General features: G+C 45.4%; 9 protein-coding genes across 18 annotated transcripts; 2 read left to right on the top strand and 7 right to left on the bottom strand.

Moving 5' to 3' along the window:
- The first annotated feature begins 25733 nt into the window (after window positions 1–25733).
- TARDBP (TAR DNA binding protein) lies at window positions 25734–32338 on the top strand. Its single transcript, XM_066563940.1, has 6 exons — window positions 25734–25833; window positions 26194–26446; window positions 27185–27348; window positions 27663–27803; window positions 28483–28653; window positions 28997–32338. The coding sequence occupies exons 2-6, from the start codon at window positions 26209–26211 to the stop codon at window positions 29525–29527; spliced, it is 1245 nt and encodes a 414-aa protein (XP_066420037.1). The 5' UTR covers window positions 25734–25833; window positions 26194–26208; the 3' UTR covers window positions 29528–32338.
- A 4250-nt stretch (window positions 32339–36588) lies between these two features.
- Window positions 36589–39483, bottom strand: MASP2 (MBL associated serine protease 2). Its single transcript, XM_066564234.1, has 5 exons — window positions 39452–39483; window positions 38910–39129; window positions 38448–38625; window positions 38074–38205; window positions 36589–36599 (listed from the first exon to the last, which is right to left on the bottom strand). Exons 1-5 carry the CDS (start codon window positions 39454–39456, stop codon window positions 36589–36591), a joined length of 546 nt encoding a protein of 181 aa, XP_066420331.1. The 5' UTR covers window positions 39457–39483.
- A 4974-nt stretch (window positions 39484–44457) lies between these two features.
- CORT (cortistatin) lies at window positions 44458–49125 on the bottom strand. Its single transcript, XM_066563912.1, has 2 exons — window positions 47630–49125; window positions 44458–44788 (listed from the first exon to the last, which is right to left on the bottom strand). Exons 1-2 carry the CDS (start codon window positions 47723–47725, stop codon window positions 44573–44575), a joined length of 312 nt encoding a protein of 103 aa, XP_066420009.1. The 5' UTR covers window positions 47726–49125; the 3' UTR covers window positions 44458–44572.
- Window positions 49126–55770: 6645 nt separating this feature from the next.
- MXRA8 (matrix remodeling associated 8) lies at window positions 55771–74359 on the bottom strand. Its single transcript, XM_066563951.1, has 10 exons — window positions 74107–74359; window positions 68060–68080; window positions 66517–66828; window positions 65394–65495; window positions 62977–63423; window positions 59819–59977; window positions 58620–58650; window positions 58030–58106; window positions 57088–57165; window positions 55771–56222 (listed from the first exon to the last, which is right to left on the bottom strand). Exons 1-10 carry the CDS (start codon window positions 74153–74155, stop codon window positions 56197–56199), a joined length of 1302 nt encoding a protein of 433 aa, XP_066420048.1. The 5' UTR covers window positions 74156–74359; the 3' UTR covers window positions 55771–56196.
- A 10171-nt stretch (window positions 74360–84530) lies between these two features.
- On the bottom strand, window positions 84531–88039 carry AURKAIP1 (aurora kinase A interacting protein 1). Of its 2 annotated transcripts, none has more exons than XM_066564140.1 (4): window positions 88019–88039; window positions 87531–87619; window positions 86267–86700; window positions 84531–85140 (listed from the first exon to the last, which is right to left on the bottom strand). In XM_066564140.1, exons 2-4 carry the CDS (start codon window positions 87580–87582, stop codon window positions 85033–85035), a joined length of 594 nt encoding a protein of 197 aa, XP_066420237.1. In that variant the 5' UTR covers window positions 87583–87619; window positions 88019–88039; the 3' UTR covers window positions 84531–85032. The 2 variants fall into 2 exon arrangements, with proteins under 2 accessions (XP_066420237.1, XP_066420236.1); XM_066564139.1 differs by lacking the exon at window positions 88019–88039 and adding an exon at window positions 87741–87940.
- A 1470-nt stretch (window positions 88040–89509) lies between these two features.
- LOC136565463 (C-signal-like) lies at window positions 89510–102051 on the bottom strand. Its single transcript, XM_066564063.1, has 6 exons — window positions 101897–102051; window positions 94077–94128; window positions 93610–93797; window positions 92730–92885; window positions 91217–91327; window positions 89510–90270 (listed from the first exon to the last, which is right to left on the bottom strand). Exons 1-6 carry the CDS (start codon window positions 102035–102037, stop codon window positions 90157–90159), a joined length of 762 nt encoding a protein of 253 aa, XP_066420160.1. The 5' UTR covers window positions 102038–102051; the 3' UTR covers window positions 89510–90156.
- Window positions 102052–103792: 1741 nt separating this feature from the next.
- CCNL2 (cyclin L2) lies at window positions 103793–115034 on the bottom strand. 6 transcript variants are annotated; one of them, XR_010784845.1, is made up of 12 exons: window positions 114759–115034; window positions 113899–113973; window positions 113512–113621; window positions 113134–113254; window positions 111864–111928; window positions 108974–109073; window positions 108779–108883; window positions 108443–108584; window positions 107634–107751; window positions 107459–107551; window positions 105243–106412; window positions 103793–105208 (listed from the first exon to the last, which is right to left on the bottom strand). XR_010784845.1 is itself a non-coding variant. In XM_066563801.1 (11 exons), the coding sequence occupies exons 1-11, from the start codon at window positions 115032–115034 to the stop codon at window positions 106025–106027; spliced, it is 1593 nt and encodes a 530-aa protein (XP_066419898.1). In that variant the 3' UTR covers window positions 103793–106024. The 6 variants fall into 6 exon arrangements, 3 of the variants coding, with proteins under 3 accessions (XP_066419898.1, XP_066419899.1, XP_066419900.1); XR_010784846.1 differs by having other exon boundaries at window positions 103793–105140; XM_066563801.1 differs by having other exon boundaries at window positions 103793–106412.
- Window positions 115035–115928: 894 nt separating this feature from the next.
- On the bottom strand, window positions 115929–119291 carry MRPL20 (mitochondrial ribosomal protein L20). 3 transcript variants are annotated; one of them, XM_066563804.1, is made up of 5 exons: window positions 119095–119291; window positions 118852–118966; window positions 117722–117832; window positions 117377–117454; window positions 115929–116507 (listed from the first exon to the last, which is right to left on the bottom strand). In XM_066563804.1, exons 2-5 carry the CDS (start codon window positions 118936–118938, stop codon window positions 116331–116333), a joined length of 453 nt encoding a protein of 150 aa, XP_066419901.1. In that variant the 5' UTR covers window positions 118939–118966; window positions 119095–119291; the 3' UTR covers window positions 115929–116330. The 3 variants fall into 3 exon arrangements, with proteins under 3 accessions (XP_066419901.1, XP_066419903.1, XP_066419902.1); XM_066563806.1 differs by having other exon boundaries at window positions 118852–118958; window positions 119007–119096; XM_066563805.1 differs by lacking the exon at window positions 119095–119291.
- A 2323-nt stretch (window positions 119292–121614) lies between these two features.
- On the top strand, window positions 121615–127665 carry TMEM88B (transmembrane protein 88B). 2 transcript variants are annotated; one of them, XR_010784878.1, is made up of 3 exons: window positions 121615–123176; window positions 126484–127345; window positions 127459–127665. XR_010784878.1 is itself a non-coding variant. In XM_066564153.1 (2 exons), the coding sequence occupies exons 1-2, from the start codon at window positions 122907–122909 to the stop codon at window positions 126748–126750; spliced, it is 537 nt and encodes a 178-aa protein (XP_066420250.1). In that variant the 5' UTR covers window positions 121615–122906; the 3' UTR covers window positions 126751–127665. The 2 variants fall into 2 exon arrangements, 1 of the variants encoding a protein (XP_066420250.1); XM_066564153.1 differs by having other exon boundaries at window positions 126484–127665.
- Window positions 127666–131593: the final 3928 nt, after the last annotated feature.

The following is a 131593-nucleotide window of genomic DNA, read 5'->3' as shown; positions in this document are numbered from 1 at the left end:
TGTGACTGCCTGACACAGGAGCAAGCCATGTGTGTGCCATTGCTCTTGTTTGATGGGACTGCTGGGGTAAGGAGGGTCTCTACTCATATGGTTTTATCTCAGAGTCGTCTTCCAGCAGAGGCTGCCCCATATTCCAAACCTCCCATGAGCTACACTCTGCTTCAGCCCTGCTTTCCATCCCTGCAGCTTCATGGACAGGGATCAGTCCTGCCCCTGCTTGGGCTCCCACACCATGCACGCTGCACAGCTGGCCCCATCTGCCTCCTTCAGGTTCTGGTTCCAGCACTACCTGCCCAGCAGGAAAAGGGGACTCCTTTTCCTCTAAGAAGTTTCTGCAGCCACACCTGCTTTTGAGAGCAGTCCTAAACCCAGGAATGCAAAGAACACGATGTAACAGTGGAAAGTGTGTTGAGCTGCAATTAAGCAGCACTGCAAGGGGGATGAAGAGGATTATAAAAACAGAAAATATCTCCTTTAAATATTTCAGCTGACAGCTGGAACTAACACCCCCCACAACAGCTGGATCCTCTTCTGTCAAAAAAACTCAGCTCTTGCCTCCCATTCCCTGTGATTCTCTGAAGGTCTCAGGGGGTACTGGATCCCCTGTTTCCCTATCTGGTTGTGCTGCTTTTGTCACAACATATGCACACTAACATGGCACAGCCACAGTCTGCTGATGGGATGATGGCAAGGAGATATGACTGCTGTGGCCTGTGTAGTCATTTGGAGGACAGGGAAAGAAGATTTGGCAGGCAAATTGGTAGAGGGCTGGGAGGAGGGGGCTAAGAAATGAGATAGACAGAAAATAAAGAACAAGCAAGTTCAGAAATGAAAAAATATTAGGAAAAGAAGAAAAAAGGAAAAGTAAAAATGCAGTGATCTAGCTTTTTAACTATCTGTCACAGTAACACACAATATAGACATTTTCCAGAGCCTGTCTCATTTACTCTGCAGAAGTAAGTGAGGTGAATCATATTCACTAGAGAGCAAAACCAGGTGTGTTTAAAAAAAAAAAATCAAACTTGCTCTATTTGCTTATTTAAAATTATCTGGAAAACAAGGGTCTGCTCCAGGAGCCAGGAATTATTGACAACCAAAGTTTAGAAATCCCTGAAGGAGATGATATGCATCAGAAATTGATGAATTAAGAAGTTCTACAGTTCTGGAGGATTTGCTCTTGAGAACTGGAGAGGAGTTAACATCTGAAGCTGGATTTCATCCCCAGCTATGTCACTTGCTTCTCTTCTCAGCACCTGAGATTAGCTACAATGCTTAATGGCTTCACCAAAATAAATATGGATATTGCTCTTAAAATGAGAACTCTGGAGATGATCAGCATTAGTGGGGCTCAGTGAAGTGTTTGTCTTTCACACAAGGACAGGTATAGGGAATTTGCTGATTTTAGGTAGTCTTAAGGGATACTAGTTCCTAAAATGAAAATAATTGTGTGCATCCTGGAATCCTCTGTTTGGGAGAAAACTGTGGGTGATAGAGCAAGGATATACTGATGGAACTAGCTGCTGGACAGGGCTGCTTTATGAGAAGCTGCTTCAGATCAGGCCTGAAGGGCATTGAGAGCTGTTCAGAGAAGAGCTCACTGTGCATCATTTTGGGTAGCCCTTGCATTTGCCTTCCTCTCACTAAAAATTACACTGTTTAGAGAAAAATATAGGAAAGAAAGGAAATACAGGAATAAAGGAAACCCCACAAGACAAATTATGAATTGTACAGCCTGTGAAAATTCTGCCCTCAGTACAGAAGACAATCTTCCCCTCCCTCCCCTCATGCCAGCTTGTCTCTGTGATATCTTTCCACTTCATAAATCTCTTCCTTGATTTAGAGGCAAATCTGGGAAACAGCCCCTTGGGGAAACAGTTCCTGAAAAGCCTGCATGCCAAGCCAGAGGCACCTTCTCATTGAGGTACAAAGCAAGTAAAGGCCTCTGACTAATTGCAACTGCCTGAGAGTTCTTGGCACCATCTAGTGGAATCATGCTGGAGGATGGAGAGGACAGGTACTAGAAGAAAACTTTGTAAATTTTCTTGGGTGGCAGTGGCAGCTCAGCTAGAACAAGGAGGCAGAAGTAAATGCTTGCCATCCTCACATGCTCCTTGTTCAGGGGACTCCTCCTCGCAGTAAGTAAGGTAGAGGTGATGCTGCATCATATAGGAAAAGCATTATGGAGTGTCCCTGGAGAGAGAGAGTCTCCCTGCTGTTCTTAATGGCAGTTTTGCTACTACAGGTGGAGCTGTACATGCCAGGGGTGCACACCCTCTCTGCTGTCCTGCAGTGAGAGGCCAATGATACCTTCCAGAGAGCAGCCAAAATTGGAAACCCTCTGAAGAATCCTGAATCTGAGCTGCAAATGAAGTTGCACTAAAGGAATATGGAAGATGACATAAAGTAATATCAAGGCCATGGGTTGTTTGAAAATGGGTCTGAGAGAGGGTGTAACTACCACTTTATGAGCAAAGTCATTCATTACAGTTGATTACTCATCTACTTCCCTCCTCTCCTGTGCAAGAATAGTAAACAGTTGCCCAAGTTACACAAAAAGATCAACACTGAGAACAAAACAATGCTTCTTGTTTTTCAGGTTTTCCTGGAGCCACCTCCCTTCCTGTCCAGGCTCATCACCTTTCATCCTTCCTGAACATAGGAATCACCACCAAACACATGGAACTGCATCAGTACCAAGCCCTGGTACTGAACCTCCAAGAACATTCTCACCTGGAAAAGGCTGCTGGCTTGTGATGTTGACAAACAGGGGCATGTGTGCTTTGGAAGGCTGCAAACCTCCCTGCAGGCCTCAGAAATCAAGTGAAGGAATCAATGAACTATCTGGGAGTAATGTTCTCAAATCAACTCAGCTCTTCATCTTTCTAAGAGAAGCAAGCCAAGGGCCATGCTGGAACCTTAACCACAGGGCCAAAGATGTGAGGGCAGTTTCCCAAAAAGCAGGTTTTAGCTTTGGCATCCTTGGCCAATATTTAGTTCCTCTCTGTTGTTACAAAGCAGCCTTTCCATGCAGCTAAGAGACAGATCCACACGGAAGTGCAGGCACCTACTTCCAATTTCACTGGAAATACAACATCTCTGTACCTCTGAGCCTAGACTGCACTACTTCAGGATCCCTGGAAGGCATACGGGTGAGGGGGAGTTTAAATCCCATTTCTACCCTGTCTTGAAATTCATGTTATTGTTCATTCCATATAAAGCAGATCAGAAAAGCTCCCAAGCCAAAACTCCCCACTGGCTCAACAAGGTAATGATTTACATCCCCTTTGCCAGAGTGCAAATGATACCTTGTGGTGCAAGGAAGCAATAGGATCCAAACCTTGTGACAGTTAAATAGGAAATCACTGCCATGGCATGGATTGGACAATGTGTGTACAATTTTGTTACCTGCAATGCTCAGCACTGGAAACATGCAGCCCAGCACAACAGCTTCCATTCCATGGATTTGTCTCCTTTAAAGACATGGACACATGCAGTTTTAAAGTGCTTTAAGCAGCTAATTAGGGTGTCTTCCCCTCCTTCATCCCACAAAATTATAATTGCATTATAAAAATGAATATGTAACTAAGCAGAAACCACAGGAACGGTGATGGCAGAAAAGGAGATGGAACCAGCAGCAGCCTCACTCCACAGTCACAGGTGGAAGCCCTCACATTAGAGAGACTCATGCTCCAGTGTGGTTTCTGTAGCTGTGGGGAGGAAAACCTCAAAAAAGCCCCACATCATTTAGAGTCACAAGAGTCAGCGAATGGTTTAGTGCTTAAACAATCAATGTCAGGAAGAGAGAAGATCCGTGAGAGTGTGTCTGCCTCTTGTTCTCCCTGCATACATCTCCCCAGAATGTCTACAGTCATCAGGATAATTTAAAAAGGAATAAAAAAAAATACAGACTTGGCTTGGCCTAACTGGGGCTATCACTGTAATTGTGGAAGGAAGTGAGAACATTACCAGCAGGGCCCCAGGGAGAAAAGAGCAAAGTGAGGGGAATGGAGACTGTATTTGTGGGACCCTGTGAAACTGAAGAAGTGTCAGAGAGCAGCACGGTGATGCCTGAGGGTGGAGCAGAGCTTAAGGCAGTTCAAGCCTCCTGAAACAGCAATAGCTTGGAGCACAGCTGCACAGCCAGCACTGTTCCCAGGGATCCTCAGTAGCTAATACCATGGATGGCCAGGTAACTGGGCACATTCCCTATACATTTAAAAAGAGAGGTATCATTGTAAACAGCTGCAGGGATGATAAATATCTTTATTTTTTCAGGGAAGAAAGGGGGGGGGGAACTCTTCCTACTGCCAGTTCTTCTCTGCCCCCTATGGAGCACAGGGAGCCTCTATTCTGCCAGTCCATTCTTCCACAATCCAGTGCATTATTATGAACCCTCCAGCACACACAGCTAATTAGAGAAAATATCCTTTCTAGCAATTTAAATGATTTTGGCATTTTCAGGAGGGCACATGTAATATTCAAATTACTTCCACTCTGCGCTGCCTTGTCTTGCCTGGCTCATCTTCCCAGGTGAATTTGTAGTCTCTGAAATGCTCTAATTTCCCACACAAGCCGTGTCAAATATAATTTTGGTGCAAAGTTGGTAATTATACGTAACATCAGTCTGATGTTAAAAACACTGAAAAATTTAGCAAGAAGAGACGAATGGAGAGACACAAGTCTGAGACCAAGGAACGAAAGGCGTGCAGCCCCCTTAGTATTTGCGCTCATTAATTAATAATAGCATGTTTTCAGGAACTGAAAGGATGTGTTTCCTGAACTGACTGGAATTCACTTATGTCCCAATTACATTGTCTCAGTGAAGAACTTCGGTCAGGTCTTGAAGAGTCGCAGCAAGAGTGCAAACCAAGCCAGACTCCCACTCAGACCATCCCAGCTTCAAGCATATGTAAAACAGCAGAAATCTCATGCCAGGGCTCAAACCCAGAGACCAGATTGTCTCTTCCTCTGCCACCCCTGCTGCAAACTCCTCTGGAAGTAGTCAAGCAGATTTGCATCAGTGAGTCACCAAATGTATGGATATGTATTAGAATAAATGTAATTACAACTGTTGGCCCCAAAGCATTGGGCAAACATTTTAACAGACTTGTTCCTTTACTCCAAATGGAAGAATTAACATGAAGAGTGAACTATCTGACCCCATCATCAACTCTTCCCCAAGGATACCGGGTCTGCCTGTTTCAAGGAACACCCCAATCCAGCCTGCTTTTTGACACCATTATCCCAGCACAGTGTCTGCCTCTTAAAAAACAGTGGAGAATTTCTGAGTTAACCCATTCCATGCTAAAATCCATGCCTGCAATAACCACAGAGCCTTTTGCTCTGTCATTGTTGCTCCAGCTGATCTACTCATGGAAAGGACTACCCAAGCATCCCAACAGCACTGAACTGCAGTTTCTGGATCATGTGAGAATTTGGACCCCAGCTGGTGAGGAAGACTTGCTTCATTTTGTTCCTGAAGGCTATTACGCCAACAATCAAGAATCATATTAAAAGGCCTGATCATATAAGCAGAATCAGCACGCCCAAACAAGGGTTAAGTAAGGATTACACCCCAAAGGATTAAGTAAGATCCACTTAATAAATCTATTATTTTAGAGGAGAGATGAGATGAAGTCTCAAATAAACTTTAAACTCTTGGACACAGGTGAGCCCCACTTTCATCCTATATTGGCCATTGTGTGCTTGTATACAAGGAATACAAGCACACATATAGGAATTCCAGACCCAGTCTTAAGTCTCTGTGTTTCATGTGTCCCACCTCTCTCTGTTTTTCTTCAACTCCACATTAAAGGAAGAACCCCCTTGTTTTGGAGGATGAACACTTCCTGCCTTTTCACCTGACTCCATCTACCATCTTAAAATCAGTTCCCACTTCTCTTGCCCTTCTTCAGTGTCTTGGGTTTGTGCCGCTCATTTAATACCGGCTAGCTGTGCATAAATATAAAATCCATCAGACCACATGGGCCAGAGAAAGCCAGAAACTTTCACCACAGCTTTAAGAAGTCCTTAAGACCCTCAGATAAAAGCAACTTTCTAAATGTAAAGAGGTTATGCCCAGCTTTTCCTTCTCAGTCTGAAAGAATAATGCGCAAGAGCAGAATATAGGAAAAATGACATTTGATGTCAAATTTCCTGAATGCTAACTAGCTTTCCTTGCCTTTTTGAATCAGGTCTCCAATGTAAGGCCAGGATGTGGTGAGGTAGCTGGACAAATAAAGAGTTCCTTTGCTGCCATGGCAATGATGCAAACAGAGCAGAGCACATGCCAGAGGAAGTTGCCATAAATCAAAATTGGTCAATTCTGTTTAGTTTCCAAGTAAAGGTTACACAAACTGGCTGGAAAGGGCTTCACAGAGAAGCCAACTACCATTTTCCTCAGGAAAATGCACTGATTGGCAGATTTAGTCTTCTCACAACTCTCCTCAGGTCGGAAAGACTCTAATTTTGGAAACGTACCGTACTTTCAGGGTAGCTTGAACTCTGACAGGGTCCTAGAAACATAAAGAATAAGACAACATCCTAGTGTTCAGATTTTTTTTCATTTGTCACTTAAGAAGTAGTGAAATAAATCTCACTAGGAGAAACATGCCTTCATAACTTTCAGGGGTAAATCTTATGAAGGATTCTGCAGAGTGAGCTAAGAATGTGGAATACACATTTGCATAGATCACCCTCTTCTGTCCCTTTCCACAAGGAAATGGTCTTTACATCACTTCCCACTGTCTCACTGGTGGACCAGAACAGTATTCTGTGGTGCAGATAGGAATTTCTATGACTCTTATGCCTATAAACTCATCCCTTTTGGGACTCAGACAACAAACTGGGCAATTTGGCCTTCACAGTGGAGAATGAAACTTCTATGCTAAACACCATTCAAACACCATCAGAAGCAAAATGAAATCCAGCTTGTTCTTTGACAGCTATTTTGGTTTTGTGGGCTACTGTCACTAAATTTATTGGGAAAGGGGAAGGAGGAGTTGTGCTTCATCATTTGAGAAGCTGTACCCTCAGACTGTTTTGTAAGGGACCCAGTTGGCAACACTCACCATGCATGGCTCCATTTCTGCATGGGGCAGCCAGCAAGCAAAACTCCAGTGCAGACCTTGCCGAGTCCTGTCAACACTGCACGTCATCTGGGCTAATGTAAACCAGACCCTCACCCTCCCTGGGAGGGGTCAGAGAGAGTTATAAAGCATCAGAGTGTTGACAGGGTCTCCAGCAACATGCTCCTGTTGTATCATTAGGTCCATATTCCCTGCATCTCACTCCTCCTGGGTGATGCCTGGGTTCATTCTGATGCCAGAGATATTCTGCAGGCAGACACTGGCTTCTTTCCAGTCCACCCAACTCCAGTCTGCCCAACTCCTCACTCTAAGTTTCATATTTATACCTATGCTAGGAGAGTGCAAAGCTCGACTCAGTCAAAAAAATGGAGCATTTATCCTTCAGTTGCCTGATGTTTAGAGGGCACAGAGCAAGGAAGGACTTGACTTCTCCCTGTTCTTAACTGATAGGCTCCTCTTGGCTAGCCAGCCCCTCCAGCTCGTGGGGCAGATATAACAGGACAAAATTATTTTCTAGGCTAAGCAGAAACCTCCTGTCCCAAAGTCTACAAAAGTCAGCAGATAAGCAGTGATGGATTTCAGTGGACACTGACTAGGTGCAGGCTTCCTAAAGATAGTAACAGCTTCACCCACAGAAATATTCATAATTAAGAGATAAAATATGACAGTAGTATTTGCATAAGGGTAGGCAGCACCCTAAGGAGCAACATGTGCTGGTATGGGACCAAGAAGGTCTCCATGACTTCAGAGTTCCTTGTGAAACATGCTGATCTAATGCAGCCTCTTCCTGCATTAGAAGGGTAATTCACTAATTGGTCCCTCTAAGGCAGAGGCAGGAGAAGCAAGCAGGCTGGACAGGGTATTTTTACCTTCTTGTTACAAATGTCCTGTGGCCTGGCACAAAATAAAGGACACACTGATCACAGTCCTCAAGGCCTCTGAAAGAATTTAATGCTAACTGAAGTTAATTTTGTACTCCTTATTTAGACAAAGAGGATGAAGGAAGAGACAGAGTGAGAGTGCCAGGGGAGCAACTGATTTCCCGTCATTTCATTTCATTATTACCAGAATCAAATAAGCAAAAAACTCACGCATCAGGCTTTTATAATCATGAGAACTGAGAATGAATGAATACATTGGATTACTTTGTACTGACCTGACTTCAGAGCCATTACAGTGATAGAATTCAAGACTTTTTTAGAGACTTTTGATGTCAGAATTTGCCTTTAACTCATGCAAGTAAGAAAAATAACCTCACCTAATCATATGAATCTACAGCGAAGTCTTTAAGCAAAATGTGCACCCAGTTCAGTGCTACACTCACTGCTGTCTCCTGAGGTTTGAAAATTAATGACCATTAAGCAAGGGGACAGAATTGGATATAGAAGAGCCAAGGTACAATCCAGGTGCAGAGAGTGGTGGTTTTGGTGCTGGGACTTAAAATGGACTTCACGGCATGTGTCACCATAGTATGATGACGCTTTAATTTTCTCATTTCCCCATCCAAACAGACTCAAGTTACTTTGTGAAGTCTGCTGAATGGAAAAAGAGGGTACCTTTGGTCAGCAGTGCTTGATCACAACAGCCTATAGCCTACAGATGTGGTTAACTCAATAGCATGGCTGTGAAAGTCCCAGACCAAAGTCTTGCTGGTGAAGCAAGTGATGAGCCAACTGAAATTTGGGATACACTCATGCTTTTGACTATATAGCAGCAGAATGGTCTCCTCTAACTTTCTGTGTTAAAACCCAGCTGGCCTATGACCAGCATGATATAATCCAGCAGCATCTAATTGGCTGCTGCCACCCTCAGCCTACCCCCATCCTCGGCACTGGCGGATATGTCAAAGCAAAAACATCTCAGCATTTCTGATCTCCCTGGGGTCACATCTGGTTTGAGTAAGGCTCCCCATTTGGTTCCAATCCACCAATTTCCTGCTACTGTCCATGAAAAAGAGTGCGACTCTGTGGCTTCCCCTGGGTGTAATGGTCTAATCTGTATCTTGTTGTGCACTGTAGAGGGGAGGGGAGGGGGAATCAGTGCTACTTGGGAGCAGATTCCTCTTCCCCTGTGACTGTGTCCTGCTCTTATGCAAAGCACCTTCATTCTTGCCTGTAATGGCAGCCCCAGATGTCCTGGTACCCTCTCTGTATCATCCATATTCCTCCAGCCTCCTAATTGAATCCTTTCCTGGCTAGGACAGGCTTTCTTCATTACAATTCTACTCCCTCCCCTGCATCTCCCAGTCTCCCATAGTGAAACACAGGGCAGGTCCCACAGAGCTTCTGTGGGTGGACGACCACCCCAGTGAACTCTTCTTGCAGCTACTGGAATGTAGCAGAATGTTAACAGAACAGGAAAGCCCCAGACAGGTACAAGGTGGTAAAGGCACCTCCTCTGCCAAGGTTCTGGCAACATCAAGACACAATTTAGTTCCAAGAAATGGCATCTAGTTCTTTTAATCTATGGCTTTAAAAGCCATTTATCTAAACCATCAGCGTTTTGCAGCTGGCGAAGCAGCCTAAGAATATGCTCAAGAGAAGTGGCAGAGCCCAGGAGTTTAATAGGTCTCTTGCATCCTCATTCCAGAGGATCCTCTCTGTAGGAGGGCAGTGCCCATGAGTGATGTTTCACTCATGCTCTGAACAAGGCAGGGCAACATACACAGAACAAATTCTCTTTTCTTACTCTCTCTCATCCACTGAAAAATCTCAATACTGAGGGGAAAAGTTCAGTCCTTTTCCTCACTTTATTTATCACCTTATTTACCTTCTTCCCCTTAATCTGAGCTACATTATCCAATGCTGCCCCACACAGTGCATAGTGATCTGTGTTTTCTTTGCAGGCCCCATTCTGGAGCAATGCTCCAGTGTTACCACACTTAAGATTACCCTGTAACACATTAAGTTGCATTAGTTCAGACACAGCATCATTTGATACTTAAACTGTTTTGTTCAAAGTTAGTTAACTTATTATATGAAATGCCTTAGGGTGTGCAGGAACAGCCTGGCTTGTGTTGAGGCAAGTAAAGTCAGGTAAACTGAGATACAAACCTATCAGGTGCATGGACTTCAAGGTGAGTTCTCATAAGCACTGGGAGGAGACCCAGCACATCAAATTCCCCTAAGTGCCATCACTTTAACTACTAACCCACACTCTTCTGTTGCACTAAGTACATCTGGATTCCATCAGAGCCTGAATATTATTAAAAAAAAAAAAAAAACAAACAACAAAACACAACAGATCGTTGGAAAACAAAATATCTCAAAGCACCAGAACAAAACCTCTGATCTAGAGGCTTTTCAGCATCCTAGGGAATGAGAGACGCTATTATTGTTACTAGAAAGGCAACAGTACAAGGAATGATCTGTAGGGCACAAGTATGTTTGTTACGAAATGATTTGGATCCACAGAGAAATTCCATGTGTGGTTTCCCCTCTGGTGAGTAGAGGTTCCCACCTTGGCAGCGATCCTGGAGCCCCATGCCTACAGGCTCAGCAGCATGGAAAGGGAGGGTGGACGCTGGAGGAGTAATGGGATCATCAGGCGCTGAGGCTGCTGCTTGGCACGCCGACAATGTTTGTTTGCACCTCTTTGAAGATGAGAGATGAAAGTGGCGCCCACATGGGCTGCCTTTGATTAGCTTCTTATTTTTAACATTGCAGCTGCGATTATTTTTCTTTTTCTTGAAGCATTTCTTCCCTAGCACCAGAAACTCTGAGGTTTCCTTCTCGAGGGAGGTTCAACTTCAAGGAAACATAACAAAGAGAAGTGTGAATGTAAAGGAGACTGGACAACTCGGGGCCAGTAGGGAATTATGTCATTTTATTTTTAATTTTACTTCCATTTTCCCCCCAATCCCCCATTCTCAGTGGGTCTCAGAAAGAAAATACTTGTTTACTTCTTTTTTAATAGGGAAAATAAATGAGTCCTGGGATTGTACAGAGCTGTCATGAAGAGGGAAATGTCTAATGGTTCAATTCCCAGCTCTGTCACTGAACCACTCTGGGACTTGGGGAAAAGTCAGTTCGCCCATCTGTAAAATGGGATTTATAATGCGTTGCTTCTCAGGGGTATTGAAGGAGTATGAGTAGCATTGATGGAATGCTTCATGCACCTTGGATGGAAGGGGCAAGAGCCCTGTGAAGTGCTGTCCTTAATAGATACTTAGAGGAGTTTCCTTCACTGTGGTACTTATCTGACCACAGCAGCTGAGTGCCTCACAACCACTGATGGATTTTTTTTCCTATTACCTCTCTGTATCATAGGATTGTTGCAGAGGAAAGCAAAGCAAATGGCAAATGGAATGAAATGGACCCAGTCACACAAAGAATATGTGGTAAAGTCAGAACTAATCCTTTGTTTCTTAAACTTCTGCCACAGCCATTTGATTTTCATCCTAGTTGCATGAATTTTGTGATCTGAAGGCATGAGAGAAAGCCACCTTCCCTTCCTCCTACACTGGCCAGTCACACTATGGCTATCTTCCTGCTGGATGAGGGGCAAGTGGTCCAGAAAGGGAGTCACTGTTGTGCATTACTCTGTTCCTATCATAACATTTTGGGGTTTGTTTCTTTCACCTGCTAGAGTAGTTTTCAGCCAAGAATTTAAGGTTAATCCAGTCATCCATAGTAAATGTTCTAGCTTTAAGAGGATGATGGTAGAAAAACATCTAGATTTGCTGTTCCTTAATTTCAGAACTAATTTCTAGGGGTAGTGTACAAGTGAAATCAGAGAAAACTGCTGGTAATTGATACTTCCTAAAAATAGCTTCACAAACTTCTGCTGCTTGTATCAGCTTAAGTTTAACTTCAGTCAGAGGGCCTTAAAAATGGATGGTAGAGCATGACAGCAACAATATCAATTAACAACATGTAAAAATCTTGAGGGGAGATAAGAGGAACAGCCAATGATAAATAACAATCAAGCTCTCAATACTCACACACTTCAAAAGAAAAAACACAACTACGCATGTTTATATTTATTTGTGCTATCTATCAAGATATTTACCAGCCAAAGAGAAATGAGAGCACACTAGATGAGTAAAAACTTGTAAGATGCTTATGCAAATCTAGCCAACTCTGAGAGCAAAATCTGGTGTTACCAAATATACCTGCTAAACCCTCTAAAAGACACTTCAGCCTTACTTGGGTCAGTCCAAAAAGCTTACACTAATCCACATATAACTTAACCAGGTTTCCTTGTCTTTATGGCATTTCTCCTGCTCCCAAGAAAAGCAGCAGACAGTTGTTCTAGCCCAGTGCAACATCCAGGTAATCCCAATGCCCAAACACGATCCTGTTCAACCCAGCTCCCCATGAAGGAATAAACCAGTCTTATAGGCTCTCCTCCAGGATATTAGGAAGAGATATACTGTACAGGACAGCTTATAAACTATGCTTGCTTCAGATTCACTCCAGAGAAACAACATATTCCAGTCCTACTCCATCCAGTCACCCCAGACTCCAGGACATTAAATTAACCCCCTGCCAAATTTACTGCAGGCCATCTGACCATACCATTTAGCCCACAGTAAAGACAAGATCTATACCTAGCTACAGTGAAGAAAGGAGGCAACCCTGTGGAAAACCTAGTTATATCATTCAAGGAAATCAATGGAGAGCCCAGGTCTGGAGGCCAGTGACCTTGGATTAACAGAAAATGTAAAGGAAAAAATAAATGGTGTCAATTCAAGATACCATAGCTGTTATTCCAGAGAATTCAAAAACCAGCCCTGCAGCTTACTGACCAAGGAAAAGGGCTTAATTTTGAAATAGAGCAAATACTCACCCATTGCTGGTACAGGAACAGAGGCACAGAGCTGCTTTCCCAGGATGGACAGGTTCTTGGTGGCACCAGATCTAGTGTAACACTTTTTAGTGGCTTTTCTGGAAGATGTTACTACTCACCATAGAGAGTTTTCCATGGATTGTCTCCAGAAGGTGCTCCCTTGGGGGTCTCCTGCCCAGGTAACTGTGAGGAGGTGGCGGGCGGGGGGTGAGGCACCTGCTGAGGGGTCTGGAGGCCACACACACACTAGTAAGATGAATTTTAAGGCCTCAGACTCCTCAGTTCTGCCTCACAGCATCCTTTTCTGCCTAGGCCTTTTCTCAACTGCCCCAGCTCATTCTTAAACCCTTCAGGTCAGCCTCAACCACCTGACACCAGCCTCAACTGCCATACATCAGCCTTAACGGCCCCGGCCTGGTCTCAACTGCCTCAGCCCAGAGCAGCAGCAGCCCCTGAGACGCTGGTGAGGGGCCTCCAACAGTCACAACATGGTGGCCACGGAGAGGGTGCCCAGTGCACAGCTTACTGAGGAACCAGCACAGCTCCATGTGGGTGACACAGCCAGATAGTGCTACACAGATGGTGAGGAAAGGTAGCCATGGCAGGAGACTGACGCCTGCTCCTCCTGAGGCACTGCCTGATGGACTAGGAAAAATGGCAAAAAATGGCAGGAAATGGTGGCTGCCTCAGGGGCCCCTAAACTGGCCTGGCTCCCACAGACATGGGCCCTGCTGACCCACCAGCCACAGCACTGTCTGCTAAAAACCTTCTCTCCAGTGTAAACTCCAGCCATACCCACAGAACACTCTCAGGAAGGGCTTTCAGAGGTACAAAAAAGTCCCTACCCTGTCACAGCTGACTGTAACTTAGAGGGAATAGCTGAAAAGGGCACCTGCCCCACCTGGCGTGGCTGTGGGGAAAGTCCTAGAGAAAGTTAAGAGTCTGAGTGTGCTTCATTATTTTTTAATTAAAATGGCAATAATTAGGCCCTGGAAAGAGCAGGTTATAGGGACAGTGATGTTCAGTGGAAGTTGTGAAGAGTCAGGGTTTATTTTTGGAGTAGCCACTGACTGCTGGTGCAGTGCTGGACATGTTAATGTGCTTCTGCTGCCCTTAAAACCTCTTGCTTTGTTTTAATTTAACCATTTTTAGGCAAGAGCACATTTTTGGGTGTACAGGTCTGTGCACTGTCAGATTGTGCACTGTCAGGTCTGTGCACAGTAGGGCTGTGCTCTGTCATGTGGCCCTACAGGATACTGGCATGCAAATCATAGCAATGCTGGCTATGCTCATGATCTGTAACTTTCCTGGGGACTTTTTCTAATCTTTTTTTTTCTTTTCCTGCAGTGGGTGAGAGATTCAGGAGGCTGATCCCTCAACTGCAGACTAGTAGGTCCCATTTGATGTCCAGCTTTTTCAGCAGAGCTGGCTGCCACATTGTGGCCTGTTCCCCTGAACGTCACATCTGGCAGATGTAAAACACACATGTTTTGACTGAAGCTTTTTCTTTAAAATGCCAACATTAAAGGAAGGCTTGCTTTGTAAAACTGAAACTGTAAAACTCTTCTGAAACCCAGTCTGGGGGATTAAAAGAACCACATGAAAAGGGATAAATATGACCTGGACATTTACTTCCTGTGCAGCAGTTCGCTGAACATGTGCCTCCCAGCCTGTCAGAGCAAAACAAGACCTTCTGCTCTTATTCTCAGAAGAGAAAGGAAAAGAAAAAAAGAAGGAAAAGAGGAAGACATGACAACTCTTTTCTATTTCATGGCTTATGTCAGATACATTGACAGTTCTTTACAGTGGCATCTCATGCACCTTAAAACCAGAAAGATGCACAACTAGTAATAAGAAATTTAGTATTGACAAACTATTCTTATTTGTACTATATGGTAAAATTAAGCTTGATCCATTTTTAATTGGCAATCAGGGACAGAACTCCTTTGGGTTTCAGTGGGAGTAAGATCAGACCTAAAGATACAATGGACTCAGTCCAAGGATTCTCTGATGATGTACAGAAGAAAAACATGGATAGAGCTTCAGTTAGTCAGAGAACAGCTCACTTTCAAACAAACTAATGCAAGATGTTTATATTAGCATTGTCCATTTCAAGTATTAAAAGTAATTTTTGGGTTCCAAAACAACTTTGCTTAAATATTGAGACTTGAAAGGAAAAAAAAATCAGTTATAGATTCTCTGTATTTCTTTTCTAGGTTTTGAATCTTCAAAAAGATATCACATTTTTTCTGGTTTCCTTTACTGATAATGAATTGCTAGAAGCTTGATTATTTTTAAAACTGAAACTGACATTGTGATTTATTATAGTATGATTTCAGAAGACAAGATTTGGGAGGAAAAATCATATAAAAGCAGGCAATACATTAAAGTCATTATTGTTCTCAAAATAACTTTTTGATCTCAGGTCTCAGTACACAAATTGCAGAGGGCAAAATGCAATATAATGTAAAGTTTGGCACTGCCATTCTGTTTTGCCAAAAAAGTTCCTTTATCCCAGTGAAGTTCCCTAAAAGCCAGTTACACATTAATTTGAGATTATATTTCTCCCTCATGGACAATGGTGTTAAATTACTCTGAATGTGTTGCATTAGTTGCCCAAAAGTCGTAATTTCCAGAAACACAGCTTTATATATAAAGAGAAGACACCACTTTCGATATAAAGACAGACTTCCAACAGAAAATGTTGGGCTCTGCACATGGAATGTTGTGGAGTATCTGTCTGCAGCACTGGGTTGTAACTGCTGCAATAGCTCACCCTATGGATGCACATACGGGATCCTAGTTGGATCTGAGATAGAAATTTTCTGTTGTTCAGGGTACCTGAATCTGTAGTTTGTCAGTTCAGCCCCCCTGCTGTTTGACCTCTTTGCTTGTCTATTTTATTTGTTTGTTTTTTAATTTTAGAGTGACCATGTTTGGATTGGTGTTCTTGGATAACGCTCCCTGTCCCACATAGGAGATATAGACACCCAATAACCCCACAACATACTACATTTTTCCCAAATGCTCTCCCAAATGGATTTCATCTTTGAGATGAAAGATGAAATCTTTCTACTTGCAGTCTTAGTTTCTAATTCCATGCAAGCCCTTCCCATTGTCTGCTACTCTACAGGGCTAGGAAAGAAATCTTCCTTCTGTCTAACCCTGACAAAACTTAAAAAAAACCAACAACAAATGAACTTTTCTTTTAAAGCCAGAACCAAGCAAAACAAAAATGTGTTTCGAAGTCATTGTTCAATGGAGAAAAAACAGTTCCCCCATCCTTTCCAAATCCAAAGTGGACAGTTCCTCAGTCATTTCCAAGACGGAAAGAGGCCATTTTATGATCCAGAAAGCATCCATTTTCTGTGTCAGTCCTGAGCTAGGGAGGCTTGTGCCTGAGTCAGTTCTAGGGGGGGAATGGCTGGCATTTCTCCAAGCTTGGGAGTGTTGCTATCACAGCAATTGTTTGGTGATGCCATCCCAATAAAGCTTCATTATGGTGTTCCTCTTTCTATAAACCTCAGTGCCCTCCAGTGTCCCCAGCAATCACTTATCTAATATTAGGATATTAAAAAATATGGAAAGATTTTAAAGAGACTTATTAAAATGCAATTAGCAGCATGTACGACTTAAGCAGTGAGATTATTTTAAAAAATGACTTGATTGTGTGGAATGCCATGCACCTTATAGAGATAATAAAGCTGCCAATCAAGTCCATTTTCAAATTAGGAAATTTTCATTCTTTTTTTACAGCCCCCTAAGTGAATATTAAAACTGATTATTAACCTCAGAGTGTAGCAGCAGCCCCTGAGCCTGTAAGCTCTGAAAGGGAGGTTTCATAAGCGAGGGTAGCCTGGGCTTCAGTTCCCATTTGGACTGAGATCTCTGTGTTTATTTAAAGGGACACCCTTTAAATAAGGAAATCTGGAAAGCCTGCATGGGTCCCTTGTTTAGAAAGGGGCAAAGCTCCAGTGCTTGCCATGGGAACCTGGGAGGCCAAAGCGCGCTGGCTGCAGTGGCCCGGCCGCAGCGTTGCAAGGCTGTGATAACCTGCAGGTAAGGCTGCCCCCGTATGTCCGATCACAGTATCTCCACGAATCCTGCACTCCCAGCACAGAACCCGCCTTTTGTTCGAGGAAAAATGTGTACATCAAGTGGATGTTTCTGTGGGAACACACTCCTCTGACATACTCGGGTTGCTGTGCATGGATTTTCAGTGGATGTTATTATTCTCGGTTTATGTTGTTACTTCCCTCGTTAAATGTAAAACCCTGTCGTTTACCCTGCCTTCTTTTTATCTAATTTCTGTCCTACTGAGAGACAATCAAGTGTGACATTTCCTGCTATTTCACTTTGCTGGCATTTTCATTTCATTTATTAAAAAAGGGATCTTTCTCTGAGAAATTAAGTCACAGTACCTTGACAGGTTACTCCTTTTGCAGCTCTTTACTCCACTGTCAAAGTAGATTTATCGATGCTTCCTGGATTCTCTTTCAAGCTGGAAATGATGAATTCTCTAGAAAGCAGCAAGTTATTCTTAAATTCAATGCTTTATTTTTGGAAAAATGCAAAGATTCAGAGGGAGTCAGAAAGGGGTAGTCAGATTCCAACTCCAAAGCAAGAGAATGCTTGTTAAGCATAAAGTCCTTAACTTTAAATATATGCTTAAATTTACCTTTCCTGATCTCTTTGGGAACACACACAGGTCTGAAGGTATGAATGTGGACACTTCCCCAGCTGCTTGGTGCCAAGCTGCTCTGCAAGAATGAGAGTCTAGACGATACCTAAACAGAGAGAATGTCACTGAGTCTGGAAGCATCCAGGATAGAAGTTATTTTACCAGCACATGTCTCATGACTGCAACTCCCTCTAGAATCTAGCTGTGGCACCTGGCTCTACTTAGAATTTGCATGGAAGCTATCTATACATCTTTTCAAAGTAAGTAATCTGCCTGGGTTGGATAATGGGGGTTAGATGGATGACAAATTGGGTTAAGAAAATGTCATCAAGAGCCAGGTTTTAAGTCTAGAATGAGTCACATGTGAAACAAGTTTAGTGGCCAGGGTTCACCCTTGATCTTGAATTTGTCCACATCACTGAGTAACCACAAGTCATCCAGCGTAATTCAGCAGCATAACTGACAATCCAGCATTGGCAATATTTCTGGGTGGAGAGGGGAAAAAGATGTTACTGCCTTGTTAGTCATGGCACAGTTAATGAGAAGCGCTGAAGAAACAGTATGCCACAGAGATGACATTAGACCTCCAAGTCTCTGCTGAAAAGCAGCATCCCCGGCAACACCCCATGTCCTGTGCTGCTCCTGAAGCTTTCAGTGCACCTCTTTTCTGCTCCCCAGAATGGAGCAAGTGTTTTCATGGCTCACCCTTTAGGCTAGTCTGGGTGGAGAATGTTTGTAGTGGTTTCGTATGCTCATTGCAATGAACTGAGCATCAGTGATATTTTGGGAGTCAGAAGGCTGGAAGGGAAAGAAATGCAGGCAGTCAGTATTGAGGTACACCAGAGAAGACATGTGGGACTCAGGGACCTATACTGCAGGTGGGATAATAGAACTGCATAAAAGAGTTCTGAAAATAACTGTGGGTTGTTGTTTTTGTTGCGTTATTTTTCCCATTTCCATAAGCAACTACTCATTGGTAAGCAAATTTTATGATTGGAACCACACTGAAAATGACAAAGAGAATTAAGGATATGTAATGGACATCTAATCTTTGGGTCTGTGAGCTACTAAATACATGATAATGCCAAAACAGTAAATAACTGAGTTGTTAACATATTCTAAAACTAGATCAAGCAAAACAAGCATTCACTAATACTGAGACAATTCCTGGCAGAGAAGAGAGATTGCTGAAAAGATTTGAACAAGTGTTATGAAAGAGTGACTGCCAGGCTGGTAAGCAAATTTCAAAATGCATGAAGACTTTGTCCCACAAGCTGCCTTGCTTTCCTTGATTAGGATTAGCTTCAGGAAGAGCCTTACTGTGGGTGCTGGCAGAACCAGACGTGAAAAGAACAAACTCTACCTAATGCCAAATATTCCAGCTGCAGCTTCGACAGCAGGAACTGCTCTGCAAGTCTGTGTTTCAGAACTCAACACAGAGTTAAACAAATGGCAAAGCAGTGGGAAGTCTGACATACAGCAATTCAAATATATTAGATGAACCAACTGAAAAAATAACCTTGCCTGATTTGTAGCAGCTTACTGATCAAGGTAAGTTTTGATCCAAATATTTCTGAGCGGGGAAGAAATGAATAATTAAGTGATACAGTCACAGCTCCTGTGTTTCTTCTCTACTCCTAAAAATAGGCATGGAAAATCTGAAATAGAAATCTGTATTTTTCTTTATTGTTGGAAAAGGGGAGGCAGAAGCATATTGAAAGCATCCCTTCACTAGGAAAGCATACTTTCAAATCCTGGGATCTGCCACCCTCTCTGAGCTTTCCCCACCCAGTTGTGTTGCAGGATGTGTGCCTGCTGCAGGCTCTCCAGTCCCTCCAGGTGTCAGCCTTGCACTTTGCATAAGGTTTTATTCCATCAGCCACATCTGGAATGAAGCGCTGGGTTCAGTGGAGATTCCTGACAAGACAGCATCAGAGATCCTAAAATATTGAAAGCATTCCCTAATTTCATTTCAGACAAAAATGCTGAATTATCAGACTCCTGCCAGGTCTCCCTCAGAATGGTCAAAATGATGCCATGGTGTATAGGAGGGGATCTAAATGGGTCCATTAGCTTTCAGCAGGATCTGCCAAGGAAACTGTGAACATTTGCCAGCCCAGAAACGGTCCAGGAGTCAGGACTGTCACTTGAATTTTCTTTTTTTAGGATGTAATTGACATGACTATCCTTTCCTTGGCCTTAATCCCTAACTACTTCCCAAGATACTAAAAGCTTTTGCTGTCCTCTGCACTCTTGCACATAAATCAGGACTACACTGAGATTTTCTCACTGGATCTCATTGTGGTAATGCCTCTGGAAACTCAAATGCAGGAAAGCATATGCAGGCCCACCATAACATCTGACCCTGGTCTGACTTCAGGGTTAAGATTGCTGGCAGTGCTGGTTTTTACTTAAGGATGAACACTGTACAACAGACAGCAAAGAGGGATAAATAGGCCTTGTCAGACTCCTGTACCTAGAGGAATGCACAGACAGCCTGGGTGTCAGCAGTAGGATTCCCCTTAGGATGTTGCTAATTTACCATACGGCTCAGAATTGCTACCATTCTTAAGACAGGTCAAATTTTGGAGGTATACTTAAAACTACATGCATGAGCAGTAATGCATGAAATTGTGAAAACAGAAATCCATCCTTTGACAGAGCAGGAAGGGGGCTGTGTCAAGGCTAAGTGGTGTGGGAAGTTTGCAAAAATACAAAAAATGTTTCTTTCAGATTTAAGTGTCTTTCAGTTTCAGGAGCAGAAATTAGAGGCGTGGCAGAGTCTTGATGTCACAGGTTTTGAGATGACATCCACAGATGAGAAACTGGGCAGACTTCAGGCTTTAATTCTTGTAGTTGTTGCCACAGAAGAGCTGTTTGGTGGCAGCAATTTTCAGTCACTACCAAGCTGGGAAAGCTTCAAATACAGGCTTTGATGGATCCAAAAGTCTGTATACATTAACTGTCATAGGACAACTTGCAAACATGATAATGAATGCAGTTTTCACAAGGTCTTTCAAAAAGTCTGAGCGTTTCAAAATTTTTACGGTTGTTAGGAGCAAGTTTGTCATGACAGTACAATTCTGGGTGTCAGGTGTCACTAAGGTTTTTCACTGTGGGCTTACAGAATCACTATGGGGAGCCTGGCTTATCCCAATACTTTCAGTTTTCCAAGCACTTACCTACAAAATTACTGGCAAGGACTGGATTAATTAATTGCATGATAAATTTAAGGGCAAAAAGAAGACATGAAAAAATTCAGAAAGATAGAAGTCGATCACCTCTGGCAGTTTGAACTACACAAAAAGTCCATTTGGTCACGTTTGGTTGATGGGTAGCTCTCAACACCCTCATCAAGGATGACTTTCACTTCTACAAGCATTAGTTCTCCCCCTTCTGTGGATGTCAACTATTTCTCATGTAAAGGTCTTGCTCCTCTTTCAAAATTACCTGTATTAAGGCAAATTATGTGTTCCCTTCCTTTCCTTGTTCAAAGTCATTTACATGAAGAATCGCAGAACTGAGATTATAGATACTGGGGCAGTGAATACAGAAATACAGCTAAGGCTGGAAATTTGGGTGGGCCTCAATTTATGGTGGACAGCCAAAGAACAAAGGTCTGATGTCATCATAAATCATTTATATTGCAAATGATTTAAGATAATGAAAACCCATACGCATTAAATTTTGACCTGTACATCCATTTGAGATATTTTAAGTAGACAAAAGATAGATTTTACATAAATCTTCAATAAATGTATTTCAAAAAAATATCACCAGGCAGTAAAGCCTAACTATTTTAAAAACAGTCTTTGTCTTATCCTTCAGCTCTTGCTTCAATGTGCATCATTCAAAACCAGCAAAAAAACTACTCAGACTGTCTGCCCTGTCCTTGAGAGAAAAGCAGAAAAAGATAAAAAACATTGAAGGAAAACTAAACAAAGCTTGTGAACAGATCCCGCCCAACACTATTCCAGGTGTTACAGAGTACTTGCTACACCTTACCCAAGCCACCTGTGACTTTTGAAGGAGTCTATTTCCAACCCCCTCTCTAAATTCCAATGGTTGCATTCAGTATTTAGAACCAGTCACACACCAGTGAATGCAATTTTATGGACCAGTTCCCAGTCTGTGGGTTTTATCCTTTGGTTTATGCCAACTTATGCTGATGGAAGCTCATGCTTTTCCATGCTAGGAGTTACTATAGAATCTAGCCAAAAAGAGACTCTGAATCCCAGCTCCACCACACTGTACAAGGAATCAAATTCCGTTGGAAGATGCCTGGCATATCAGCATTGGGAACTGAGCTCCAGGAACTGACTGGATACCTCTGTGAATCACAGGGAGAAATTCTTCCCAGGCTCTGCTACTGGATGCTCTGGAAAGGCAAGGGAGATGACTTGAAGATGGTTTGATCTAACTCTGCCAAACAAAACAGAGCAAAGTGATTTTTGCATTCCCTGTGCAAGATGCAAATGTTTGATAGTTCCCACAGGTACCACTCAAACAAGAGGGTGGAGATGGCAGATAATCCCCACTGTTCTAAACTCTTCACAGCTCACAAAGGTAGGAGCCAGCAGGCCAATGCCAGCAGTGGCTTTGGAGCTCAGAGGGGCCTTTTTGTCACCATTTGGGTTTCCAGTAACTGCAGAAGGTTCTTAGCTCCTACCAGAGCTCTCAGCCAGGCCAGTCCTTCTGTTTGCTGGGGTTGGGTTTGCTGAGTAGCAGCCAGGACACCACCACACCTGGCTGTTCCAGTGACATGGACTCCAACAAGCCTCACCCAATAGCTACTAGGGCTGAAAGGACCCAGACTGAGCCACTGAGCCCTTGTGGAACTTTAAAAGAGCCAAAGCTATTTAAAAAAATCTGATTTTCAATGTGTTTGCTGAGAGGTTAAAAAACACATCACCTGTTCTAATCAGTCTGGAAGAGTTAAGTAAATAAGGGTATGAACCAAAAGGAATGCAGAAACTCTTCCTCTTTACAAAATAGGACTAAACTATCTCAGGTGGATTAGAAATGAGATAACTGGAATCATCATTTCATAGGATCGTGGTAAAATTGCCTTGAATATTTCAGGCACTATAATGAAGCCTTAAGTGTTGTTTTAGCTGAGAGAATTAGGAAGAGTGTGAGTACCATGGACTAAGCAATCTTTCCAGGTACTTTATGTGGGTGAAAGCTACTTATTTTGTTTCAGGGGAACTTTTCTTTAGTAGTTTTAGACTGCTGGGCATGAGTAAACATTTATGTCGATAACTTGGTTGTGAATGGAAAGCTCTCATTATGGTAGATGTTTATGGAGAAACTGTTCATCCTCCTTATCAATCTGACTAGACCAATGCACAATTATTCATTAAATTCTCCTGTCTTTTACTGCTCTGTAATTAGGAATAGGCCCAGGCACTTTGTGTTTTTCACTACCCACAGTTGCATGGTGGTTTTGTATCAGGAGCTTATATTTAGGTGCCCATTGATGTTGTTTTTCATCCCAAGTGCTTTTGGGAGGGCGAACAGTTGATCATTATACTGAGTTTGCTTGTACCCATGAGCACACTTAACCTAGAGCAGCAAATAGTTATTGTATTGCATTTTGTTTTGTGCCTCTGGGCACACTTAAGTCAATATACATGATGGCTAGTACCACATATTGTATTTGTCTGCACCCATGGGCCCTTGGAATTGCCAGTGTGAGGGAATTGGTGAATTAACTAGTGGTATGCTGGTGTACTTACTTCAAGAGCAATGCTACTGTTAATTGCTTAACTTAAACCTAAGCATAATGCAAAATAACAGAAGTGCTGCAAGAATCCCGACTCACACAGAAAAGGAATTGTGACATTTGCTTGATTCCAAGCTTGTTTGCTGCCAAAACTGAGGATGTTTTCGGGGCAGAAGTCTCTGATGGCTAATTGTCCTTCTTTCCCTCCCTGTTTTACAGTCGGCACAGAGCTCCCCGTTCTCGTCAAGCTTCTACTTGCACAAAATCTAGTCCAAGGCTGGTGCTTACTCTGCTCATTAGTGAAATTACCACCAGATGTTGTGTGACATGGAGGCTGCTCTGCTTCAGCACCACAACAACCTCTTCAAGAGTGCTACTGCTAAACTCTGAGTGGAAATGGTGCAGCACATAATGCTGACACACTACAATTACCATTCCATCCTCACAGCACGTTCAAACGACACTGGCTGTCTCCATGCTGACTTGGCAACACCAGAACTGGCTTTGGGATGCATTTTGTGGATCACTAGAAAATTTCTTCGAGTGATCCACAATATACATTTCTTCTTCTTCTTTTGTTAGCCTTTGTCTAGTCAGGTCCTCTCAGAACTGCTGAAAAATGGTAATTAAATGGTAAGACTGAGTCTCAAGTCACACTCAAGGCATGGATGAGCTGAGCTTCAGTGGTGCTGGGAGCCAATTTTTGCACTTGAAGAAATATAAAGTGGGAGTCTTAAATACTCTCAGCAGAAGCCATTAATGCAAGGTACTGAATTAACCTTTTCTAGCAGTAGAGTCGTCTGTCCTTACTAATAGCTCTTTATTTTTATGAGATTCTTTGGGTGGTTTTTTTGGGGTTTCTTTTTTGGTTTCTTTTCTTTTCTTTCTGTTTATTTTATCTTGAGGAATTAATGAAGACATTGATTCTGAGCAATGAATCAATTGTTGGGGACAGTATCAGACCAGACAAGTATGAGATACAGAATGAGCAACGATGAAACTCTGCATTAGTCAGCCTGCTTAATCTAGCTCTTCCCAAGGTCCTCAGGGAGTAACTGCATAAGATCTGCAGAGGCATGTTGGATCAATTCTTCTTACCCAGTGCAGAACGATGCTGTTCGAGAGCAATACTCAGCCAGTATTGCTCCCATGCCTCTATTGGTGACAGGCTTTGTGTCCTTTTCCAACTTACACATAACATTCAATGCCAGCACTTCCAGGGTGATGCTGATAACAGATGATTGCATCTCTAATGTTTCCATCCTCTTCTGTCCAGTTCTGTGAAAAGGGGATCTTCAAGTGCATGTGGAGTCTCTTCCTGCGCAACTGGAAGAGCCCTGGGTACACTTGAGATGATTCACAGGAAAGTTCTCCCCAGGGGCGGAGACCCCTCATCTTCCCTAGAAACACTGCTCCATTACTTAGGCCTTGTTAGAGGCCTTGTGGGAAATGTGATTGGCTTGTTTTTACCCTTAAGTTATTGGAAGGGTTTTTGGTTGTTTTCTGTTTGCTTGAGGTTTTTTTCTTTTTTTTTTTTTTTTGCTTGTTTTATTTGGTTGGCTTTTGTAGTTGTTGTTTTTTTCTAGAAATCACACAATCTTCTGAGTGGGAAGGGACCCACAGTATCAAACAGTCCAAGTCCTGCACAGCACACCCCAGCAATCCCACCCTGTCCCTGAGAGCCTTGTCTAAACACTCCTCGAGCTCTGGCAGCCTTGGGACCGTGACCACTGCCCTGGGAGCCTGTTTAGTGCCCGACCATCCTCTGGGGGAAGCAGCTTTTTTCTGATATATTTGCCTAAACCTCCCGTGACACACCTCCAGCCGTTCCCTCAGGTCCTGTCACTGGTCGCAGAGAGCAGAGATCGGAGCTACTCCTCCGCTGCCCCTCACGAGAAGTTGTAGGCTGTGATGAGGTTTCCCCTCATTCTTCTTCATGCTGAACACGCCAGGTGAACAAGTTTGGGTTTTGGTGTTTGGTTTGGTTTTTTTTGTTTTGGTTTTTTTTTTTTTTTTAATGAGGTGGCCTCGTTCTTTCTGGTAGCGGAAACGGGAGAGAGGCGCCACAGAGCTTTGACAAGGATGTCTTTGCTAGCGGCTTCTCCGGGCGAGCTACTCGGGAGAGACCAGGGAGCCACCGCCTCCCGTGGAGCTCTGCCGTTACGGCCCGCCCGGACAGGTCCCAGACGGCGCCGGCTCCCAGCAGCTCCCGCGCTCGCGCAGGCGCGGGCAGGGCCGCACCACCGGCCCCACGCTTAGGGGGAGCGCGGCTCTGAGAGCTGCCGTCGTGGCCGCCGGTTCCGAGAACGCCGGCCGATCTCCGGCTGTGAGCGACCGGCGCCCGCTGAGGCACGGCCGGGGCTCCACGCTCTCCCGCGTTCCGAGCGCCCCGCCGGAGTTCGCTCCCCCCCTCGGCCACCTGGAATGGTTCGGCCCGCGGCCCGGCCCGGTCTCTGAGAGACCGCGGCCGCCATTTTGTGCGGCGGTGGGTAGAGTGCGGTGGAGGAGGTGCTGAGGAGTTCTTGGGACGTTGCTCCCTTCCCTGGCCGGTGAGCGGGGCCGGGTGGTGCTGGGGCGGGTGGAGCCGCATCCGGAGGTCACAGGCTCGGGCGGGGCCGGCAGGCGGCGAGGCCGGCGGGGGCTGTGCTCCCGGCTCCGCGGACGTAGCCCATGGCGCCCCTGGGAATTTCCGCCGTGCTCGGGGACTAAGTCGCTGTTGGTACCTCCGTAGCTCCAGCACAGGCCGAGGTTTACAGCAGGCCCGGAGGCTTTAGGGTTAATGAATAGCGTGTTTCGGTGCCCCTGTTGTGTAATAAAGAGAGATTCGTGCCTCAGGCCGAAGAAGATGAAAGCCAAGTCGGGGGGATAGGGTGATCGCTTACGCCTTCTCTTTCCCTTTTGTACTTCAGTAACTTCCAGCGAAGATGTCGGAGTATATCCGGGTGACGGAGGACGAGAACGATGAGCCCATCGAAATCCCGTCGGAGGACGACGGCACGGTGCTGTTGTCCACGGTGACAGCGCAGTTCCCCGGGGCGTGCGGGCTGCGCTACAGAAACCCGGTGTCGCAGTGCATGCGAGGAGTCCGGCTGGTCGAGGGCATCCTGCACGCCCCCGAGGCCGGCTGGGGAAACCTCGTCTACGTCGTGAATTATCCCAAAGGTTTGTCCTCGTGGCTTCGGTTCTCCGTTCTGGGCTGCTTTCTTTAAGGTCCCAGTCACTGCTGAAGTAACATGACAACATGTCACTCTTTAACTTTCCAGTTCGCAGAGATCAGTGATTTATTCAGGTATCTGTTCTGCCGAGTAGGTCTGACCCCACTGAGTTGTTTATTTTTTTTACACTCTACCTAAACAAGTGCTTTAAAGACAAAGTCTTGCATTATCCTTGAAGGTTAGGCTTGTATAGGCCTTCAAAGGGTACTATTTGAAGTGTACTGTAATCTCTGTACTCACAGACACTTTTCCTCAAGGCATGGTTTAGTCAAAGGTACCATTTAGAAGTGTTCAGGAAAGGAGAAACCTGACCACCCTGCTCCACCCCCCCAAAAAAGAGGGGAAAGAAATAAATTGCTAGTGAAGTAGTCTTGTTAAAAGTTCATGCTTTCTCCACCTTACAGTAGGGAAAACATTAAACTTTTCCCAGTCTTATAGGACTGTGAATGTTGCTGGATAATTCTTAAGTAAACTAATGCAGAACTAACTGGGTCAGTTTGCATTTTGGAGAAGGATTCAATTGTGGACTAGCTTTGGTTCAGGACAGTCAGATATGTGTTTCATTTAGGTCTCAACAGCTGCTGTACTCTTCCTCATCATGGTTTCTAATTTAACCCCATGCAGTTCATAGTCACTGGGTCAATTTCCAGCTCTGAGGATGTCTAATGTACTTTTTTATATTCAGATAATAAGAGAAAAATGGATGAAACCGATGCATCATCAGCTGTGAAAGTGAAACGAGCAGTGCAGAAGACTTCAGATTTAATAGTCTTGGGTCTTCCCTGGAAAACCACTGAACAAGACTTAAAGGAATATTTCAGTACCTTTGGAGAAGTTCTGATGGTGCAGGTAAAATCCATTTGCAGCTCAAGTAAGGAGGGACATTGGGTAGATATCAGGCTTCTGAGAAAGCAGTAGAAACAAAGGAACTTTATAAATTTGGACAAGATCAGAACCCGTGTCTCTTCCTAAGGATGTCTTTTTTTTTTCCATGAGCCTGTTAATTTTGGGAGAAGATGTTAAGGAATTAGAGGTTGCTGTGATAAGAATGGTTGGAAGACCGGTGAACTCTCAAACAGATTTTTACCAAATTCATTCGGTAACAACATGCTTCATACTAGTGGTTACTTCTGGTTTTTGTTTTTGTTTTTTTTTCCACCTAGGTTAAGAAGGATATTAAAACAGGCCACTCTAAAGGTTTTGGGTTTGTTCGGTTCACGGATTACGAAACCCAAGTGAAAGTAATGTCTCAGCGTCACATGATCGATGGAAGATGGTGTGACTGTAAACTTCCCAACTCTAAGGTACTTTGGGATTTACCACTGCTTTTATTTGTACCAAACACTCCAAGTGCACCTCTTCATCAGCTGTGTCAGGGGAGAGCAGCTGCACAGATTAATTGTCCGCTCTCGGATGTGGCTTTACTGTGAATGAACAGAACAAGCGAGAGCAAGGAAGGAAAACAGGGAGCAGGTGGGTGAGCTGGAAGCAATTTGAAATGTTGAGAAAATCACTCATTATGTGAGGGAATGAAATACAGATAGAAATCTGTGTTTGATGTCCAGCAATACCTGCCTGACTTGCCTGTTGCATGAATAAATGCAGAATAAAGCAGATGGAATCACTAATTTGGGGAAGAGCAGAACAAGTCTTTGAGTTCCAAACTGAACCTATAGCTTCTATTCTTGTCTCTGTATGCAATTATTACAAAAAAGTGTTCTGCAGTGGCCTTGTCACCATCCCTATGTGTTTTCCCATGCTCATTTTCCTGTGGTTCTTCCCCCCCACCTTTACCAAGGTGCAGCCATGTTCTTGGAATAGAATTTTTAAAATTTATTTATTTTAAGTCTTAAATTTACAATCTCAAACTTTCTTCCATCAGCAGCCCTCAGAACAGGCTAGAGTAAGAGTGTCATTTACCATCCTGTAACTCAGTTCTCAAGGACTATAGGTGTGATGGTTTTTACCTTCAATTCTCTGCAGCAAAGCCCCGACGAGCCTTTGCGCAGCAGGAAGGTGTTTGTTGGACGCTGCACCGAGGACATGACGGCAGATGAGCTCCGACAGTTCTTTGCCCAGTATGGGGAGGTGGTAGATGTCTTCATTCCTAAACCCTTCCGAGCTTTTGCTTTTGTTACGTTTGCAGATGATCAGGTAAGTCTTAAAATATTTTCACTTCATAGGCTACATTTTAGTAGCATGATAAATTATCATTTCTGGAACTACAAATGAAATGCTTATTTGTCCACTGTCTGATTTATTGAATGGACTGAGAGTACACTTTCTGTGCAGACAGGACTTTGTACTACAGTTAGTGTAGTGATGAATGCAAAGCTAAATCACTTCAAATTGAATTAAGTACATGCATATGCTTTCTTTGCAGGATAAATATCTGGTCAGAATTGTAGGGGATGTTTTGTGTTTTGTCTTGTACTGCTAACATTTTTGAAAAAAAGGACATCTAACATACATTTAATCAATCCCTTATTTCTTATAGGTTGCCCAGTCTCTTTGTGGAGAGGACTTGATCATTAAAGGAATCAGCGTACATATATCCAATGCTGAACCTAAACACAATAGCAGTAGACAGTTAGAGAGAGGTGGAAGATTTGGTGGTAACCCGGGAGGCTTTGGGAATCAGGGGGGATTTGGTAACAGTAGAGGAGGTGGGGGAGGACTGGGCAACAACCAGGGCAGCAACATGGGCGGGGGTATGAACTTCGGGGCCTTTAGCATCAACCCTGCCATGATGGCAGCAGCGCAGGCTGCCCTGCAGAGCAGCTGGGGGATGATGGGCATGCTGGCTAGCCAGCAGAACCAGTCAGGGCCCTCGGGAAACAACCAGCCTCAGGGCAACATGCAGCGGGAGCAGAACCAGGGTTTTAGTTCAGGCAACAACTCGTACGGAGGGTCTAACTCGGGGGCAGCCATAGGCTGGGGCTCAGCCTCAAACCCAGGCTCCAGCAGTGGGTTTAACGGGGGCTTTGGTTCAAGCATGGATTCCAAGTCGTCAGGCTGGGGAATGTAGACGCAGTGGGCTCTGATACTGACTCTATGGTGGGAAATCAAATTTTTCTAACTCATGGTAAGTATACTGTAAATTACGTATATGCTAAAGTTTTCCAAATGAATTTGTTCAGTGTGCAGTATATTCAGCAGTATTTTTGACATTTTTCTTTTCTAAAAAAAAAAAGAAAAAAAAAGAAAAAGAAAAGAAAGGTAAAAGGAATTTTCTAAGTTTTGTTACATATCTAGTTGGAATTCTGAATGTTTGGAAGTGGACTGCTGTTTGCCCGATAGGTGAACTAACACTACAGTCTATAGGAAAGGTTTCTCCTGTAATACTTTACCCCTTGTTTCCTGGCTACCTGAATTCTTTGCATGTTCAAAATGGAACCATTGGTCAGAAACAGCATTCTCTCCCTCTTGTTTTTAATTTGATCCCACCATAAGACTCTCCAAGTGCCCCGTTGGACAACACAGTGTCATTTTTGTTTGTGTTCGTTTGTTTTTTTTTAACGCTGTCTCCCCTCCATACTAAAGTACGATATGAAGGCTTCATTTAATCTCCGCAGTTCATCTCATTTCAAATGTGTATGGAAGAAGCACTTCATTGAAAGCAGTGCTGTAAATATTCTGCCTTAGGAATACTTCTGTCTACATGCTTTCTCATCCAAGAATACTTCATCACACCGCACATGCTGCGTCTTAGACGGTGGGTGTTCCATTTTTATCCGCTACTCTTTATTTCATGGAGTCGTATCAACGCTGTGAACGCAAGGCTGTGAGATGGAACCAGAAGGCTGTTTGAACTTTTGAAACCATGTGTGGGATTGGTGGTGGTGCCGAGGCATGAGAGGGCTGGTATGTGCGAGATAAAGGAGCGAGCGCATGCAGAGACCTGGTGGTGCATTAATGGGATTTTATTTGACTTGGCGAGATGTCTCTCAATCCTGTGGCTTTGGTGAGAGAGTGTGCGGAGAGCAATGATAGCAGATAACGTACGAGTGTTTATTGCATTCAAAGGACATCCACATGTGGAAGACTTTAAGTGGGTTCTCTACCTAGTTAATCAATTAGTTGAATGTGTTACGTGAAATGGAATATTTGTATTTCTTTTCCCTTATGTCAACTGCTGTGAATGCTGTATGGTGTGTGTTCTTTTTCTGTTAATGATCTGTAAGTGTGGTAATGTGACCTGAAGATGATGGGGGTTTGTGATGAGAACATTGAGCTTGTGGTGTGCTTTGCAGTAGTTCTTTTAGCAGAGATCACTAGAGCTCAGTGTGCCTCTCCAGGGTGGAAGTTCCACTGTCTGTAAGATATCCAAAAGAATGCTGTTTGCTGCAGTTTCGTGTCTGGATGCTTTTTATAAGATTTGTCACTGTAGGAAATTCTTAAATAAAACTGATTTAAGTAATATGTGTCTTTGTTTTGCAGCCCTGAATGCAAAGAATTCATAGCAGTTAATTAATTTTACCCTTTTGCGATGAACTTCTGTAAAGCCTTTTGCAGTCACTCGGTTTGTTTCAGATAAGCAGGTTCTAAAGGAGCCACCGCTCAGCACGTATCGATACCTGACACTCTCCTCTAAGCCACTGTAGCCTTGCACTGTGCAGTGACATAGATCTAAAATCCAGGTCCCACACCTTGGGGTGCCCGCACCTAGACTGGTAAGCAGCTCCCTCCAGATTTCATCTGTGCCAAGGAACGTTACTTGTTCTTTTAGCAGTGGAAGGTCCTTCTCAGAAGTGGGGTGGGGGAAACAGAGTTGCTGTCATGATGGATTTCTGTCCACATCTTCTTTGGGGATGGATGCTTTTAACTTGTTTTTAGATCAGCCCACTCATGGGAAACAGGCTTCTGCCACACTTCCAGCCCAGAAGAGTGCTGTTAACTCCTGTTAAAACTAGTCACAGGAAAGAGTTTCCAGATGAGTAAAGCACTGTAAATATACACAGACTGCTAAAGTATAAACTGAGTTATGACAGGTGCAGAGGTGCCACGTAGGAGGCAGCTTCTTAACAAAGTGCAAGGCATTAGAGCAGAAACTAGTGGAAGGTTATTTCCACTCGTGGTATGAGCTTGAGGAATTGTGTTGTGTACTTGGGGTTGCAGCCCACTGAAGCTTGGATCTGTATTTTTCTATACACCATAATACTGTGCTGTAGCTGTGAATAGTCTGAATATGGATAATTACACAGTTTTTAACCTATGTGATTTTCAAGTGAATCTTCATTACTCTATCCCACTGAGGCTTGTGAATAGCAGAGCATCTAAACAGCAAACAAAACTGCATGACTGAGTTTTCCACCTGCAGAATTAAAAAATCAGTTGTGCCTTAATGTGCTTAGTTTAAAGAGGGTTTCTAAACACCCAGGCTGAGAAAGAAATCCCACACATTTGTTCATATTCCACTGAAAAAGTTGCTTACATTTTTTTTCTGCACCTTAATCAGAATAATCTCCAAACTGTCCCATCTGTGAATTTTGCATTTTAGCACTTGCACTATTACCAGCTACTTCTGCTGAGTAACACTTTAAAATGGTATTCTTGGACCTCCAAAGACTAACTGTGACCCCCTGCAAGGAACCTCATGGTAAGTTTTTTGTAATTAGCATGGTTTTAATTCTGTTTAAATTGCTCAGGTTTAGGTTTAAGAGGCTGGTTGGCAGCACTGAGTAGTCTTTGCTAATAATTTTAGCCTTCCTTCACCTTCAAACAAAATCTCCTTTTCAAGTTACAGTAGCATTTCAAGAATTTCAAGTTACAGTAGCATTTTAACTGCTTTGCATACTTTAATGTTTATAAGTGAGTAAATAAACTGTCACTGAAAATACTGAAGTGTTTTGAGTCTTAATTTTTTTCTAGAGGGAGATACTTCATTTTCAGTTGCATTACTTCAGAAAGTGCAATGCTAATGAAAGAATCCAAGATACAAGAAAGAGGAAGTTTATGTGTATTGTAAGGGGGTCAATATAGAAAAAATGTTTTTCTAACAGTGCTAATTAGCTCCAAGAATCTATTGTCCACTGTTATTGGACCGAAACTCTGAATGTGAAGCTTGTTCTTCAGAAAAACACCATTTTTCCAGCTGAAAGCAGGGGCTGTGCAGCAGTGATCGGTAGGGACACAGGGACAGCAGGGCTGTAAATGCCCCCACATCCAGCCAGGAGCTGGTACTGCACACCTGGTATGCAGCACCTGAGTGAGGGCTGGGTGGTGTTGGTTCTCTGCAGGCTCTCACTGCACCTGTGCTCAGTCAGAAGCTGCAGACAAACAAGAATTCACAGCACTATTTATGTCACCATTGAGTCACAAGTGACACGGATAAGTGAGTGACACGCTCCATGCATTCACAGAAAGCTATATCTAACTTTATTAAGAACCCATTCCTTTCTATACTCTAGTTTGCTACAGGTGGACCTAATTGGTCCTTTAATTAAAATTCTGTCACCATTGGCTAATTAAGATGACATCCCTTGGGAGTAAACAACTTGTTACAAATACCAGGTGCAGATTGATCAGAATTCTTTCTCTCCAGCTCCCTAAAGTTTCCCAGACCCATCCATGGAAAGCTTTTCTAGCTTTCTCTCTCTCTGACCAGACTATTGCATCCACAATTTAGAAGAAATGAATAAAGCGTACTGTAGGCAGATGGCAGCTTTGTACAGTTGAAGGATTTCTAACAGCTGCTGGGACATTTCCTCAACCCATCATCTGCAGTCAATCCTCCTGGTAAACAGATATGTGTAAGATAAGTACTGATTGAGATTTCCTGCTCCACTAGAACCAGTACCTTTATCAAAGGGGATGAGATCATTTTTATAACCTTCATGAGTTAAATTTCTTTCTCCCTGGCCACCTTCATAGAGTTTTCTCAAAATTCCCAATTTACTCCTCAAAGATGGGATTTTTTGATCAGCTATATGGTAAGCAGCTGTTAGAACCCCACTGCCACCTTCCAACTTTTCTTGCCCTGCAGTTAACACCACTTATCAGGGAAGCTCTCCAGGCTCATCTTCCCTTCCTGCAGCAACTCACTCCACAAAGTGCAAAACAGCAATGGCAGCAAAAGCTGTTTAACAGTTTGAGATCTAAATACTGAATTATTGTGCTCATATGGATTAAATTACGTTAATGATTCTAAATGTAATTCCTGGATTGTTCTGGAATGGAAAAATTGCTTGCAAATGAATATTTGATTTAGAATACAATTTTCATTAGTATTGCATCCTTTGGAAAAGTTCTGTAATCAAGAGAGACAGCATTGCTGAGGAATTTGGGCACAGAGGAGGAAGTGCATTTGTTCTGAATGTAAATTAGGGTAATTGGAATATATGGATATTCTAATCTAAAAGATAAGAGGCATAATTATGCTATTACACTGTACAATGTTTCTCCAAAACTCAGTCTTGGATCTTGACTAATTTTACAGAGTAATGAATTTAGCAGTTCAGGCATTAAAAAACCAAATACAATCCACAACCCTGTACTCAGCAGCGAGGGGATTCTTTTCCTCTCTCAACTACTGCTGTAGCATGGTTCAATCTTCCTGTCAGAAACAATGCCAATCAGTTTAAAAGCAACAATTTAGTTAATTATGAAACTGTTTTCCAAAGAGATCTGGAATACAGGAACATTTGGCTTTTTACTCTCCTCATGGAGAACTGCACTGAGTTCTGGGCATTACTCTGCAGTAGGCAGCCTTAGGCATGACCAAGGCCTGTTCAATAGTAAATGATTTAACAAAACTACGATCAATAATAGAAATTCCAGTCACACTGTGAGGTTATCATAACATTTTCAGTTTTGTTAGCGTTCCTCTGCGCTGTTAAACAGCACCTGTAGCACATTGTGAAAATCAGCATAACATAAAGACAGCAATTGATTGCTAAAATGAAGAGTCTGCAGTGAAATAGTTCTGCCTCACGGGCTTAAAGATACTCCAGGAAAATCTAAGAAAGCCACAGGACTGTAGGTGCTCCATTGCTAAACAGCAGAGTTGCCAGGCTGGGTAACTGTCCCCCTGCCTGCACAAACATGTCACAAACATGTCACTGTAGGCTTGGTATGAGGCACAGGCTGGAATTTTTCCAGTATCCATCACCACATGTGAATCTTCACCTGCATCCCAGAGAACACAAATGAGAACCATAAATGGAACAGCTGGGCATTGTTTAATACAACACAGAAGTGACACTCTACAGTGTAAGAAGGTGACTGTGTCACTCTCATCCCTTGGGCTATTCCTAAGAGCTAATCTATTAAATCCATTGATTGATGGGGGAATGGTAAAAAAGAAGGGTAAGAAAACTCTCAGCTGTAACTGGATTAAGCCTACCTGGCTACTTTTCACCATTCTCACGTGGCCTTAAACATGCAAGTACATCCCACAGTCAAAGTTCAGTTGTGTCCAGTTAAGGCTGGGGCATTCCCTCTGCTCAGCCTCAGAGCCAAGGAGCACATTTAATTCTGTGTTCAGACCTTACCATTATGATTTGCCTTCCTGGGGCAGAACAAGCCTTCATTCACACTGGCACTGAATTTTGGCATTGCATTTCCATACACACACAGGTCTCTGGTGTCTGTGTGGAAAAAATTAACTCACATTAGTTCAGTTATTCTGTGTTTCTACATAGACAGTGAATATGTGCATCAATTCAGACAGACTATAAAGTAACTGCTCAGGTAAGCCTGAGCCTCCCCAAACCATAATCACCTCAACTGTGATTTTAAAATTCTGTAAGCATACACAGTCTGGAGTATGTTCCAAAACTGCCTGCTGAGAAAGCTCAGTTCAGTTACTAAGAAATAAGTCTGAAACACTGCATTCAGCAGGAATGTCCATGTATTACTGTTTGAACTTCCCTGGAGAGATCTATAATGAAAGAACATTAAAAATTCTCACCACAGATCTTGTGAATCTGTTGTAAAATCGTTATTTTCTTCCAACATAATTAGAAGCAAGTCTCTAAGTAGCAGCGTCCAGGGCATCAGCAAGGGCAGACGTAGACAGGAACATGCATAGACAGGAACAATCCTTCGGGGAGCATATCAAAGGACCATTGCTGCCAAATCCAGCGCACCGAACACACCTAATTACAGCATGGGAATGACGGAAATTGGTAACGAGAATGGGCACCGCCGTGTTTAATGCCCGAGAAATTTAAGTCGAGCGGGGTTCGCAGGATTCACTTAGGCCGAGCAGCGGAGCCCGGAGCGCCAGGCGGGAGCGCCTGCACCGCGGCGCTCTGGCCACAGGGTGGCGCTTCAGGACCGCACCGGGCAGCCCGGCCGGGCTCGCAGGGACCGCGCTCCCCTTCAGGGCGAGTCCTGCGCTGCCTGCCAAGGGCGGCCGGGACAAACGCGCGATTCCCCTGCGTGGTTTCACTCGCGCGGACACAATCTTCAACTGCTGAGAATCAAAGCAAAAACCGCCGCTGGCTCCTGATAGCGTTCTCACACCAAAGGGGAGCGGTGAGCTGCGCACAGCCTGGCTGCGCTCACGGGATCAGCCCAGGACATCTGCTGCCCCCACATATAACTTTAAACTCTTGACAAGTTAGGAAAATTGTTCCATAAAAATAAAATCGTATGTCTGGATCCAAGGTGGTCCGTAATGATCAGCTGGAATGCTGGAGTTCTCTTAAGAGCATATCTAAAAGGAGCATTAGGAAACAAAGGTGTGATGGGGTTCTGCTCTTCCTGCAGTTTAAGAACTATGTAAGGTTAAGCAACAAGAGCCAGATAAGAAATTCAAGACTCTTCAGGTAGCTGTGATGCTCAGAGGCCTTTCACAATGGCTTGTCTCTTGCCAGTTCCTGTCTGATCTACCTTCTTTTTTCCCAAGTGACACATGGGAACATCAGAAAATTAACGTCCCAGAGGCTGCATTTGGCTTCCAACAGGCAACAGCCTCTTTATTTACTGCAGCAGGCAAATCTGAAAGGCAAGGAACCACAGGGACAAGTCATGGAGCAAGAGAAGCCTTCAGCCCTTGGGCAGACTGCAGCAGGTTTCCTTCCTGGACTGCAACCAGGTCTTCCCAGCACGTCTGTCTCCATCTCTGCCTAAGTGAGGAGAAACTTAAATATCTTCTGGAAAACAAAGGAGAAAAAGAGCCTGTCAATATCAGCCAGCTTAAACAGGAGTCCAAAAGACACAGGGGCAGCTTTTGCCCTCAACTCATGAAGAAGATCTGCAGAGACCTTTGGCACATCAGCTGCATCACAGCAATTCCCAATGTCTTCACTGTCAAGGTAGCTCAACCCATCACTGTTGCTGAGAAACTCCCTCTGCTAGAACCTCAGTGCAACACAACAAGAGCTCTTTTCAAGGAGGGGGGCATAAATGTACACACAGGAATGGTCAATGCAGAACTGCTCCTCTGCTCGTTCACAGCTTTCCGTTTTGCACCTTCACATTAAGGCTTTACAGCATCAACAAATCCATATGCTTGTGCTAAAAGGCATCACTTTAGGAAGGGCAGGTTGAATGAATGTCTGTTCCAATACTCTGGAGACATGAGGAATTTGAATCTTGAATCAGACCCAGGCAGCCATGGATGGAGAGAGTTTGTAACAGGCTGTTGTTGGGAAGGCAAATGCTAAGGCAGCCTTAAGCACTGGAAGGTAGATCCAGCTTTGCATTTCAGCATGGGGGAGCTCAAAGAAACTATCTTTCACCTATGACAGTATTTATGGGCAGTGTGTGTGTTGATTTTTTCCAGACAGGATTTAGCTCCTGCTGGCAAAGCTGCACCCATGAGGAGCGAACCTTGTACCCCATGTGGGCATGGGTTTCACTGCAAAGGAATCCCGAGGTGCTGATCCCGACACTTTGCTACCTGACACCACAGAAGCTTTCCCTGGTTATGAACTGTGGGGCAGAGCCAGGCAGTAGCCAGTGAGATAGACCTGGCTCTGCCCCACAGCTCAGACTGTCAGCCCTTCTGAAGAAGAGATTCATGCCTGGCCATTTAATGCCTGGGTTATGGTGTCTGGTATCAGTGATACATGAACCATCTTCCTCTTCCAGAGGCTCCTTCTTGGCCTGTGTCCTTACAGGGCCACAATCTAATTATTTCTTCATTAGACTTCACAACTCAATTGATAGTTTTCCCAACATATCTACTAACTTGGCTCCAGAATACTCGGGATCTCGGTACCCAGGGAGCAAGATATACTCAGTTTTGCAAGAGTGGCTTCACTGGCACCCATGACAACTTTTCTGTGGAAATATCCGTGGTGGGAAATGTAGACATTTCTTGATTTTCCATTCAACTCACCTAAAGCTGAACGGAGGTGGAAAGGAGTAGCAAAAACCAAGTGCCAGTACAGCAGTTTACTACAACAGAAAATTGCAACAGCAGCCACAGCCTCTCTGCAAAGCAGGGCTTCTGCTCACAGCCCTGACTAACTCTGTGAACCTCCTCCCAGTTGCACCAGGCACACAGGGAATACTAAAAATGAAAACCAAACCCCACAGCTTTCACCTTGACGTTATTGTCAGGACTGGATTTAAGTGGATGTTGTAGATAGGGGAGCATCTCCTGATCTAGAAAGAGCTCACCTGTGCATGTCCTCTTGTTTTCATGCAGTTTGTAGCCAACCCTGCAGCTGCAATAGTAGCCCCCCACGTAGTTGTGACAGTGATGACTGCAGAGGGGTTTAGTATCCAAAGGCTGTTTGCACTCATCGATATCTAATGGGCAAAGCACAGAATCAGGCAGACAATAGATTTCAGCACAATGTTCTCTCAGTCTCAGCCACTCTGCGTTTTGTGAGGTTGGCCTTTGGTCTCTGTGCCCCTCTGCGTCTGCTTCTGTACCATGAGACCACCTTCTCCTGCCCCACACCAGCAGCCTCAGGCTATGAGAGCGCAGGGAAGGGCCAACCCCACAGCAGCCGTGGCTCTTCCATCTACAAGAGGGCCCAGACTCTCACCTTCAGCAGCATAAAAGGCCTCAAAGCCTGTGAATGGTTTCTCATTGGAGTAATCAGACCGAAACACCACCATGAGGTGGTTATCAGCGGAGATGTACGTCCTGTTACCCGGAGCCTCCTCAGTGTCTGTACTGCCCCTTCCACACAGTGTAGCCAGGGTCTTCCCACCAGAGCTCAGCTGCGAAACAGACAGAAAAATCCAGCAGGTGAGCACAGATCATTGAATTTTCTGAGCAAAAGCATCTCACTTTTCAGATGTTCCAATGTGACAACCACATCTGCTTCCTAGTCCCGTGGGCCTCAATAAACACATAATTTAGAAACCAGCTGAGCCTGAACTTTATAAGCAGACTAAAATCAAGAGCTGACAAAGAGTTATGTTGATTCTGCATGTGCCCAGCATCACATGAACAGAGTTTTTAACAGCTGCACCTGCTACATGTTACCCCATCCCACACATACCTTCACATAATCATATTCACACAGGTAGGACAACTCCAGGTCGAAATGGGTGAAGTAAATGCGAACAGAATATCCTTTGGGGACAGTAATATTCCATGTTTTCTCCTTGTGATTCGGGTAGACCTTTGGGAAGTTTGGGGATGTGATCCTTCCATACATTTTTTGTGGCACAATGCTGCTCCTTACTCCACTATAGATCACAGCCAGCAAAATAAACAGCCTGTGTCAAAGGGACAAGAAATTACCTAAGAAAGAGTGAGCATTATCTTGGATCATACCCCAAAAGCCACACACACCCTCGTTGCCCGTACAGATAACAAACCAGGTCACTCAGTTCTAGCTGAAACCTTCATGCCCAACACCCTCTTCACTTGACAAGGAAAGCAATTGGGAGGTATCAGTGGGGTCACTGTAGTAACAGCTAAACAGGATGAGCCTCATGCTCACGCCTTCTAGACGTGAAAATCACAAAATGCACCTGAAATAGAGGTGAAAATGCACAAAATCAAGGGTCCAGAGGAGCTGGAGGTGATGGCACTCACCTCATTTTGATGCCTTCCCGTCTGAGCCTGTTCTGCTGTGAGCCTCGGGGAAGGAATCCCTCCTTGTGTGTTTGCATTTGGGGGTGGATGTATTTATTGTGTGTGCTCTGCTGTGTTTGCCTGGATGTTGAACCCTTATGTTTATCTCCCTTCCACCCCCTTCCGCCTGCTGAGTTCTGGGAACAGCAATCACTAAAAACCAGGCTTGCGCTCAGGCTTCAGTCAGTGACAGGGAGGGAGAGGCAGAGATGGAGAGGATGGATCAGGAATGCTGCAGGCTCTTGGAGGGGGCCATAATATCACTGCTCCGTGGGAAGGCAGGCAGGGGGAGGAGGTGGCTCCAGACAGTGTCTGCCCGGTGAGCAAGGGGAGCTGGCAGTGCTCTTTCCCTCTGAACAACTGCTCCCCATTTACTACAATGCAAGCAGCATGGAAGGAGCTGCGTCCATCACCAGAGCACAGAGGTGTTGAAAACAAAATAATGGGATTTTTACAGGATTTTAGAATAGTGATGCGTCTGGTTGTATGGTTCTTCATAACAGGACAGAAATACTGCAGGGACATAACACTGCAGTACACACAGGCACCAGTTTCAGAGAAGTAAATTCTTCCTGTTCTCAGCTGCAGGTTTTAATCCAGTGCACGCTTGTGGTGACCAAAATCTACTCCATGCCTTCTTCATAAGCATGGATTGCTTTTTATCCTGCCCATCCTGGAACACCCGTAAGTAAAAAGTCACACTTAAAAAAATAATTCAAATTTCTTTTAAACATTTGTGGATCTACACAGGGGTTTCACACTGCCCAGGGAATTCAACTGGGAGAACAAACACTATGGGACATAAAGCTTCATTAAGTCTCCTGCATGTAGACTGCTCCTTTCCAAATCAGCATTTAGGTTTCCCACAAAACTCCTACTCCAGCACACATGGAAATAGGCCTAATACATAGAGGGTGAAAATCCAGATATATTAAAGCTGCGCCTAGGTCCATCTCTTCTCTGATGAAAATGGACAGAATTGGAAAACTGATCTGCAGCAGGGAACAGACTGTTGGATTGCACATGCAGGAAATTCAGCCTGAGATATCCTGTAATCTAATGGACACCTTTTCAACAGCCAACAGTCATTACCCCAGGCACAGAAGCTGGCGCTGGCAGGAAAGCAGGAGTTATTATATGAACAAAACTAAGGCCAACAAACCATTCAGCAAACTGCAAGCAGAAAACACCATTTAATAGAAGTGAAGGAGAAAATACTAGCATAATAAATAGTAATAATTGTGTAGCATCAATACCTACAAGCACAGCTAACAGACAAGAACCAAGAGGGCATTGACTTTTCCCATGGCCCACTAGCTGCTAAAATCATCCTATCATCAAGATAGATGTGGACTTTATACTATCTGGAAAAGGGGGAAGAGAGAAAATTTTGGAAAAAAAGTCAATCCATGCCTGACTGAGCTATTGCCTGATTCCCATAGGCATAAACACTTCCAGAAGCATTCCACTTCAGGCTTCCCGCTCACATCAGTAGCAGAGGAATGGAAAGTCAATTCTGATCTTAGGTCTGAAAAGTTTCTCACAGCCCAGAATCTGCTGAATGCCCTGAGGCTGCCAAACATTGAAACAGGACTGCTGACTCCATGAACTGTTATGCTGGAGCCTGAGAAACTGATCACTTGGGGCACACACTGGCTTTCCTCAGACATGAGGAGAAGCACCTGATATAAACAAGGCTAAAAAAACACTGTCCCTGTTTCTTCTCCCAGAAGCCTTTCACCTCCAAAATACTGCTGGGGATTAGCTCACCAGGTGCAAAAGCATTTTGAGAGCACTCATAGCTAACCAGGACCCACAGATGCTCTTCCTGCCCACAATTTCCCTTCCGTCACAGGACCAAGCTAGTGCAAAGGCTGAGTGGACTTCATCCACGTCACACACTGTTTAGACAGTTTTGCAACATAAATAAAATACAATTTTTATTGTGGAATGGAGCAGAAGATCACCAGTGCTGTTTCTTCCCAGCCATTCTGCTTCCAGCCCTCTCTGTCCCATGGAATGGCCAGCTGCCTTCCAGCACTGGGCAGGGCTCAGTTATGCTTTTGGAAGAGCAATCATAAGGCACTTTAGAGCCTGCTGGCTCCCAGCAGTGGGTAAATTCATCAGTTCACAGCTGAAGATGAGCACTGTTTGCAAGCCAGCATTTTAGAGCACAAAGGCTGCTGTTTGCTCCCCATGGCTCTGGGCTCCTAAAGCTCACAAACCCATGGCTGCTTAGGCAGCTGCAGCTCCCTGTCTGTACACCTGCACCCAAGCTCCTGGCAAGGAAGCCACCTCTCACCATGGGACTGATTGGGCTCTGGCTGGATTTAGCAGCACATGGCCAAGGACAAAGGCAGAGCTCTCAAGAAAGGAGACGTGTCCTGACCCATGAGTTTCACCCTGAGCAGGGGAGTCCCTGCACAGAGCCTAATCCCAGCTGGGAGGCTTAAAATCCCTGTATGAAACATTATCACAGAAATGCTCTCCCTTTCTCTATTAACTTAGCTGCTGCCCATGCTAAGTCCACTAACTAATGCAGACCAGTACACCCAGTGCTGGCTGGACAATCTCCTTTTATTCAAACATATAAACAAAGTCATAGTGAAACCAACCAGATCTGAGGACCAGCAGTGACCAAATATACCATGTGTATAAAGTGATGGATTCTAAAGCCACCATCTCAGTGACCAAATGTCTCCTGGATAATTTCTGGAATGTACAAGCCAGGAGTGGGAAGCTTTTCACAATCATAAGTCATTGGCTTCTTCCCCTCTTTCAAGAAGAGACTAAAAGACACCAGCCAAGCACAGCCCCAGTAAAACATTTTTAAAAGCAACCTTTCCTAACTAGAGGTCTTACATTAGGAAGAAGGCCTGACCTCAAACCCAATTCAACAAAGTCTCAGCTGTAAAGATTGCTTGTAATTTTTTTTTTTTTGTTTTACACTAACCATTAATTGCTTAAAAACAAGAGTTCTGCAAGTCCCCAGTGTACTGCTAGATCAGAAATTCCTCATTCCCAGCTGAATGCCCTGAGCCTAGAGAAACAGTGTGCTCCCTCCTCTGTCACAGCTTATTCCCCTGAGCACTGAGGGACTGCTGGACAACAACCATCATCCATCCCAGCCAACTGCTCAGGACTAAGACACTCTCTGGGGAGGTGGAAGATGTGCATTTGAATTGTTGATATTTCCTTTGCCTTCCAAATGCTTCCTCTGAGACTTTCTATGATCTTTCTGTGCCTTCTGGAAAACTTTTAAATCTTTTTCACCTTTTAGAAAACCCAGAGATAACTTATGGGTATTTGCTCTCGCTCAAAGAGCAAGACACATTATTCTGAGCAGAGACAAGACTCAAAAGTGCATTGGCTACTGCATCTAAAAAAAGAAATAGCAGGCTCTCACTCCCTTCTAACTTGTCAAATGCCATTATAAGTCTCACAATTCTTTTGTGAAAATTCAATTTTTTTGTGAAAAATGGAGAATAAGTCACTCACACTGAATCTGATTTATCCTGACACACTCATTAAATGCTATCATCAGGCAGGACCTCGCATCGCTTCAGTCTCAGCACATTGACTTACCAAGGAAACTGCACAGAAATATCCGACTCAAACACTGATTTCAGAGCTGATAAAAGAAGCCATCCCCATGGTGCTGGCCCCTCTCCACTGCAGGTGCACTGGCAACTCACACTTCCCCTTGGTGCTCAGCCAGTGCCTCAGCCTATGGTAGCAGGGGCCATCTGTGGCGATGAGAGAGCAGCTCAACTTTCAGATTTACTTCCAGCCTCGAGAGCAGCCAGATTCCTCTCTCCTGTGGGAACCACTAAATAATCCAGCTCACAATCTGCTGAACCGGCAGGCTCTGTCTGGGGCAATCCCTACACCCACGTACTCGGGAGTTTCTTGTTTTCACTGCACAATTTCTTCACCATTACCTCAACTGCCACAAAACTGGCTGGCTTGCTGATTTAATCCAAAATGCTGCTGTTGACAGGAGTTACCTCCTGGTCACCAACCTCCAAAAGCAAAATGAAAAGGCTCAAAATGAAGCCATTAAAAATAGCTACCCTCAGTTCTCATCAGGTCTGGGGCTCTGAAATTCAAGTTCCTAGTTGAACTTGAAGCAAAAGAGTGACTAAATTTCATACCTTTTTGTTTTGCCAGTATGAGAGATTCAGCAGCCTTCTTCAGAGGGAAATAGCTGTGAGCTCGGACATGTCTACTGTCCATATCTTTTTACTACCTGTTAATTCTAAAAATAAACAGTTCAAAAATCTCCTCAATAATCCCAAAGAAATAAAACTACATGCTCTGCTACTCTCCAGGCAGCACCCAAGAGGGTAGGCAAGAAAACCCAGGTGGTTTGGTTTTGGGCTCGTTAAAGCAAGTTGAGAAGACACCAAGAAACCATGAGTGAACCAGAGCAGAGTCACAGCTGTTCCGCCCAGGATTATGGCCAATTTATATAATTATTTAGGTTTTAGATGCAGCCCAGAAGCACCCCAGGAACTTCTCTGGAATTACCTGCTGGCAAACCAAAAGTAGGTCAAGCTCTGGGCATGTCTCCCTCTCCCCAGATGCTGCTCCTGCACCCCACATCTGTACAGCACTGCCTGGGTGCTTCACTAAGCCAGCTTGGAAAGGAGCATGGGGTGCTGCTCTCTCCCATGTCCAGAGACAAGGCATGGCACCTTATCCTGACCAGGGGCTGACACTGAGGATCCTCCCCATGAGGCACAGCCCCAGCCACCCAGCACCTCAATGTGCACCCAGCTGGTCCCTCAAAGGCTGAGGAGGCAGCTGCAGCAGCTTTAGAGGCAGCTGTGCCTCCTCCACATGGCTCCCCTCACACCTGCAAACCCTTTCCCAAAATGGCCATGGTCCCCCACGGCTGCTCCAGAAAATGCACGTGCCCCGTCCCCCCAACCACGGCTGCCCCACAGAGAAGCACAGACACGTCCCCGAGGTGCTATGCTTTATTCTGAGGGGTGCAGGGCACAGAGAAGGAGCTAGGTGGACAAGGAAGATGAGTTGTGGGAAGGTGTTTGCAGGCTGGCAGGGCCAGGCTGGGCAGCACTAGCAGGAGGTGAAGGTTTTCCAGAAGAAATTCTTGCAGGGCGCCTTGCGGTCTCGCTGCGGGAGCTGCGCAAGCCGCCCCAGCGCTGCCCCGTCCTCCTCCAGCTTGCCCTCCTCCTCCACACCCGGGAAGGCTGCCTCACTGCCCACATCCACGCCGTCCAGCAGCCCTGCCAGCATCTTCAGAATGACGTCCTTGTGGACTGTACTCCGTTCCTGCAGGCAAAGAGCAGGCAAGGTAAGGGATGGAAGGCTTGTCCCCCATGGCTGTCAAGATTCAGAGCATGCAAATGTGCCCCATGGGGCCCCTTCTCATTCCCCTGCTGCATCTCAGAGCCAAGAGATGGCAGAGCCATGCTGGAGCTCAGGGATCTGTGGCTGCAGAGGCCACTGCTGTCTCCCATCTCTATCCAGCTCAGCCAGTTGGGCCTTCATGTGCCATGTTAGAGCTGGAAAAGAGCTGCTAACAAATAAGCTTGAATTGCTGTAAAGGCCCTCACTGCAGCACTAATTAAACTTCAGTGTATGCCAAACTGCCTCTTTGCTGCTCTGGCTGCCTGGCCTCTGCCTTGGGAAGGTCAGGGAGGAGGCACAATTCTCTAGGCAATAGTAAATTAAGCTCACAGGGGGCTGTACCCCACAGTAAAATGCTGAGAATGAAATGCAACAAGGAGAGGGCTGGATTGATGGGGAGAGGGACACCCCAAATATCTGAAACAAAATGTTGCATCGGTGGAGACAGGCAGTATAGTAGAGGAAATGTATTGTATTGTAATTGAACATCTGTACAACTGTTAACTCATGTAAAAGAAAAGGGGGAAATATAGTAGAGGAAATGTATTTGAATATCTGTATAGAGGCTTTGCCCCGGAGGTCCCGGTTGTCCTTGATGGGCTGCAGTTGTAACCAATGAAGATAACTGGGATAAAAGGGGGTTAGCCAGTCAGGGAGAGCCTTGGAGGAGCCCTGACCTGAGAGAGAACAAGGTGCAGAAGAAGGAGTTAGTGAAGATCTGCAGCTGTGAGAATATGCCAAAGAGATATGGACTTTAGAAGTCTGATAAGAACAGTATGGGACTCTAGAGAAATAATAGAACAACAAGGCAGCTGTACTATGTAATGCCATAGCCTGACCTTGGGGGAAGGTGGGATGAAAAAAGAGCTTTTGAGCTCCATCCCATTGCTTAATCATCCCACAGAAGAACAGAGCCTGTGGTTTGGAGCTTGAGGGAATTCCACAGGTACAAGCTATGAGTTACTGCATTTCTCTTAATTTTACATCCAACAAATCCGAGAAGTTACCTCTTGCCTGAGCATTCCTGGTCTCTGTGACTCATTAGCAGAGACAGCTAGTACTGGCCTAGCTGAGATAGGATCTGTTCCTGTCAAACCATCTGTTTCCCATGCAGATGGGAATCTTGGAAGCAAGTTTCCACATTGCCCCCCCACAAATGCCCACACGTGCTTAGCATTTGCTGAGGACCACCTCGTGAGCAACTCAAAAGATGGGTAAATACAGGCAGAGGTAAATACAGGCAGAGCACTTGTCTTGAGTTTACTTTACAGAAGGTTTATGGATATTTTTAATCACTTTCTTAGCTCTAGTAATCACCCCTGCTACCACACAAAAGAAACCAAGGAACAGAAAAAATCCACACTATATTTCTGGCAGAAGAAAAGATAGGCAAACCAGTTTGTGCTCATGGTTCATCAGCATCCACGAGCTTTCCAGTTTGCAGAATGCTCTATAATAGATATAATGACTCTCTTTAATGATACCAATATCTTGTAAGCAACAGTGTGTAAAAGACTAAGAGCCATTACACTTGAATTAATTTTTACCAAATACTTATTTATCAATTTATCCCCTATAACTTGTTTCTTTTTTCCCCAGCAGCTAGGATTTGCACCAGGAATTTGTTTTTTAAGAGAAATTAGTTCGCTTTTAAAGTACTGCACTTGTTATTGTAAGGATGTAGAGCTGAAAATTTCCAGTTATACCCAGAATGGTTAATCCCAGGCAGCTGCAGGAGCTCTGATCTCTGACAGAACGTCAACACCTCACACTGTGTATGGTTCTGTCTTGCAGCCAGTTTTGTCATTAGTGGGATGTGAGCCTGCTCCTGAAGCACTAACACACCAGTGGATGAGCTGGAGCCAACACTAGGACCAAAAAAACAATGTGGATGTGCACAAAGGAGAAGTTAGTACCTGTGAAACCCCCACTGGCATCCCTCACTTCTCTGGAATAACAGCGGCCTTATGGATCCGGCCACGTGTGGCACTAACCAGAGCTCAGAGGCACATCAGGGATGGCAGGGAATGTGCAGGGGAGAGGACTGCAGGGCAAGGGCAAGCAAAACAGGGCTTGTGATTAGGTTATGCTTTGATTCCCTATCCCTTTGGCCTCTTAGGGAAATAGCACAAAAAGCAAAGTTATTGGAGTGCTCTAGCCATTCTAATATTAGGGTTTTGCCAGTTGGTAAGATAATTATATTGCCGTGAGTTCTGCCACTGCATTGAGCTATGCTGGTTCAGAGCATAATTATCCTAGCAGAACTATGTCAATATAACTCCTCCTGTGAATACTACTGCAGAAAACACAATTTTATTTTGATGCAATTTCTTCATTTATGATTTCTCTGTTACTTTCCTATCTTTTAAACCTTTGTCCTTCCCACAAATTCTATTTAAAATATCACCTCCCTTGATCATTTTATCAATTATATATCTTTTCTTGCCCTCCCTAGTACTTTGCTTTATTCTCTCACGCTGTACCCTTTCAATAATGTTTTCTCCTTTTCCCTCTGATCTCCTTTGTGCCAGTTTTCACTTAGCTCAGACTTCACATGTTCCAGCTCTCTGGCATCTGTCCTGGTACCTCTCCTAAATCAGCTGGCCAGCAAGCCATAGTAACAGCCCATGGCTTTGCAGCACGTCAAACTGTAATGCCTTGGAGTATAGAGGGATGGAAGAGTTGCATCGGGTACAGCCTACTTGCCCTTGTGTCCCTTTCCTTGCCTCTATCCTGCTCCTACCCAGGGCACGTTGTACTCACCCTGGTGCTCTGCAGTCTCTCTTCCCCGGGCAGCGTCATGGCTCTCACACTCCACACCAGCAGCAGCACAGACACCAGGCTGGCCACCAGCTGCATGATGCTCAGGTTGTCACTAGTGCTGAGATAGGAACAGTGGTAGAGGGAGCTGTTCCTGGACTCTCTTCTGCCTCAGACAATTGTTGCAAGCCATTTTATAGCCCTCCCCCAGCCCAGCAGGTGACGCAAACAATTAAGTCTATATCAAAGGGAAATTAGGCTTTGGAGAGGTTGTTAACATTTGGCTGCTTGAGCGGGATACTTCAGTGCCTCTGGGCTTTCCATGTGCCAGACCTGCAGAGGCTAAGGAAGCAAAGGTCTGGGACTCTCCAGTGACAGGCTGTTTCTTCATGTCACAAAATTGCAGGCATCATCTGTGCCTCTTCTACTTAGCCAAATTCTGTTTGGGAAATAATGAGGAGTAGAACAATCCACCGGCTCCCACAAACCTCCGGCCAGCGCCGGATGAATCAGAGGCAAGTGGTAAAACCTTTGGCCACCAGCACTTAGATATAGCTTGGTTGATTTAAATGGGAACTAATGAGACTGAAAGCCCTTCCCCAGAAGCATTCCCTGCCCTGCACAGGAGCTGTAACTGCTGGAGCAGGGCACGACATCTGAAGGAACACTGCAGCCATGGCATTAAAGCCAGCAAAAACAATTGCTAAGTAGAAATAGTTACTCACCTGGTCCAACAATCAAATCTTTGTGGCTCATCCTCAAGGGGTGAGCCCACTCCAGGGAGGAATCTCCATGCAGCCCTTGAGCATTGGGGTCAGATGCTGCCCGACCAGCGGAAGACAAGGGGTTAACGAAGCTTTTTGGACCTTGCCCTCAGAGTGGTTCCACAAAATGTCCATTAAAGCGGATTTTTAAATAAAGACAGCTTATACATATGCTTGCAATGGGTACCCCTTATTTTTTATGTTATTTCCTCAAATGTTGGCTTATATTGCATGTAATTATGTTGGCTTACAGTGTGTGCTTATACTGTATGTACCTGTGTTGGCTTATATTGTGGTACTTATATTGTGCCACTTATGATCGGAGCTGCCCTGCCCTGGCACGTAGTCACAGTTAGGTAGAACAGTTATAAAAACTTTACTGTTCATCTGTCTTCTACGGGATTTTGGGTAGAAAATTTATGGGCCCAGAGTGGGGACAAGTCCTAGCTGTCAGATAGCCACTTGCTGACTGCCTCCTGTTGTCTCACAGGTCCCCAAGGATACCGAATTTCCTGGAATCTACCATTTGACATCAAGGAGCGGCAGCCAGAAGATGTGTTGAAGCACGTTCTTCAGTGTCTCAAGTAAGGACTGCAGTGAGTGTGTAAATTGAAGAGTGTGTGAGTATGTGTGAGAGCATGAGGCAGACTGTGTCTGTCTGCATCTGCTCGTCTCTGCACGTCTGAGTGTCTGACCGGTTTTAGCCTTGTGTGTGTGACTTTTGCCTTTCAGGTTTTTCAACTCATTTTTAAATTTAGAATAAAAAATCCCCAGCCAGGATTCTGCCCCCCCCCCCCCCCCCCAGCTGTTTTTTTTTCCCCTCGGTCCCGGTTGGTCTGCGAGGCGACATTCATCACCAAAGTTTGGGTGCAGACCATCCTGGGACTGGGGTTCAGTCCCGTCCATGGGACAGTCATGCAGGAGGATTTTTTCAAGGCTGCGATGATGGCCAGGGGTGTCACGGAGCAGTTGCAATGAGAGTGACGGTGAGTTTGTGAAGGCAGTGTGCATGGTGGATGAGTGTTGTTTGCTGGGTTTCCTGTAGCAATAAAACAAGGTGTAGAAGAGAAAGGGCCAACTCTTAGCAGGGGTTAATCCAAGGTTTTATTAGGAGTCCCAAAGGAGTTCCTGCACCTCAAGGGGCCTCCTGCCGAGAGCCCCGGGAGATGTGCCAAGGTCACATTTAAAAGGAGGTGGAAACCGACAGTAGATAACACCCTACCAACCATTAAGTGACCCTAAGGGATGGGTACTGGGGGATGGACATATAGGACAGTGTATGGGGCAAGGCTTGGGGGGCTGACCCCTGGCCTCTGGCTGATCACTCGATGACTTGGACCGAAACTTCTGCATGGAGGGGATGGGATCTGAGTGATTGACAGAGAGCCAGGGTGGGGGTTTGGGGATGATCTCATCCCTGGAAAGGGAAAACACAGGTTAAGGGAGGGGGGTACAGTTTGGGATAAACCATTTGGGAAAAATATGGGAATACAAAACAAAATGACTTCAAAGTATTACAAAATATAAAAATGCACTACAGCAGGTCTGGGCAGCACCAAATAAAATAAAATGCTTTAAAAATAGAATAATAAAAAATAAAAATTTAATAAAATTAAAATAACAAAATCAATTTAAAATAAAGGAACGAGAAAATAAAAACTGTAAAGTGTCGTAAAAGTTCCATAAAAGGTAGTGCCGTAATGCAAGACCCTCAACCACCACCACAATCACCAGCTTGAGGTGGTCTGGGCAGCACCAAATAAAAAAAAAAAAAAAAGCTTTAAAAATCGAAAAATTAAAAATAAAAATTAAATAAAAAATAAAATTAAATAAATTAAATAAAAAAATTTAAAAATAGAATATTTTTTTTAAAAATTAAATAAAAAATAAAATTAAAAAATTAAGTACAAAACTTAGAAAAATTAAAAATAAAAATTGAATAAAAAATAAAATTTAAAAAATAAATTAAAAAGCTTTACAAATAGAATAATTTAAAAAAATTAAATGAAAAATAATATTAAAAAATAAAATAAAAAGCTTTAAAAATAGAATAATTAAAACAAAATTAAATACAAAAAATAAAATTAAAAAATAAAATAAAAAAGCTTTAAAAATATAAAAATTAAAATAAAAATTAAATAAAAAATAAAATTAAAAAATTTTTTTAAAGTTTAAAAATAGAATAATAAAAAATAAAAATTAAATAAAAAATAAAATAAAAAAAATAAAAAGCTTTAAAAATAGAATAAATGAAAATAAAATTAAATAAAATTAAAATAACAAAATCAATTTAAAATAAAGGAACGAGAAAATAAAAACTGTAAAGTGTCGTAAAAGTTCCATAAAAGGTAGTGCTGTAATGCAAGACCCTCAACCACCACCACAATCACCAGCTTGAGTTGGTCTGGGCAGCACCAAATAAAAAAAAAAAAAAAGCTTTAAAAATCGAAAAATTAAAAATAAAAATTAAATAAAAAATAAAATTAAAAAAAATTAAATAAAAAAAAATTTAAAAGAAAAATTAAAAATAAAAATTGAATAAAAAATAAAATTAAAATATAAAATAAAAAACTTTAAAAATAGAATAATTTTAAAAAATTAAACGAAAAATAAAATAAAAATCTTTAAAATAGAATAATTAAAACAAAATTAAATACAAAAAAAAATTAAAAGCTTTAAAAATATAAAAGTTAAAAATAAAAATTAAATAAAAATTTTTAAAAATTTTTAAAAATGTTAAAAAAAATTAAATAAAAAATAAAATTAAAAAAATTTAAAAATAGAATAATTTTAAAAAATTAAATGAAAAATAATGTTAAAAAATAAAATAAAAAGCTTTAAAAATAGAATAAATAAAACTAAAAATTAAATGAAAAATAAAATTAAAAAATTTAAAAAATAAAAATTAAATAAAAAATAAAACTAGAAAAATAAAATAAAAAACTTTAAAAATATAAAAAATAAGAATAAAAATTAAATAAAAAATTTTAAAAATTTTAAAAAATGTTAAATGAGAATAATAAAAAATAAAAATTAAATAAAAAATAAAATTTAAAAAATAAAAAACTTTAAAAATATAAAAATTTAAAGTAAAAATTAAATAAAAAATAAAATGAAAAAAATAAAATAAAAAACTTTAAAAAAAAAATTAAAAATAAAAATTAAATTAAAAAAAATTATAAACTAAAATAAAAAGCTTTAAAATTGGAATAATTAAAAATAAAAATTAAATAAAAAATAAAATTAAAAAAATAAAAAGCCTTAAAAAGACAATAATTAAAAATAAAAATTAAATAAAAATAAAATTTTAAAAATAAAATAAAAAACTTTAAAACTAATTAAAAATAAAAATTAAATAAAAATAAAATTAAAAAATAAAATAAAAAGCTTTAAAAATATAAAAAATAAAAATTAAATTGAAAAAATTAAATAAAAAACTTTAAAAAGAGAAAAATTAAAAATGAAAAACTTAAATTAAAAAATAAAAATTAAATAAAAAATAAAACTAGAAAAATAAAATAAAAAACTTTAAAAATATAAAAAATAAGAATAAAAATTAAATAAAAAATTTTAAAAATTTTAAAAAATGTTAAATGAGAATAATAAAAAATAAAAATTAAATAAAAAATAAAATTTAAAAAATAAAAAACTTTAAAAATATAAAAATTTAAAGTAAAAATTAAATAAAAAATAAAATGAAAAAAATAAAATAAAAAACTTTAAAAAAAATTAAAAATAAAAATTAAATTAAAAAAAATTATAAACTAAAATAAAAAGCTTTAAAATTGGAATAATTAAAAATAAAAATTAAATAAAAAATAAAATTAAAAAATAAAAAGCCTTAAAAAGACAATAATTAAAAATAAAAATTAAATAAAAATAAAATTAAAAAATAAAATAAAAAGCTTTAAAAATATAAAAAATAAAAATTAAATTGAAAAAATTAAATAAAAAACTTTAAAAAGAGAAAAATTAAAAATGAAAAACTTAAATTAAAAAATAAAAATTAAATAAAAAATAAAACTAGAAAAATAAAATAAAAAACTTTAAAAATATAAAAAATAAGAATAAAAATTAAATAAAAAATTTTAAAAATTTTAAAAAATGTTAAATGAGAATAATAAAAAATAAAAATTAAATAAAAAATAAAATTTAAAAAATAAAAAACTTTAAAAATATAAAAATTTAAAGTAAAAATTAAATAAAAAATAAAATGAAAAAAATAAAATAAAAAACTTTAAAAAAAATTTAAAATAAAAATTAAATTAAAAAAAATTATAAACTAAAATAAAAAGCTTTAAAATTGGAATAATTAAAAATAAAAATTAAATAAAAAATAAAATTAAAAAATAAAAAGCCTTAAAAAGACAATAATTAAAAATAAAAATTAAATAAAAATAAAATTAAAAAATAAAATAAAAAGCTTTAAAAATATAAAAATTAAAAATTAAATTGAAAAAATTAAATAAAAAACTTTAAAAAGAGAAAAATTAAAAATGAAAAACTTAAATTAAAAAATATTAATTAAAAATAAATGAAAAAGAAAAGGAAAACTGTAAAGTGCTGTAAAGTACCGTAAAAATTCCATAAAGGGTAGTGCCGTAAAGCGCGACTGCCGTAAAACTGCTGTAAAAGCACGGCTGTCGTAAAAGGTGCCGTAAAGCGCGGCTGTCGTAAAAGGTGCCGTAAAGCGCGACTGTCGTAAAAGGTGCCGTAAAGCAGAACTGTCGTAAAAAGGTGCCGTAAAGCAGAACTGTCGTAAAAAGGTGCCGTAAAGCAGAACTGTCGCAAAAGGTGCCGTAAAGCGCGACTGTCGTAAAAGGTGCCGTAAAGCAGAACTGTCGTAAAAGGTGCCGTAAAGCAGGACTGTCGCAAAAGGTGCCGTAAAGCAGAACTGTCGTAAAAGGTGCCGTAAAGCAGAACTGTCGTAAAAGGTGCCGTAAAGCAGAACTGTCGCAAAAGGTACCGTAAAGCGCGACTGTCGTAAAAGGTGCCGTAAAGCAACACTGTCGTAAAAGGTGCCGTAAAGCGCGACTGTCGTAAAGGTGCCGTATTGCGGAACTGTCGTAAAAGGGGCCGTAAAGCGCGACTGTCGCAAAAGGTGCCGTAAAGCAGAACTGTCGCAAAAGGTGCCGTAAAGCAGAACTGTCGCAAAAGGTGCCGTAGAGCGCGACTGTCGCAAAAGGTGCCGTAAAGCAGAACTGTCGTAAAAGGTGCCGTAAAGCGCGACTGTCGCAAAAGGTGCCGTAAAGCGCGACTGTCGCAAAAGGTGCCGTAAAGCAGAACTGTCGCAAAAGGTGCCGTAGAGCGCGACTGTCGCAAAAGGTGCCGTAAAGCAGAACTGTCGTAAAAGGTGCCGTAAAGCAGAACTGTCGCAAAAGGTGTCGTAAAGCGCGACTGTCGTAAAAGGTGCCGTAAAGCGCGACTGTCGTAAAGGTGCCGTAAAGCGCGACTGCCGTAAAAGGTGCCGTAAAGCAGAACTGTCGCAAAAGGTGCCGTAAAGCGCGACTGTCGCAAAAGGTGCCGTAAAGCAGAACTGTCGTAAAAGGCGCCGTAATGCGCAGCTGTCGTAAAACTGCCGTTCAGCCGTTTTTCCCGGAAATTATGGACACAGGTGTTTAAAGCACTTTTTAATAGTATTTCCCGCCGGGCCATGACTGCCGCAGCGCTGGTCCCAGCTTGCAGGGCGCTGCTTTGAGCTGTGTTTGCCGCACGGGGGGTGCCCGCAGCAGTCGCCCCGCCCCTCCTGCGGGCCCGCCCCTTGCCGCCGCGAGTCTCCAGTGGGACCCGCCCCTCACCTCCCCGTCGGACCCCGCAGTCCTGTCCGCCCCTGCCGCCCCGCCCCCCATCCCCACCCGCCGGCACCTCCCGCCGCTCCTGCCTTTGCCATCCCGTTAGTCCCTGCTGTCCCCGGTACCGCGGGCCCCGTCCCTCAACTCCGCTTTTACGGGCCCGCCCACCAGCGTTACCGCGGCCCCGCCCCCTCCGATTCCGCCGCTCTCCCCCCGTTACCCGCGAGTGCGGCCGCTCCTGCCGCCCCCCCCGGTCCCCCTCGCCCCCTTTGCCGACACAGCGGGGCCGGTGCTGGCCCAAGTCCCGCCGCTGCTGCTGCGGCTTTGCAGTTCCCTGCCGCTCCCGGCTCTGCAGTGCCGATCGCGCCTGGCGCGGCCGCGCGGCGTCCGCAGCGCCCCCTGTGCGCGTTGCCGCGGGAAGCTCTGCCCCCCCCCCGAACCTGCCGTTCAGGCGCGCGCCGCACACCCCGAGCTGCCCACGGGCCCCGCCGCAGCTCAGACGCCCACGCTGACCCCGCCCCTGCCGGCGTTTGGGCGCAATCCCCCGGTCCCGGCACGGCACCGCTTGCGCTGGGACCGGGACGCCCCAGCCACCCCGTGCCGGTGCCGCGCCGCTCCAGCGCAGCGCCCCCTCAGCGCCGCCCCTGCCCGCCGGGCCAGCAGGGACCCCGGCTCCCAGCGGCTGCACGCCGCAGTCCAGCCGCCGACAAACCGCCCGCAGCAGAATCCCGCCGCCTCCACGCTGCTCCTCCCGCCGCCCCGGGATCATCTCCCGCCTCCCGCCGCCCCGGGATCATCTCCCGCTGACGAGGCCGCCCGGCCGCCGCCCGTGGTCGCATTCTCGCTCCTGCCGCCGCCGCTCCATGGCGCGCCGAGCCGCGCCTTCCCCCCCGCGGCCCCCCGCTTCAGAGCTGCTGGATGGCGCGGCTCCGCCGCCTCCTGCGAGCGCGACCGTCCCGCGTTCCCTTCCACGCCCACGACCACAGCCCCGGCTCCCGTTTCCGCAGCTCCGCCACCGGCCCCCCCCGCTCCGGCAGCCCCCCGCACCAGCGATATCACTCCGCGCCGCCTTATCCAACCACAGCGCTGCTTCCGGGATCAGCCGCACGCATGCGCAGTTCTATGCCACGGCCCCGCCGCCACCCCCCACTGCTTTGGCCGCAGCTCTGGTACAGCCAGGTCCCGGTTCCGAGCCGCTGCGTGCCGCTGTCCGGCCACAGCCGGCATCCCTGTGCCGGGGCACGCCGCTTCCACCGCCACCGGGTCGATACACGGCACCACAGCAGGCGAAAACTGCATCGCCTTGCATGTATCCTTCCGCGTCTCCCCCTCTGCCGGATCTCTCTCGGCCGCATCACTGAGAGATCCCTCCGCAGCGCGGGACCCTGCACAACCCACACCTGGTGTGCCTCCGCGTGACCCTGCACAACCCCCACCTGGTGTGCCTCCGCGTGATCCTGCACAACCCCCACCTGGTGTGCCTCCGCGTTTTCGCCCTCCGCAACCCTAGCACCGAGTGGGACTACTTTGTGTCACGATTCGTCCGCACAGCCACATCCCCGCACACAAACCGTGCGACGAGGAGGGGGAGGCTGGAATATGACAGCTGCTTTAATAAATACAGAACAGACAGATAAATTCCATTCAAACACAGAATCCCGTGGAAATGCTATAGGATTTGTGTCATTGAAACATCAAAGCAAAACCTCTGCTGATTCAGCTCATAAAAATCATTGATGCATAAAATCCAACAATAATTGTCAAGAAAGAAAAGGGGAAGGAGGGAGGATTGGGAGAACAGAGGAAGAAGAAAAGGCAACCCCATAAATGCACACAAGACAGTTTAACTCTTTCATGAAGCATTTGCACCCTTGTGTGGGGAAAAAAAAAAAAGTGGATGTGGAAAAAATTCTGTGGGAACTGGAGGGAGATGGAAATAAGAAAAACCATCTCTTTTCCACGTTATCTATCTTGGATGGAAGCTTCTGGACCAGCCAGCAGCTTGGGAGTGTCTTCATTTACAATATTCCTTCCTGAAATCTGAAAGCAAATGGAAAAGGGCATCAGCACCTCGAGAGAGATTTCAAACAATTCAAAGAAGCACAAAAATATGGATTTATTTCTAGGCCGAGCATTTGCAGTCACCCACATCCCTGATATCAAAAAGCTCCCCCAGTGAGACAGGCTGGGGGTAAATTATTGCCCAGACCCACCCTGCAGGAGAAAATTCCAGGAGAATTCCATCAGGGAGAGCTCCTGGGCTCTCCATCCCCTGCTTGGTGTCATTTCAGCCCCTTTTATTAAATCCTCATTCCCCTGGAGTGAGTAATGGAATCCCAGAGCTGATCACAGGAGCTGTCCTACAAACACAGGGCACAGCCCTGGGGATTAATCCTGGAGCAGCAGGAGGAGATCCAGCCCCAGGCAGGGAGAGACCTTTGCTTTTCTTGGATGAAGTAACTGAAATTACCCAGAAATTAATTCCACTCCAAACACTCTCCCTTCTGCACTGTGTTTTCTGCCCAAACACCAAGCCAGGACATTTTTGGGCTCCCTCTGAGGTCACAGCAGAGCAGGCGCTGCTCCAGCCCTGCCAAGCTTTCTTTTTCCAATCAAGAAAAATTCCAATTTGTGCCATGCCCAAAGCTTTTAAAAGCCAAATCAATGCTTGCATCTCGTGGAAATCAAGAAAAATTCCAATTTGTGCCATGCCCAAAGCTTTTAAAAGGCAAATCACTGCTTGCATCTTGTGGCCCCATGATGAAAGGATGGGAATGCAGCTGGCTTCTCATTCCTGCTTTTGCCATGAGGTTTCTCATTCCTTTTTGGCTGTGGCTTGGTCACTCACTGATGGACTGTTCCCATCGGAACAGCCACCAATTAAAGGGAAGAAAGTGATGATTACCTTTGTCTAAATCAATGTTCTTTGCTGGGAAGCTTCTGGCTTGCTCAGCCTTCTCCTTCAGGATGTTGTTTTTGTAATCTGTGCAAGGGGAGGAGCAGAATTCATGCAGGATATTAAAAGAAAACAAGAATTTGATGAGCAAGACAGAGGTGATCAGCCCTTCCTTGCTGTGCTCCAGGCCTGGCACCTCTGATTTCTAGGAATTATTTGTGGAGTTACTCAGCAGGAAAACAGCTCTGAGTTCATTTTAGCCCCTGGCATTAACCAGTTGTGCAAACTTCAGCTCCCTGCTCCTCACTGATCCTTCCAGCTCTGGATTATCTCCTCAAAGCTCACCTGGAGATGACTGATTATTAATTATCTAGATTACTAAATATCCAGATTTTTGCAACCCAGCCTCTGCAATTCCTTTCTTTACTTCCAAATTTTTTTGTTTGCTGCGGCCTTTACAGCAATTCTTGTCAGCTTTTTCTTTTAAAGGTTGTGCCTTTATTGGGGATGCAAATAAAAAAATAAAGGGATAAATATTTGTCACTATATATATATATAAATAAATTATTTATAATTTTCCCCTTTATAATATTTCTAATTTCCTGGTTTATCCAGCTGGGGTGAACTTGGCATCATGGCAAGGCTTCAGGAAGCTTAGGGTGGAGCAGCAGTTTTTGAAATGGATCCACTCCAAATCCCAGCCAGAACCAAGCCCTGCTCAATTATTGGCACAATAAACTCCAGGCTGCACCTTCAAACCCCAGCAAGGAGCAGCATCCACCTTCAGGAATGCTGGAAATCCCCAAAATCCATCCTATAAATCCTCAAATAAAGTCCATACCCACCACCAGAGGGTAAAGAATGGATTAAGTCACTTCCAAATATCCAAGTGCCATTAGAAAATTCAGATTTCCAGGGACTGGGACCTGTTTTGGTGCCAGGGACACCTACCCAGCCTGATGTCTTCACTTTTGTGTGGGGTCAGATCTGTTGTGTCCACTGTAAATTCTTTAAGGTTCACATCCTTCCTGAAAAGGGAATAATGGTGGAAAATGGTATTGTCCCATCTTATAATATCTGGCTCCTTTCACGCTTTTCCCCCTTAGCTTTCCTAATTCTTTAGAGGATTTATTTAATTTTTAAATTTTTTCCCCACTTGTTTGTCCTGATCTTAGAACAATGGGCAGCCAATCCTGCAATTTCCTTTTTTTTCCCACTTTAATCCCATGAAATAAGGTCTGGAGGAGCCCAGCTCCATGATCTTGGCCCCATTTCACAGCAGATCTGTGCATTATTCCTTCCCCACCAGCTCCCAAGGACATCTCACAGAAACTTCACCCCTCAATCAGTTCCCAAAGAGGAACAAGAGGAAATTCAATCGCCAAATCAGCCCCACAAACCATTTTCTCCTTCCACTTCCTCCTCCTAACCAGATTTCCAGCTGGTTTAGGCTCTTAGCTGAGGAGGAAATCCAAATTTCACTTGAAGGCATTCTAAACCTAATTAATAATATTAATAATATTAAAATTGATTATACTTACTCTCCGTATTTCTTCACGTTGTATTCATAACCTGACCAGGAGGAAAAAGCAGAATGAGCAGTCACAGCCAGTCCAGACCCATTCCTGGGGTTGTTTTTATTTGTGTGGCACCCAAAGCCAGTTCTGAGGGTGCCACCCAGAGATCCCAGTGTCCCTTGATGGGATCCCAGAGCCAGCAGGGACATGGACACCTGAGCTCCCAGGGATGAATCCCACCTGGGAAGGGCTTTTCTTCTCTTCTGTGGAGTAACTCTGCAAATCATGAGTGGGGTTCATCCAAAACCTGCACTTGATGACCTTGGAAGTCTTTTCCAACCCCAACAATTCCACAAAATCAAGGCCTGGTATTTTAAAACCACATCAGCCCTGCAAATCCTGGACTCCTGAGCTCCCAAGAGATAAATCCCACCTGGGAAGGGCTTTTCTTCGTTTCTGTGGCCTGGATGTGATGATCTTGGAGGTCTTTTCCAACCCCAACAACTCCACAAGATCAAGGCCTGGATATTTTTACACCACACCAGCCCTGAAAATCCTCCCACTGGGCAAGGACCTGGACCCCTGAGCTCCCAAAGGACAAATCCCACCTGGGAAGGGCTTTTCTTCTCTTCTACAGAGCAAACCATGAGCGGGCTGCAGCCAAAGCCTGCACCTGATGACCCTGGAGGTCTTTTCCAACCCCAACAATTCCACAAATCCAAAGCCTGGATGCTTTTACACCACACCAGCCCTGCAAATCCTGGACACCTGAGCTCCTAAGGGATAAATCCCACCTGAGAAGGGCTTTTCTTCTCCCTTCTGTGGAGCAACCCAGCAAATCTGGAGTGGAGTTCGGCCAAAGCCTGCACCTGATGACCTTGGAGGTCTTTAGAACCCAGACAATTCCATAAAATCAAAACCTGGACATTTTTACACCACACCAACCTTGCAAATCCTGGACACCTGAGCTCCCAAAGGATAAATCCCACCTGGGAAGGGCTTTTTTCTCCCTTCTACAGAACAAATCATGAGTGGGATCCAGCCAAGGCCTGCACCTGATGACCCTGGAGATCCTTTCCAACCCCAGCAACTCCACAAAATCAAAACCTGGGCATTTTTACACCAGACCAGCCCTGCAAGTCCTCCCCCTGGGCAGGTTCCTGGTTTCCCAGGAGGGGATCCTGCTCCTTGCAGGAATCTTTCCAGGATTTCCCTGGACTCACCTCTGTGCCGGCGCCTGCGGGTGACGAGCACCACGATGATGAGGAGGACGAGGAAGAGCAGCAGAGTGGCCAGGATGTAGCCCAGCTGCTGGAAAAAGTGCATCCTGCTCTCAGGGATGATGACATTGATGACATTGTGGCCCCTGACCACGTTTGGATCTGAGGGAAGGAGAACAGGGAGTGTTCACTGGGAGTGAGGTCACAGGGAGGAATTCTGGATTGCAAGAATTAATCAGTGCCTAAATTATGATTTATCATCATTCTCAGTGCCTAAATTGTGATTTATCATCATTCCCAGGGTCTAACAGGATCCCTGGCCATCAGAATGTTCTGGCAGAGGGGAATTCCAAAGCAAAGCCAGCCCCAAACCTTCCAGAGGGTCCCACGATGCCAGGTGGGAATGCTCAGGGAGGAATTCTGAATTTTAAAATTAATCAGGGCTTAAATTATGATTTATCATCATTCCCAGGGTCTAACAGGATCCATGGCCATCAGAGTGTTGTTGCAAGGGGAATTCCAGAGCAAAGCCAGCCCCAAACCTTCCAGAGGGTCCCACAATGCTCAGGGAAGAATTCCAAATTACAAGAATTAATCAGTGCCTAAATTATGATTTATCATCATTCCCAGTGCCTAAATTATGTTTTATCATAATTCCCAGGGTTTAACAGGATCCCTTCCCTGGGGTCAGTGATCCTTGGCCATCAGAGTGTTCTTGCAAAGAGAATTCCAGAGCAAAGCCAGCCCCAAACCTTCCAGAGGGTCCCACAATGCTCAGGGAGGAATTCTGGATTGCAAGAATTAATCAGTGCCTAAATTATGATTGATCACAATTCCCAGGGTTTAAAATGATCCCTGGCCATCAGAGTGTTCTTGCGGGGGGGGGGGGGAATTTCAGCCCCAAACCTTCCAGAGGGTCCCACAATGCTCCTCTGGGTCCCTTTCAACACAAACTCCAAACTGCTCTGGCTCCAGCCAGCAGCCCCTCCTTGCCAAGGGTTATAATTTATGGAGTGGGAAGAGTTTCCAGAGCCAAAAAATATTGAGCTTCCTTTGAAATGAAATCAAATCAATGAAATAAATAAACCCCCCTAAAAAAGCAGAGGAAAGCCAAGATTCCATTCCTTTTGAGGATGCAGCAGGATTCCTGTCCCACAGCACAGGAAAGGGGAGCTCAAAACTTTTATGTGGAACATTTTTTTTTTTTCTTTTTGTAGGTCTCAAATAAATAGGTCAATGTTTTACACGTGTAAAGAGGAAGCGACTCCTCTGCTTGCAACAGTCAAGAGGAATGGACAAAGCCAGCCCAGGCATGGATGGAATCCCAGAGGACTCTAAGGGGAGAGGGATTTTTCCTTCAAAACTGAGCAGAAGAGATTCCCCCTACAGGGAATTTTCACAGAGCACCAGGCAAGATCAGGATGGAGCCCTTGGGAGATCCCTCTGCGAATTCCCCAGAGGGAACAAGGGCAAAACTGGGGGAAATAATACCTCAAAAATACCTCAAAAGCCACAGCACCCTTCAGCAGATGTGTCCTGACACTTCTGGCACTGGGACTGCCTCCAGTTTTTTGGGCAGTTTCCAGCAGTTCAAAAACACCAACCCAGCGAAAAGCAAATTAAATCAAGCAAGAGTGGGTGGAAATAAACACTCTGAAACCAGAGCTGATGGTTTGCTAATGCCAACAGCACTCCTAGAAAATCAAAAAGCAACGTGAAAATCAAAAATCAACAGAGCAACGTGCTCTTTTTACTGGGATTTCCAGTTCTCCCTGGACACAGAGCTGGAAAAAACACGGGATTTCCACCCTGCCAAGCTAAAAAATATCAATTCAAACCAAGGAAGCCACTTGCAAAGCTGCAAACAGCACATGTGACAGCTCTGCCCTGTCCCACCCCTGGCTCCTTGCTGCCATAATGAGATGGTGCCACAGCAAACACAGGAATTTCTATTCCTGGATTTTTGCTTTCCCACAGAACTTGGGTTTAAACTTTAGGCAACACTGAGGAGATCACTGCAAAAAACAGAGTGGAAACTGAGATTTGATAACTTTGTGCAATGGGATGTTTCCCATTTGATAACTGGGGACCAGAATTTAGGCTGGGGTGATGAAGGTTTACTCTGTAGCCAAGATCTGATCTGTCAGCACATCTCACATCCACCCTGCCCCAAATTCACATTTTAACCACTGAAAAATAAATCCTAAACATCCACCCACCCCAAATCCACTCCCAGGACATTTTAACCACTGAAAAATAAATCCTAATGATGAGGGGGGAAACCTTAAGTTTAAGAAGTGCTTTAACATCATCTTCCCAAAGTGTCAAAGACCAAATTATTCTGCTGGAAAAGGTGGAGAGCTCTCCACAAACCTGGCAAAGGTTTGGCAATATTTTAGCACTAATTATGAGACAGAACAGCTTCTCCTGCCACCTGCTGCAGAGCAAACCCTGAGTAAAAATGCACTTTTATTAAATATCCAGCACATTTCCAGTGCTGAGCCTGAAAGCAGCACTGAGCCCCTGTCTCTGCTCCAAACAGGAGGAACTGGACACCAACTTTAGCCCCAGGGGAAAAGTTTAGGTCTCTGTGACTTGAGAAAGCCAATTTCTTACAGGAGAATAAACCTATTTAAAAATGTATGAAGAGAATCAAAATTCTGTATTAAACAGGCAATAAATATTAAAACACAAGTAATATTTTAAAGTGTTAATAAAGAACTATACCCAAAAGACTTTATATTAAACTTGGGATTTTTGTTTTCTTTTTCTGCCTGAACGAAGTGTGATGGTTTTGAGTTTGGACAGGCTGACAGATGATAGCTCAGTGCAGTGGAAAATATGAAAATTGGTTTATGGCACACACACACACAAAAAAAAAAAAAAAAAAAAGAAAGAAAAGCTGAAGGGTGGAGGAAAGAAAATTCCTGGTGGTTGATTCTGCATGGTCTGGCACCTTGCACAGCCCAAACATCCGTGCAAAGGGGAGAGAAACTCTGCTGGGAATGCTCGGAAGAGTTGGGACAGCAAAGGTAGGGCTGCATCAACCCCCTGCCCACACCTCCATAAAAGCATGGAGGAAAGAGAACCAATAAAAAGGGGAAAAATACAAAAAAAAAGTTCACCACCCTGCTGTCCATCTCTACAAGAACATCACTCACCTGCGGCAGGGACCGTGATGTTCACCACCCTGCTGTCCCTCTGCGGCTCGGTGACAGCCAGGTGGTAGATCCTGCGCTCGTGCAGCCCGCAGTAGTGGTGGTGCAGGTGGCACGAGTAGGTGCCCTCGTCGGCGCTCTCCAGGCGCGAGATGCGCAGCGAGAAGTCCCCGAGGCCGAAGGCTCCGCGGCTCACGTTCATCTTCTGCCTCAGGAACTGGGGCCCGTAGGAGCGGCGCTCCCCGGACGCGTACAGATCCACCAGGCGGTCGGCGCGGTCCTGGGGCACCCCCGGGGGCTGCCGGTCCCAGTGCACCACCTGCTGCTCCTCCTCGCTGTGCCGCTCCGTCCAGATGTGCTGGCGGTTGACGCAGGGCAGCGTCACCGTGCTGCCCTCCGGGGCCACCAGCACCGGCTTCTCGCCGTCCCAGTACTCGCTGGGCTCCTCGTCTGTGGGGGAACACAGCCTTGGAATGGGTTTGCTCCTCTTGCTCCACTGGTTTTGCCCCACTTCTCCTTTTTCCCCCCCCACAAAATCTACTTAAGTTTCCTTCCTGCGATGCTTTGTGAAGGCTGACCTAGACAAGTTTAAAAAAGAACGGACTAGACAGAGTTAAAAAATAAAGCAGGGGTTTATGAAAAGGATCTCCTCCATGGAGCCACCCTGGGCAGCACAAGAGCCTGGCCCCCTCACCTGGTGAGGAACACAACCTTAAAATGGGTTTGCTCCACTACAGAGAAAAAGGAGGAAAAATCTGGGAGATGGGGAGAGGAAAACACACTTCAACCTGAGCAGCAGCTTCTTGGAAATATTTGGAGGGATGCCTTGTGAAAGCTGGGCTACAACAGACTAGACACAGTTAAAGAATAAAGCAGGGATTTATGAAAAGGATCTCCTCAGTGGAGCCACCGTGGGCAGCACAAGAGCCCAGCCAGGGCTGCACCAAGATGAACCAAAATGGTCACAAAATGAACCCAAGATGAACCAAAATGGTCCCAAAATGCACGACCACTCACGGGGTCTCTCACTTTTACAAGTTCTGCTCCATTTGCATATTGCAGTTCACTGTCCAATTCCAGCTTTAGCCCATGCAGTCCCATCCTTGTTTTTCTCTCTCCAGCCCACGTTGTTTGTGCTCCTGGGCTGAGATTTGGATCATTTGTCCTTGGTCCCCAGCTGGAGCAGGAATTGTTTTGTCTCCCTGCTCTGTGCACAGAGCTCACCATCCCATAATGTGAACCCAGATCCACACACTAAAGCAGCACAGAATGTGAAAAACAGAAAATCTAAACCTGAGGCATCACCCAGGTTTCTTTTCCTTGGCCAAAATCAGCAATATTTTAGGCCAATTTGCTGTCGCACGCGTGGACGGAGTTGATACAAAATTCCCACTCAACACCAAGTGTCAAGGACAGCCAGAGACACCTGAGATTGCTCCCAGAGCCTGGAATGCTGAATTCCAAGTGTCAAGGACTCCCAGAGATTGCTCTCTTGGAACCCTAAAGCTCCCCAAGATTGGAATCCTATAACACACCCCCTCCCAAAATCTTCAAAGTGCCACATGGCACAGCCTGAACATGCACTAGCATGAACAACCCTGGCTTTTTCACATTTATTTCACCAGTTAGTAAAAAAAAACCACCTATATCCTCTAACACCCTTGGCCATTTCATGAAGCAGGGCCACTTTCTCCTCCTTCTAACTCAGAGTTAATCTCCTGCTTCAGAGAGCAGGAAGCAAATTCCCTCCACAGGCTAAGAATGGAACGAGGATCTTCATCCCAATCCTCTCAGCAGGAAATGCTTTCCTACCCACAAAGGCCCTAATTACTGGAGGAGCTGAAGCAGCACTGCTCTGATCTTGGCTCTTAAAAAAGGAATAACAGAGGAAGCAGAGCACAGAGGAGCAGCTTGGGGCTCTCAGGGTGTTTTTATTGCACTGTGAGAGCAGCAGAGGAGATGCACTCCCACCCCAGCAGCTCCACTGCTGTCGCCCAGAGGTTTAAATGGATTTTTCAAGGGTGCCTGTGTGGATGGGTGGGACTCCCTGCAGCTGCCAACAGCTGGATGTTAGAGCTGGGCTTAAGGTGGGGTGGGTTTTAAGTAGAGGCTGGATAGGATAAGCTCATCAGCAAGAGAACAGGCTGGTCCTTGTGGCTGAGATGAGGGTGGGGATTGCCACCAGGAGGGAATTGTCACCAGGGCTGTGCTGCTGCTGCAGCAGCAGGGACAGTTTGGTAAGGAGCAAACACTGAGCTGAGCAGGCACTGTCTGGCCAAGGAAAATGAGAGTTTTGTAAATGAAACCTCTGAAACTCAGGGAAGCAGGCAGCAAACAGCCCAGGGAGCTCCAGGTTTTCCTGCTGCTGCTTCCCAAGCCTCCTGTGGCACCTGTAGAACCAGAGGTGTCCCCACACCCACCTCTCTTGGCGATGATCAGCTGGATTTTCACAGTCTCATACAAGTGGCAGTAGTGGTGGTGAAGGTTACAGGAATATGTGCCTGCATCACTGTCTGCCACACCTGTAGAGCAGGGAAAATAGGGGAATTCAGTGATTTATACTGAGACAATGATGATTTGTGCCATTTGCAGAGAGAGGAATTCAGTGGTTTATACTGAGACAACAATTATCTGTGTCGTTTGCAGTTTCCCAAATCCTTGATGTAAACAACTTCATTCTAAGCCATCCTTATCACCTGGGTGGGTTAGGCAGAGACAAATCACCTCACCCAAAATAATGATTTGGTCATTGTTGCAGTGAACCACCTATTCCCACCAAAACCCATCGAGGGTGGGAAAAAACCTCCACACCTTTGATCACCAGTGAGAAATTCCCCTCTGCAGAGGCATCCTCAGGCATGAGGATCCTGCCCTGGTTGTAGGAGCTGTAGGCACTGGAGATCATCAAGTCCAACCCATGCCCTAACACCCCAGCTAAACCATAAATCCGTTTATCAAAAACATGCTGTGAACCATTAATTTCCACCAAAACCAGTGCACTGAGATTGCTCCCAAACCCTGAGTCCCAAGTGTCTTCCCCCACCTCCCTGGGCAGTTCCAAACCCTAAAATTCCTCCTGAGATTTTGACTTATTAACCTGGTACTCATAGAATTCACAGAATGACCAGGTTGGAAGAGACCTTTGAGATCATCAAGCCCAACCCATGGCCTAACACCCCAACTAAACCATGAATCTATTGATCAAAAAACATCCTGTGAGCCACCCATTCCCACCAAAACCAGTGCACTGAGATTGCTCCCAAACTCTGAATTCCAAGGGTCAAGGACAGCCAGGCACACCTCAAATTGCTCCCAGACCACCTCCCTGGGCAGCCCCTTCCAAACTCAGAAACTCCTCCTGAGAATTCGACTTATTAACCTGGTACTCACAGAATCCACAGAATGACCAGGTTGGAAGAGACCTTAGAGATCACCAAGCCCAGCCCATGCCCTAACACCTGAATCACCAGTTTATCAAAAAACATCCTGTGAGCCACCCATTCCCACCAAAACCCATCGAGGGTGGGAAAAAAACCTCCACACCTTTGATCACCAGCGAGAAATTCCCATCTGCAAAGGCATTCTCGGGCATGAGGATCCTGCCCTCGTTGTAGGAGCTGTAGACACGCTGGTCCCCGGCTGAGTACATGTCACAGAGCCTCTCCATCCTGCTGTCCCCAGAGTAGGAGCTGAGCAGGTCCCAGTGCACCACGCGCTGCCGGTCGTTCAGGCGGTCCTGGGTCCACACTATGCGGTGGCTCTTGCAGGGCAGCACGGCCTGGGAGCCCAGGGCTGCACTGATGTTCAGCACAGACACCACCACGCTGCTGGACGGGTTGGAGGCATCAGCTGGGACTGCAAAAACCAGCAAAAAAAAAAAAGTTGTGGGGTTATGGAGTTAACGGGGTGGGAAGGAGCTGCTGAAATCCCTGCGCGTTTAATTCTGGTTTCAAGACCAGCATGGAGCAATGTCATGGAAAATCCTGAGCTGGGAGGGACCCAGGAATCACTGATCCAACCTTATCCCTGCACAGAAACCCCAACAATCCCACTCTGTGCATCCCTAAGAGTGCCATCCTGGGGCTCTTGGGGCTGGTGGAGCTCTTGGACCATTCCCAGGTCCACACCATGCGGTGGCTCTTGCAGGGCAGCACGGCCTGGGAGCCCAGGGCTGCCCTGATGTTCAGCACAGACTGGGACTGCAAAAACCAGCAAAACAAAGAGTGGAGTTAATGGGGTGTGAAGGAGGGGCTGGAGTCTCTGTGTGTTTAATTCTGGTTTCAAGACCAGCACGGGGCACTGCCATGGAGAATCCTGAGCTGGAAGGGACTCAGGAATCATTGATCCAATCTTATCCCTGCCCAGAAACCCCAACAATCCCACTCTGTGCACCCCTGAGAGGGATCCAAATGCTCCTGGAGCTCCTGGGGCTGGTGGAGCTCTTGGGGCCTGGCTCTTGGACCATTCCCAGGGGAACCTGCTCAGCACAGACACCACCAGCCTGGTGGGGTTGGAGGCATCAGCTGGGACTGGAAAAACCAGCAAAAAAAAGGGTTGTAGGGTTATGGATTTAATGGGGTGTGAAGGGGGTGCTGCAATCTCTGTGTGTTTTTGATTCTGGTTTCAAGACCAGCACGGAGCAATGCCATGGAGAATCCTGAGCTGGAAGGGACCCAGAAATCTCTGACCCAACCTTATCCCTGCACAGACACCCCAACAACCCCGCCCTGTGCACCTCTGACAGGGATCCAAATGCTCCTGGAGCTCTTGGGGCTGGGCCCATTCCCTGGGGAGCCTGGTCAGTGCCCCCCTCAGGGGGAAGAACCTTTTCTTAATAAATAAAACTTTAAACCACAGATTTCATTCATGTCTGTTATCAGGATTGAGCACTCAAGCTGTCCTACCCACCCTTCCTAGTCCTGAGCCCCAGTTTAATGCAGGTTTAGGGACACCAGTGCATGGCATGGATAATTCATGGAAGATAGGAATGAAAGCCCCTGTTAGGAATGAAAGCCATGGAATCAGGGCCCTCTCTCTCTCCTCTCATAATCACAAAGCCTGGCAGATTTCCAGAGGTGTCACTCACCTGAATATGAGCCCACAGAACCTGTGAAAGCAGAAAACAAAGAGTGTCACTGACAACAAAAGGATAAAAAAGCTACAAACACACTCCAAGTCAGCAGCCTCTGTTATTTCTCCATCTATTCCCCCTTTCCCTGTTAATGCTGGTGTTTATATCTGGGTGTTTATATCCATCTCCCACTCGTGGTCTGCGCAGTGAATTCTGTGTCACAGTTAATTCTGTGATGCTCTGGGTGCAGCAGCTCCCTCCAACCCACACGACTCAGATCCACACAGGAGGGACCTTGCCAGAGATGAACCAATTCCTCTGATTCTGAGCAACTTTGCCAGAGATGAACCAATTCCTCTGATTCTGCATTTCTCTGCCCCAGTCCCTCCTGCTCCTTGTGTGGGAGGGGTCCAGAAGGTCTCCTGGCATCAGGCTTTGGATTCCCAACACAGATCCCCAACACAACCCCACCATTCATCTCTCCACCCAGCCAAACCCACCAAAATCACAGGAGGTTTTGTCCTGCTAATGTCAGAGGCACAAAGTCCTCCAGACAAAGACTGTATTTTTTTTAATTTTTTTTTTTAGCTCTGGAATTTATGAATTTCAAATTCAACTCCAGACTGGGGGTATTTGCACAGCCCCAAGTGCTGAGAATTAATTTGGTTTCCTCCTCTTTTTCTATCACAAAGCACTGGGCAGCAGAGAACAAAAAATGAGCAGCTCTCTCTGTTGAGCTGCCAGCTCAAAGGCACTTCAAATAGGAGGGGTTTTTCCTTAAAATAGGAGGAAAAGTGCCTTTCCCTTAAAAAGGCACTTCAAATAGGAGGTTGTTTTTTCCTTACATTTCAAATCTCAGCATCACAAAGAGAAAAATCAAACCTTGGACAAGGTCTGTGCTCTCTGTCTGTAAGAGACACCATAATTCCATCATTTGATTGTTTCTCATGATAGGCTGCAAAATGTGTCAGCTGGAAGCCAGGACTTAGATTTGGCTTAGAAAAACAAAAGAATTATTAAAAAATCTCTTCCACAGCACCAAATCAGCCAGGAAAAAAATCGGTGTCACTTGTGCCAGGCCACCAGCTGAGGTGTCCCTGTGTCCAGGCAGCGTCCGGGTGTGGTTTGCCCCGGGGCCAGGGGACAATGTCGTGACATAAACGGCGATTTGGAGCTGGGGAATGGTGCCTGAGGCTGCTTCCAGAGCCCTGCACAAGAACAAATTGATTTGGTGGGACAGAAACATCCTCTGCTGGCCCAGGCAGAGGAATGAAGGCATTTACTGCTCCCCTCTGCTAATGGGAAAAACACGGAGCAGCATCGAATTTACCACAATATTCAGGAATGCAGCTCTGGAAATCCAAGGAGTGACAAAAACTCTGAGCTCACACCAGCACCTGCTTCTGCACCTTCCTGGAGCCCTGCACCTCCCACCTGCAAGGGCAAGGACTTTTCCTTTTTCCTTTTCCCCTTTTCCTTTCCTTTCCTTTCCTTTCCTTGAAATTTCCTCTTTCCTTTCCCCTTTCCCCTACCCAGGTGGAGCTGCTGGAGCCTGGACAGCATTTCCCAACACAATTCTCTGTGAAAAAGGGGCTTGGTTGAGATAGAGCAGCTTTTAGACAAGAAAAGTTGATGTCTTCTGGGTTCTTTTCCTCTCCCACTCCTAAAACTTCAGCCAGGAACAGGGCAGGAATGCTGTTGCTTCCTCAAAAAAGTCATTCCATTTTAAAATGGATTTTATGGCTTTTAAAAGGGATTTTATGGCTTTTAAAAGGGATTTGAAGCAGAGATGAAAGACAGCCCAGTAAAGGTGACAGCTCCAGCACTAAGGGCAGGGATTTCTGAGCAGAGATAAAGGCGACAGCTCATGGATGCAGCACTGGGGGCACTGGAAGGAGGGATTTTGGTGAGTCAAAACCAAAACCAAAGAGCCTTCCTGCACCTGGTGACAGCTCTGACCTCCTGTCCTCACGGACCTCCAGGGCCTGGAGCTTCTGAACCTCAGCTGCCTTCAGAGCTGCCAACACAGATCTCAGCTGTGGCTTTCGTTTTAAGAATTTCAAGTTCCATGGGATGGAGAATCACTTTGTCTCCCCTGGGTGATGTAACCACAAAAAAAAGAAAAAAAAAAAAAGAAAAAAAAAAAAGAAAAGAAAACAAAAGAAAACAAAAACAACAAACAAACAAAACAAAACAACCCCCCCCCAAAAAAAAACCAAAAAAAAACCAAAAAAAAACCACAACCCCCCCCATAAAAAACACCAAAAAACCCCACAAAAGCCAATTCTGTGCTGTCCCCTGTGCTGAGTCAGCAGGATCCCAGAGATACTCTGTGGTCCCACAGTAAAAAAGAGGAAAGCAGCCCGGAAAACGATTTCTTAATCCCTTGTAAAAGGCAGAGCCAGCTCTTACTTCTTGAATCCCATCCATTTTTCATGTGAAGAATTAAGCCACAAAAATAACCCCAAAAAATCCCCCAAAAAGCCCAAAAAAACTGTGGGCAAACTAGAAGCAAAAGGCAGGGGCTGAGAAAGATGTGTGACATGCTCAGGGCTCTGGCAGTGTCCCTGGAGCAGGGCAAGGACAGAAATTTGTCCCTTGAGCCCTGCCTGGACAATGCTGGGCTGAACTCCCTCCTGGGACCCAGGAGCTGCTGAGCTCCTCTTTCACACTGGGGGATGCAAAACAACCAGAGCCCAACAGGACCAGTTCTTCCCCAAATCTGTGTGTGCCAAATTCCTCATTTTTCCCACAAATCCCTCTGTGTGCAGGGGGTTTAATGGGCTCTGCGGGCTCATTGCACAACCATGGCAAAAGCAGCAGCCAGTGCCACCACGCTGTCCCCAGACCCTCTGGGGGTGGCAGTGGCTCCATCCTGACTCTCTGGGGGGCTGACAGGCCCTGATGGCTTTTTTGGGTGACATAAATGAGCCCAGGTTTTTAAAACTCACTGAGCAGTGACCAGGAGAAACATCTGGGCTCATCTGGAGGTGAGCAAACAGCTGATCCCAAACTGCTCCCAGTCCAGCCTGCAAGACCTTTCAGTCTGAACTTCCCTTCAAAACTGAATTTCCCTTCAAAACTGAATTTCCCTTCGATGCCGGGCTTTGAGCTGGGATTTTTCTCTAAATCTCTGTGTTTGTTTATTTTTGTTAAAGGCTTCCTGGGACAGCTTTCCCAGCAGCAGACTCTCCCACTTCCCAAAAGGATTCCAGAGCCCTTGAACACCCAGCCAGCCCCAACAAATCCTGCCCTCCCTGCAGGTAGGAACATGCAGAGAGCAGGAATGTGCTGCCTCTGCGGAAAGGAGAATCCTTGTGTCTGTGTGTGAAAAACGCATGTATTTTGTGATTGGCTTTTGGCAAATATTAAAGTGAATCTTATATGTGTTGTGTTAGAAAGCAATGCTGTGTTGATTCTCTTGAGCAGTGTGTTAAATGGAGTTTTAGGTTATAAAAAATGTTAAAATAGAAACGATGCTATGTAGGATACTTTTTCTAAAGAAAGGACTCACAGTGAGACAGCAGCCACAGGACACCTGAATCTTTCAGAGAAAAAGAATTTACTGCCCCATTATCAGAAGAAACCAACTTCTTCCTGCCTGAAGGTGCTTTTAGGATTCAGAGGAAGAAGCTGACACTGACCAGACAGAATCCTGTGTTTGAATGGAATTTATGCATCACTAATGAGGTCTATGAATATGCAACAGGCTGTTGTTTTTAAGGGTTAACCCTTTGTTAACGTGGGTCCTTTTTCGGGCTTGTGCTGCCCAGAAAAGGTACCCGGACTGTCTGTAACTCTTTGTTTCTATTGTCTCATATTGTGCTAATTCAATTTGTCCAAATTATTATTACTCTAATTGTATTACTATTTTAATAACCATTTTATTACCATTAAACTTTGAAAATTTTAAAAACAAGTGATTGGCGTTTTTCACAAGTGCAAGGAGCCACTCCCCATCTGGGGCACAGACAGGATCCCTCAGAGATCTGCCCCAGCTCTTCTGGGATTTTTGCAGAGTTTTAGAAAGCCTCCCCTGCCCTGTGAGCTTCCCCTTGGCTGCAGGCCCACGGGATGGTTTTGTTGAGCCATTCCAAACACGGAGCTGAGCCATTAACACTTGAGGGAGTGGCTGCTGTGCAGGAGGGGTCACAGATTTTCCCCTCTCCATCCTCGTTATCTATATATTATTTTTTAAAATTATTTTTCTATATTTATATATTTTTCTATATATTTTATATATATATAATTGAGTGATATATAGATTTTATATTATATATTTATATATAATATATATAATATATATTTTATATATATTATATACATAATTAAGTGATATATATATATTTTCTATTATGTATTTATATATTTATCTATAATATAGATAATATATATTTTATATATGTATTATATATAATTGATATATATTTATATATTTATATATAAAAATATATATAAATATATATAAATATATTGTATTTATTTATATATTTATTTATATATATAATTGAGTTATATATTTTATGTTATATATTTATATATTTATCTATAATATAGATAATATATATTTTTATATATATCTATATAATTGAGATATATATATATACATATCACTCAATAACAAGGATGGGGAGGGGGAAAATCTGTGCTGTGAGGAAATCTCTGTGCTCTGTTATTTTTATATATATATATATATATATATATATATATATATATAAAACCTGATTTGGGTGGGCTCAAACCTCAGGGTGCACCCAGATCAATCCAAAATGCACCTGAAGCTGTGTCAGGGACCATCCCTGCTCAGGTGGCACCTCTGGCTCTGCAGGAGCCCAACCTGCTCTTCCTGCCCTGGCTGCTCTGCCAAACCTCACTGGGACTCACTGGACTGGTTTGAGCTTCTGGAGCACACAGCTGTGGGCTCTCCTCATCATCCTCATCCTCTCTAACCCCCCCCACAACCCAGATTTCTGAGCCACTTTAACCCTTCTGTCCCTATGACTGATCCCATCCCTTGCCAGCTCCTCAGCCTCACCTTGGGGCATTGCAAAAATGCCGTGGTGACATGGAAAGTGGATTAATGAGGGACCAAAGGGAGAATTCCTCACCTGATCCCTCACCTTATTCCACAGGAGTGGTTCCTGTGCAGGAGGGGTCACAGATTTCCCCTCTCCCCATCCTCGTTATTGAGTTATAAACCTGATTTGGGCGGGCTCAAACCTCAGGGTGCACCCAGCTCAATCCAAAATGCACCTGAAGCTGTGTCAGAGCCCATCCCTGCTCAGGTGGCACCTCTGGCTTCTCCTCCTCTTCCTCCTCTTTAGCCCACCCCACAGCCCAGATTTCTGAGCCCCTTTAACCCTTCTGTCCCTGTGACTGATCCCATCCCTTGCCAGCTCCTCAGCCTTGCCTTGGGGCATTGCAAAAATGGAAAGTGGATTAATGAGGGACCAAAGGGAGAACTCCTCACCTGATTCCACCTCAGTGCTGAGGGGCTCAGGTGTCAGCCACAGCCTTTTAAAAGGGCTGGGAAGAGCAGGGGGTCACCAGTCCCCAAAAAACTTCTCATTTCCTACCCCTTTCTTGCACATTGCTACCCAAAAGTGAACTCTGTGTCTTTATGCTGACAAGAGAAAAAGAAACCCAAAAAACACAAATCCTTTTTTTTTTCCTTGCTCTGAACCCTCTCACAGCCCCCCAAGCTGTTTCTGCTTCTTCAAACTTAAAAAAAATAACCTTAAATCCTGTAACTCTGACTCTGAAAGCTTTGCTGTACTCACAGCCAAGCTTATTGGCTTTGAATTTGCTGATAGGAAAAAAAATAATTGCACAAACATGCTGAACAGAGCTCCAACAACCTCAAACATTTTTCCATTCTCTCCCCAAAAAAGCAGAGAGGAAACCTCCGACTCCCTCCCCTCCCCAGATGAAAACAGAGCACATTTAGGAATCTGAACGAAATCTCACAAAGATGACACTTCAAAATCTTGTAAACCTGCACAAACCCTGTTGTGCAGCTGAAATAAAAACAAATATCAGCACAGCAGCAGCTCAGAGCTTACTTTGCTGAAGCAGGATCTGCCACAGGAGGAGTTTCACAAGTTGCTCCATTCCTTTCTTCGGCTCCTCGGAGTTTTTGCCTCTCTCGAAAAACAAGTTCAACACTTTCCTTTAACTCTCTTTTCTGTGACTGGAAAACACGGTGACCTCATCAATTTACATCCCCAGAGCTGGGAGCAGCTCAGATTGTGCAGTTTTACTCCACCTCCTCCCCTTCCCCAGCACTTTCTGCAGATCCCTCTGCTCCTTCCCTTCCCTCTGGCACCTTCTGAGCCCTCCCTCACTCTGACATCAAACTCGGTCCCACAAAACAAATCTTTTCTCCCTCCCCCTAGGGATGGAACCAATTTTCCTGGTGCTTTACTTGATCCAGCTGTTGCTGCCTTTGTCTGACACTCCTCCAGACTGGATTTATGCTGCTGCTGCCTTCAATGGGGTTTTGATCTCCTCATATGGTTTTACTTCCAGCTCCAGTCTCCAAAGACAGCCTAGAAAACAATATTTACCCTGTCCTGTGATTTGTAAGCAAGGGCTGGGTATTTACAGGAAAATTAAAGTCAAGAAATGGGGTATAAAATAGGAAATAAAGTAGCTGCTGCTAGGATATTAAAAGTAAAATTATATATTAAAGGAAAATTAAAATATGGTCATTTTTTTCTGTTTTCTCACATTCTGTTGTCAGGTTGTTGTAGCCTATGGTTAACACCATTTAGTGGATTGGATTTGTTGGAATTTACAATGCAATCAAATTAATCATCAAGTGAAGAAAGGGAATTAAAACTCACTGTCCTTAAATGTCTGTGGGACTCCATCAGAGAACTTAAAAACAAAAGTCAGGAGCCTTCCCATGGGATCCATGAGCATAAACTTAATTGCCACACTTGAATTTTTCCTGCTGACATTTTTCTGTCTCTCTACTCCACCAGAAAATAGATTCCCTCTACCCCAGAGGGGGAAGAGTTTCAGGAAAGAGGAGAGTATTGTAATTATAATTATAACAACCCCTTAAATAAACATTTAAATAATTACACGCTGCAACAAGGGAAACTTTGGGAGCATCCAGATCAGAACTTCAGCCAGTCCAGGATCCTGTCTGCAGCATCAGACAGAACCAGACACTTCCAAACAAATTCCAAGAAACTGAAGCTATTATTATTATTAGATAATATGACCACGAAAAAAAAAATGCAGCCTGCTGTTAACTCCACACTGTCCAAGACAGATCCAGAGGAGTGGTTTGTTTCTAGGGAAAAATCCTAAAATAATCTTCAGATAAGAAGAAAACTTTCCCTGGCAAGTCCAACTCTGACATTTCTGTGCAGTGAGGAGATTGGGGGGTGATGGGATGGGAGCAGCCCCTCCCCACCTGGGTGTGAACAAATCCAGCCCAACCCAACCCTGATCCCATCAGCTCCTCTGTGCCAGCATCAGGAATTCCCATTATCCCAATCCCAAACCACCTGCAGGCAGCAAAACCTCCTGTTCCCCTGCCCCTGACCCGTGCCAGGTGTCACAACAAGCACAGCGCTGATCCAGAGCAGCTGCTGGGCCAGAAATCTCCTGGAATCTCCTGGGATCTCCTGGAATTTCATGGAAGAATCTCATGGAAGAATCTCATGAAGATTGCTGGGCCAGAAATCTCCTGGAATCTCCCGGAATTTCATGGAATCTCATGGAATCTCCTGGAATTTCATGGAATCTCATGGAAGAATCTCATGAAGATTGCTGGGCCAGCAATCTCCTGGAATCTCCTCTAATTTCGTGGAGGATTCCTGGAATCTCCTGGAATTTCATGGAATCTCCCAGAATCTCATGGAAGAATCTCATGGGCATTGCTGGGCCAGCAATCTCCTGGAATTTCATGGAATTTCATGGAAGACTCTCATGGAGATTGCTGGGCCAGCAGTCTCCTGGAATTTCATGGAATCACCTGGAATCTCATGGAATCTCCTGGAATTTCATGGAATTTCATGGAAGAGTCTCATGGAGATTGCTGGGCCAGCAATCTCCTGGAATCTCCTGGAATTTCATGGCATCTCCTGGAATTTCATGGAATCTCCTGGAATCTCATGGAAAAAGGAGCCTTTCCTGTTGTCTCCATCAGCTGTGTTCAGAGCAGCCTGGAAAATGCCTGCCAGGGATGCAAAAAGCTTCTCCCACCAAACAAACAGCAAATCCAGCATTTTCTCCTTCCCCTGCTCCCTCCCAGCCATGGGCAGGGCCCTCCAGGCTGCAATTCCAGGGTTTTTTCCCCACTTTTCTGCCTCCCAGCTGTGGCAGTGCAGAGGTTACTGCCTGCTCCTGGCAGGGTTTTTGGGAAGGAGCAGATTTGCTGTGGTTGCTGCTCTCATGGACTGGATATTTCCTGACTGCAAGGAGCCAAGTCCAGGCTGGACAAAGCTGAAATCTCCTAAAATCACCCCAGGGAGGAGAGCAGCAGCTTCTGTGGGGTTCAGAGAGGGGATGAAAGGGACACATTGAGGGTTTAAAAAAATTATTATTTTATTATTTTATTAATAATTTTATTTATTTTTATTTATAAATTATTTTATAAAGATAAATAATTTTATTAAAATATATAATTTTATCTAATTTATTATTTTTATTAATAATTATTTTATTATTATATCTGCCTTGTCCAATCTCTAATCCTGCACAGCTCTGCTTCCTGGGGCTTTGCTATTCCAAAGACATCCTGCAAGAGCAGCTGTGTCAACATTTTTCCTGCTCTAGGAGGATTTGAATTTTGAATTTTTAAGCAGTTTCTCCACTCTGAGCTGAGCTGTGCTCCCCAGCCTTTCTCCCTCCCCACTCCCAGGGGAACTGGGGTTGATTCTCCCAACACTGAGCATCCCTTGGCTGCCCAGTGCTCACCACAAATCCAGGGGGGCATTTCTGTGGGTTTCACCTGTCTCTGGCTATTATATCTCTATAATGTATCTCTATATCTATAGAATATTTCTGATATTTAATGTTTTCCCATGACATTTTTTAAATTCCCCACAGCCTGAAGGTGTCAGAGCTCTGCCCTGCTCATTTCCCAGCCCCTCAGCTGCTTTGGTGGCTGCATCTCAGGCTGCTGATTCCAGTGGATTCCAGGGAAATGAAACAAAAAAAAAAAAACAACATCTGGTGAGAGCATCACCTTGTCATTGTGAGAAGGCAAATTTGTGTTTGTGGCTGGGGAACAAGCAGGGAAATGCTGGGGCTGAGAGGTGCCTGCCTTGTTCCAGCCCTGCAGTAATGACAGGCTCTGCCTGGCAGCCCTGCCATTGTGGTTGGATTTCAATTTTGTCCTTTCAGTTCACAGTTCTTGCTCTAAGCTGGATTATTTCAGGGCTTCATGGCAGCTGGAGGATTTGGTTTCAAGAGAAAAGTGAAAAATGAAAATGTTGTTGGTCTTTCTGTCACTGTTCCCATGCAAAGTTGTTCTATTTTTTTTCCGTATTTTACTTTGAATTTTATTTTATTTTTCCTTGCTGCCTTTGCCACTGGCAATTAGCTGTACTCTTGTACTCTAACTATAGCATTCCCTACTACTTTCCTGTCCCAGGAATTTGATCCTTTCTTCTTCCCATGAGTAGGAATTTTCTCCTTTGATCCTGGTGGAACACTCTGTATTTAAAGGAGCTGTTGATGATGAGCCTGGAGTGCTGACAAACCCTGCACACAGGTCCTTGTACTGTAATTTGTGTCAACAGATCATTAATGCTGGCATTCCTTTTTAATTAATGGATTTGTGGCTGTGAGGATGGGGCCATTCCACTCGTGTTAGTGCCTCTCAAAAATTGCACTGCAGGATGGAGAGTTCCCCTTGGCATCAGACACTTTTTCCTGATCTGATGCTTGCTCACTTTTTCTGGCTGCTGCTCTTCAATTTGGATTTATTGGGAAGCCTCTCAGCGCAGCCTGAAAACAAAAAGGGTAAAAAAGTGGAAGAGATGGGGAGGAGGAAACTTCCCACAAGCCAATCACCGCCCTGAGCCCGCACTTCCAGCAGGGCTTTGTCCACCTGAGTGGCTGCTTTAGATGTGAAGCAGGATGCCCAAGGCTGTCGTTTGTCTTTGTGGGCGTTTCTAGAAATGTGATCAGCAGAAATGCCCTGGAGGTTTAGGGTTCGATTTCCTTTGGATGTGCCCAAGTGAGGAGTTCAACTGCAGCACCCAGAGTTTTCCAGCTGGGTGGATTATTCCCATTAATCCACGTGTCTGTGTGTCCTTCCAGCTCTGCTGTGCTCTGTCTGCACCCACAAGGCACCTCCAAAGCTCCCTGCATTCCAGCACCCTTGGATGGCACAGCATTCAAAATTTAAACACCTCCTTTGGCTGCAAAGCTTCAGATTCCTGGGATTCATCTCAAAAGCATTAATAAAAACCAGTAAGAAAAACAGAGAAATTGCCCAGGAAACCAACACTGATTATTTTTTTCTTTTCTTTTCTTTTTTTTTTTTTTAATTCCAGACAGAAGCTACCCAAAAAAAACAACTGACCATGGAGAAATGGGAAAACAACAGGCAGCAAATCAATCAGGGATGGAAAAAGAGACACAAAGCAGCAACTCACAGACACCCACGGAGCAGGTGTAAATTATGGTTTTCTGTTAAGTTTAATATTTTTGGCAGGACCAAACTGTATGAAGGTAAATCTGAAAAATCACTTCTCCAGAAAAATAATTTTAGTAAAAAAAAAAAATTAATTTTAAATACTTGAGATGATTGTTTCAATTTCAATGCTGCTAAAAAATAACTAAAATCACATTAAATGTGTTTTCTGGTCCCTCATTGATGTGTGCAAGGCTCTCTCTTGGTCACAGCACAGCACAGGCAGCTCCTGGGAGGAAAAAATCTGGAATCTAAACAGACAGGAGCAGGAGGGAGCCATGGAACACAAAAGGAAATGAGTCACCCAAACTCACAGAGCACAGCAGTGGCAGAGCTGGGAGCAGAGCCTGCACCAGCTGCACAGATTTTGGGAAGATTTTGGGAAGAACTCTCATTTTTAACTTTCATTTCATCCCTCTTGCCTCTCAGATCTTTCCAGAATTCCCATTTCCTAGGGGAATCAGGAGTCATTTCTACCTGCTGCTTCTTTACCCCAATGAAATTGCATTTTCTACCTTCTATTTCATTTAAAATATTAAGTCCTCATCTCCCAGTCTATTCTGAGAGCCAGGGGTGCCTTCAACATAAGAAAAAATAGTTCAAAATCCATGAGGGGATGGAAGAATGTGCAGCTCTGGAGTGACAGCAACCAGAACTCCAGAGTGGCTCTGTTCATGGATCTGCATCTCTTCATCCTTCCCTGAGGTCCACAGCAGCAGCCAGCAAATGCATTTTCCTAAAAAAAACCAGGATTTTTTTCAAGGCCACTTGCAACTGAGTGCTCCCAAAGCTTCTAAATTTATACAAAAGGTCCCCCAAAATCAACTTTTGAACCTGAGAGAAGAGTGTCCAAGCCATGACACGGGACTGACTCACTCCCATGTGCTTCTGGAGCATCTCCAGCTTTCCCAAATCCACAAAGGATCCATCAGGCTGCACTTGGGGGGATAAATCCTCAGTCCTGCTCCAATTTGACGGCAGGAGGCTCAGAGGAAATGGCTGAGGCATCAAATCACCCTTTGAATTCCGTTCAGCCCCTGTGTTTGTCCTCAAAAATGGGGGAGAAAGCAGCAGCTCCTGGCTGTTCCACTGTCTGAATTCCAGGGAAAAGCCACCAGAGCTGGGTCCCATCTCTGCAGGGACAAGAGTTTTGCATCCTCTGTCATTCCAGATTTTGAGGCATTTTATGTGAAAGGTGTTAATCCTACGGAAAGTTCTGGAGAAAAGAGGGGAGAAGCAACTGAGCTGGAAAAGTGTCCAAAAATCCTGCAGCACCGTCCAGAATTCCAGGTCACTCCCAAACCCCTGGAGGAGGCTGACCACAGCACAAACCCTGACCACAAACTGAATTTCACTCCTCCAACAGGCACCATTAAATCAGATTTCTCCAACCTGGGAAGAGCTCAGCTCACAGCATCCAGCACTGCTCAAACTGAATTTCACCCCTCCAAGAGGCAAAATTAAATCAGATTTCTCCAACTTTGGAAAAGCTCAATGTTGCAGCTATTGCAGCTCACCTCACAGCATCCAGCAGTGCTCAAACTGAATTTCACTCCTCCAAGAGGCAAAATTAAATCAGATTTCTCCCAGCTGGACGAAGCTTAAGGCACAGCACCCAGCACTGCTCAAACTGAATTTCACTCCTCCAATAGGAAAAATTAAATCAGATTTCTCCAACCTGGGCAAAGCTCAAGCCACAATCACCCGGCTCTGCTCATTCCTGTGAGGAAGGAGAAAATTCTGGGAGTCCTCAGGAGCTGAGCTGACATTGTGTGTCCCCTTTGTGGCCACCAGCACTGTGCTTAAATCACATTTTGTGGCCTTTCTGCACGTGGGAACAGAGCTCTGCTACCAGGAGGTTTGACACTAATTGCAGCCCATCCATTGCACCCACCTAAAATAATTAAGCAGTGGGATTCCAGCTTATTTTGAGATCAGAAATGACTGGGAAAAGAGTGGGAAAATGAATGGGTTGGTCCTGAAGAGGGTGCTCAAAGATACCTCCCAGAGCTGTGTTATTTACCGCAGGTTTGCAGGCTGTTTCATTAAAAATAAAAATACTCTGGGTGAAAGGAGGTTGCTTTCCATAATGCAGTGTAATCCCGCTGCCAAATTGTCTAAACCCAAATTTAGACACATAAACATGGAGCCTGCTCAGCTTTTAAGGGGAGTCTGTGTGAAAAGTGTGTTTGCTCAGGATTAACCCAAAAGGACTCTGGAAACCATAATTTTAGCTAAAAAACCTCAGGGTGCTGCTTGCTTTGCCTCCTTTAGAAATCAAGTGAGAGTTCCCATTCCACTTTGGGGATGACACCACGTGTGGAAATCCCAATCTCTCCCTCAGAACAAGGTGGAAATTCCTATTTTTCCCTCAGAAAAGTGTGGAAATGCATATTTCTCCCTCAGAGCAATGTGGAAATCCACACCTCCCTCAGAAAAATATAAAAGTGCAATTTCTCCCTCAGAACAGTTTGGAAATGCAATTCTTCCCCAAGAACGAGGTGGAAATTCCTATTTCTCCCTCAGAAAAACATGGAAATGCAATTTCTCCCTCAGAACAATGTGGAAATGCATATTTCTCCCTCAGAACAAGGTGAAAATCCAATTTCTCCCTCAGAACAATGTGGAAATGCTCACAATTCCACATCCTTGTATGAACACCAATTATTTTATGAGTGAGAAAGGAATTCCAAAGTATTCCAGCTGCTGAGAGGCTCCAGGAGTGGTTTTTTCCTAGACCAAAGGCAGTGCAATTCCCTCAGACATCTGTCTGAGCAGCACCAAGCTTCAATTACTGAACAAGTAAAAAAAAAAAACCTTAATTTTTTAACATTTTCTCCTTCAAACCAAATTTTAGCCACTTCCATTTTGCCTTGCCCGTTCCAACTCCTCCTTCTTCCCATAACTTTGCAGAAAATAAAGCTACAATCAAGGGGGACAAATCTCAGTTTTAGAGTTCTTAGTGTTCATGCAAGGAGCAAGACAAAAACAAATCCCTAAATCAGGGATTTGACCCAAAAGTGATGTATCAGCTGGTTTTCTTCAATTCTCTGACTCACAGAACTCCTTGTTTCAGTTTTATTCCTCAGTTTTGTAGGGAAAATCAAGCAAGAATGGATTATTCCACAGGAAAACCAGCAAACCTGTGTTTGCTCCAAGCTACCTCAGATGTTTACAGCAGCTAGAGTTATTGATATTTTTATTTATTTATTTAAGAAGCAGCAAGGAAAAAACACCAAAAAACCCACTTTTCAAACCCATTTCACAAATGCTCCAGGGCTGGGTACAGAGTGCTGTTGTTTTTGGAGAGGTTCAGCCCAAATGACCCCAAACCAAGGTGTTTTCCTGGAAAAGCATGAATGGTGAAAAGGAAAGGTGGCATTTGAGGCAGGCCCAGGTGCTGTTTGTAAGAGCAGCAATTCCAGCTCAGCCGGGTTTTCAGCTGGTGGGAACAAGCCTGGTTTGTTAAATTTGGAACTTCTGGAGCAGGGAGGCTCCAGGATTTGAGGAGGAGCAGGTCACAGCTCCTGCAGCCACTGTACACCAACATTTTGGTTTTTCACATCAAAGTGTCCCATTTAACAGGGCAGAGTAAAGGTACCCACTGTTCCTGCTCAGAATTATTAAATTTATTAATTATTAATGGTGCTCAATGCCCTGAAGGGTGTTTTGTACACCAAATTCTGTAAACATCCCCTGATATTGGCTGATTTACTCCCTTTTGAGACTGAAGCCTATTAATGGAAGAAAGAACAATTCTCACAATAAAAAGATCAGAAAAAAATCTTTTTTTTTTTTTTTTTTTGCAGAGAAATCCTCCAGCAGCAAAAGGATGGAGAGTTTCCTGGGAATAAGGATTTCCTCCAGCTCAGAGTCAGCATCACCCCTGTCCTCTCCCTCTGATGTCAAAAAACCCAAAACAAAACCACACAAACAAACAAACAAAAAAAACCAAACCCAAAGCAAACAAAAACCTCACAAACAACAACCAAAAAACCCCAAATAGAAATAAACCACACACACACACAAAAAAAAAAACCAACCCAAAACCTGCTCCAAAAAAACAGGTTTTAGGCACAGCAGCCAATACAAGAGGAAGAATATTTCTCTTTATTTCTCTTTTTGTTGCTCCAGTTGTGTGCAGCAGTATCATAAATCTCCTGCTTCAATCCTAAAAATCTCCTGTCATTTCCAACACCTCATCTCTCCCACCACGGAGCACCCAGCAATTTTCTAGTTACATAAAATACTGGAAATTGATCTAGGCTTTTAGGAAAAAGCTGCAGGAAGCAGTTATTTCCCATTTTTCCCCTTCCCATACACAATCAGGCCTGATTCTCAGCTGGAATGTATTTTTTAAGTTCAACTGGATTTATTTGTGGCTGAAATAACTTTTATTTTATGTCCAGAAGCCTGTAAAAAACCTCAAGAATCCATGCTGATGTCACTGAACACCACATTTTCTAGAGAAGACTCTTAAAAATGTATTTAGTTCTTACTCTGGTTAAGAACCATTGCTGTACAAGTTAAGGAGACAACCAAAAATCCTGTTAACATTTCAAAAAATTGTATTTTTGCCACTGCCACATTGCTGGGCTCTGAGCTTTCCAAAACGGGGCAACACCCTCCACATTTGCAATGGGATTTGGTTCAGAGAAACAAAATTCAGAGTTTTCAATCCCTCCAAGTCAGCTGATTTCCTATTTTAGAGTCAACTCATTCCAGCCAAACCTGATCACTGAGAGAAAATCCCTGAATTTCTTCTGTTCAGCTGAGCTGCTGCCTGCATAGAATCCAAGAATTAAGGGAAAATGAGAGATATTAGATTTTATATTCCAGTTTTGAGGGACCTTTCCAGCCCAATGAGTGACACAAAAAAACCTCATCAGTTCTCTCCAAGCTCTGTAATGAACACCATGAATCTGTCTGGTTTTCAACCATTTCCTCTCAGAAACAGAACAGCAAAATAATGGAAATTTTCAGTATTTGGGGAATTTTAAATCAAAGCTTTCCTGTTTGCAGCTTTTTTTTTTTTTGTTACCACAGCTACACATGCACCTAAACCTTGGTTAAGTGAGCAGATTCAGATATTTTGGAGAGGAAGAATTCAGGTATTTATTTGGAGGAAGCTCCTGATAAAGCTTTGTGAGCATATCCTGGGCTCATGCTCCCTCTACAGAAAATCAGGGGCATTTTCCATCTCTCTGGATGTTCAGTTACGTGAATTTTAAATTCCATCCTGTGCTCAAAAACACTGAAGGAAGCTGACACAGCCCTGGGGTGTAAAACTTGATTAGTGCCACGAGGAAAACACAAATCCTGAGAGACTGAAGATGTTAGGAAGGAATTCCTGCCTGTGAGGGGTGGAAAGGCCCAGAGAAGCTGTGGCTCAGGATGTCCTAAACTGCACCTTGTGTACCAATGATTTCCACAGAATTTTTTCCTCATTTTCAATTTATCCTCTCCCAGCAGAATAAAGGGAATAATTTTCAGGGAGTTTCCCAGCTTATTCTTTTCCCCTTCAGCCCACCCCATCTCTTTGCCAGAACACAAAAGTTAAATCACACCAAACCACCCAGAACTGCCTGAAACCCCAAAAAGAAAAGCAGAACCCAAAGCAGAACCCAGATAAGAAGTCCTTTGTCAGGGTTTATTTTAAGCACCTGTATTTTTCACAGCTTTCACAACTCTCTTCAACCATGCAAAAGCAGCTGATTGTATCAGGCTTGTCTCAGGCACAAAAGTTTTTGTAGTTAATGAATCATTAGCTCTGAGCTTCTACTTTGACCAATATCTGGATGTTTTACATGACACGGGTCAGCCAAAGACAAAAAAAATAACCATTTTTTATTAGCACAAAATAGAACACAAAAAGAAATGTGCCTTTTAAGGATGCTCACAACATGCCCAAGGCTCCACAGAAGAGACACCAAAAGCTCCTGCAGGTAAATTCCATGGAATTCTGATCCAATTCCCATCCCAACAACCCTCAGGAAAACCCCAACCTTTCTGCAGTAAGGCTGTGAAAAAATGCAATTTAGAAAAGAACTTTTCCAAAGGTTTGTGCCGTATAAACAACAGGAAATTCCTTCACTGATCCCTTCTCGCACACCTGATTTTTCTTAGCTTCAGCCTCATCTCAAAGAGGGACTCCAGAAATTCAGCAAAAAGAGCTCACACTTCTCCTTTGGGGAGGAAAAGTTCCTCCTTGGGAAACTCCTTCCTACAATTTTCATCACAATCAGAAAAAGGTTACATGTCATCAACATACTTAAATATTTTTTAATTACAATTGCAGGTGTAAAATTTGTGACAGGTGGGGTTTCTTTTAGCGCTTGGAACTCCTCAGGTAGATCTTGGGGGTTTGCCAGCCTGCAGGAGCACTTTTCAAGCCAGCTTTCTTCCAGATGCGCTCCAAATCTTTCTCAAATTTTATCTAAAATAGGAAAAAAAAAAATAAAAGGAGAAAAAAAATGGTAACACAGCTTAGAAGCAAAAGCCACTGCCCACATGCCCCAAGGACAGTGTAGGTGTAACACACACAAAGGAAACAAAGGGTTTTAAGTGTCAAAATATTGAATTTTACTGCAGAAAATTCATCAGAAGACATTTAAATTCACAGGGACTTTGGCAGTATCGTTTTAAAAGTCCTGTGCAAGGAAAACTGAGAAGGTAAAATCAAATTTTAGCCACTTCCATTTAACCTTATCAAGTACCACTGTCCATTCCAATTCCTCCTTCTTCCCATAATTTTGCAGAAAATAAAGTTACATTCAAGAGGGACAAGTCTCAGTTTTAGAGTTCTTAGTGTCCATGCAAGGAGCAAGACAAAAACAAATCCCTAAATCGGGGTTTGACCCAAAAGTGATGTATCAGTTGGTTTTCTTAAATTCCTGACTCACAGAACTCCTTGTTTCACTTTTAATCCTCAGTTTTGTAGGGAAAGTTAAGCAAGACAAGCTTGACTTTAAAATAAAGCTACATTCAAGGGGGACATTCAAGTCTCAGGTTTAGTGTCCATGCAAGGAGCAAGACTAAAGAAAATCCCTAAATCAGGGATTTGACCCAAAAGTGATGCATCAGCTGGTTTTCTTACACCAGCTTCCTCAGTTTTGTAGGGAAAGTCAAGCAAGACAAGCTGAGTTCATCCAAGCTCACTTTTCCCTAAATCCACTTAAATTCATCCCCCAAAACCTACACAGAGACTGGTCTGATGTGTGGGCACATTTCTGCCAGGGAGCTCCCCCTCCCCTGGCTAAATAAATAAAATAAAGCGACATTCAAGAGGGACAAATCTCAGTTTTAGAGTTCTCGGTCCATGCAAGGAAAAACACAAAAAAATCCCTAAATCAGGGATGTGACCCAAAAGTGATTTCTCAGCTGGTTCCTTGGTTTGAATTTTATTCCTCAGTTTTGTAGGGAAAGTCAAGCAAGACAAGCTGAGTTCATCCAAGCTCATTTTTCCCTAAATCCTCTTAAATTCATGCCCCAAAACCTGCACAGAGGCTGCTTTGCTGTGTGGCCACGTTCCTGCCAGGGAGCTCGCCCTCCCCTGAGCTCACCTGCCGCTTCTTCTTGCGCCCCTCCTTTATCCTCCTGCGGATGAACTTCCTCCTCTTGAGCAGCTTCTTGTACTTGTGCCTGTTCATTTTCCTCCTGCGGATCTTCAGCACGTTCCTGCACTGCACTCTGTCACCCAGAGCTCCCTCTCCTTCCTCCACCTGCCCCGTCCCAGCGGCAGGGGGACACTCCAGGGGCTCTGGGTGTTCATGGCTGGCTTCTGGCTGAGCTTTGGGGAGGGAGTACCTGACTGTGAGCCAGCTCTCCAAGGGGCTGATGGAGAGTTTCCTGGGGATGAGGATCTCCTCCAGCTCAGGGTCCAGCGTGTGCCACTGCTGGGGCTGGGCCCCGCTGGGGTTTTGGGGCTGGGTGCTGTAGCGGGCGCACGGGGAGCGGCAGCACAGGAACGACGACACCGACCTGGGCAAGAGGTGGCCTTGGGGAGAAAAAGGGGGTTTGCACTTCAAAATTGCAGAACTTTCCAGAGAACAGCTCTGCCCCAGATCTCAAACTGACAGACAGATCCGGCCAGAGCAAGCTGACAAAGGGAGACGCTCGCAGAGGTTGTATCGACATCACAAAAGCGAGGAAGGATTTTCAAGCCTTCAAGTTTTCAATTTTAACTACAATGCTGTCATGCTAAAAATGTATTATATTTTAGTGGGAAAGCTGCCCAAATCATCCAGGCAGAGCAGGGTGGAGGTTCTGAAGGGGTTGGAATTCCATGGTCTTTAAAGTTCTCCACTGGGAGGTGCCCCTGCCCATGGCAGAAATTTGGAATTCCATGGTCTTTAAGGTTCTCCTTCACTGAGAGCTGAAGGGGGTGGAATTCCATGGTTTTTAAGGATCTCCTTCACTGGGAGGTGTCCCTGCCCAGCAGGAGTTTGGAATTCCATGGTTTTTAAGGTTCCCCTTCACTGGGAGCTGAAGGGGTTGGAATTCCATGGTCTTTGAGGTCCCCTCCAACCCAAACCCTTCCATGATTCCATTAAGTGGAATGTTCTTGTGTTTTCTGACTGAAAATCAATCTGGAATGGTAAGGAAGTGTTTGCTGTATCACACCTCTCTGTTGCTAAGGAATCTTCTCCAAAGCCACACCATACTTACGTATTAAACAGGACATAAACACATTTAACAACCACTGACTCAACAACAGCTCCTCTCTCCTGCACTGCTTGGTGGAAAAAAAAACCTTCCGGGAGCCCAATTAGCCCAGGAAAATAAACCCAAACAAACAGAAATCTTGGCCACACAATACCAATTTACCTGCAATTCTCGAAGCCTTCAGTAACTGGGAACTCAGCCGTGATATTAACATTTTGTTTCTCTTTGTTCACTGGCAGAGCCAGCAATGACTGTTCAAATAAGAACATTTATTCAGCGATGCAAACATGCAGCTTTAAAAAAAACCTTCCCTATTTAACCCCACATCCCCAAAAGACAGGTTGAGAATCTTAACATTCTCGTTAGTTTTACCCTCAGTCTGTCGGGCTCTGCTGTGGGGGGTCAAGCACAGGGGCAGCCGAGCCGCGGAGGGGATTTATTAATAAACCTTGGGTTGTTTTAACTTTAAAAACACGGCAACTCCAGCCGAGCTCCCTAGCACAGCCCTGCTCCTCCCTACGGCCGGGAGGAGCAGCCGCGCGGCCTCAGAACGGGCCGTCCCCGAGGGGCCGCCTCCTTCCCCTCAGCCCCCCCGGCGCTGCCCCGCCCCGGGCGGGGTCCGCACGGAGCCCCCGGGCCGCGGTTCTCGCCCTCCCCTCACGGCCCCGCCGCCACCGCCGCCATCACCCACCGGCCCCGCCGCCACCGGAACTTCCGGCCGGCCGCGGGAGCGCCCCCTGGCGGCGCGCGCGGGGAACGGCCCCGCACGGCCCCTCGGGGGCACGCGAGGCGCCGGTGTGGGGCCCTCACGGGATTTTGTGGTTCTTCCCGGTCCCTCACGGGCGTTTATGGCCCTTCATGGTCCCCCACGGCCCTTCAGGGTCTCGCGAGGGACCGGTGTCGGTCCCTCGTGGGCGGTTGTGGCCCTTCATGGGACTTTATGGTTCTTCATGGCCCCTCACGGCCCTTCAGGGTCCTGCAGGGTCCTGCAAGGCCCTGGTCTCAGTCCCTCATGGGCGGTTATGGCCCTTCATGGGACTTTATTGTTCTTCATGGTCCCTCATGGTCCTTTACGGCTCTTTATGGCCCTTCATGGTCCCTCACAGCCCCTCAAGATGCTGGTCTCGGCCCTTCACGGGCATTTATGGCCCTTCATGGTCCCTCAGGGTCCCTCAAGGTACCAGTCTGGGTCCCTCACGGGACTTTATGGCCCTTCATGGTCCCTCACAGCTCGCTGTGATGCTGTGAAGGGTTCTGTGATGCTGTGAAGGATTCTGGGATTCTCTGAAGGATTCTGTGAAGGATTCTGTGGTTCTGTAAAGGATTCTATGATTCTGTGATTCTCTGAAGGGTTCTGTGATGCTCTGAATGGTTCTGTGATGCTGTGAAGGGTTCTCTGAAGGGTTCTGTGATTCTCTGAAGGATCCTCTGAATGGTTCTGTGATGCTGTGAAGGGTTCTCTGAAGGGTTCTGTGATTCTCTGAAGGATTCTCTGAAGAGTTCTGTGAAGGATTCTCTGAAGAGTTCTGTGAAGGATTCCATGATGCTGTTCCAGTGATGCTGTCCCTGTCCCTGCAGGGATCGTGGAAGGCACACAGCCACCTCTCCCACACCTCATCTGCACTGGGGCGGGTCCGGTGGCTGCTGTCCAGGGACAGCCACACCTGTCCTCTCCCTCACCTGGCTGCTGTTTGTCCTCTCTGCCTCGGCACAGGACCCCACCATCCTGGCACAGCATCAAAGGGCCTAATCAGCTGGCATGAGGGAGGGATGTCGAAGCCAATCCCAGACTTCAAAGAGCTTTTTGCTTTTGTACCTACCTCAGCCAGAACACAGGAGATTTATTCACCAGCTGCTTTGAGTATTTCAGAGCAGAACAAGGGTCTGTCAGAGATTTATTCAGCAGCTGCTTGTAGTATTTCAGAGCAGAACAAGGGTCTGTCAGAGATTTATTCAGCAGCTGCTGGTTGTATTTCCGAGCAGAACAAGGGTCTGTCTCTGGTTTAGGTACGCCCCACTGTGTCAAACCCAACTACCCTGAAAGGTTAACACGGGTTAGAGATTCTTCCTGGAAATTAAGAATAAAGTTCCCTTGTCTGGAAAGAGAAACCTATGGAGGAGAAATTAAATGAAGTAAACAGTTCGGTAAACAGACTGAGACTTTATTGAAGACATTTCAGAAGTTTATGTACAAAACAACATTCCCACCCCCATATCAGGCTGTTAGTCACCCACTGGGAACAAAGCAAGTGCCTGGTGTACACTGGCAACCTGGGGACACTCAGAGTTTGCCACGGAATTCACAGAAGGTAACAAATTCCCTTGGTTTAGAGCAGGGCAATTTCAGCCTTGGCTCAGTTAGGAACAAAAGGAATCAAAGGAGATTTTTTTTTTTTTTTTCTGGAGGTAACTGAGCATGCTGGAATCTGACAGCATCCACTGGCCTTTACTCTGAGGTCAGGTCATTTAATTCTGCAAAGAGCCAGAAGCCCACTTTGGGTTTGGAAGTGGAAATGAAGCAGCAGCCCCTGGATTTAACCTGCAGGTTTGGATGCATTTCAGAGGGCTCCAGGAGATGCCCATCACCGGGAGCACAGCAGTGTTTGCAGCTAGAGCAGAGCAGTAGCAATGCCAAGGGAAAGACTCAGCCCCTCTGCTTCCCAAACACACCCACAGAGAGGCTGAGCGTCAGGTGGATATTTCAACAAGTGTGTAAGAACCCCCTAGAGACAGACAGGAGTGGTTAAATTGTGACTGAGGAGCTGTTCCTCTGGAGTTCTGTGCTCTTCTACCACGGCAGAGTTTCCCCTTGCCAGTCCAGGAAAGAACCATTTTCTTTTTCACCGAGACGTTCCAGAACAGAGAGAATACCTGGGATGGCCTCCTGCACCTGCATGGGAGCCTGGAATGAAACAAGCTTAGGTCATTGCTGGGAATATCCTGCAGAGGAGAATTAAATACATTTCAGGAGGCTCTAGAATGAAGGGGGATGTCAGAGAAACAGAGAGAGAAAGCTAGATAAGCTTTCCCATGAATTGGTCTGAGGGAGCTGGAGAGAAAGAATTAAAACAATCCCCACGTGGTGTTTTGTAATAAGCTGTTTTCCTCATAAGGTTGTTCACAAAAGGGTGATTTCTTAGCACCCTCTCTGTAGCAAACTGGAGTATAAAAAGGAATTCTTAATAAAGTTATCAGCCTTCAGAGAATGCATGGAGTGTGTCACTCATTTATCTGTGTCATCTCTGACTCAGTGGTGACATTTTGGTGTGTCACAGCCCACAGAGGGGTGCAGCCAGGGGGCTGGGACAGCAAGGGTGTCACAGACATATTTTATGAAAAATCCTGTCGTTAAGATCTTTTCTCCTGAGAAGCTGAGAGTCCTCAGAAACGAAATGCAAACAATAATTACCTGCTTCTGTGGGATGCAACAGGTGAATCTTTGATTGGTCTCATGTGGTTGTTTTTAATTAATGGCCAATCACAGTCCGGCTGTCTCGGACTCTGGTCAGTCACAAGATTTTTATTATCATTCTTTTTCTATTCCTTTCAAGCCTTCTGGTGAAATCTTTTCTTCTGTTCTTTTAGTATCGTTTTAATATATAATTTTCTTTTAATATAATATATGATATATTCTTTTAATATAATATGTGATATATATTATATTATATTATATTATATTATATTATATTATATTATATTATATTATATTATATTATATTATATTATATATCATGAAATAATAAATCAGCCTTCTGAAACATGGAGTCAAGATTCTCATCTCTTCCCTCATCCTGAGACCACCACCACACAAGGGACCCCAGTGTGACATTTCCAGCACTGGCACTCACCATGTTCCCACCCATGTCTGTTTGAAGCCAGCCTGGGTGCAAGGAAATGCAGAGAATTCCGTCTGATTTCAGGTCTGCAGCGAGACACCGGGTGATCATGTTCAAGGCAGTCTGCAGGGGTGGAAACACCCATTAATTAATGTGTGATTAATGAGCCTGGAGCACCAGCCCGAGCCCAGCTGCTGGGCACCTCCCTTCCACCCTGCTGCCACAGCACGGGGCAGGAAGAGGCTCTCAGGAACTCATCCGGACTTTCTGGGAACTCTGAAAGCTCTGCCACCACAAACTCACTGCCCAAAAACGAAACCAAGCCGTAAAGGAAGATAAAGTGGCATTTGCAACGCCTCAGGAGCTGGGAGGAGAATAATATTGACATAAGGACTGTGTTTTTCTGCACTAATCACTACACAAACATTCATTTACTTCTGAACAGGGAAAACAAGCATTTAACAGCTTATGAGTAGGTGGTGTAGGAGAAACTGTATGTGTTATCTGTACAAACTCAGTCCCTGGATGTGAGAAAACTGAAAATCCCACCTGTCACTGATTGACATCACCACGTAGAGGTCAGCACACCTTTTGCTGAGTTTCCAGCCTGCTCTCTCTCTTGGATGGGAGAGGAACACAGCTGATGGAGCCCACACTCGATGGCATCAGCTCTTCCCTGAGTGCCAAACCCCTCAGGAGTGGATCTGTACCAGAGCAGGAATTTGGGAGCCTGTTGTCTCACACTCCATGGCATCAGCTCTTCCCTGAATCCCTCGGGAGTGGATCTGTACCAGAGCAGGAATTTGGGAGCCTGTTCTCTCACACTCCATGGCATCAGCTCTTCCCTGAATCCCTCGGGAGTGGATCTGTACCAGAGCAGGGATTTGGGAGCCTGTTCTCCAGGAGTTGCTCCAGGTGCAGCGTTCCAAGCTCCCACTTCCACCCACATGAAGAACAAGAACACTTTTTGTGCCCACAGAGGTGCTGCACCCCTTGCTAAGGCCAGCATGGCTCCACCTGCCCTCAGCCAGGGAGCACAGCCCAGGGCAGCCTGTAGCTGTGATATTTTTTGAAAATTCCCTTTGCTAGGATTTTTCTCCTGAGAAGCTGAGAGGCCTCAGAAACGAAATGTAAACAATAATTACCTGCTGCTGTGGAATGCAACAGGTGAATCTTTGATTGGTCTTATGTGGTTGTTTCTAATTAGTGGCCAATCACAGTCCAGCTGTATCAGACTCTGGTCAGATACAAGATTTTATTATCATTCCATTCCATTTCTTTGCTTGCAAGCCTTCTGATGAAATCCTTTCTTCTATTCTTTTAGTATAGTTTTAGTATACTTTCAATATAATATATATCATAATTATGTTAGATAATATATACTTTAAATATAATATATAATCATCATTAATATAATATATATCAATTTACTTTTAATATAATATATATCATAAAATGGAGTCAACATTCTCATCTCTTCCCTGTCCTCGGACCCCTGATAACACCACCCCAGCAGCCCACAAACCTTTGCTATCCTGTAGGGATAGACCTTGAGGAACATCTCGTTGGCCTGGACGAGCTGCATGGAGGCAGCCAGGGAGGACATGTTGATGATGGCAGCTCTGTGACAGCCCATGCCAGTGCCCAGCTGTGCTGCCTTCCTCAGCAGCGGGAGGAACGCCTGTGAAAACCAGAGTTTGCTTTCATTTGGTGATTGGGGTTGGAGCTGGATCATTCCCTCATCCAAAGCAGGAACCCCAGCACAGCTCTGTGCCACCAGCACAGCGTGGTGGTGGCTCCTCACACCCCGTGGCCTGAGGAGAAATTCCTCCAGCAGCCTCTTCTGCCCACCTCCCGTCCCCACTGTGGCATTCACCTCCTCTGAAAAAATCCCTTTGCCCAGGGTTTTTCTCCTGGGAAGCTGAGAGGCCTCAGAGAAAAGGAAAACAATTCTTGTCTCATTTGCTTCTCCGGTGTTTTGCTGCTGTGTGTGTCTTGGAATGTGTATGGAGATTGTTTACCCACAGGTGATTGTTTTATTGGTTTCTGCTGTGAGTTGTTTTCACTCTTTGGCCAATCTGTGTTGGGACTCTGGAAAGAGTCACAAATTTTCATTATTATCTCTTTTGCCTTCTGTAAGTATCCTTTCTGTATTCTTTAGTATAGTATAGTATTCTTTAATATCATGTAGTACCATAAAATAATAAATTAATTTATCACTACTCCATGAGAACATGGAGTCAGATCCATCACTCCTCCCTGCAAACACAAAGTGACCCCACACCAGTGCACAGACAGCAGCTCTGTGTCAGAACTGTCTCTCTGTGCGGCTCCAAGAGGACAAACAGCTGCACAATTCCAGCTCCCCTGTGGAAAAGGCCCAGACTGAGCCCATCCCTGCTCACCTTGGTGACCATCAGCTGGGCCACGGTGTTGGTTTCATAAATGGTGAGCATGGTCTCTGCCGTGACCTCCTCCAGCGAGGCCAGCACGTTGATGCCAGCGTTGTTGATCAGGCAGTTCAGCCCTTTGTCTCCCACGATTTCTTCCACTTCCTTCACCACTTTCTTGATGCTGTTCTCACAGACCACATCTGCACAGAGGAGGCAGGAAAAGCCCCAGGTGAACAGTGCAGGGTGTGCCTGGCACGGGACAACCCCTGCCAAACCAAAGCTGGGGCTCACTGGGGATGTTTGGGCAGCACGCAGGTGGACATGCACAGATTTTACAGAATTACATTTCCCCAGTGTTATCTTGAAATGGTTTTCACTGCTGGAGATCGTGTCCAGCTACTGATCACTCAGGAGACCAATTTTTTTAAGATGCACTCACCTAAGCTGAACAAATTTCAGAAATAAAGCTCTTTACTCACCCAGTTGCAGGAGCCTGATGTTGCTGTATTGCTTGCTGAGCTGTTGCAGTTCCTAGGAAGAAGAATTATTTTTATTTTATATATATCTATATATATATATCTCCATGGCTATTGCAGAAATCACTTTGAATTCCGCATCTCCAGAACTACAACTGAAATATTTTCCTGATTGGGCTGAAGGCAGAGATTCCCCTTTGTTTTCCAGCCTGCTGAGCAGCTTTTCTAAGAGCCAGATCAGGAAATTGGACTCTTCCCTGCTTAGTCCAGACTCCAGCGTGCTGGAGTTTTAGTGGGATATTTCCCAGCTTTAGTGCTCAGTTCTCAGCATTCCAGTAAAAATCCAGTGCCTCCCCAATTCTGTGAGAAAATCCCAATTCTCCTGAAGCTCAGCTAGTGCTGGACACCCCTTCAGGGCAACAGGAATGCTTTTAAAGCCCCATTTGGAATTTCTGTTTGCAGGAAAATTTCCCCGTGGAAATTTCATTTCCCCATGGGAATTTCGTTTCCCCAGCAGCCTCGTTAGCATCACTTCTTGTAAGTGGAGGTGGAGCCCACCAAGAAATCAGCCTGGGGCACAGCCACTGTCCAGGAGAACAATTCCCTCCCTGCTGGAGCTCACTCAGTGCCTGTCAGCACTGCAGGCTGCTGTTCCTGCAGAAATCCCTGCTCTCCTCTGCTCCAAGTGTGTCCAGACTGGATTTATGGGCCCAGCTGGAGCTCTCAGGTTTCTGTGCCGTGGAGCCAAGTGGGAAGCGTGGCCAAAGACAACAGATGGATTCCATATTCCCAGTCATGTTCAGGAGACACAGCACACCTGGCCAAACATTCCAGCCCCAGCAAATCCCTTTCTTTAGGAGCCCTTTGGGAATAGGGGTCAGGAGGGCAGGTTTGGAAAGAATCCTTCCCTGCCCCTTGGAGACACTGCAGGGACTCGCTGTGCTCTGACAAACCATAATGGATCACATCTTTTATCTCACAGCAGAGCCTGCAGGGCTCTCTCCAGGCTTGTTTGGGAGATTTTTGTTCTCCCACCCAGGCCAATCTACAACTGCAGTTAAGGCTATTAAGGGGAGGGGGAAGGAAAAACAAGTCAGAAGCACAAAACCAGAAGGCATTCCTTGCTTTGGGCAGGGCTCGGTGGGACAGATTTCCATAAATTAAAGGCCCAGAACACACTGGCTTGTTTATTGATGAAATAGCTCTGCCTTGTCAAGGCCTGCAGTAATCCTGTGCCTTTGGCTTGTCACTGGACTTCAGTTTGACAGCATCACTCAGTGCATAATCAGCTCCAGGAGTGCTCTGGCTGCTCCAGGTTTGTCCATTTATTTATAGTTCATTTATTTATATGCTTTACTCTCTGACAGAAACGAGCTACCAGCTCCTGCTGAAAGGCAAGAGAGGCTGAGAGGCTTCTGAAGTGAGCAAACAATATTTTCAATTAAGAACTGAAGCATTCTCCAGTACACAGACAGCAGGAAATCACAATAGCTGCATGCAAATCAGGTTTAAAATTCAGTGGGTTTTCCAGTTAATTACTTGGTTAACAAGTGACTCCCCATTCAGGGGTTTAAATTTCTGAGAAGCAGCTCCCAGGCACAAAGCTGATCTAGCCAGCTTTGGTCTTCAAGAATGTTACACCTGATAGAAGCTGAAAAATCCAGTTAGAACATCTAAAACTTGCAGGAAAGCTTATTTTCCCCCTCCTGTGACTAGAGGGAACATGAGAAAAGGAGGACTGAGACAAGGAGGCACAGCCAACATATCCCAGCTAAGGCATTTTTAATTAGTGTGCTGTGACAGATAATTTAAAAACAAACAAGACAAACAAAGCCCAACAAAAAGCCACAACACAACTCCCTAACAGCGTGTTTATTTAGCATAGTAGCTGCAGAACTGCTCGGCACCTGAACAATCATCCCTGAGAATCAGCTCGTGGGGAGTCCGAGACAAGAATTAAACTCTGATTAGCATCTGTTGTTTCCTGCTTGCTGATTTTTAATTACGATTAACAAAGAGTCAGCCTATTCTGATTTAAACAAGATCCTCTGGCACTCAGGGCTCCAGACTCATCAGCACACAGGGTATTTATTGCTGGATTTCGAGCAGGAATGTTTTGTTGTCTTTGTCATTTAGCAAGATTTACTTTGCCTTCTTTATGAAAGCATTATCCACTTCGGTTACAGCTCTTGGAAAGGGCCTGGCCCAGCTCAGCCAGTTGGAAGCAATCAAGGCAAACAAACACAGCCTGAGAGCAGGATAAAGGTGCTTGGGTATCCTTCACCTCATCCTGCTTGCTCTGGGGACAAAGCCAGAGGTGTATCCTATTTTTCTGCGTCCCTCTGAGACAGCTTTTCAGTATCACAGTGTACAGCCAGCTCGCTGTTCAGCCCTGGAACAGCTTCCACAGCACTGCCCTGACCCACAGCCCTCGCTGCCTCCAGAAAATCCAGCCCTCACTGCTGTAGGAAGTGTAAAACACTTCCAGAAAAAATAAATAATCAAACAAAACGACTCTGCAGTAACCCAAAATTAGAAAGACTTCAAGAATGCTCCCCTCTGCCTGATGTATATTCAGAAATGCCCCCTTTGCCTGATAAATCTGGCGCACAGAGCGCTCAGCTGCTCTTCCCACTTGCAAACCACATGGCTAAAATATGTGTTAAGAGGGAAAAACAAGCCCCAGAGCTGACAGAGACAGTGAGCAGAGAGCTCTGGGCTGAGGAGGGACCAGGCACAGCTTGGGGACTCCATCTCCTGCTCCAGAGAGAGGGAAAATGCACATTTGAGCTTCCCAGAGCTCTGCAGAGGGATTTGCTCACCTGGGAACTCGCTGGGCCGTGGGGAGATGCTCCTGTGCACATCCCACAGCTCTGGGCACTTTTTTATTGATTTATTCACCTCTTCCTTCCCCATCACACCAGGGCCTGCACCGTTTTTAAGTGCAGACCTTTAGGGCAGAGTTTTCCCTTTTATAGGAAAGCAGGATGGAGGAAGAAGGAGCAAAGATGGAAAAGAGGAGTGTGGGGAGAATTCCAGCTTGTGCTGGCTCCCTGCTAACAGCACTGGGGCTGTGTCACTTTTTTTTTTTTAAGATTTTCTAAGCTTTTTTCCTAAGATTTTTTAAGATTTTCTAAGCTTTTTTCTTAAGTTTTTTTAATATTTTCTAAGCCTTCTGATGTTTATATTGTCATAACAAACTTTTTCCACGCACATTCTGTAAAGAACTTATTGTTTTGCATTCTTTTATGGAGGAGGAGAAATTTGACAGGCTGTTGGTTTGCTCAGTGTCATCGGAGGGGTGGCAATGGACAAACTGTCCATTTCCAATTCACTGTCACTTTTGGAAATTTATAAATGTTGGACTCAGAAAATAAACTCCCCCTTTTTTCACCTTGAAAACAGCAGTGTGCCCATCTGGAGAGCAAAACCAGGACACCAGGATTATTTCCCTGGAGATTTGTGGCTGCTTTTCAGCACTGGAGCAGCCCGAGAAAAGGCAGAAACAACCCAAGAAAAGGCAGAAACAACCCAAGAAAAGGCAGAGTGGGATCAGAGCGTGGCTGGAGGAGGCTCCGGTGGTGTTTTCCAGCAGGGGCAGTGGTTATCTGCCTGCCTGCTGCACGTTATCGTGTGATCTGCAGCCCATTTGTTAAGCAAATGTTCTGGGGAGGCCACCTAGGAGCTCCTCAGGCCCGGAGCTCGAGTTTTCACAACTTCTGCCAGCACAGACTCACATGCAAAATCCTGCAGCTGTTGAGCATTACCCCAAGGTTGGGGAGCTACAGGAGATAGATGTGCTGCTTTTCCTGGGGAAGAGAGCAAAGCACACTCGGGTCTCCCCAGCATCTTTGGAAAAGCAGCTCCTTAAGGGCTCCTCTCTGCCCACTCCTTGGAGGGCTCCAAAACATTCACTCATCACTCTGCTGAGGGATTCCTGCCCAACGGGGAGCTGTGTTTGCCAGTAGTTAAGTGTATTTAATCGCTTTTCCTCTGAAAATTGGGAGATTGTTTTTAAAAGCCTTTTTATTTAAGCTCTGCCGATCTCCATTCTGCCATGGGAAAATGCTGCTCTGCCAAAGCAGAGAGCAGAATTTAAAGGAAGTGTCCAAAGGTTCATCCTCTCATGCAGTGGGGGACAATTCACTTGTACAAGGAGGATTTTTCACATGGTCCACAAAATACCAAGGGGAAAAACCAAAATCAGACCACCTGAACTGCTGTCAGGAGAAAAAGCACTGACCCAGGTGCGCAGAGAAAGAAAAACTCCCTCAATTTCACAGCCCACAAACGGGTCTGAGATGAGCCAACCTCATTTCATGTGCCCTGAGTTGAGCCTGCAGTGCCAGTTCCTGGAGAGCAAAAACCTGAACTCTGGGAGTTCAAAATTTGACTGGAAATTCAGTGACAGAAAAGGAAAGGGAGAAGGAAAGGAGAAGGAAGGAAAGGAAAGGAAAGGAAAGGAAAGGAAAGGAAAGGAAAGGAAAGGAAAGGAAAGGAAAGGAAAGGAAAGGAAAGGAAAGGAAAGGAGACAAGAAAATCATGGAAGCTTTGCCTTTCCCACCACACTCAGCAGCACTGCCAGGCTGGAGCCGAGCTGTGAGAGCAGCAGCTGAATTTGGTGCTGCCAGGACCAAGATTGCCAGTGCTGAGGCTGGAGCAGGTCTGTTCTTGCCCTCTGCCAGCCCCAAGGAGCAGTGGGAACACTCTCCGAGGGTCAGAAAGTTTTGTGCCAGCTCCATGCTTTGCAGATGGGGCAGATAATGCTGGTGAAACCACTACAATACCTTTAGTAAAGATTTCTCTTCCTTGTGGAGTTTCCAAACCCATCTGTTAGAAATCTGCTTTCAGCTGACTGCAGAGGTTTCTATTGATGTCCTGCCAAGGCACAGCACATGGCCTGGAGGTCCTCACAGAGAACAAAAACCCACCCTGATCCACCAAGGACAAAACTTGCCCCCTCTAAAAAATGGAGCAGCTCAGGGTGCAGCCCGTGTGGCTGGCAGGATCCCTGTGGGGCTGCAGGAATGTGGCTCCTGGCCAGGTCACCCTGCCAGAGGCTTTCCAGGTTTCTCCCTCCAGCCAGGAGTGACCCAGACTCTTCCCAGACACATTGCACTGTCTGAGGGCTGTTCCATCTCCCTCTGCAGGTTTACAGCCCTTTTGCTGCAGATTTTTAAATACTGATAACACAAAAAAACCTCCAAAACTGATGAGTTGTGCTGAGATTTGCCCGTGTAATGTTTCCTAGGAAGCTCTTCCTGTTAAAGGAACAATTTCACTCCTCCATGTAATGGATCTGAGAACATTATGATGAAAACAAAAAAATCATAATGTTTGTGAAAAAGAGAAGTTTCCTGCCTACAGGAGACACCCTGCCAGAGGCTTTCCAGGTTTCTCCCTCCAGCCAGGAGTGACCCAGACTCTTCCCAGACACATTGCACTGTCTGAGGGCTGTTTCATCTCCCTCTGCAGGTTTACAGCCTTTTTGCTGCAGATTTTTAAATAAAAATCACAACCACACACACACACACAAAAAAACCCTAAAAAAACCAAACCCCAAAACTGATGAGTTGTGCTGAGATTTGCCCGTGTAATGTTTCCTAGGAAGCTCTTCCTGTTAAAGGAACAATTTCACTCCTCCATGTAATGGATCTGAGATCATTATGATGAAAAAAATCACAGGGGAAAGAGAAAGAACCTCTCTCAGCAGCGGCTGGAGCAGCTTTGGGACAAACCAGCAGGCAGGGAGATTTTGATCTAGCGCAGGTCAGATGTCTCTGCTGCCTTCCTGTGCCACTACTACAGCGGGCTCTTGTGCAATCTCTGTAGGAAATGGGGCTGGGAGTGGTGCCAGGAGAGGACGGGAGTTAAAGGGACAGAATGGGTGAATTTCTGCTCAATAACAGGAGTTAAAGGGAACAGAATGGGTGAATTTCTGCTCAGGAGTTAAAGGGACAGAATGGGGTGAATTTCTGCTGAGGTAACAGGAGCTAAAGGGACAGAATGGGGTGAATTTCTGCTCAGGTGCTCAATAACAGGAGTTAAAGGGAACAGAATGGAGTGAATTTCTACTCGGGTAACAGGAGTTAAAGGGACGCAATGGGGTGAATTTCAGCTCAGGAGTTAAAGGAACAGAATGGGGTGAATTTCTGCTCAGGTAACAGGAGCTAAAGGGACAGAATGGGGTGAATTTCTGCTGAGGTAACAGGAGCTAAAGGGACAGAATGGGTGAATTTCTGCTCAGGTAACAGGAGCTAAAGGGACAGAATGGGGTGAATTTCTGCTCAGGTGCTGCGAGGAGGGGACCAGGGGGAGCCACAGGGAGCAGCAGCCCTGAAAGGGAGCTGTGCACCTGATCCCAGCCTTGCTGGGCTGTTTCTCTGCACTTTCATTCAGAAATACCCTAAATAATGCACCTTTGTGCTGGAGACCTTTTTTTTAAATTAAGATCTTTTCCTTCAGTTTCATAAGGACCTGCAGAGCTCAGACTGCAGCTGTTACCTGGCCAGCCCTGTCCCACATCCCAGCCACCACCTTTTAGAGATTTTTTTGTAGCTAAGCAGTAACCAAAGTTGCTGTGTTGGGTTTATTGCTAGGACAGTGTGATCACAATCTGTGTGAAAGGAACCAAATCCCTCGGAAGGAGCAGACACAGGGGCTCTGTTTCCCTCTGAAATTTGCATTTTTCCTCGCTGGAAATGCAGGGGAGATGCAGGGATGGGGCTGTGGGTGTCAGTTCTCCTTCCAAATGCCTGGGCAGTTCCAGAGAGGTTTGGGAAGGAGCAGAGGGATGGGGACCTGTGGGAGTTTCTGTGCTGCCCAAATTCCCCCTCTCGAGGAGAGCCGAGATCAGCCTGCACACACCACGGGTGACACCGCTGGGCACAGAGTGACCGATCAGCCTCCCAGTGTTTGAGAGGTGTGTGAAATTCCGTGAAATTGGAGTTTTAAAGACTCCTATAAAGGTCTACAGGAGTCCCAAAACCACTGCGATGCTGCAGCAGGAGGGACTTGGGCTGAAATGGGAGAGAGAGAGAGAAAGGGAGAGCTGCAAGTGGATCCACGAGCAGCAGGTACCAAACCCTCCTGTTTCCAGCAGGAACTCGGAGCCCTGCCCAGCAGAGAGGGGAACTAAGAGAAGTGATTAATTCATTGCTCATCTGGGCTTTCTCAATTGCTGCAAGCGCAGCAGAGAACAGGAGGCAGAGCAGGCACACGGCTCCTGATGGGGACACAGACACGCGTGGAGAGAGGGAGAGAAGCAAAGCTGTGGCGGGTTTCTCCCCTTTCTGGGAAAGGTTTCTGAGGGCTCCGGGCCGGGCAGATCTGGGCAAGGACAGCGCAGACAATTCCAGCAGCAAACCCAGCGAGAAACTCGGGGATGGACGGAAGGGGGTGGCAGGAGCGCTGGAGATGCTGCAGCTGCCCGGCCGTGTCCCGCTCGCTCTCCTGCTCCCGGGAACGCTCCCTGTCATGGATAAACCCGAGCTCCAGCCCCGGAGACCTGCCCGGTATCGGCTCCACCCGCCCCGGCTCCTGCCCCGGCCCAGGAGCTCGGTCCCGGCCCCATCCCAGCCCTGCTCCATCCCCGGCCCGGGAGTTCCATCCTTGCTCCATCCCAGCTCGGGAGTTCCGTCCTTGCTCCATCCCAGCTCGGGAGCTCCATCCCAGCTCCATGCCCGGCCCGGCTCCATCCCCTCCCGGGCTCTCTCTGCCGGCACAGGGATGCTCGAGATGTTCCTCATTTCCAAAGTGCCTTCTCCTCCCTCCCGACCCCTTTACCCCTCTCCAGTGACCCCCAGCGCCCCCGCCCCGTTTACCTGCGCTTTCTCGGGGTACCGGCAGGTCGCAAAGACCAAATCCGGGGAGGGGCTGGCGGCTGCGAGCCCCCGCACCAGCCCCAGCCCGATGCCGCGGCTGCAGCCGGTGATGAGCACGGAGCGGCAGCGGGGCTGGGCCATCGCTGCCTCGGCTCGGCCGCTCCGCTCCCGGCGCTTCTGGAGCCCACGCGGGTCTCAAACAACCTGAGCCGTGCGGAGCCGCCCCGGGCCCGCCCCCGCCGCGGCGCCGCCCCCGCCCGGCTCCGGGCACGGAGAGAACGGACAGGAGAAGGGGAATTGGATCTGCCCATTCCCGGCTCCAGGGAATGGAGAGAACGGACAGGGGAAGGGGAATTGGATCTGCCCATTCCCGGCTCCAGGGAATGGAGAGAACGGACAGGAGAAGGGGAATTGGATCTGCCCATTCCCGGCTCCAGGGAATGGAGAGAACGGACAGGAGAAGGGGAATTGGATCTGCCCATTCCCGGCTCCGGGCACGGAGAGAACGGACAGGAGAAGGGGAATTGGTTCTGCCCCTTCTCAGCTCCAGGCATGGAGAGAACGGACAGGAGAAGGGGAATTGGATCTGCCCATTCCCGGCTCCGGGCACGGGGAGAACGGACAGGGGAAGGGGAATTGGTTCTGCCCCTTCTCAGCTCCAGGCATGGAGAGAACAGACAGGGGAAGGGGAATTGGTTCTGCCCATTCCCGGCTCCAGGGAATGGAGAGAACGGACCGGGGAAGGGGAATTGGCTCTGCCCCTTCCCAGCTCCAGGGAATGGAGAGAACGGACCGGGGAAGGGGAATTGGTTCTGCCCCTGGGCTCTCACCTGGGGCAGCTTTGGTCGCCAAGCCTCTGCTGACACAACTGCAGCTCTGACGCACTGAATTTACTGCTGGGTGAGGCAGTTTTGGGCAAACATGAAGGATTTTTTCCAGGAAGGATGGGTGGGTGGCCAGAGCAGGTAGGTTTTATTGAGGAAAGCAGGTGGGATTTATCTGAGGAATGTGCATCAGCACCTGGCCAAGCCTGTGGTGTCTCCTACCAGCCAGGTTTCAGTGCTGTCCTTCAAAGCAGGAGGAATTGCACCAAACCCAGATCAGAAACCAACCTGAGGGAGCTTCTGACCCCTGAGAGCCACGGGGGAGCCACCAGAGGCTGAGAAAACAAAGCCATAACTCACCTGAAGGGCTGACAGCTGTTTACACACTCAGCTGCACGTGGGGCTTGGGATTTCAGGTGAATTTCTGCCAGCTCCAGCCACAGGACCCTGCCCTGCCCAGCAGCACTGACTTCCTCAAAGTCCCAGCAAACCCACACGAGATGTTCAGCCACCCCAAACTTTACCCTCCAATGTCCCAGCAAACCCACCCCAGATGTTCACCCCTCAATGTCCCATCAAACCCACCCCAGATGTTCAGCCACCCCAACATTTTCAGTCCCCAAAGTCCCAGCAAACACACCCCAGATGTTCAGCCCTCAATGTCCCAGCAAACCCACCCCAGATATTCACCCCTCAATGTCCCAGCAAACCCACCCCAGATGTTCAGCCACCCCAACATTTTTAGCCCCCAAAAAGAGGCCCAAAGCCCAAGGGATGGGATTCTCCTCAAGCCCAGCTCTTCCTCCTTGTCCAGGTGAGCAAACACAGCTCAGGAATCTCAGCTGGGACCTGCCAGCTACTCCAGAAGTCACAGAAATGCACTTCCCACCTCAAATCTTTGTGGATTGGGTGATTCTGTGTTTGGTGCCCAAAATTCCTGCCTTTAAGGGAATGGGGATTGAATTCCAAGTCTTGAATCTATTACAGTTTAAAAATCTTCTTCATTTTGCAGCAATTTCTTTCCTTATGAGTAGGCACAAGTGGTGTAGCTCATAAGAAACTCGAGTGAATGTAATAGAAAATCAAATACTTTAATGAAATTAGGGAGCATAAGAGTAACAGCTCAGATATACCACTAGAACTGATACTACTGGGCTGTGGGGCTCTGCTAATTGGGTTTTTAATTGCTCTGTTCATCAAGCATGCAGACTGACAAACTACCAATTCTTCAGAGTGTCAAAGATCCTGAGTCAAGAATTTTCAACCACTTCAAATGGATATATAGGAAATGTCTTCTGAGCTGGTGGCCTGCACACAGCATTGCACAGATAAAAATATTCTACTCTCAATGCACAGAGCTAAATACTTTCACATTTATCAGAATTTTCTACACAAGTCTTTTTTTTTTTTATAGAATTCAAGTTTTTTGAATTTTTCTGTATGTATCTTCACCTGTATTAAACAAATGCTTATTTACATTGTGGGTAAAGTGTAAAGGCTAGGAAGGCCATTTTCCCATACTGGAACACTGCAAAATATATATATATACACAGAGAACCTAATATAGGCAACAGGACTAAAAAACAAAAAATCACCTCCCACCTGTACAACATCACCGAGCCAGCATGAAAAGAGGGCATTGGTAGCACCAAACCACTCCTGGGGGGCTGAGGAGCTTTCCAGCCCCACAGGGAAGAGCTGCTGGGCACAGCATTCCAAGGATGGGCAGCCTGCAGGGCCAGGCACTGCCCTGGGATGGGAATCCTGAGCAGCAGGACAGGAGCGCCCTGGGAGGGTGACAGTGGCACTGCTGACATCATCTGTCAATCTTTCCTTTGGATTCAGGGATGGGCACAAACTGCTGGCTCAGGAGCCAGATTAACCCTGCACAAGCCATGGGGAATGAGCTCTGCTGGCAGAGGGAATTAGCCCTGGTTCACCAGTGGTGCCAGAGGCAATTCCCAAGGGAAGCAGCCCCATCTCACCAACTGTGCCTGGCTGCTGGAGGAAATCCCTCAGCAAGCAGCCCTGCTGGGCATTCCCTTGGGAAGCAGCCCCCAGCTCTGTGCCCGTGGTGCCAGAGGGAATTCCCTCAGGAAGCACCCAGCTCACCAGAGGGAATTCCCTCAGGAAGCACCCAGCTCACCAGAGGGAATTCCCTCAGGAAGCACCCAGCTCACCAGAGGGAATTCCCTCAGAAAGCACCCCCAGCTCACCAGAGGGAATTCCCTCAGGAAGCACCCAGCTCACCAGAGGGAATTCCCTCAGGAACCACCCCCAGCTCACCAGAGGGAATTCCCTCAGGAAGCACCCAGCTCACCAGAGGGAATTCCCTCAGGAAGCACCCCAGCTCACCAGAGGGAATTCCCTCAGGAACCACCCCCAGCTCACCAGAGGGAATTCCCTCAGGAAGCACCCAGCTCACCAGAGGGAATTCCCTCAGGAACCACCCACCTCACCAGAGGGAATTCCCTCAGGAAGCACCCAGCTCACCAGAGGGAATTCCCTCAGGAACCACCCACCTCACCAGAGGGAATTCCCTCAGGAAGCACCCCCAGCTCACCAGAGGGAATTCCCTCTGGGAATTCCAGGAAGCAGCCCTGGCTCACCAGGAGGAATTCCCTCTGGGAAGTAGCTCCTGGGGCTCACCAGCAGGAATTCCCTCAGGAAGCAGCCCTGGGCAGGAATCCTCTTGGGAAGCAGCCCTGGCAGGGCTCACCAGTGAGAATCCCCCCGGGAGCAGCAGCGGGGCTCAGCGGCTGTGCCCGGGCTGCTCTTTGTCTGTCTGTCACTGGCTGTGCCCGGGCTGCTCTCTGTCTGTCTGTCACTGGCTGTGCCCGGGCTGCTCTCTGTCTGTCTCTGTGTCTCACCAGCAGTGCCGGCTGTACCTGGGCTGCTCTCTGTCTCTCACCAGCAGTGCTGGCTGTGCCCAGGCTGCTCTCTGTCTGTCTGTTTGTGTCTCTCACCAGCAGTGCTGGCTGTGCCCGGGCTGCTCTCTCTGTCTCTCACCAGCTGTGCCCAGGCTGCTCTGTCTGTGTGTGTCTCACCGGCGGTGCCAGCTGTGCCCAGGCTGCTCTCTCTGCCTGTCTGTCTCTCACCAGCTGTGCCCAGGCTGCTCTCTCTGCCTGTCTGTCTCTCACTGGCTGTGCCCAGGCTGCTCTCTCTGCCTGTCTGTCTCTCACCAGCTGTGCCCAGGCTGCTCTCTCTGTCTGTCTGTCTCTCACTGGCTGTGCCCAGGCTGCTCTCTCTGTCTGTCTGTCTCTCACTGGCTGTGCCCAGGCTGCTCTCTCTGTCTGTGTGTGTCTCACCGGCGGTGCCGGCTGTGCCCGGGGTGCTCCCTGTCCCTCTCTCTGTCCCTGTCCCTGTCGTAGCGGTGCCCTCTCTCGTAGGAGCGGGCTCTCTCGTGCCGGTGGTTGCGGTAGTAGTGTCCCTGTCCCTTCTTCTTGTACTTGCCCGCGTGCTCGGGGCGCTCGCGGGAGCGGCTGCGGGAGCGGGACGAGCTCCTGGAGCGGGACCTGCGGCCCTTGTGCCCCCCCTGGTACTTGCTGTAGTCCTTGGATTTCTTGTAGCCGCGGCCCTTGGAGCCCTTGTAGGCAGAGCTGTGGTTGAGCTGCCTCGGGGGGGAATCGCTGCGGCTCCGCGAGCGGCTCTGGGACTTGGAGCCGCTGGACGTGGAGTAGCTCTCGCTCTTCCTGCAAGGAGAAAACAGAGCAAACGTGGCTTGCTTCCATTTGAACAACTTCATTCTGGATTTTGCTGCTTTCTTGGATTTTAAGACCTTCCCTCCTCATTTTGAATTGGAAGAATGTCCTTCCGTATTTTGCATTTCAAGAATGTCCTTCCGTATTCTGCTATTCCCTTCAATTTGAAGAATGTCCTTCCTCATTTTGCTGTTTCCTTGAATTTGAAGAACATCCTGCTGTACTTTGAATTTGAAGAATGTCCTTCTATATTTGGAATTTGAAGACCACCCTTCTGCATTTTGAATTTTAAAAACATCCTTCTATATGTGGAACTTTAAAAGCGTCCTTCTATATTTGGAATTTTAAAAATGCCCTTCAGCATTTTGAATTTTAAGACCTTCCTTCTGCATTTTGAATTTTAAGAATGCCCTTCTGTATTTTGAATTTTCTGTATATATATTTGGAATTTTAAGACCTTCCTTCTGCATTTTGAATTTTAAGAATGCCCTTCTGTATTTTGAATTTTCTGTATATATATTTGGAATTTTAAGACCTTCCTTCTGCATTTTGAATTTTAAGAATGCCCTTCTGTATTTTGAATTTTCTGTATATATATTTGGAATTTTAAGACCTTCCTTCTGCATTTTGAATTTTAAGACCGCCCTTCTACATTTTGAATTTTAAGAATGTCCTTCTGCATTTTGCTGTTCTCCCATGAGAACTCATCTTGTGTCCTGAACTTCCACCTGGCTACAGTAAAAATGCTGATTTTCAGGAACTCCAGTTCCAGTGACACTGTGAACAGCCACAGCTGGACTCACTCTGGAGCTCCAGCAGCAGCAGCAAACACTGCTGGGTCCCCTCAGCCTCCTGGTGATGGATTATCACAGCTGGCACTGGGAAATCAGACTGGAGGCACTGGGAGCACACCCTACAGGGTCCCCTCAGCCTCCTGGTAATGGATTATCACAGCTGGCACTGGGAGCACACCCTACAGGGTCCCCTCAGGCTCCTGGTGATGGATTATCACAGCTGGCACTGGGAGCACACCCTACCTGTGCTTGGGGGATGCAGACCTCGATGGGGACCTTGAGTAACTCTGATCTCTGCTTCCACTTCGACTCCTGCTCTCTCTTCCTTTCTGGACACTGCCAGACACAAAGAACACTCAGTTATTTTGTTTTAAAGACTCATGGGATAAAAATCAGCTGTTTCCTTATCAAACCTTACCCATTGACTGGGCTGTTGGAGCTGGTTCTCTTCGCTCCCTCTGTTTTCCTTTTGGCATTCTTCATGGCCTGCACAGGTAGGGGTGAGGGTTTATTTCCTTTCACCTCTTTTGGAGACTCTGCAAGAAGAAGCCTTTGTCACCTCTTTGGGAAGTACCTGAAAGGACTTGAGGCTCCTCTCACCCCAAGTCTGCACCAGGCAGAGCTCACAGCTGGGCTCTGCACACACACCCACCCACAAGCAGATCTCAGCAAGTTCACAGAGAGCAGAAATTCACCTGAAACATTTCTGCCAAAGTACTGAAGTCACTGCAAGAAAAGGCAGAAAACCACCCTCCTTTCCTTGCCAATTATTCAGCATGGTTTGAAAGGTAAACTGGGGAAGAAGATGGTGAATGTTGTCTTCTAGGTGAGACTGCACCAGACTGGAAACTTGAACCAACAAATTCCTCACCCAACATCCCAAAATGTTACCCCTGCCAGAGCACCTCTGCTTCAATATTGCATCAACACAACATGCCAGGGGCAAGGATTTGAGTTTATTGCCAAATCCACATAAAAACAAGCCCCTGGCCTGTATGGGTTTAAACTAGTCTTAATTTCAGACTAATTTGATTTTAGCTTTTATCTGATTCAAGAAATCACAAAGCTACACTGCTATTCAAACCCTGCCAGTTGAGTGGTGTTAGGAGCCATCTTAAAAAAATCCCCAACAAACTCCAAACCACCCTTGTAAAAGCTTCCCAAAAGGGTAAATATACATGAAAGATGTGAAAAAGAGTTAGTAAAAATGAGTTATCCACTATTTACCATTTTTTGGGATAGGGGAAAATCCCGATGTGTTATCCAAGCTTGGAACTCCCTCAGGTACCAGACCTTTAGCTTGTGCTTTTGCCTCTTCAATAGCCAATTTCTTCTTTTCTATTTTACTTTCCAGATCAGATAAATCCACCTGTGAACACAGGAGCACTGCTTGTGAGAGCTGAATTTCCTGCTTACCCACTCCCAGGGAGGGGAATGAGAATCCAAAGAGTCCCAGGCAGTGACTGCTCTTTGTTCACTTCCAGCTGTGGTTTTAAAAGAGCTCAAAATTTCCCAACTCCTGCAGCCTTCACTGAGGGCTCCCAACGTGAAAAAGAACCAAACCTTTTTCCTCGTGTAGAGCTGCAAGATTTTTAAGCAGATTTCTTGAATTTCTTCCTCTGTCGCTCCAAACAGTAAAAACCAATGTGGGCGATTTGGAAGAGGGATCTGAAAGGGAGACGCAGACAAAGCTCAGATTTCTCCTCCTGTTAAAAAGACTTGAAAAAAAAACCCCAAATCCATGGAAGTGTGGCTCACCTCCAGTGTCCTGGCTGCCAGGTAAATGCAGGCACAGGCAATGCTCTCTGGCTGGAACCTCACAAACACATCAGTTCTCAGGCTGTCGTTCATGTAGTTCCTGAAAAACAGGAGAGCAGGAGGTTGCAAAGCACTGCAAAGCTCCTTGGGGCTCTGTTTTTGGGTTTTTGACTTGGTTTTACTTCTACAAGGGCTATTTCTTTCTGCATTCAGTTACTAGACTTCAACATTATATTCCTGTAAATCTAAAGAGAAGCTGAATGATTTTACTACAAGAAAAAAATCAAAGAAATAACTAAAATTAAATCCCTCAAGGGGAGGGATGTGTGACAGAAACAAAGTCTGACTGCTGAAAATTCAGTGGTGAGAAGAGAACCAATTTTAACTTCACTTTTGCTGCTGGATCTCTACTGGCCTGCTCTCATGCAATAAACAAGTTCTTTTCACCAAGACAACATTCAGTGTGCTCAGAAATACTCAGATATAGAATTTTAGGTTCACATGTCCCCCTGCAATAGGGCAGAACCAGGTGTGTGGTAAAAGCTGCAGCTCCTGGAGCAGTTCTCCCATGAAATGCAGTCCTCTTCAGCACAGCTCAACTCCCAGGGGGGTTTAAGGGTCCATTTCCATCCAGAACCGAATTCTTTTTGATGCAAAAAGTCAGCCATAGGAGAAATCAGGGTGTTTGGGAAGATCAGTTCAGGAGAACAGTCAGAATTCAGGCAGATCTCCTCTTTGGCACATGAAATAAGGTTTCCAAATTGTCCCATTTCAGTAAGGTTGCTTAAAATGAATATTCACAGAATGAGAAAACTGTAAAATATTGCACATATTCCAGTCAGTACAATTAAGCATTATTTGTTGTTAAATCTTAAATACACAAAGTCAATTCCTGTGAATCTGTCAGCTGATGTGCTTTAGAAGATCTAGACTTGAGAGCACATATGTCAATAAAATATCAGATGAGAAAAACTAAAACCAGACATCATAAAAGTCCTTAAAATAATACTTTAAATAATAATTAACCATGTGGGTACCCAACATACAAGGATTCACTGACCCCCAAGGTATCCAAAGCAGAGACCACGGGCACCTGCAAGGTTTACAAGGACAGAGAGGAGGGATTGGAATCCCAGGAGTTTCCAACTCCCACCTGTCCTCAATTATTGTTTACACAAACAGCAACTGCTGCCCCAAAAAAGCAACACTGGCCATCAGCTCATCTTTGGGGGAGAAAGGAACTCCTAAACTTGCTGTTGTCCCACGACAAAGAGAGCACAAACCTTTTGGCCAAAGGAATTCTAAAGGCAAGGTTGACTTTGAACATCTGGAAGCTACAAAGCTTTTTTTTCCTGACTTGCCAAATTGAGAACCACACCAGCTTCCAAGTTTGGCCTCTGCACATCTTCCCTGTGGGCTCAGTCAGACACAGGAGGAAATGAATCCTTGTCACAATAGCTTAAGAAAAAGGTCATGTTGGAAAAATGCACATTTCAAAAACCAACGACACCGGATACCCAGCAGTTTTTGGGTACTGGAAGCACCAAACACGAGCACACAGATGTGTTATTGTAACATCTGACCCCTCTCCAACTGGGGTCATTCCCTCCCTGCCCTTCCCCTCCCCTCCTTCCATAACCAGCACATTCCTGGCAGTCCAAAATCCCATTCCACTGCTCCATGCAATGCTTCTGGGAAGTGTCTCTAAATATCACATTTTGTCTCCAAGCTTCACACACGTACTGGTTTTTTCATTTAAACATTTGAGATAATTGTATCTTCAAACTATTCATTTTTCTGTTGTTAATTCATCCCTTTTAAAGCTTTAAACCCCACCTTAATTCACTTTATCATATAAGCAACACACCACATTTATAACAGTTAAAGAGAAATAGAACATTTTGGAAAAAAAAAAATTAATTCAGAACTTCAACGCTCAGGTTATCAAATATACAAACAATCAAAAAATGCAGAGTAAAAATAAAAAAAATAAAAAATAGAAGCACAAGAAGCAGTTGGCCAGTTACTCTACTATCATGTATATACCACCTGTCTAGAGCCAGCCTTCTCTTTGGAGAGCTTTGGGTTGACTGAAGACGGCAGCTATCCCTGCACCATGGGCAGCAGAGGAGAAGTCTTAGTCACTTACCCTCAGAGGCTACCCTTTGATCAAAAGAGTACAGAAAAGAAAAGTCAAAACTGGTTCTCTACACACAGCTCACAGTACCAGACAGTTCAGTCAGCAGAAATATGGTCTTTGGATTCACTAAAGGTGGTTTTTTGTTGGTTTTTTTTTTTATTGTTAAAAAAGTATTATTTGGTAAAGTTTAAGACGTGGAATTTTACAGAAGCTTCCCACCCCCGAGTAAATATTTATTAAATGAGAGCAATAAGGCAGAGAACATTTCTTAGCAAATATGAATCCAGGCTATCCATCTATCCACTCTTAGAAGCTGACATCTTGCATTATCCACATAGATAACAGAAATTTATCTGTGCTGAGGTTTAGATACACCTGAAATCAAACTCAGGCCCTGGGAAAAGCCATTTCCCAGCACTGGGAACAAACTCGAATTACACCCAAGTTTTCCCTGAAGAAAACCCCCATGGGAACAACTCTAAACCCACCCAAGCTTTTCCCTTCAGTTGGAAAGTGAGAGCAGAGAGGAGGGAAGTGAGGAGTCAGGGTGGAAAGCTACCTTACCATTAAAACACTGCCTCGAACTTAAGAGGCCGCTCAACTTTTGGGAAGTACTTTGGGGCACACCAAGGACAGTGGAGCTGTCTGGGGTGGCCCCAAGCACTGCTGAGCAATCCTGCCCAGTGCCTCAAGTGACATATTTCTGCTACTGCCCCTTCTGGTCTCTTAGAACAAAGAAAATCAACTTACCATGAGGTCTGGACCAGGTGTTGGTTACGTTCACATTCTAATACCTGAAGGTACATAACGATTATCTGGAAGATATGGGTCATTGAGTTATTAACCAGCATCTGGAGAGCCACCTGCTTACTTCAGAGGGACATCCATGAGGCATCTGTGATCCTCTTTCAAGGCCTAAAACACTCCACATCAAGTGTTTGCACCATCCCCAGCGTTTATCCACACCAGCTCTGACCTTCTGAGCCCTTCTGTCCTGCTACTCAGCCAGGCCTTGTCTCCACACCTGGGTTTGGTTTAGGGATGTTGTGGATGGATTTTCATTGAGGGATTTTGTGGATGGATTTTCATTGAGGGATTTTGTGGATGGATTTTCATTGAGGGATTTTGTGGATGGATTTTCATTGAGGGATTTTGATTTAGGGATTTTGTTCTCCTACAAGCCTCGCAAAGCCTTGTTTTAGCTGCAGCCTGGTGCAATCAGCAGTGAGGGAAGTTGGCAGTGCTTGCAGAGAACAGATCTAACACTGTGCCAGGGTTTGTTCAGCTCTGAGGGGTTTTCCTCAAGTTTGGAAGGAAAACAAGGCTGCAGAAAGGAAGGATAATGGCAGAATTCACCCCAAAAAACAAACTACAGCTGCCCTCTGGGCTGGGTGACAAAAGGAAATTCTGAATGTCAAGAAGCTCAAAAAGGCAGCTCTGAACAGGAGGTTTTTAGAGGAGAAAAGAGCAAGAGCCCGAATTGTGCTGGCACAGAAATACAAGTTCTTTTACCACTTAAGGCACAATTTAAACATTTGAGGCAATTGTATCTTTCAAGTATCATCCACTCTGACACTTGTTCCTTCTCTATTGAGCCTTGCCTCAGTTCTAGCCAAGCCTGAGCGTGGTTTTAACACACTCCAAAGTGGCTCCCAGATCTTTAATACCTCAGCACGTTCCCAGCAGGAGTGACCACGACAACCCCAGGCCTCCAAATTCCTCCCTGCTCAGGGGAATCTAAATTGAGGTGATGTTTTCTACCACCACAGCTACCTACTGATCCAATTTGCCTTCCACGAATAATGAGCACCTGCATCCACCTCGCCGTCACTCAGCAGTGATACGAGACCAATTAGTAAGAGTCTCTTAAATGAGAAAGAAAACATCAGGATGGTAAGAAACTAAATCTCACTGAGTTCACTGATCATCATGTGCAGTCCACAGAGCTCCCAGGCAGCCTCCTCAAAGCTTTACAGAACACAAAACCTTGGTTATGGAGTGAATTTATAAAAGTACAAACCTTATGAGGGTGCTTCACGTGAACACAAAATCCCAACTCCTTCAACACTCTTCTTTCTGCCTTAATTATCTGATTCTTCAAGTTCACATATTCTTGATCCAATATTAGAGGCACAGGTTTTCTGCAAGACAAGGTCAAACTCACAAGATTATCATCTTAACCCTTAAGAAAACTCAGGTTGAGTTGTATAAAAATAATAATAATAAAAATCATTATTTAGAACATCAAAACTATTGATGTATTAAAACAGGTCAGCTCGCTTCATGAGATCACTCTGAAATTATCCCTGATTTATGAAACGGGGAATGATGCTGTTGTGAAGTTTAATAATTTAAATACAACACAGATAGTTCAGACAATTCTGAATTCTCAGCTTACTTTTTCTCCCTCAGGTGCCTGAGGCGATGGAACACATTGATCACATCCCGAATGCGTCTGGGGGCTTCCTCAATTTTGGATGCCAGATGGACACAGGCCATGGAAACATGCTGAAAAATGAGCACAAAATAGAATATTTTCTATATTTCATTTCCTCTTCAGGAACCGAGCTCATACAACAGCTTAAGGAGGGGGAAAAAACATGGTAAAATAAGAAAATACCAAATATTTGACAAAAATCACTATTAAATAGCTTTGTAAAATCATGTTTCTCTATAACTATAAACTCCAGACTAGTTCCTAACACTGATCACATCTCAGATAACAGCTTGCCAAGAGAGATCAGAAGATAAATATGGCAACAAATGTCATTTAATGCCCTCTTACCTCCATGGAATGCTTCACAAAAGACTTGGTATAAAAGAAACGCTGGAATAGCACCTGTCCTGTAGCCATAGCCACCTAAAAAAAGAGATAATCACAGCAGCCATGAACAAAATTACCAATTCCAAAGAGAATTTTTAATAGATTTAAGATCTAGAAGATAGGAGGAAGCTTAATGGTATCTAAAGAAAACTAGAATTGCTAAAGTAATCAAGTTGCCCAAAATGTTAGCAATGCCTTAAATACTGCCTACAAGTCAAATACAGACAGCAAACCCCAATTTTCTTTTATAAAAAATGTGAAAAATACGCTCCAAGTTATTAAATTAATAATGAAAAGCAAGAAAAATCCAAGAATCCAATAAAATTCAAAGTTATGAAAGTACGTCAGAAAAATATTTGCTCTTTGGGCGTGGAAAGTGAGGAGCACTCTAATCGCGTCATGATTTGCATACATTTGAATATGCTAAGGCTCGGTAGCCTGGAAAGTTTTACGCTCAGAGAGCAACGAGGCTGTTTGGCCTGAAGTTCTCCGTGGAAACAAAAACCTCGCCGAGGTCACCAGGGCTGCAAAGGAGCCTTAGGAAATCCGCCTTTGCACAATCCCCACGCGGAGGCGGCGGGGGCGGCGCTGACATCACCGGCTTCCGGCAGCCAGCGGCCCGGAACGGCCCGGAACGACCCCCGAGCACCGGGCGGCCCCGAACGAGCCCCGCACACCGGGCGGCCCCGCGGCCTGCCCGGCCGGTAACCGCGGGGAGGCCCCGGGGCCTGCCCGGCCGGTAACCGGGAAATCGCACAAAGAAGAGCCCAGCCTAGCCCCTGTTGAGTCCTGGCCCCATTCCTGCCCGCGCCCAGCCCCACCTGCGGCAGTCGCAGCAGGATCCCGGCCGCCTGGATGAGCTCGCAGCCGGTGACGCGCAGCTCGGTCTCGGTGTCGGGGTCTAGGCCGCTGCTCATGGACGGCGTGAAACGCAGCGTGTGCTCGGGCAGTAGGCAGTTCTCCAGCGTAATCAGCACGCCCGAATACAGCCGGTCGCCGATCAGCACCGCGCCGGGACCCGGTACCGGGGCGGGAGCCGCGCCGGCCGCCTGAGGGCCCGCGGGGCCGCCGCCCGCTGCTGCCGCTGCCGCCGCCATTTTGTGCCGCCGCCGCCTCGCTGGCTCCGCGCTCCGTCTCCTTCCCCTCCAGCATCCGCCCGACGCTGATTGGCGGAGCGCGGCGGGGCCGCGGCCGCTGATTGGCTGAGGGACCGTGACGCAAGACGCCGCCCGGGCCGCGCGCGGCGTGGTGACGCAGCGGCCGGGAATCCGGACAGGGCGGGGCCCTCAGGACCCTCAGAGCCGGGGCCGCCCCGGGACGGGCGTTAAGGGCTGGAGCGCAGCGCTCACCGAGTTTAAGATCTTTGTTAACTCCGTTAAACACCACACTATGCGCTCACCGAGTTTAATATCTTTGCTAACTCCCTAAAAAACCACACTATGCGCTCACCGAGTTAAATATATTTGTTAACTCCCTAAAAAACTACACAATGCGTGTCCTTAACTTGGGGCCTGCCGAGGTTCATGTGCGAGGGCCAACATGCCGCTCCCACCCTGGTTGGGTTTTCCCCGTGCAGCACTAGAATTTCACCACAAAAATTGTTTCCCTCTAGCAGTTACCAACAAAATGTTGTACCAAAAACATGTTTAATTGTTTCCCTCTAGCAGTTACCAACAAAATGTTGTACCAAAAATATGTTTAATATTAAGTCCTTAACAGAACAGGCTATGTTTGTCCTTCACCTGAGGGTTGTCGAGGTTCGTGTCTGAGGGCTGACATCTCCCTCACACTCTGAGCTATTTTTTTGCTGTGCATTGCCAGAACTCACCACAAAAATTGTTTCTCCACAGCAATTACCAAAAATTACCTTTATAAGTTTGATAAAGTTCTTATGTGTGTCTTTAACACAGGGGCTGTGTGTGAGGGTCAACATCCTGCCGGCTGTATTTTCCCAATGAAGTGCCAGAATTAACACAAATTGTTTCCCCATAGCAGTTTTCAATAAAAATCTCTTTATTAAATCTTTAGAAGTACAAACTATGTGTATCCTTAACTCCCAGGCTCCACTTGTGAGGGTCAACATTCCCTCCCATCCCAGTGTTCTCTCCATTCAGAATTCACCACACAAATTAAGTTTATTTTCTACTAGCAGTTACCAAAAAAATACCTTTATTAAGCCACTGTATGGCCTAACTGCTAACCTTGAAGTGTGCTTTTAATTTAACAGGTTTCAGTGACAACAACACAGGGAAAAAGCCATCAAGGAGAAGCTTCACACGCACACGATCCTCAGAGGATTTGTTCCACATTTTCCATTTTTCAGCAGCAGTCACACGACAGGTTTGCTTCACAATCAAATCCCTGCTCCTAAAACATTCACACAGGCTCTAATATCAATAGTGGTGGTGCACAATACGTGAAAATATCCCCTCTGGTTCTTTTCCATCTCCCAGGGCAGCCAGGAACCCTTCCTGTCTCCTCCTCTGGGCCAAAGCTGCCAGGGATTTGAATGTCTTTGGCTCATAAATGGCCAAGTCAGCCAGAACTTTCCTGTTCAGCTCCACCTGCGACTAAAGGCAAGAAAAAAATTGTTGGTTAAGGACTGTGATTTTTAGGAACAAACACTGCAATGCTTAGTTTTAAATACATTTAAGTTACATAGATTTTATTAAATATAGTAAAATTTTATTATTAAATAAAATTAAATGTATTAAATATCATGAACACCCTTTATTAAATATAATGAACACTCTTTACTGTTTATATAAACACCCTTCATTAAGTATGATTAAACACTCTGAAGCCTTAAGACCTGAGGTCTTAAAGCAGATTAACTTTTTTCTACCCTGTGCAATTTGGAGCTGTTAAAGACTGCCAGACACTCCCTGGCCATGGATGTCTCATTAATCCACCATGTAAAAATTATTTTCTGATTTTCTCTGAAGTTTTTCTGGTAGAAACCAAGAACTGAAGAAAAATCTCTAATTTTGCCTCAAGGCCAGGTTAATCCATAGCATCTATTTCGGCTCAAACAAATTAAAACAGAATCACCAAACTGAAACAAATTCCCAGCATGTTTTAAAACCAAGGGACAATGGCACCAAGTTTCTGCATTCTCCACGCTCACCAAATCACAATTATAATGAAAAGAATAAGGATTTCTTAGGTTTTTGGGGTTTTTGCCCACACAAGCTTTGTATTTTTAAATTTCTTGAAGCAGAAGGAAAAGCAGCTGTCATTGAATGCCCACAAAAAAGCATTTAAAAAATCTCATAAGTTTTGAGGACAGAACATGAGGTAGAGCCACGATGTTCACCAGGATAAAAGGGAAGAAAAATAGTGTAGGGCAGAACTTCATTCCTGAAGTGGATGAAACTGCTTTCACAAGCCTTTCATCACCCTAATTAGTAAGTAATTATCCTCCAAACCACATCCTTACCTTGGCCAGGTTGCTTATGAAGGCTGGGTACTTCAAACCATGTTCAAGGGAAGCTGCTTCAATCCTTGTGATCCAGAGCTGAAGGTATAAAAATCAATATATTGCATGATAAAACACTTTAAAATAAACCCTTTGCCACGCTGGTCTGCTCACACTTATTAAATATAAATTATAATATTTTCATGGAATATCTTGAGCTGGAAGGGACCCACAAGAAAACGCTGCTTTGAACTCCAACTTTTCACTCATTGTTTTAAAAGAAACCCCCCCAGAGTAAGAAAAGCAGCTGTTTCACTCCTGCCTGGCTCCCATTTTGATGTTTCCACCCAACATTTTGCTCTTTACCGCTCTGAGGAATCTCTTCTTCTCCCTCCTGGCCTTGGTGGACTTGACGAAAGCCCTGCGGACGCTCCTCACTGCCAGCTTGTAGCAGCGGTTCTTCCTGCCACGAAAATGCTGCAAAAAAACCCCAGAATGGTCCTATTTAATTGGATTTTAATATATAACACTAATAAAGCTCATTTGCATTCTCAGTTCTGCATAATAAGAATCACTGAACCCTTCACAAAGGGTGAAGGCCTTAGGGTTCACGCCCTAAGCCTTCAGCTGGCATATAATGAAAATATTCTTTTTATTGTAGAAATATATGGAATATAATATCATATGGAATATAATAGCATGGAAATATAATTTTTTTCATGAAAAATCTGAAGCTGAGGAGTTGGAGAAGGGTGGAAAAATCTCAGTTTAGCAGAGGCAACACCAGGCCTCGCTTTAGGCTGTGCTTCTGTGGGAAAGGCAATTACAAAATCACGGGCAGTGCTTTCACCCAACACTGAATTCACACTTATTCTCATTCCTGAGCTCCCCTCTGTTGTGTCTGTATGAACACAGGGATGGGGCAGGAACATTTATCAAACAGAAAAAAAAAATTAAATTTGTTCTCTGGCATCCATCTAACGCAAAACAGGAAAAAGCAGCCAGCACTGCACCAGAAATAACTGGTGCAAAACCAAAATATTGTATCTTTTATCAACATTTTCTATCTCAGTATTACAGCAAGATGTAATTTTAAGAATTTTATCATAATGCTTAGGATGCCCTTGAGAAAGGTTCATCCCTAGCCTCGGCACAGCAGCTTGCACTCCGGCAGAAGTCCTTGAGAACAAGGTTAATTTTTTCTTTGCCCAGTAAAACAAACAAAGAAAAAACACTCAAAAGGAAACACAACCAGCCCAGCTGTATTTAGCGAAACACAGCTCACTTTACAGCACGAGAAAAGCCCAGAACGGTTCGGGTGGGAAAGGGAGCTCCGAGCGCACCCGGTGCCACCCCTGCATGGGCAGGGACCCCTCCGGCTGCTCCAAAGCCCCACCAGCACCGCAGGGACGGGGCATTCCCGGCTCCGGGACCGTGCCCGGGGCACACGGCAGTGCCGGGGGATGCGGGGACAGCGCCGGGGACCCCGCACTCACCCGCGCGTACTTGAGCACCTCCTGCACCCTCCAGAAGCGATCCGAGAGGCGGCTGCGCACCCAGCGCGCCGCGCTCAGCACCACCATGGCTGCGGCACGGTGCCTGCCTGCCTGCCTGCCGGCCTGCTTTCCTTCCTTTCTCCCTGCCTGCCTGCCTCCCTGCCCGCCTGCTTTCCTTCCTTTCTCCCTTCCTGCCGGCCTGCTTTCCTTCCTTTCTCCCTTCCTGCCTGCCTCCGTGCCTGCCTGCTTTCCTTCCGGGGCGGCACCGACCTGCCCGGCCGTCCCTGAGCCTGCCTCCGAGCCTGGCCGCCAGGCTTCCTCTGAGCCGGCCCTCGAGTGCGGCGGAGCTTCCTCTGCTCCCGCTGCTTCCTCTGCTCCTGCTCCCGCTGCTTCCTCTGATCCTGTCCCCGCTGCTTCCTCTGATCCTGTCCCCGAGCCTTCCCGGAGCTTCCTTTGGACCTTCCCCCGGTTCTTCCTTTGGACCTTCCCCCGGTTCTTCCTTTGATCCTTCCTCTGGTTCTACCCCCGACCCTTCCCGGTTCTCCCTCTGATCCTTTCCCCTGAGCCTTCCCGGACCTTCCTCCCGTCCTTCTTCCAGCCTTTCCCCAGGTCCTTTCTCCGGTTCTTCCCCCCGGTCCATCCCCAGATCCTTCCCGGTCGTTCTTCCAGCCCTTCTCCAGTTCTTCTCCCGATCTTCCCCTTGCCCTTCCTCCGGTCCTTCCCCTGTCCTCCACCCTTTTCCTGGCCGCTTTTCCCGGTCCTTCCCCGGCTTTTCCCCGTCCCCCGGCTCCTCTCCCACAGCACAGTGGCTTTTCCCCGTGCTGGGCATCCCCTGCCCCAGCCTGAGGACAGCCGTGGAATCAAGGAATATCCTGAGTAGGAAAGGACCCACAGGGATCATCCAGCCCAGCCCCTGGCCCTGCACGGACACCCCAAAATCCCACTCTGTGCATCCCTGGCAGCGCTGTCCAAACCCTCCTGGGAGCTCTCATTCCCTGGGGAGCCTGGGCAGTGCCCCAGAACTCTCTGGGGGAAAAACCTTTCCCAAAATCCAACCTAAACCTCCCCTGACACAGCTCCAGCCGTTCCCTCAGGTCACCAGAAACCTTCACCCTCTGGCTAAAGAACCTTTAGCTGATCCCAGCCCTCTGATGTGACCACAACGCCCTCATCACCTGCCTGAGGTGTGACCCAAGGCAGCCCAACCCCACAGCTCAGCTGGGAGCAGGCACACGCACTGTGGTTGTACCAAAATCCCCTGGAAAAAGGAGCTGGGCTGATTGGAGTGTGCATTCCCATAGCTCAGTGAGGGATTTGGGATTTTGTATCCCCAGCAGTGCTCCAGCCACCAGTGTGAGCAGATTTGGTGTTGTTTTCAGTGGCTGGAAGGATTCCATCGTGGATAACAAGCCTTAGAGCATCCTGCAAGGGTTAGGGTTAGAGAATGGGAGACATAAATTGAAAATTTATGGGCTGTGCAAACCACAAGATGGTGCTGCCAGAAAATGATTCCATGGGAGCAGCAGTCTCAGCGTCAGAGAACTGGTGGATTTTTTAAAAATCATCACCACTTCCAGCATCTCAAAGCAATCATGCTCCTGTTCTAAACTGCTCCATCATCAATCATCGAGATCTTCCCCATTTCTGGGAAAGTTCTTGTCAAGAATGTGGAAATTTCAGAGAAATCTTTCTCAATATCGCTGAGGTTTGTCTGACACAAAGTTCACTTGGTTATTACAAGAACCAGTAGAAAATAAATGTACAGAACACAATTTTCAGACCTCCCTGAAAAGGTTAAAATACATTTTCATGACAGCAAAAGAACTTTGGAAAGTTTCCCTGGATTTAGCAAAGCTTCTTAGAATTTTTGGCACTTTTATGAATGCTTAAATTGTATTTCACCACACCCCTGTGCCATCACCAGCAGATGGTAAAAGCAGATGTAGGATTTTTAGCTGCCCAGCACTGAGTTAATCTTTCCACGGTTTAAGCCTAAAATTGATTTCTCTTCCTATAGTTTTGAGTTTGGGTTCTTTCTGTTTGTGTGACTCCTTTTTTTCCACTTCAAGTTTGAAAAATATTACGTCTTTAAATCTAACCAGAATTTAGACAGGCAGAGGAACCACTGAGGCTCCCAGAGCTCCCTACCACTTGTCACATTTATGGTTTCCTGCACAGCTCCAGATTTTATTATTAACGCCATCTCTGGCCTGTGCAGCCCTGAAAACAGGATGGATCCAGCAGTTATTTCCCCTGGGATGTCTGGACGGATCTGAGAAGAGATTTCACATTTTGCAGCTTGAGTGGAGGCTGCTGCCCTGCAAACTCCCCTGGGAGCCATCCAGCCCTGGAGTGCAGGGAAGGAACAGGATGGGAATGGACTTGTCACACTCTGCTGTCTGCTTCAGAGCTTGTTTCTATCTGTATTTTTTAATATCTCTCTCTTATTACTGCCACTGTATCTTGGAGGCTACACAGGCATGGAGATGGCACTGAAATTCTTAAATAATATTGATCTTATGAAGGAGATGAAATAATTGATAATTGCTGTGCCTCCTCTATGAGAGTATCAATATGTTCTGCAAACAATAACAGATGACTGCAGGGGACAGATGATTTCTGAGGAATACAGTGATTATTATCAATTTCTCTAAGGTTTTTTTTTAATTATTTTTTAATCTAGAGAGGAATTTTGGAAAATGAATCAGAGGCAGAATGATTAAAGTTGGAGAGGGACCATCTTGACCCGGGGATGGATGGTCGGAAGGATTGGCCAGCACAGAGAGCACTGAGGCTGCTCTGTAAACACAGCAGCCTTGCAAAGCTGAGCTCAGAAGGGACCACAGTGCTGGGTGTGAGTGGCTGTGGCTGCAGTGACAGCACCACACACTGCTCCCATCTCTGTGCACGGCGAGGGCAGCAGGGCTCAGAGCCTGGGACACAGCTCCTGCCCTTCCTCGGCACTGCTCAGCTCCTTGGGGTGAGGCTTGGGCAGCAATATCTGCCTGAAGAGCATGGAAAGGTGATTTGAAGACAAGGAACTGCCTGGGGGTGCCTAAACCTGATATTCTGCACACCTAAACCTGGAATTCTGAGCACCTGATCTGCTGAACATCTGAGCCTGACATCCTGAGCATCTAAGCCTGATATTCTGAATTTAAGCCTGACATCCTGAGCATCTAAGCCTGATATTCTGAACACCTGAGCCTGACATCCTGAACATCAAAGTCTGATATTCTGAACACCTAAACCTGATATTCTGAGCACCTAAGCCTGATTTGCTGAACATCTAAGCCTGACATCCTGAACCTAAGCCTGATATTCTGAACACCTGAGCCTGATATCCTGAACCTAAGCCTGATATTCTGAACTCCTGAATCCTGAATCCTGAATCTAAGCCTGATATTTTGAACATCTAAGCCTGATATTCTGAACTCCTGAATCTAAGCCTGATATTTTGAACATCTAAGCCTGATATTCTGAACTCCTGAATCCTGAATCTAAGCCTGATATTTTGAACATCTAAGCCTGATATTCTGAACTCCTGAATCCTGAATCCTGAATCTAAGCCTGATATTTTGAACATCTAAGCCTGATATTCTGAACACCCGAAATCCTGACCTTAAGCCTGACATCCTGGCCACCCAGCTGAGCTGGAAGGTGGAGGGGGATACCAAAGCCCACTGAGCAGCCCATCACAGCTACCACAGCAACCCTTTGGGACCTCTTGGGATCGTAATCCTGGGAAAAACAACAGCAAATTCAGCAGGACTCGGGATTCTAAACCAAAATAAAAGCTGCTGCCAAACTTCCAGCAGATCTGCTTTGGGACTGAGGCTGGGAGAAGCATCTGAAAGAAGCAAATTGTGCTGAGCAGGTGCTGGGGGAGCAGGGAGACCTTTCCTTGCTGCTCCACGATGATCTCTGGCTGAGAGCTCCTGGCCACGCGTGGAGGAGACAGGAGAAACCTTTGCAAGCTCCTTCCCAGCTCTGCTGGACCAAAAGCAAGGAAATATTTTTGGATAAGAACGTGGGTTGGTGGATCTCCTTGAAGGATGCCTGGCCAGGAGCCTGAGGACTTTGGAGCAGAAATCCTGTCGGAAAAATCGCGGATGATCCCTGGGCTCCCCCCGTATGACATGGATGAGCAGCTCCTGCCCAGGCAGCCCCGCAGCCCCTGCTGCTGCCTGGCCTGGACCCTGCTGATAGGAACCATGAACTCCCTGGTTTTCCTCCTGAATTTGCTCCTGATGTTTGTTATTTTCACCGTCGTGCTCCTTCCTACCATCGTGGTGGTTTACTTTGGCTTCCAGTGCCACTCCCAGGTAGGTGCCACTCCTCAAGGGCAGGGCCACACCTGAGGGTTCCTCTGAGCCCCAGGTGAGCAGTGCCTGGAAGGGACAGGAAAAACTCCCCAGGTTTTGGCTTTGGGCACAGATTTTTCCCTGTGTGAAGAGTCAGGGCTGACAAGGACAGGTATTGTGGGAAATTGGGCAATGGAGTTGTGTCCCCATGGAAATTGGGCAATGGAGTTCAGTCCCCCAAGCAGAGGTGCCAGGTGAGGTGAACACACTCCCTGCCCTGGTGGAATTGCTGTTTGCATTTTAATTTCACAATTATTTCTCTCTTCCCTGGGATTTCTGTCACTGAGAGCTGCCAACCTGAGCTCCAGAGCTCGCAGCCCTTCCTGGGCTCTGGTAGGGTTTGCTGCTTTCTGTTGAAGTAAATTTAAGATTAGGATCTGCCTAATTAGGATTAGTAAAATCTGACAGAATTGATAATCCCCTTCTCATGCCAATCTAACATTGCTGCTGCCAAACATTCTGTGCATTCCTCACAGCACAAATGAGCCTCCTTTGTCCATCCAGGCTCTGTTTGCTGCCATCTGCATTGCATCATTTCCTTATTTACCAATCCCTTCTTGGTATATTCCTTTAAACAGTTTTGGGATCAGCTGACCAAGGGTGGATGTGAAAAAGCAATTCCCTGTTTTCCTTGCAGGCATGGGCTGTTAGACCAGCTCAATGTGCCTTTTTCATAAGTCATAAACAGGGCCTGCAAATTGGACTGAAAATGGGAAAAAAACCTCCCAGAAATGCCCCTTCCAGCTTCCCTCGCCTTGGAAAACCTCGAGTTCTCCTTTGCACACACACTCCAAGGCTTTGAGGAGATGCAGAATGTTCTTTGAGTGCAGCCAAGTGCACCAGAAGTGAAAGCTGCTGGAAGCCGTGAGGAGCTTTTTAAACTCAGCTTTTCCCTTAACGCAATCATAGCAAGGGATTGTGGCTTCCCCAGAGCAGTCCCTGTCTTTGGGCCATGGTTTTTGAGTGGCTCCCCAGCAGCCAGGGGCTGCTTTCTGCGCTGCAGCTCCATTAGGTGGATTTATTGTTGGTTTTTAGCGTGATTGTGTTCCTTTCACTGCTGAAAAGAGAGAAGAATAAAGTCAGAGGCTGCCTGCAGCATTTGGAGTGCAGAACAAGCGAGTGCTCGGCTCAGCTCTGCTGCTGCCAGCATCAAAGGAGGGCTCTGAACAGCACTCAGCCAGGCCCAGAGAGGTTTTCTTTGCAAGTGGTCATTTCTGGCAGGTTTTTCAGGCAGAAATGAGTGTACACAGAGAGCAGAGCACAAAGGGGTCTGGAGAGCCACGGAATGGCCGGCATCTGTCTGCAGAATCTAACAGATTTCTGTATTTTCATTTATTTTGTTTTGTATATGTGTATATCATTTATATTTATTTTTATTTACATGAAAAAGATATATATTATATACATTTATAGTATAATATATATTATAAATTTATGTAGATATTATTTTATTTATTTATTTTTTGTTCTTCCCAGCGTTGTGCCACCCACACCAGTGTAGCACCAGGAGGTTTTTTGGATTTGGTTTGTGCAGAATCTAACAGATTACTGTATTTTTATTTATATATTGATATATAATTTATTTTTATTTTATTTCTATAAAAATATGTATTATATAAATTTAGAATATAATATATTTTTAATAAAAATATATAGATATTATTTTATTTATTTATTTTTTGTTCTTCCCAGTGTTGTGCCGCCCACACCAGTGTAGCACCAGGAGGTTTTTTATTTGGTTTGTGCCTCTCCAGTGCTATTGGATGACTGAATAAAATGAGTGTTTCCTGCTCCAGGGTCAGTGTGCAGTGCTCCTGTCTCACAGGGAGAATTGAAAGCTTGATTAAGATGTGATTTCTGTCACAGACTGTACCTGAAGATTGCTCAGCTCTGAGAGAAGGAGCAAAAGAAAATATTTCCTTTTTCCATGAATTATTGGAAACTCAGGGGTGTTTTGGCCACTGCTGTCAGCACCAGGCCACATGAGAGGGGTGGCCCTGGCAGAGTTGGGTTAATGGGGGACTTTTCACAGAATTACAGAATCCCCAGGCTGGGAGAGACCTTCAAGACCATCGAGTCCAACCCAGCCCCAACCCCTCAACTCAACCCTGGCACCCAGGGATGGTGACTCCAGCACCTCCCTGGGCAGCCATTCCAGAACTTGATCACCTTTCTGTGAAAAACTTTATCCCCCTTTCCGTAAAAACCCTTTTTCCCAATATCCAACCTAAATTTCCCTTGGTGGAACTTGAGGCTGTCTCCTCTGGTTCTGTAATTTCCTGGAGAAAGAGCCCAACTCCACCTGGCCAAAACCACCTTTCAGGAGCTGTGGAGAGTGACAAGGTCACTTTATCACCTTTCTGTAAAAAACTTTATCACTTTTCTGTAAAAAACCTTCTTCCCAATATCCAACCTGTATTTCTCTTGGTGGAACTTGAGGCTGTGTGCTCTGGTTCTGTCAGTTCCTGGAGAAAGAGCCCAGCCCCAGCTGAGCACAGGCACCTTTCAGGAGTTGCAGAGACTGATAAGGTCACTTTATCACCTTTCTGTAAAAAACTTCATCACCCTTTCTGTGAAAACCTTTTTCCCAATATCCAACCTATATTTCCTTTGGTGGAACTTGAGGCTGTGTCCTCTGGTTCTGTCAGTTCCTGGAGAAAGAGCCCAGCCCACCTGGCCAAAACCATCCTTCAGGGAGCTTTAGAGACTGATAAAGTCACTTTATCACCTTTCTGTAAAAACCTTCTTCCCAATATCCACCCTGTATTTCCCTTGGTGCAGCTCGTGTCCTCTGGTTGTGTCAGTGCCTGGAGAAAGAGCCCAGCCCCAGCTGAGCACAGGCACCTTTCAGGAGCTGTGGGGAGTGCCAAGGTCACTTTATGACCTTTTCTGTAAAAAACTTTATCACTTTTCTGTAAAAAACTTCTTCCCAATATCCACCCTGTATTTCCCTTGGTGCAGCTCAAGGCTGTGTGCTCTGGTTCTTTCTGTTCCTGGAGAAAGAGCCCAGCCCACCTGGCCAAAACCATCCTTCAGGGAGCTTTAGAGACTGATAAAGTCACTTTATCACCTTTCTGTAAAAACCTTCTTCCCAATATCCACCCTGTATTTCCCTTGGTGCAGCTCGAGGCTGTGTCCTCTGGTTCTGGAGGAGAGAAACCCAAAGCCAACCCCACGTTTCAGGAGCTGCCCAGAGTGCTGAGGTCACTTTTTGGAGCTCTTTTCCAACGTCCTGATCCTGGCTGTGCCTCTCTCTCTCCCCCCGCAGGTGCTGCACTCCTCTGCCCGCTATTGCAAGAGCATCCTGGACGACAACAGCTCCTCTGCCCTCATCATCCTGGGCTTTGTCATCATGTCCCCCCTGCTGGTGGTGGCCATGGCCATCTACTGCAGCCTGGCCCGGCGCCTGCAGCTCCTGGTGTGCTTCCAGCCCTACAGCCTGGCCCTGTACAAGGGGGGCCGCTGCTGCCACCCTGGGGAGGGGGCTCCGTGCTGCGCCAGGGGCCGCGGCCGCCAGCTCAAGGCCTGGGTGTGACCCTGCAGCAGCGTCCCCTCCCTGTGCCTCATCATCATCATCATCATCATCATCATCATCATCATCATCATCATCATCCTCGGCCCGCCCTGGGGAGCTGCTGCTGCTGCTGCTCAGCCGGGGCACACTGTGCTTTATCCCAAAAAAATCCCCAAAAAATCTGCAATGGAGTGGAGACACAGCGTGGGACAGGTGTGGGGTGGGCAGGGCAGCTTCATCCTCCAAACTGACCCTGTAGTTTATCCCAAAAATCCCCCAAAAAATCCCAAAAATCTGCAATGGAGTGGAGACACAGCATGGGACAGGTGTGGGGTGGGCAGGGCAGCTTCATCCTCCTAAATCACTTTCTGGTTTATCCCAAAAAACTCCAACTGAGTGAAAACACAGCGTGGGACAGGTGTAGGGAGGGCAGGGCAGCTTCATCCTTCCAAATCCCCTGTGCTTTATCCCCAAAATCCTAAAATTTGTAATGGAGTGAAAACACAGCGTGGGACAGGTATGGGGTGGGCAGGGCAGCTTCATCCTTCCAAATCCCCTGTGCTTTATCCCAAAAATCCCAAAAATCTGCAACAGAATGGAACACAGCGTGGGACAGGTGTGGGGTGGGCAGGGCAGCTTCATCCTCCAAACTGACCCTGTTGTTTATCCCAAAAATCCCCGAAAAATCTCAAAAAATCTGCAATGGAATGGATACACAGTGTGGGACAGGTGTGGGGTGGGCAGGGCAGCTTCATCCTTCCAAATCCTCTCTGGTCTTGTTTTTGGTGTTGTTTTTGGTGTTGTTTTTGGTGTTGTTTTTGGTGTTGTTCCTGCTCATCACTGCCTGCTGTCCCCTTTGTCCCCTTTAGAGCCATTTTGTCCCCTTTAGAGCCATTCCCAGTTTTCTGTACAAATAAAGTTTGTGCCCATTCCCTCCTGGAGGAGTTTGTTCTGTCTCAAAGCCCTCCTGCAGCACAACCACCTCTTGCTCTCCACTTGGCAGCACTGTGAGGGTAAAATAGAATTTTTGTTCTTTCTGATGATTTCATTTTAATTTTATTTTTAAAAATCAATTTTTTCTGATTGATTTCTCCTGCTGTTTGCTCTGATACCACCCAGAGGAATAACCAGGGGTTGTTACAGGGGGAAATGAACTGGAGGGGAAAAAAAAAAATAAAAGGAGGAAAACAAGCTGACATTTTCTGACAAGACTGAAAAAACCCAAGAAAGTTCTGTTCCAGGCAAGGGAGATCTGCTAGAGGATAACAGGGTTTTGCCTGAGGGCACTGTCTGCTCACTGGGTACAGATATTTGATATGAGCTGCTGTTCCTTTTGCTCACCTGTAGTTTAATCCAACTGCTTTTAAAAGGAAAACATCCTTCAGCCTGACAGGGCTGCAAAGAAACCCAGAGTTATTTGCTACGGCCTCCTTAATAAAAAAAAATTATATTTCAGTTGGTATTTAATATATATAATATATTAAGTATAATATATAAAATACTCCACCGAGTATTCTATATTTTATATTTTACATTTTACATTTTACATTTTATATTTTATATTTTATATTTTATATTTTATATTTTATATTTTATATTTTATATTTTATATTTTATATTTTATATTTTATATTTTATATATATTAAATTAATTTAATTCATTTAATTTGAATTAAATTCATTTAATATATGTATTTAATTAAAAAATGAATTTCCCTGCAGTGTCAGCAGCACAGCAGACAGCCCAGGCTGTCCTGGCAGGGGCAGAGCTTTATCCCAAAAACCTTTTTTGGGATAAAAAATTGCCTGCAGTGCTGCAGCTCCAGGGTGAAGCTGAATTCATCCCACCAAGAAGCAGCAAAGCTGTGCTGGTGCTGAGGCCCTCCAGAGCAAGAGGGGAAAACAGGAGACCAAAAATAAAATTTTTTGTCCCAGGACAGCCTTGAAGGAGAGAGGAAAACCCACCAAGAAGCAGCAAAGCTTTGTTGGTGCTGAGGGGAAAACAGGAGACCAAAAAATCAAATTTTTTGTCTTAGAACAGCCTTGAAGGAGAGAGGAAAGCAATCCCACCAAGAAGCAGCAAAGCTGTGCTGGTGCTGAGCCCCTCCAGAGCAAAATAACGATTAAAGGGGAAAACAGGAGACCAAAAAATCCCTTTTTTTGTCCCAGAACAGCCTTGAAGGAGAGAGGAAACCAATCCCAGCCCAGTGGCTGCTCCAGGTCACCTCCCTGTCAGCCCTGCTGGCTGAGGCTGCTCAGAAAAGCCCCAAGAACATCCTGGAGAGCAGAAAATTCCCTCTCAGGCCTGGCCAAGTGGATTTTGTTGTTTTTTTTTTTTCTAGCTGCAGACATTTCCATGAGGTCACTCTTGGAGTTCCTCCCGTGTCTGGAACGTTCACAACCAGAAATTCAAATGTTTTGGGGCTTTGTGATGCCTCCTGTGTCTCACTCTGGTGCAGTGTGGGGCAAAAGGGGCCTGCAGGGTTTGGGATCCTGTAGGGTTTGGGACCCTCCAGGATTTGGGATGCTCAAGGGTTTGGGATCCTGCAGGGTTTAGGACCTTGCAGGGTTTGGGATCCTGCAGGGTTTGGGATCCTGCAGGGTTTGGGATCCCACAGGGTTTGGGATCCTGCAGGGTTTGGGATCCCACAGGGTTTGGGATCCTGCAGGGTTTGGGATCCTCCAGGATTTGGGACCCTGCAGGGTTTGGGATCCTCCAGGATTTGTGACCCTGCAGGATCTGGGACCTTGCAGGATTTGGGACCCTGCAGGATCTGGGATCCTGCAGGGTTTGGGAAGCTCAAGGATTTTGGATCCTCCAGGCTGTGGGACCTTGCAGGATTTGGGATCCTTCCTGACTCAGTCTCCAGCTCCCCTGCTCCCTCCAGAGCTGCTCCCAGATTAATTATCAACTGTACCAAAAGATGATTCAGGATTATACAGTTAATTAATTATCAACTGTACCAAAAGATGATTCAGGATTATACAGTTAATTAATTATCAACTGTAACAAAAGATGATTCCAGGAATCCTTGGATCTGCTTTTTGATCTGCAGCCCTGGAAAAATGCTGGATTCAGGGCAGGGTCTGACACGTGGGGTGAAAAAATCGTGGTTTTTGCTGGGTTCTGCTGATAAAACCTGCAGCAGTGGGGTCTCCTCACATCCTGCCGTGGATTGGGCCAGGAGAGAACAGGGAAAGGACCCCAGAATTCCACCAGAACTCTGGAGATCTGTAGGAATTCCCTGAAGGGAGAGGAACCTCGATGGAAGCAGTAACATGAATAATCTGAGGGGCTGCTTTAATAAACTTCATTAAAAAAACCTCACTTTAATGAACTCACTTTAATAAACTTACTGTAATAAACTTAATAACTTTAATAAAAAGGGATAAAAAAAAATTCCCTTTTTAATTAAAATTTCACGGTTCAATTTCCCTCGTTTTACCCTCTGGGACATTTTCCCCTCCTGTTCCAGGTGTTCCCTCCATTCCTGCCCAGCTTGCAAACCCTGGAGATGATGGAAAAAAAGAGAAAATAAATCTGGGGAGAAGCTCTGGGTGGCTTTTTTTGGCCAAGCAATGTCCTTGACAGGTGTCAGGAAGCCAAGCAGAGGCAGAAAAAACCCCATGTGTGGGAGAACTCAGCAAAACAGGATCTGCCAGATTTCCTCCCTGTTTTCCACCCCATTTGTACAGAAATATCTGCAGTTTTTTTTTTTTTTTTACAGCAATACCTGGTTGTCCTTTGGAGAAGATGGAAGTTTTGAGTGGATGGCTGGAATTGCAGATTTTCAGAGAACTGAGTGGAAATTTCAGGGAAATTTTCAGGATTTGGTGCGGCTGCAGCTGTTTTTGCTTTTCCCATTTTTCTCGATTTTTAGTGGCATTCCCAGTGACCCAGCCCATTTTGGGGGGGATTTTTAGGGCCATTCTGTAGGATTTTGCTGTAAATGCAGATTTCCACGTGGCTGATCTGTTCAGAGCCCTCACACTCTGAGCACCTCAATTCCTCCCTTATTTCCTAACAATTCCTCCTAGGAATTCCTCCTTCCTAATGCTTCTTCCTGGATTTTATTTTATTTCATTTTATTTTATTTTATTTTATTTTATTTTATTTTACTTTATTTTACTTTATTTTATTTTATTTTATTTCATCCCTGTTGGCAAGTGGGAAGTGTGGATGGGCTCTGAATTCACATTCTGCCTCTTCTTTCTTGGCTGAAAAAGCAAATTTATCTTGCAAAAGGAGCCTGATCCACCATGGAAGAGCAGAGAGGACATTTCTGTCCAAAAGTGCCACTTATTTGTGGCTGAAAAAGCAAATTTATCTTGCAGAAAGAGCTTGACCACCCATGTGATATAAAGGTCTTTTTGAATTTTATCTATTTTTGAGCTTTTTTGACGTCAGGGTCTTTTTGAGGTCTTCCTACACCTGTGGAAGAGCAGAGAGGACATTTCTGCCCCTGATTTGTGGCTGAAAAAGCAAATTTATCTTGCAGAATGAGCCTGACCCACCACGGAAGAGCAGAGAGGACAATTCTGTCCAAAAATGCCACTTTTTTATGGCTGAAAAAGCAAATTTATCTTGCATAAGGAGCCTGACCACCCCGTGGAAGAGCAGAGAGGACATTTCTGCCCCTGATTTGTGGGGGGATTTTTGTTCCCTGCTTGTTCTTTCATCATTCAGGAATTCCAGCAGCCAGCTCTGGAACAAAAGTCTTTTATCCCCAGAAGAGATGGGGATTGTTTGGAATTTGTGATTTGCACAAATCTCTTTCTCTGGGATTCAGTTTTTGCCCAGGCTGACGTGGGAGGGAGGGCAGAGAGCCCCCCACTGTCCTGGCCTTGTTTGGCCATCAAATTA

The sequence above is a fragment of the Molothrus aeneus genome, chromosome 21 (assembly GCF_037042795.1).
Source record: "Molothrus aeneus isolate 106 chromosome 21, BPBGC_Maene_1.0, whole genome shotgun sequence".
NCBI classification, from domain to species: domain Eukaryota; kingdom Metazoa; phylum Chordata; class Aves; order Passeriformes; family Icteridae; genus Molothrus; species Molothrus aeneus.
This window is presented reverse-complemented; position numbering and strand designations above follow the sequence as displayed.

Bases quoted from the DNA above. Each gene is read 5' to 3' on its own strand.
- MRPL20 (XM_066563804.1), bottom strand. From the start codon at position 118,938: ATGGTGGTGCTGAGCGCGGCGCGCTGGGTGCGCAGCCGCCTCTCGGAT. The intron at 117,833-118,851 runs GTGAGTGCGGGG...GTTTTTTTGCAG, and splicing joins AGGTGCTCAAGTACGCGCGG to CATTTTCGTGGCAGGAAGAA. The intron at 117,455-117,721 runs GTAAAGAGCAAA...TTATACCTTCAG, and splicing joins AGAAGAGATTCCTCAGAGCG to CTCTGGATCACAAGGATTGA.
- AURKAIP1 (XM_066564140.1), bottom strand. From the start codon at position 87,582: ATGTTAATATCACGGCTGAGTTCCCAGTTACTGAAGGCTTCGAGAATT. The intron at 86,701-87,530 runs GTAAATTGGTAT...TTTCTCCCCAAG, and splicing joins GAAGGCTTCGAGAATTGCAG to GCCACCTCTTGCCCAGGTCG. The intron at 85,141-86,266 runs GTGAGCTCAGGG...TTCCTATTTTAG, and splicing joins GGCGCAAGAAGAAGCGGCAG to ATAAAATTTGAGAAAGATTT.
- MASP2 (XM_066564234.1), bottom strand. The intron at 38,626-38,909 runs GTATGTGTGGGA...TCTGTTTCGCAG, and splicing joins GTGAATATGATTATGTGAAG to CTGAGCTCTGGTGGGAAGAC. The intron at 38,206-38,447 runs GTGAGAGTCTGG...TTTGCCCATTAG, and splicing joins GGCCTTTTATGCTGCTGAAG to ATATCGATGAGTGCAAACAG.
- MXRA8 (XM_066563951.1), bottom strand. From the start codon at position 74,155: ATGGAGCAACTTGTGAAACTCCTCCTGTGGCAGATCCTGCTTCAGCAA. The intron at 68,081-74,106 runs GTAAGCTCTGAG...CTGCTTTCACAG, and splicing joins GCAGATCCTGCTTCAGCAAA to GTTCTGTGGGCTCATATTCA. The intron at 58,651-59,818 runs GTGAGTCCAGGG...CCTCCTGGTCAG, and splicing joins CCGCAGGCGCCGGCACAGAG to GTTATGAATACAACGTGAAG.
- LOC136565463 (XM_066564063.1), bottom strand. From the start codon at position 102,037: ATGGCCCAGCCCCGCTGCCGCTCCGTGCTCATCACCGGCTGCAGCCGC. The intron at 94,129-101,896 runs GTAAACGGGGCG...TCTTCTTCCTAG, and splicing joins GGTACCCCGAGAAAGCGCAG to GAACTGCAACAGCTCAGCAA. The intron at 92,886-93,609 runs GTGAGCAGGGAT...TGGTTTTCACAG, and splicing joins CCCAGCTGATGGTCACCAAG to GCGTTCCTCCCGCTGCTGAG.
- CORT (XM_066563912.1), bottom strand. From the start codon at position 47,725: ATGCAGCTGGTGGCCAGCCTGGTGTCTGTGCTGCTGCTGGTGTGGAGT. The intron at 44,789-47,629 runs GTGAGTACAACG...CTTTGCCTGCAG, and splicing joins AGAGACTGCAGAGCACCAGG to GAACGGAGTACAGTCCACAA.
- CCNL2 (XM_066563801.1), bottom strand. From the start codon at position 115,034: ATGGCGGCGGCAGCGGCAGCAGCGGGCGGCGGCCCCGCGGGCCCTCAG. The intron at 113,974-114,758 runs GTGGGGCTGGGC...CTCTTTTTTTAG, and splicing joins TCCTGCTGCGACTGCCGCAG to GTGGCTATGGCTACAGGACA. The intron at 107,552-107,633 runs GTAAGGTTTGAT...TGTGTCTGGCAG, and splicing joins TCCAACAGCCCAGTCAATGG to TGTCCAGAAAGGAAGAGAGA.
- TMEM88B (XM_066564153.1), top strand. From the start codon at position 122,907: ATGCCTGGCCAGGAGCCTGAGGACTTTGGAGCAGAAATCCTGTCGGAA. The intron at 123,177-126,483 runs GTAGGTGCCACT...CTCCCCCCGCAG, and splicing joins GCTTCCAGTGCCACTCCCAG to GTGCTGCACTCCTCTGCCCG.
- TARDBP (XM_066563940.1), top strand. From the start codon at position 26,209: ATGTCGGAGTATATCCGGGTGACGGAGGACGAGAACGATGAGCCCATC. The intron at 27,804-28,482 runs GTACTTTGGGAT...AATTCTCTGCAG, and splicing joins GTAAACTTCCCAACTCTAAG to CAAAGCCCCGACGAGCCTTT. The intron at 28,654-28,996 runs GTAAGTCTTAAA...TATTTCTTATAG, and splicing joins TTACGTTTGCAGATGATCAG to GTTGCCCAGTCTCTTTGTGG.